Here is a 133,966-nt window from a genome sequence, read left to right on the forward strand (position 1 = left end):
ATGTAGGAGAAAACATTTATTAAAAAGTATATTTAATTAAGTAGAACGTGTTGTTTATATTTATTTAAAGTCGCGCATTTTGATGTGACGTCACATTTCTCAACCCCCCCCCCTCGTCACACATCGTCACAAATGTCTGACCCCGCCCCCCCCCCCTAGGTGCGTGACGTCATTTATGGACGGCCCCTATGCCTATCTACAACGATCTATGCCTGACTGCTGCTGCCATACCGTGCCCTTCCAACATGTGCTCGAACATGGGCATGACCGGGCGCTCCTCAAACAGCTCGGCGTGGCTGATGGTCTCGTACCCGGGCAGCACCACCACGGACTCCCCCACGGACTTCACTTGGAACACGTTCCCGGACTTTTTCGCGAGCTGCAAAACAACATTGGGGGGGGGGGGGGGGGACGGGGGGACGGATGCTGGACACGCGTGTATCGCCACCGGGGATGAGACCGTCACCGGCTACACGCGCGTGACAATCTGAATTACTCCTCCCCACACGGGATATCTACAAACTCTCTCACGTGTCGTCACGCTCCGTGACAAACCCACAGTTTGCTTGGCCCATCTTAAGTCCGATCCTGCACACGTGCCTCACCCAGGGCAACTTCCGCTTTCCGATGAACATCAACGTTTGTTGTCTTTACCCCACGCTCTGAAAGGAACTTCCAAGTTGTGTCCTACTCCATCCTCTTCCACGTTCGGTCCAATTGATTTCAATTCAAATAATTTTTCACCTGGGAGAAAAAATCCCTTATGATGGAACGTTTCGTTTGCAAGGGCGACGCCCATTACGAACACTGGCCTACTTGGCGTTTTGAGCCTTTGCTCAATAAATGTACAAAACCCCGAGATGCTACTCCTCTCGGGATTATCCAGGTGGAAAATTATTTGATGACTAACAATAAATAAACATTTCGATTTAAAGCTTTCGTGACTGCAGGGATTCATATTATTGGTTCTTTCAAACTTTATATTTGTGGGTTTCACACCTGATGACGATTGCTCGTGTTGCAATCGAAACGTCGTGAGAATTGTATTGTTTAATTTGTATTATTTCCCTTCTACGTGACTTTACCGAAAGAACCAAGAATATGAATACATCAACAGGTCTACTTGTCGGCGATGCTGCTGTGATGGCAGTGCTACACAAGCACAAACAACAACAACACGCGACACCATCCGTGCTATGAGCACTGCGTCTCTCACGCCAGCGAAAGAGCCGATCATTGAGTTGAAGTCCAAGCTCAAGGCTCTCCCGATCAGGGGCAAGCCGCGGGGCCCGGGCGGTGCCGGACCGGGGCGGCGGCCCCCACTTGGCCATCACCACGGCCCGCACTCAGGGCCAGCTTGTAGCCGGAGAGCATCAGCATCAGCAGCGCGCAGAGCCCTGCCAAGCGCGCCACGATGCGCGGGGAAGAGGCGGCCCAGCCAAGGTCGTGCCGCCGCCGCCGCGCCAAGCTCTGCCCCAACTCTGGGCTCGGTTCCAACTCCGGCTCGCTGGCCATGTGAACGGAGAGTTGGGGCCGCGTTCAGATGATGGCGAGAGTGCGTCGATCGCAGAACCTTGACAAAGAACAAAGGATGGAGAAATGGCGTAGAGCCTGCGGCTGATGTGCACCCAGCGCTGTGTTGTTGATGTTGCGCCCAGGAGCAGCAGCAGCAGCAGCCCCCCCTCTGCCCGGGGCGCATTCCTCCTCCCTGACCCAGAGCGATGACCCAGCCGATGGGAACCAGCGGTGGTCCGCAGCGTGGGAAGGGGCTCGACGGGGCAGCGGTGCGGCTGTTGTTGATTCCAGCCCTGCCCTGACACGAGTGCTGTTTGTGCGCTCGAGAGAGGGAGACCTCTCGCCTGCAATTGTAGTAACGAGCAACACCGCAGCACTTACTCGAGTCCACGCTGATGAGACGCGGAAAGTGGAAGCCACTTTGCTCGCTCACACTGAAGCTGCTGGAAGACATTGCTATGCACGTGCGAAGAGACGGGGTTTGGTAAGAGGGGGGATTCCGCGTGAGACACGGAATGTGGACGGTAGGATGGATGTGTGAAGGAAGTGTAAATATTGTCTGTTTATTTTTGTTGTATCGTGGGGGTCGGCTCGGGATTGGGGGCTATCCCTTTTGAAAGGTGAACTTGGACAAACTCCCAAACCCCCTCTCTGTAAAGGGGTCCATCACGGTGGTAAGGAAACCAAACGGACAGCCATCGACTCGGGGCGGAGTCCCAGTCACAGCTGGATTCTCTCCACATTTTCAACCTCACCTCCTGAATTGTGCTGCTCGAATGGAAATAAACCACAGTGCAAGTTGTACAAAGTCTCACTTTTTCGAAATCCGGGGCGCCAAGTTAAACATGCCAGGGCAATGGTCCAGGCAAATAGGCTTCGTGTAGCGTTCGCGAAGAATAATACAAAGGAATATGCAAGGGTATCTCGGGTTATAGGGCGACACGATCTACGTCCACGGCAATGGAAAGTGTACTTGGTGAAGTAATAACGAGATCAACCCAGTCTTAATGTCTAACTGTCAAACGTTCCGACTTCACTGCACAGTCACGGACCCAGGCCCAGGTAAGGGCCACACACATCGCATGCTCCCAGGTCTCGGTATAGCCCAGTGTGGCACATTAGGAATGGATCACTCTTTTAATGATGTCCTTGTGCAGCAAGGGAGTAAAGTGTGGTTCTGTGAAAGTCCTGACGTGCTGTGTAGTGCATCAATGCACGTGTGTACAGCAGCATGTGATGACTGAGTCGGGCCTGTAGGTGGCTGTAGGGGGAGCCGCAGAGCCGCGGGTCTTGGCCCAAGCCGGGCAAGGCGCAGGGGTCCACCACACGCTCACCGAGCCCGAGGGTCTCCGGAACGAGAAAGACAGAGTGGTGGCTGCACGGCCATGCTGCGCACAGAGTGCGTTCCCAGGCGCCTTCTCTTCCTGGAACTGCACGGAGATCTGTCCGGCACCTCCACTCGCCGGCACTGCAACTAACACTAAAGTATCGATTTAAAGCTTTCGTGACTGCAGGGATTCATCTTCTTGGTTCTTTCGGTAAAGTCACGTAGAAGGGAAATAATAAAATAATAATACTTTTATTTTATGTTTTATTTGTATTATTTTATTATTTCCCTTCTACGTGACTTTACCGAAAGAACCAAGAAGAACACTAAAGTACTGTATCGCCAAGTCAACGCGAGGCTACAACACTCGACAACCTGTTCATGCACAACGCGAACCTGTAACACTTCAATGGTAAACTGAGCTGCGGCACTGCGCTAAGCGAGAAGGGTGTCCCATTGTGCTCGGTTAGGCAGCGCGAGGTAGTTGGGGGAGGTGAAGCCGCTCTCGTGTGGTGGGGCCGAGTGGTGGAGCCGAGTGGTGGAGCCGAGGTGGATCTCGGTGGAGGCCAGCAGACAGTTCCAGGCAAGGGCGAGCCGGACCACGAGTCACGATCAGTGCCGGATTAAGCGAGTGCGGGGCCTGGAGCATATTTTATAAAGGGGCCCTAAATATTAAAAAAAACTAATATTCACACACAAATTTGTAACTTGCATAGTAAAGTAATTGCATGTTTTCACTTTCTATATAGCCAGATAATACGACAAATCGATAACCTTCAACACCCAGTCGTTCGTAAAAGTTGAAGGCAGTGTAGTATTATAGTAATAGAGCAATTGCAGAATCACTGAACCGAAATTGATAGCTTGAAAGCATTTAGCGCGGGGCCCTTGAAAGTGCGGGGCCCGTAGCATATGCAGCTACTTTTGCTACGAGGATAATCCGGCACTGGTCACGATATGATACTCGGCATAAACACAACAGAAGAATGAACTTGGGATTGACAAATAAAGCGATCAACATTTGTGCAATTTTGGCCCAAAACGACATCGGTTGGCATTGTAGGGGAATGTCCAGGAAGTTGGTGACGAGGGGTTCACAGTGCCCCTTCTCTTGTCGCACTGTTAGGCGTCCCGTGCACAGTTCTGGACCCATCAGGCTTTGAGATCACCACCAAGTAACCACAGCAAAGCAAAGGAGGAGGCACTGTCGGTTAAACTGTCCAGTTTTATTTTATATACAAAATATACAAAACAGCTTTATAAAGATCAAGTTATTCAACACGTATCAAACTGTAAATTAACGTTCATCCAGAGCTTGCATCAGAATTCAACACAGAAATGTTTCGTCTTCTACACAGGGTTTGTATTCGAGCATGACAATCCCATACCTGTCAACCCACACGGTTTACCCCGCATTCTTGTACAGGGAAATTGAGTTTCCAGGTCCATACGGCGTGCAGCCGTTTCTCCCTCGCGATGGGACTTTGTAGGATGAACGTTGAGATGTATGAGGGCACGGGGTGACCAACAAGGTCTGAATTGGTCTGTAATAGGGTCGGCGCTGCTTAGGGTATTGATGGAGAGACAACTCCATGGAGACCCCGCAGAGCGAACCGAGTGGAGTTCCGCGCGGTGTAGCCGCCACACGCACAACGCTGCCTCTCGCCGCCGTCTGATAAAACGTCGTTTAAAAAAAAAGACGGAATCGGATTACCTCAAATGTATGGAGCCTTACAAGTAACGTATACAACGCACGATCAGGACACATTTTCACACGCACACTTTACGTCTGCGTCTCTCATTCCACGCGTTTAAGATTTGCGAGTGAGATGGAAGGATCGAAGAAGTGCACGTGGCGAATGGTTATGCGCAGACAGCGGCTCCAGTCAGCGAGCTACTTTCGAAACCGCATTACACCACAGTATCTCATAGGGGCCGTCCATAAATGACGTCACGCACCTGGGGGGGGGGTGGGTCAGACATTTGTGACGATGTGTGACTAGGGGAAGGGGGTTTGAGAAATGTGACGTCACGTAAAAATGCACAACTTTAAATAAATATAAACAACACGTTCTACTTAATTAAATAGACTTTTTTTTATAAATGTTTTCTCCTACAACATCAGAGTGCAGCGGCACATTAAATACGCACTACAATGACAATAGTTTAAAGCGATTTAAAGTATGTAAAAAAAATTGGGGGGGGGGGGCAGAGCTTTGTGACGTCATATTTGAGGGGGGGTCTGACTTTTTGTGACGCCGTGTGACGAGGGGGAGGGGTCAAAAATCGTACAAAATCGCGTGACGTAATTTATGGACGGCCCCATACGCCAGTGCATATTAAGTAGGGACAATGATTACCTTATGCGACGCAGGGAGTTACTCCACTCGTACAAATAAGCAATGCGCGAATGTGAACTTAACAAGTTTCCTACTTATGAGATCTCTTTTACCAGTGGCAAAATATAGTCGTAGGGTTTTACCCTTTTAAACTGGAACAAAACTGACACCTTTATTCAAGGCATCATGTTTGCAATAACCACAACACAAGCAGTCACTGGTAAAAGCGATCTCATAGTGTAAATGCTTACCCCGAGCTCTCAAGACTCTGATATTGCACTGTGTTTGAGTTGTACGCCTTCTGGTGTCATCTGGTCCAACACCAATGGGGACTAGGCTCTAAAGAAAGCCGTCTCGGGTGTGGACCAATCAACTTCAAGGACAGTGCATATTATTATCATTATCAGAGTTGCTTCTTTTTGTTTGCTTTTTTGACTACTTGTGTTGTGGTTATTGCAAACATGATGCCTTGAATAAAGGTGTCAGTTTTGTACCAGTTTAAAAGGGTAAAAACCTACTACTATAAGTTTCCTACTTCCTAAAGTGAACTAAGTGTTGGCATCCCCACAACTTCAGAGCTTCTCAACTCGAACTGTCCAGTGGCGCTGAAAATTAGAAACGAAGTCAATTTGTCAAATCTGCATTCATCTATACCACTGGCAGTATACATCCTGTTGGTGGTGGTAGCGATCTCGACAACTGCGAGAACACAATCGAATTTTTCTCAATTATATTCCATTGTCGCGTCGCAAGATGAGTGTTTCCTTCGAAACTCTTGCAGACATCAGTGCACCACCCAGTGGAAGGTGATATCACTGCCAGTTAGGACATCAAATCGCCTCTTTGCCACGTGAAGGGCATTGTATGTTTACACGCGTTGCACGCAAGGGATGTTCTTCAAAACATGTTTTTTCATTTCTAGATTTGAAGTTTTCGTGACTGCAAGGATCCATACTCTTTGGTTTTTTCGGTAAAGTCACGTAGGTGAAAACAAAAATAAAAATTTAGTTGTTTTCATTTTTATTTTATTTTCACCCACGTGACATTACCGAAAAAACCAAAGAGTATGTTTTTTTTTATCTCAGCTATAATTTTACTAATTAAATGAAAGCAAAGTGGAGTGTGATGGTGGTTTAGCACAGCCTTTGGTAACCGGGCTGAGCCCACCAACTCACTGCGCTTGAGAAGCTGGTGTCATTCATTCGAGGAGAGCTGGCCTGATTCTGCACGATTGGCTACGTATGGTACAAAAGAACAGGAACAGTACAAAAGGACAGGATGCCGAGCTGCTTAATACAATCGGGGGTAAGATCCCACGAGAAAATCTTCAACAAACTCAAGCGTGACATTTTTCGATTTAAAGCTTTCGTGACTGCAGGGATTCATCTTCTTGGTTCTTTCGGTAAAGTCACGTAGAAGGGAATTAATAAAATAATGAAAAGAAAACATTATAAAATACATTATTTTATTATTTCCCTTCTACGTGACTTTACTGAAAGAACCAAGAAGATCAAGCGTGACAATTATCGCCAACAATCGTGCGAAATTATCACACCGACACGGACGACTCAACAAACACCTGCACGGACACCACATTGCCCTGCAGCACGGCCACTAACCACGGTGTGGGTGAGATACACGCTCGGTGTGCCACGCCGAGTCTTCGGCACGGATGGAAGAATCCATGATCAGTGAAATTCATGGCACCAGTAGTCATGGGAGTAGCGATGGAAGAGCGACAGGGAGGTGACTGACCGCCAGTTAGCGAGGTTACTCACCTCTTCACAGTAACGAGTGCGTGCGGTGTGTGCGTAGCGCTCAGAGAATCACTTCTAGTCATTCGCGTTGTCTTTTCCTAACAGTGACTGAAATGTCTCTCATTTGCCTTTTGTCCCATCGGGCTCTTCCAAGGTCGTTATGCCGCTTTGCGCGAACATAAAACCTAAACGAAGCTTGTGTAACATTTCTCTCGCGAAGTGGCACCATTCTCGTTCCATGTCACTGCTGGCAGTCGGCGCAGGCGACAGCCCTTTCCGTTCAGACATAACAACATTTTGTTCTTCATAACAGAATTTAGTTCAGCGGCGTAAGTCGGGCACATAGCCAGCACGAGCCACGTGTCAGTCGCCCCATCTGCCTCGGCGCAGTTTCAAGTGGCGGCTTTGCGCGAGGGGGCACACAGGACGACGGGGTCACAGGGTCGGGAACACGACACGCCGAATTTGTTCATTTCGCTTGGTCATGCACGACACTGACAGACCGAGCTCGTGGCGAGACCCTCTTGTCGACAAGCCCTAGCCCTCGTTGTCCACTTGCATAGCAAAAGGTTGCTTTAATACGCCTTCTGGGGGGTGTAAATCGAGTACAATATCAGTTGCCGGTAACATTATTTTCACCTCCTTTAAATTCGGGCTGCCATTGTTTCCACAGTTGACCAAACCCATACGTATTTCGCGGTCAGCCGAGGTCTATGAAAAACGGCGCAGTGTCCTGCAGTAAAGTTGAATAGACCGGTAGCAGATATCGGTACAAATCAAATCCTGCCACACAAACGCAGATGCCAATTCCCGGATTGTGCGGCTCAAACCCGGACATATTGGAGCCTGACTTTAACTGATAGCATCTGTACATGCGTGAAGACTCAACGCTCTGCAAAAGTGAACACAGTGCTCTGAGCAGAGCTCAGCTGGGAAGCAACTCGTGATTAGCGCCCTTTGAGTTCACATCTAGCTTCCCTCTTATAGGCAGTACAGCAACACGAATACAGTAAAGCCACACTAACATGGTCACCGCTGATCCAGAAATCTAAATAATCTGGACGAGTCAACACAAGAATTCGAAAAAACGAAGTTCAATATAAAAAGTGTCACGGGAAGCCGCCACTTACAGAACTTGCTGGCAGTAGACACTGAATTACAGGAGCACAGACACAACGAGAAACATCGACAACAACGACCCTTCCATCACAGCCTCAACCTCGCCCCACGTGACGGACATGCCTGTGAGGCCCTTCCCTCGGTTAGCCCCTCCCACTTGAATGTAGCCACGCCCACTTATCCGCGAGCTTCACACGCACAGCGCATGGGTTCGCTATTCGATGTTGACTCCGCCTGCTGCTCAGAGGCCCAAACCGACTCTATCAACCCCGCCCAATATTCAGGATGCCCCGCCGTTTGCCCAAACCAAGATTCACGCATGAAGCCAGAAAATTTTAAACCGGGAAAAAAAAAATCCCAATTTTTTTGGAAACACTTCAGGTTCAGGACACCGGAACAGCCGAAGCCAAGATTGTCCTGGCCAAAACGGGACGGTTGATAGCCTCACGTGACGGCCGGCTGTTCGCGCTGTGCCTGTGAGCTCCTGCTGCTGTTTTAGGCTGCCTCTAGAATTTGGGACAATCGAGTTGTTGCCGTACCTCACGAGACACTGACGAAGCACGAACTCCGTGCGCCGGTGCCGAGCGAGATCTTCCACGTGTCCTCCTCGTGCGCGCATCGCGTGCGCTGCCGCGGCACGCTGGCCCAGGGGTGGGGAGCCTACGGCCCTGGGCCGCACCTGGCCCGTGACTTCGCTTCGTCCGGCCCGCTGCCACATGAGGCCAACGTCACTGCGAGCATCTCGGCTGCGCTAATCGAACGCTGGAGGGAAAACGTTTGGACCTGACGACGCTGTTTCTAATTTTTGCCTTGCTCAGTCATATCTGTCACCACGGTGAAAGTGAGCCCAAGTTATTGTTGCCTCGCTATTGGATAACACTGCGGCATGTGCCCATGTGTGCCAGAACAACCTCAGGGATCTGGAAGGCTCGGTTTGTTTGGACCCCAGCAGGGCAACGGTTCTCCACCCGTGCGCCAGACTGCTCTGTGGACAGCCCTTGCACGCGCGTCAAACCCGGGGACTTTCACTTTTCAAGAATGGGAAACAAGTCCCATGCAAGTTGTGAATGGCAGGTGTCTACAGTCGCAATTACCACCTTCACTACTCTTGTTTACAAACAAATAGATGTGATGATTAAAATCTCATGAAAACATATCTTTAGACATTGTAGCAATTATTAACCAGAAACATCTGCATTATAGACGATCTCCAACTTCATATTGTCTTATGGTTGTTGTTGTTGTTTGACTTGCATCCCACTGGGATTTGTGCACACAGCGTTGGTGTACGGTGTTTTTTTCTGCAATATTTTGCTGTCTTTTCTTGGATTTTCTGTTTGCACTTAGTCACATATTCACTTTAAGATGTTTTTTGTTCATGTTTTTGTTTTTTGTTTGTTGCGGTTGCACCCGATTCAAGAGCCGAATGGCTCACAGGGCTATACCTAATAAATGAACTTGAACTTGATATGGTGTTAACCGCTCGCACATCTGGGCTGCACTCTGTGCCTGACAAAGATCCCCATATAGCCTCATTTAGATTGTTGGGGCAGGTGCTCTGAAGCAAGCACCTATTAAGGCCACGACCCGGCACTCTTCATCTGTTCAATGCTGATGCAAACACATGGCACCACGTGCTAATTAAAGCCAAGTCCACTTGGTGAAGGCCTAGGACGGTTCAGGCATTCGCCATTATTGTTAGCTATGGTCAGGAATCAAACCTAGGTCGCCGGGTTCGTAGTGCTGTGCACTAACCACTGTGTGCCACCACTCCACCTGCTGGATATCCACACGCACCAACTATGCGCACACACACATAGACGCACTTTTACAAAAAGCCTCCAAGCGAGGCTCGCCAACAAAACTGCGGAAATACTTTCATCTCCGCCGGTGTCGTGAGCTAGAGCCTCGTCTCTTGTATGACGTCGTCTTCGGCCAGCTCCTCCTGGAGGGAGATGTGCTTGATGGAGTGTCTGAGGGTCATGCTGCTCCTCACGGGGTGTCCCCGGAACGAGCCCGCGTCCGGCACGAACTCGCGGAACAGGGCGCTCTTCTTGAACACCACCTGTGCCGTCCCGTACTCCCTCACTTTTCCGTCCTCCAGGACCTGCGGGTGTCACACAGAGGCGCCTCGGGTTCAAGTCCACACCGGTGGTCGCACCCAAGGCTGGTTGGACAACTACTGGACATCTGTGAAAAAGAGGTTTATAGCTCATCGGATTCCTCCAGTATAAATATTCTAATTCTGGTTGCCACCTTTTGTGTTTTTGCTGTAGCCAGGGACGGGCATGGCAAAGGAAAACGAGTCGGGTGAGGGCACCAGGAAAAGTAGACATTGCCCCGGCCATGCCGTTGGCTGGGGTAGGGAAACTAAGCTCAGTGTCGTCCGCGTTTGTTTCCTTTATGTAACTGGCTTCGCAAATAAGAGAAACATCACAGAAAATTAGATCTATAATCTACTATTAATATTGCAAGATAATAATAACAACATACAGTGCAGTCCTTTGTCAATCCAACACTGGATGAAGGCCTCTCCATGCCATTTTGGTCATGGGAGTTGTTCTGACCATCCCTTGCCACGCTGGTTCAGTCTGGGTGAGTAGTCGGGGGATGCCCAGCACCGGTCCAGATATCGCTCACCACTGAAATTAGCCGTGGTCGGGTATTGTCGCTGGATTCATAGCGCAGTTATTTGCGGACGAGAGGAATTATTTAATCAGATAATAGGACGGGAGCTGAGTTTTCTCCTCCGTGGGTGGTGCACGCGGCCTCAGCACGGACAAGGGGTGTGCCACCAAATCAGGACAGTGGGCTCGAGAATGAAGATAACGTTACGCTGGCGAATTTCTCTTTGAAGATTCCAGATGAAGCGATGACAAACACATTTGCAGGGGAGCACGGCTAACAGGGAAACTGATGGAGGAGACTCGCCGGGCTTGGGCACTAGGACAACCGTTAATGGAGCTGGCGTCGGAAATGGCAGTACAGCAGTGGATAGAGAATATTAGCTAATCGTGATGATCATGAATACGCAGACGATTTGTCTCCTTCCCATATCTGTTCCTCCAAATAAAACATTAAATTGCATATTCTTCGGTTTTTTCGGTAAAGTCACGTAGGAAAACAATTTAAATTAATAAAAGTAAAATAAAAATAAAATTATATTATTTTATTTTAATTTAACTTTTATGAATTTAAATTTAAAAAAATTACCTACGTGACTTTACCGAAAAAACCCAAGAATATGAATCCTTGCAGTCACGAAAGATTCAAATCTAGACTTAAATTGCATTTTATACATCCCATCAGCCACACAGCCTTTCTGGGAGGGCGTAATTTCCGTAGCATTGGGTCAACGCAAGCAAACTCTGGACCGTGTTCGACATCCATTGTCTCATCAGCAGTGTCAGGCCTGCTTGGACCAATGGTGATGATGACGGCGATCACGATGATCAACTATATTTCGATTTAAAGCTTTCGTGACTGCAGGGATTCATCTTCTTGGTTCTTTCGGTAAAGTCACGGAGAAGGGAAATAATAAAATAATAAAAATAAAACATAATAAAATAATTCTCACGACGTTTCGGCCACAACGCAAGCAGACGGCTGCTTGCGTTGTGGCCGAAACGTCGTGACAATTATTTTATTATGTTTTATTGTTATTATTTTATTATTTCCCTTCTACGTGACTTTACCAAAAGAACCAAGAAGATGATGATCAACTACTCACAAGGATCTGATTGCAGTCGTAAATGGCGCGGATCCTGTGCTCCGAGACCAAGATGGTGCAGTCCTTAAATTCCTTGCGAATGATCCTCATCATGATCTGTGCCGTTCTGCAGACATAAGACGAAGCGAGCGAACACGCACACACACGGGGGTCAGCTCTTCATTACTCACCAGACGGGCAACGCGCAGAGTGTGACACCTTTAATTTTAAACATTCCGAGGGATATAGGTTATTTCTTGATCGTATCAGAGCCGTTCTTGTTATCTTGGCAGTAAAGGCTCTGGATTTAATTTTAAAACACCACGTGATAATGTAGTGGCTATAAAAATGGCTTGAGAGACTTTCTTGTAACATTGCAATACTGTATTTAGAGATCGTGAAATCTCGGCAGTAAAGGCCCTGATACGCACTCACTGTAACGTTTCACCGCAGAGGGGCATTGGGCTACACCATCAAATTTTCTCTCTCTCCGATTTATACAAGATCGCTTTGCTGTTGTATTTTCTTCTGATTTTCACATCGTTTTTTACAAACATAAAACCACCACCGTCACACCCACAAACATTCCCAGAGATGGCTTTAATTGTGAAGGACAAAGGAGTATCTCCGCTAGAGCGAGCGTCGGTGCGGAGTAACAATATGAACAACAATATTAAGAAGCACACAATTCGACTCTTTCCCACATCTCTGCGTGCGCGTAAAACACAACCGCATTTAGACGTCCCATCCACCACGCAGCCTTGTGGGAGTGCATCATTTCAGCAGCATTGGTTCTCTACACAAGCAAAGCCCTGGAGTGGTTTCGACCCACGCGGCGTCTCACGTACTGCACCGCGGGGGGGGGGGGGGGGGGCTCACGCACATCTGGTCGAGGTTTGCCGTGGGCTCGTCCAGCAGCAGGATCCGGGCCTTGTAGAGGAGGCAGCGCACCAGCGAGAGGAGCTGCTTCTGCCCTTCGCTCAGCACCCACCCGCCCTCCACCAGCATGACGTCGAGCCCTCCGGGCAGCGCCTCCACCACGTCGCGCAGCCCCGCCTGCGGCGCACCGTCGCAAGGGCAGCGCGTGCCGTCAGCGCTCCGCGGGCGAGGGTCGGCGGATCGCCTAGAGACCATTGCAGCTCCGCTACCCACCGGGCCGCACGGGCGCGGCGCGGTTGACTATGCGGTGTCGTGAAAGCGCCGGTCGCTCACGGCGGCACGGTGGCGGAGCCGTGCAGCTGGGGTTTCTAACCGGACCCGGTGGTTAATCCGAGCCGGTGCGATGCACTCTGGGCAAGGAGCATGAGGAATGACTGCCGGCCCAGTCACGGGGAGTTCTTTAAGGCGAAAGGCAGAGGAGGCATTGCGGTTGTGGTTGCATGACATCTCATTCCGGCGCTGTAATTGTGTAGCGGTTGCGTGTAACGTTGGGAAACTCCTGTGGAAAGCGACATCACAGCTGCACAATGCATTCTGGGTATTTATAACATGGTGGTATTGGCATGCCATGGTGTCGTGGGCAGCCAAGTTGCATCATTCAAGTTGATGGTCACGGCAGCGCTTAAAGCGACTGACATTTACGGGAGGTGAGCTGCATGGGTTTGTGACGTGCGGATCTCACACCGCGTTGAGAGAGCAGGTGTCCTGAAGTGGCTCTTGTGTCTGGCCCAGGAGACTAAACACTTCTGGTAGTAAGACGTTGCAACACCGACGGGACAAATGTGTACGGCTAGCTGGGGAAGAACTTGTGAATTGAAAGTAACTGTAGGTCGTCACTCTTGTACCGCCCGCGTGCAAAATGGACTCACCAGGTCAATGGCTTTCCATATTTCTTCATCGTTGCATCTTCCGTACGGATCCAGATTTTTCCTTAACGTTCCGGTAAAAATAAATATTTTCTGCAAAAGAGAAACGGGCAGCGTTTGAGTTTTGTAAAAAGCGTGAAGAGGGACGGTCACGATCCGCCCACACCGAGCAGCGCCAGGCTCCGCTTTACGGGACGAGCGACGTCGTTCGGCAACGCCACCTACCCTAGGCATGTCCAGACCTGGACGTGCAAACCCTCAACCTGGGAGGAATGTCACCGGCCGATGTTGGTGAACACGGTCGTGCTTTCTCAAAATTTTCTTGACTGCCCACGACTCCCAACTGCTGCCACGGCATCATGTCTATCGCACTCAACGTTTGCACTTAGTCACATATTCACTTTAAGATGTTTTTTGTTCATGTTTTTGTTTTTTGTTTGTTGCGGTTGCACCCGATTCAAGAGCCGAATGAACTTGAACTTGAACGTGCGACCCGGAGGCCAACGGTAAACGTTCCTCCTCACCTGCGTGATGACCTGGAACGCCGACCTCCACGTGTAGGGTGCCACGTTACGCGCCGACAGGCCGTCGATGCGCACCTCTCCCTCCACGTCCCTCTGCAGCAGCAGGCACGCGAGCAGCGTGCTCTTCCCCGCGCCCGTGCGGCCCAGGATTCCCATCTGTGCGAAGACGCAACGACGCCGGTCACGCCCCGCGCGCCCACGCCGGGTTCGCGAGCCCGCTTGCCGCACCGCCAGAGGTCGCAAACGAGTTTGGATTCCTTACCCGTACCCGTACCGGCCGGGTACGGGTACCCCGTTCCTTACCCGTACCCTACCCGAAATGAGTGACAAACGGTTACTCACCAGTGACTCACGGCCTACCCGTACCCGGCCGCACCAGGGTCGCAAACGGGTGCCCATACCCGTATCCGGCCGGGTACGGGTAGCCGGGTATCGGGTAGGGTACGGGTATCGGGTACCCGGTTGCGACCTCTGCGCACCGCCCTCTCCTGGCTGTCCTCGTTGCCCAGTGGGTTTGCGAGTTTCACAGATCTGTGAGCCGTCAACCCTTGCCTCCAAAGCGCCGGAGCGCCACCTCACCAGGGTCACCACCTGGCCAGTTGGACCTGGTACAGTCCTCTCTCTCATGTCGGCGACTGTGGCCTCCTTACATTCGGCTCTGTCCGTGGTATTTACTCACAAACTCTGTATCAGATACTCCTCCCAGTTGCATCCAGTCATTCAAATTGCTTACAGTGTAACTTAAATCACTGTCTTCCCCGGCTCCCTGCACCAGTAAAACACATATTCATGTTCAGTCTCCTATTTTCTCATTACACGTCCCAGAAATATAACTTTCCTTTCCACAATCATTCTTGTAAATGATCTGTTTGTGCTGTGCAGTCCAATCCCAGAATTGGCATTTGTCTTTGGGCGGCGGGAGTTGATTTTTGCCGAGAGTCCTGGTACCGACATTGTGTGGAACTCTGTCATCACACTTCACTGCACAGTTTTGATCATAGGCCTCGGCCGTCTTGAGAAGTGCGTCTGGGTTTGGTCTACGGTGCAAACGGTGGCGGCCGTACGCCTCGCACGGCCATCGTGAAGCAAGCGGCGTGCGTGGAGCACCTTCTGTCCCTGCTGGACGTTGAAGGAGATGTTCTGGAGCACGTACGGCGCTGTCGGCGAGTGCCGCATGGAGAGGTTCACCACCTCCAGGTGGCCGGCATTGGGCCAGTCAGGCGGCGGCGGCGTCACCACGAAGCCACTGCTCTCCTCCGGGATGTCCATGAAGCGCAAAATCCGCTCCGTGGAACGCATCTGAGTGCATCACGCGATTCACTCATTAGACGCACTGCACACGCTCATCAAAGATAAAGATCCCCCGGATAGCCTTAACAGACTCCTGGGGTAAGTGCTGTAAGCCAGCACTTATGAAAGCTGGCAGGGGGACACGAGGAGGCGGGTGGCCAGCATGTTTGTCTCCCGAATGATGACGTTTACACACAGCACCAGGTACTCAATTAAAGCGGGGCGAGCGGCGCTTTGGCCAGCACTCACCATGCCCTCCACCTCGATGCTGGTGTTGATGGCCCACTGGAAGGTGCTCATGATGTTCATGGCCAGCGTGAGTGCAATGGCAATGGAACCTTCGCTGTAACCTGTGACAACAAGCGGCAGCGTTATTATATTGACGAAGGCCGGCCAGTGTTGTGTTGTTGTGTACGCTGCTGTCTTACGAGCAGTGGGCAGGTGCATGAAACCACACGCAAACCTATAACTTTAGGCATTCAAATGCCTCCCTTTATGAACAACTGTCATTTTACTTCCAACAATGATAATAACTCTGTTATTCAGTCCCAAAGATATTTATATTTAACATTTCCACGTGTTAAGCCACTTCGTGGAGCTATCACTTGTGGCCTGGTAAAATATAAACTAGTTTAGTTTAACCATCCCTGGAGTAAAACGCTACACGTAATAACAACAACAAGAAGAGAGTTGTGTGTGTGTGTGTGTGAAACGTGGGTGTCTCGCGGGAGCAGGGCGAGGGGCGAGGACTGACCCTTCACCCCCACAGAAATGAACGTCACCGCCGTGATGAACAGTGTGAAAATGATGTCGATTCGCATCTGGAACCAGCGCAGGGCGGAGAGGTAGAGGAACCAGGTGGCCGTGTGGATGTCCAGGGCTTGGTGGAAGATGTTTTCAAAGTAGTCGTCTCGGCTGAAAGCCCTGATCGTCCACAGCCCTTTCAGAGTGGCGACAATGTGAGCAAAGATTGGGTTTTTGGCTGTGGAAAAAAGCACACGGAACAAAACACACGGCTTAGCAGAGGTGCACACACGGGCAGCGGCATTCCTTGTACTCGACATCGAGCGTCCGAGCGATCTCCCGCTCCAACGAGCAATGAGTCGGTGCTCATCTCCTTTCTTACTGCCAGAAGCCAGCGGTGGAAATTCCACATGACTAGGATGTGGGCGAATCGATCCAGAGTACAACCACTGTTGACTTCTCCGCAAAGTGATATTCACTTTGTCAACCCACATAGGGATGATGAGTCAACCCCCACAGCCGGGATTTCAACTCGCAACCTTCCGATTGCGAGCCCCTCGCTCTACCCTGAGCTGCCTGGCTGCTGCATCATCATCATCATCATAGACCCCATCCCTTCCTCTGTAGGCCCCATCGCTTCCACGTTTGGCTTTTAGGCCCCATCTCTGAGTAATTTACCCTCCTAATACTTACGCTGTACGTGGTGAGTAAGGTTTATTGTCACTGGGTAAAATGCAACATCACCTCGAACTCGTGCCCAATCTCGATACTGTTCAACCTCTCACGCTAAAGTACTGGCCACGCGCCAGCTAGCAGGGCCCTTAGCAATCCACGGCAGGCTGCACCCAGGGCCGCCCATTGGGGTGGGGGGGAGGGCCCCAGGGCAAATCCCACCGCGTGGGCCACCCGACGCCTTTAAACCAAACCGGGAGTGTTACATCTGACACCGTGACGTTGAAACATGGGGCCCCCCAAAGCGCGGGGCCCGGGGTGGTCGCCACGATTTGCCGTGTACCCCAGGGGCGGGTCTGGCCCGCACCTTTACTTGTTCCCACCTGTAACCGCGACACACGCGCGTTCGCCTCACCTTCCGACTCCATCTGCTTGAGCTGGCGGAACGTCCTCAGGAAGTAGTGGCGCAGGATCATGCAGCTGATGCCGAGAGGCAGCGTGACGAGCATCGTCCACGGGATCATGGCGCTCACGACGGTGACCGCGCCCAGCACGATCAGGAACAGCTGCGGAGTGGGAGCGTCAGTGACCACGCACCACACCAGCTAAGGACTCATTTGAGGCTGAGTCGACCTAAGGGAGGTGCAGGACTGGTTCAGATTAATCGTCACGGGTGTTGGCCGTGAGCGGGAATCGAACTTGGGTCGCCGGATTCGTAGCGCAGCGGGTCAACTACTCTGCAACACTGCTCCTCACTCACACGTAAAAGACAAAGATCCCCCGTGTAGCCTTAATAGACTTTTGGGGCAAGAGCTGTTAGCAAGCGCCTATGAAGACCGGCACGGCACACACAGAGACATACAGGCACAAGTGCTCTCTCTTAATTCTAGATTTGAAGCTTTCGTGACTGCAAGGATTCATATTCTTAGGTTTTTTCGGCAAAGTCACGTAGGTAAAAAAATGTAAAATTAATAAAAGTAAAATAAAAATAAAATAAAAATCAAGTGATACAGCTATCATGCTGTGACGGTTCCACCTGAAGACGGAAGCTTGTGTTGCCTCCGAAACGTCGTAATTTTTATTTTATTTTTATTTTACTTTTATTAATTTTAATTTTTTACCTACGTGACTTTACCGAAAAAACCTAAGAATATGCTCTCTCTTAGACACACACACAGACAGACACATAAGCACAAGTGCTCTCTCTTAGACACACACACACAGACAGACACATAAGCACAAGTGCTCTCTCTTAGACACACAGACACAGAGAGACACAAGCACAAGTGCTCTCTCTTAGACACACACACACAACAGAACTCACCTGGAAGTAATCGAATATTGCCAGTGGGAGCTGATCATCGGTGATGGCCACGTCTTTTGAAAAGCGGTTGATGATGTAGCCTAGAGAAACAGAAACAAGGTCGCGTTAAAGTGGGATTCATGATCGCGGTTCCTCAGTTAACATCAGTACTGGGAGGGCAAAGGTGGCGCCGGGCGTTGTGCTGGCCACTCACCTCCCCGTGCCGGCTTTTAATAGGTGCTCGCTAACAGCACTTGCCTAACAATCTGTTAAGGCTTTATGGGTGACCTTTGTAAGTGGGTGCGTGGATGAGTGGGCGCGTGAGTGCGTGCGTGAGTTAAAGGGTGGTTGGGTGCGTGCATGAGCGAGTGCGTGAGTGGGTGTGTGCGTGACTGGGTGAGTGCATGAGTGAGTGTGTGAGTTGGTGTGTGAGTGGGTGTGTGCGTGACTGGGTGAGCGAGTGAGTGCGTGAGTGCGTGAGTGCGTGAGTGGGTGTGTGAGTGGGTTTGTGCGTGACTGGGTGAGCGAGTGAGTGCGTGAGTGGGTGTGTGCGCGCCTGGGTGAGCGAGTGAGTGCATGAGTGGGTGTGTGCGTGACTGGATGAGCGAGTGAGTGCGTGAGTGAGTGCGTGGGTGACTGGGTGAGCGAGTGAGTGTGTGAGTGGGTGTGTGCGTGACTGGGTGAGCGAGTGAGTGCGTGAGTGGGTGTGTGCGCGCGTGGGTGAGCGAGTGAGTGCGTGAGTGGGTGCGTGGGTGACTGGGTGAGCGAGTGAGTGTGTGAGTGGGTGTGTGCGTGACTGGGTGAGCGAGTGAGTGCGTGAGTGGGTGCGTGACTGGGTGAGCGAGTGAGTGAGTGTGTGAGTGGGTGTGTGGGTGACTGGGTGAGCGAGTGGGTGCGTGGGTGACTGGGTGAGCGAGTGAGTGCGTGAGTGATTTGGTGAGCGAGTGAGTGCGTGAGTGGGTGCGTGGGTGACTAGGTGAGCGAGTGGGTGCGTGGGTGATTGGGTGAGCGAGTGAGTGCGTGAGTGGGCGCGTGGGTGACTAGGTGAGCGAGTGGGTGCGTGGGTGACTGCGTGCATGATCGAGGGGGCTGAGTGGCTGCATAAGCGATTCAGTGCGCGCATCAGTGGGCGCGTAGGTGGGCGCACGGGTGCCCGCGTGGGTGAGTGAGCGAGGGGGCGATGCGGCGAGGAGTGCGAGGGGGGTAGAGGGGAGCTCGTGCCTGGCTGCTTCTCCAGGAAGAAGGAGGCGGGCGCGTGCAGGATGGCGCGCAGCATTCCGCGGCTCAGAGTGTCCGACACGCGGATCGCCGAGTGGATGAGCAGCAGCCCCCGGATGGGGTCCAGCACGAAGAAGCTGTCGGCCAGCCCCACGTAGATGTAGAAGTAGTAGTAGTTGTCCGTGAAGCTTTGGACGCCACCCGTGCCGTTGTCGGGCCGCGTCGTGTTCACGCGGTCTTCTTGACTGGGGCGCATTCACACGCGTCACGAGCTGTCATGACGGCCGTCAGTGCTTGTCCACCACCGTCGTCAGCACGTGTGCACAAAGCGACATGGAAGGGAAGACCCGGCACAAAGACGAGCGGCTCGCGCGGGTCGCGTGCCACGACGACGTTCCACTGGAATTTGAAGATTCTAGATTTGAAGCTTTCGTGACTGCAGGGATTCATATTCTTGGCTCTTTCGGTAAAGTCACGTAGAAGGGAAATAATAAAATAATGAAAATAAAACATAATAAAATTAAATGATCACGACGTTTCGGCCACAACACAAGCAGCCGTCTTCAGGTGAAGAACAGGGCTGTCATTGGGACGCTGTCTTTCCGACAGCTCTGTTCTTCACCTGAGGACGGCTGCTTGTGTTGTGGCCGAAACGTCGTGAGAATTAAAATTTGTTATGTTTTATTTGCATTATTTTATTATTTCCCTTCTACGTGACTTTGCCGAAAGAACCAAGAATACGATAGCAAAAGCTCAAGATGCTGATAAGGGGCCGTCCATAAATGACGTCACGCGATTTTGGCCGATTTTTGACCCCCCCCCCCCCTCGTTACACGGCGTCACAAAAAGTCAGACCCCCCCCTCAAATATGACGTCACAAAGCTCTGCCCCCCATTTTGAAAAGAAAACATGCTTCAAGTCGCTTGAAACGATTGTCATTGTAGTGCGTATTTAATGTGGTGATGCACTCTGATGTTGTAGGAGTGCTGTTATAACAATTAGTGTTGTTATAACAATTCTATATTTATAAAAAGTTGCGAACTTTGATGTGACGTCACATTTCTCAAACACCCCCCGCCCTCGTCACACATCGTCACAAATGTCTGACCCCCCCCCCCCTAGGTGCGTGACGTCATTTATGGACGGGCGAGGTAAAAGGGGACACGGTACCTTGGCGGCTCTGTCCAGGCAGCATGAGGTGAGCGACCACAGGAAAAAGTCGTTACGTCACCGACACTCAAACTCGGCGCATGAACGTTCAGAGCTCGCACCGCGTGCTCATTGGTCGCCGCGGCGAGAGGCGACCGGCGTGCGGAGCGACAACTATTTCACCAGTTTGTGACGATCACGTTTCGGGTCGAGGCGCAACGTACCCACACGGTGTGCGATGGCGGGACGGTAACTGACGGTATAACACCGCGTTGCCGTATCGTTACGTGCACTGCATCGTACTGCTCAGCCGCCCAGCTCAAGAAAGTAGTTCGTCATCAATCGCTCAGAGAAACCGCGTTATAGCGGTGCGTGTTCTGCGTTATAACGGTGCGTCTTCTATGTTATAACGGTGCTTTACTAATGGAAGAACCACATTATAGCAAAAACGCGTTGTGTGAACACCACACATTGAGCAAGGACTTAGCGTATTACAAATAGCGATAGCACTGCCGGTTCCAATCGCAACGTGATGCAGTGTCTCGCGGTGTAAAGTATGAATCGTTATGAAGGTTATGCATCACACATCAAGTCCGTCTTCAGGCAAACCGCATGGCACGCAAGAGGCTAAGAAGTGTGGGAGGTGAGCACTGGCCCACGAGGCCCAGAAACTCAAGCATCCAGCAGCAAACAGCACCGTTGAAGTTGTAATAGATCAGAGCGCAAACATTTTTTTGATTTGTGCGAGGCTATCATTGGAAGAGCTTGCGGTGAAAGAGAAGATGATGATTTTTCGATTTAAAGCTTTCGTGACTGCAGGGATTCATATTCTTGGTTCTTTCGGTAAATTCACGTAGAAGGGAAGTAATAAAATAATAAAAATAAAACATAATAAAATAATTCTCACGATGTTTCGGCCACAACGCAAGCAGCCGTCCTCAGGTGAAGACCAGGTCTGTCGGGGAAACAGACCGAAACGTCGTGAGAATTATTTTATTATGTTTTATTTTTATTATTTTATTACTCCCCTTCTACGTGACTTTACCGAAAGAACCAAGAAGATGATGATGATGATGGGAGAGGGAATTCCTTAATGGAGCAGCGTGAAAGAAGAAGCATAAAGTGGCATCTCAAAGGCACCGAATCGCACTAATTGCGAACGCAGAATCACGCCACCGCAGAAGCAAAACGTTTCCACGGAACATTCGTCGCAGGACCAACCTCCGCAGGTTCCATAGTCCCACTCCGTACACCATGACCTGTGAAGAGAATATGTATCAATAGACGGGAACACATGTTTTTATTATTACCACAATGGACAGAGTGACATGGCCAAGCGGTAGTGCTGATACATTTTTATCCATATTACATTAATGTACATTAATGTAATATCCATATTACATTAAGAAACGTATTTTTTGTCGTGCGGACTGAGACGCTGCGCTAGAGAACCCGGTCGACCCGCGGGCAGCGGTGGCGAAGCCACGCCGTGGAATGGTAGCCGTGGTGTTGTAGCCGTGGTGTGACTGTACCGTGGCGTGGCCACGCTGTGGAATGGCAGCCGTGGTAACTGTTTTTTTACCCTTCTATCTGGCAACAAAACTGACACCTTTTTTTACGAGGAGTCATGTTTGCATAGACCACAATACCTGCAGTCATAGTGCAAACAAAAAACATAACTCTGATAATGACGCCAAAAGGCGCACGTGTGCCTTTTGGCGTCATCTGGTCCAACACCATGTGAGACTAGGCTCAAGGAAAGCTGTCTCGGGTGTGGACCAATCAACTTCAAGGACAGCGCATATCATTATCAGTGTTATGTTTTTTGTTTGCATTATGACTGCAGGTATTGTGGTCTATGCAAACATGACTCCTTGTAAAAAAGGTGTCAGTTTTGTTGCCAGATAGAAGGGTAAAAAAAACAATTATCATATTTTTACTGGCAAATGAGGTTCCCATAGTGTAGATGCTTGCCCCGAGCTCTCATACTCTGATGGTGCATTGTCTTTGAGTTGTGCGCCTTTTGGCGTCATCTGGTCCAACCCATGTGAGACTAGGCTCAAGGAAAGCTGTCTCGGGTGTGGACCAATCAACTTCAAGGACAGCGCATATCATTATCAGAGTTATGTTTTTTGTTTGCATTATGACTGCAGGTATTGTGGTCTATGCAAACATGACTCCTTGTAAAAAAGGTGTCAATTTTGTTGCCAGATAAAAGGGTAAAAAAACAATTATCATATTTTTTACTGGCAAATGAGGTTCCAATGGGGTAGCCGTGGTGTTGTAGCCATGGCGTGGCCGTACCGTGGCATGGCAGCCGTGGTGTGACTGTACCGTGGCGTGGCCGTACCTGGATCGCGAAGAGCACCAGGTTGAGGCACAGCACGATGCCAAAGAGGGTGCTGCTGCCGAAGTAGCGGCGGTACGTGGTCCAGCTCGCCAGCTCCCCCTCCTCGCCGTCCGCGTCCACAAAGCAGTCCTGGGGCGGCACCGCACACGCGCCGCTTGTGAATGAATAATTCACTGGATATCTGTCTTGATTTGGAGCTTTCGGGACTGCAGGAATCCATACTCTTTGGTTCTTTCGGTAAAGTCACGTGGGTGTAAAATTAAATAAATCACGACGTTTCGGGCGCAACACAAGCAATCATCATCAGGTGGGAAAGCAAAACAGTCTCCTGCTGAGACAGACTGTTTTAAAACAGCAGCAGACCATGCTTTCCCACCTGATGACGGACGCTTGTGTTGCGCCCGAAACGTCGTGATTTATTTTATTTTACACCCACGTGACTTTACGGAAAGAACCAAAAAAGTGGACATCTACTTTGCGCCGTGTGTTGCCGGCGGCTTGACGTCGTTGGGCCTCGGCACCCGTTGTACGATCCACAACGAGCGGCGACACTTCGCTCACCTTGATGTTGTCGTCTTCCGGAACGTCGTCGCTCTCTTCCGCCACGCTGGTGAGCGACTTGCGGGCGTGCAGCCTCTGGGGCACGACGCTGGGCAGCAGGAAGGGGTCGCCGTGTGGGGCGTGCTGCTGGATGCGCGCCGCGCGCCGCGTGTTCTCGTAGCCGGCCGACACCCCCAACATGAGGTGCAGCACCGACTTCCTGCGCTTGCTGGCGTGCAGGGGCCCCGCGCCGGCGGCGGGCAGCAGCTGCTTCCCATCCTCCGTGTCCGGGATGAGCGACAGCCGGCGACCCTCGGGCTCGTGCGGACCGGCCGTGGGGATCGCGACGACGACGGACGTCCCGGCGGCGGAGACGACGGAGAACCGCTGGGCCTGGAACGGGAACTGCGTCCCCTGGGGCGGCTCCGAGACGCTGGCGGCGTTGGGCGACGCCGCCGCGTCACCGGACTGCGCGGAGCCACGGCGCAGCACGCCCGTGATCATGGAGCCGCGGCGGTCGGAGCTGCAGCTGTCGAAGCGCTCCGCCTGCATGATGAGTGACAGGATCTCCAGCTTGCTCTTCTGCAGCTCGGGGAAGGTGCCGTAGAAGTAAACGACCCCGTCGTTCAGAATCAGAACCTTGTCCGCCCTCTGCAGGTGCTCGACTTTGGACGTCACCAGGATGCGCGTCTTCTTGGCCAGGAAGCCGTCGATGCAGCTGTCGGCAAGGAGCCCGCGCGCCGCGTTAGGCGAATGATCGACGGGCGCAAGTTACGCAGCAAACGGAGCGAGAAATATTTTTCCCGTAAGTTCACCTCTCGAAGACTTGCTTTTCTGTTGACACATCGAGGTAGCTGAATGGAGAGTCGAGCAAATAGAGATCTGCCTCTCTGTACACGGCCCTAGAGAGAGGACAACAGGGGCAGCACAGTCACTCATAACATCGCGTCGCCTTGGTCGTGACAAGCATCATCGTCGTCATCGTCACCCCTCACAGCGCGGGGCCACCATGTGGCGCATTGCCGTGCGGGGCCGATCGTGACTCTCCGCTCGCCACGTGACACCAACGCATGGTCGCGGGCAGCCTCTGGAAGACGTCGCCCTTCTGAGGTCCCTGTGAGTGCCTCTGGAACCCACGCCGGGCCATGGCACCTCGCAAGCAGCGCTCGTTGCAGATAAACCAAAACGATACATTAATTATCAGAGCTGGAATTGTTGCCAATGAAAGAAACAGATTTAGTACGATAAGTGGTTTTGGCGTGCTTGTTTGTGACTAGGCTGAGACGATCAACTCTCTGAACTTTAGAAGCCAGTTTAATCACCACAGGCCCGCTGCTTGGATTTAAATCCAGGATCTCAGGGGTGCTGTCCTAAGGCCCTGGGCTCAGGGTCGAGCCCTGTGCACCCAGCCTCACCCAGCCCCACCCAGCCTCACCCAGCCCCACCCAGCCCCACCCAGCCCCACCCAGCCTCACCCAGCCCCACCCAGCCTCACCCATCCTCACCCAGCCTCACCCATCCTCACCCAGCCTCACCCAGCCTTACCCACCCTCACCCAGCCTCACCCATCCTCACCCACCCTCACCCATCCACACCCAGCCTCACCAAGCCTCACCCAGCCTCACCCAACCCCACCCAGCCTCACCCATCCTCACCCAGCCTCACCCATCCTCACCCAGCCTCACCCATCCTCACCCAGCCTCACCCAGCCTTACCCACCCCCACCCAGCCTCACCCATCCTCACCCACCCTCACCCATCCTCACCCAGCCTCACCAAGCCTCACCCAGCTTTATCCAGCCCCACCCAGCCTCACCCATCCTCACCCAGCCTCACCCATCCTCACCCAGCCTCACCCATCCTCACCCAGCCTCACCCATTCTCACCCAGCCTCACCCCATCCCTCACCCAGCCTCACCCAGCCTCACCCACCCTCACCCAGCCTCACCCAGCCTCACCCAGCCTCACCCACCCTCACCCATCCTCACCCAGCCTCACCCAACCTCACCCAGCCTCACCCCATCCCTCACCCAGCCTCACCCAGCCTCACCCAGCCCCACCCAGCCTCACCCATCCTCACCCAGCCTCACCCATCCTCACCCAGCCTCACCCAGCCTCACCCACCCTCACCCAGCCTCACCCAGCCTCAACCCATCCTCACCCACCCTCACCCAGCCTCACCCAGCCTCACCCCATCCCTCACCCAGCCTCACCCACCCTCACCCAGCCTCACCCAGCCTCATCCCATCCCTCACCCAGCCTCACCCAGCCTCACCCAGCCTCACCCAGCCTCACCCACCCTCACCCAGCCTCACCGAGCCTCACCCCATCCCTCACCCAGCCTCACCCACCCTCACCCAGCCTCACCCAGCCTCACCCCATCCCTCACCCAGCCTCACCCATCCTCACCCAGCCTCACCCAGCCTCACCCACCCTCACCCAGCCTCACCCAGCCTCACCCCATCCCTCACCCAGCCTCACCCACCCTCACCCAGCCTCACCCAGCCTCACCCAGCCTCAACCCATCCTCACCCATCCTCACCCACCCTCACCCAGCCTCACCCAGCCTCACCTATCCTCACCCATCCTCACCCAGCCTCACCCATCCTCACCCATCCTCACCCAGCCTCAACCCAGCCTCAACCCATCCTCACCCATCCTCACCCAACCTCAACCCAGCCTCACCTATCCTCATCCATCCTCACCCAGCCTCTCCCTGCCGCATCAACGGAGGACCGAAGGTGACACGTGAGTGGATGTTTCACGACTGTACGGCGGTTTGAGAGGTGGGCGTGCGGACCTGGCAAGCGAGATGCGTGCTCTCTGCCCGCCGCTGAGGTTGAAGCCACTCTCCCCAATCAGCGTCTTCTCCTTCTGAGGCAGATTCATGATTTCCTAAAGCAACAAAAGAGACCGCTCAGGAACGAACGTCCATCCACACCCAGCACGTGGTTGCTCGGCACGATGACTCGGCAATAGGGGCCGTCCATAAATGACGTCACGCGATTTTGGACGATTTTTGACCCCACCCCCCCCCTTCGTCACACGGCGTCACAAAAAGTCAGACCCCCCTCAAATATGACGTCACAAAGCTCTGCCCCCCCCCCAAAAAAAATTAAACATGCTTTAAATCGCTTTAAACTATTGTCATTGTAGTGTGTATTTAATGTGGCGCTGCACTCTGATGTTGTAGGAGAAAATATGTTTTTAAGTCAATTTAATTAAGTAGAACGTGTTGTCTATATTTATTTAAAGTTGTGCATTTTAATGTGGCGTCACACTCAAACCCCCTAGTCACACATCGTCATAAATGTCTGACCTCCCCCCCTAGGTGGGTGACGTCATTTATGGACGGCCCCCTATGACCCAGCACGATGACCTGGCACGATGACTTGGCATGATCATCCGGCACCGACTCTCAAAATTATCAGTAACAATGATACTTTGGGTTTAACAAGCTAGGTAATTATAATAATAATAACCCTTTGTCAATCCACTGCTGCATGACCTGCTGTACCACCCGTGGCACAGCAGGTCATGCACAGCCCTGCGAACCCGGCGACCTAATTCCCATTCGTGGTCACGGATATCGTGAGTCATGTCTCTGGCTGCCCACCCTTCACCAACAAGCACCAGTGTGGTGAAGTATGGATCAAGCAACTGATCAACACGACATGTGGAAGCCATCATATATGGCCGCCACCGTTTCCACTGGAGTCCAAACCTGGACACGTTTCTCAGTCGGCCCAGGTCTAGACTCAAACCCGTGCGCTACCCTGCGACACCGGTACCAGATCTCGGCACAGATCAACTCCTGCCGCCCCAACACCGATGCCCATTCTTGGGCTCTCCGGATCCAACCGGGACCGCTGGCAACCCTTGGGCCTTCATCCGGCAGTGAATTGATGAAGGCCCATGCAAGCGGACGGCCAGCACGGGCAGCAAACGAGTGGAGCTCACCTCTTGCAGGCCACAGGAGCGCAGCACCTGCCAGAGGAGGGCCTTGTCCAAGTGCAGGCCGAGGGTGATGTTCTCCTGCACGGAGGCGTTGATTATCCACGGCTGCTGGGAGGAGAAGGAGAGGCGGCCGCTGTGGCGCACGCGGCCGTCCCACGGCAGCAGCTCCCCCAGCATGAGCAGCAGCAGCGAGCTCTGTGCGCACAGACAAAGGTCCCCCACGTAGCCTCAACTGACCGTTGGGGCAGGTGACGTTGGCGTTCGTTTCCTGCTGCTCTATTGCTCGTGCGCTACCCGCCGCAGCCACGCCACCGGGCTCGCTGAGCCGGGCCGGCCGTGCGTGGAACCCTTCCATATACCGGCGGGTCTCTGTCGCAGGGTCGATTTTATAATTAGTTTTTTTTTATTTATAATTCGCACCCTGGTTACAGTTGCAACGGCGGACGGAACGTTCTCGAAGGAGGGCTCGAGAGAGCAGGCAAGGGGCGGGAGAGGAGACCGCTGTTGGTGTTCATCAAGAAGGCTGTGGGAATGAGGCGACCTTCAGCTGCCCCCCTCGCGAGAGCCCGGACTCTTCGACGGAGGCCGCAGCTTCCAACGGATCCTTGTGGAAGTTGAGGAGCAGTATTTTGCTTAAATCTTGACTTCAAGCTTTTGTGACTGCAGGAATTCATATTCTTTGGGTCTTTCGGTAAAGTCGCGTAGATTGGTTCAAAGAAAATAACAAAAAACTACGACGTTTCGATCGCAGCGGTCGTCATCAGGAAAAGGGGTGGGGTGGGACAAAGTCTTCAATCTCGGGTTGTTATCATTCATCAGATGTGCACTGTGATGGAGGTTATGTGCCTGAGACGGGCGACTTACCTTGCCCGAGCCGAAGGAGCCCATGACGATGAGCATCTCTCCCTTGTTCAGCTTGAAGTTGATGTCCGACAGGACGTACGACTTGTAGAACGGCAGGTCGGTGGCGGCCACGTTGATGATTCCGTTCTTCACTTTGCTTCCTTGCTCGGGGACTATTCCATCGATCTGCGAATCGACGGCAATCATCGAGACTGCTGCATGCAGCAGGGAAACAAAGTGCTGCGTCGCACCACCCACCCACCCACTCATTCACCACAATGCCGATCACCTCACTTCTTCTTCTTCTTGGTTCTTTCGGTAAAGTCACGTATGAGGGAAATAATAAAATAATAAAAATAAAACATAATCAAATACAATTCTCACGACGTTTCGGCCACAACGCAAGCAGCCGTCTTCAGGTGAAGAACAGGTCTGTCGGAAAGATATTCAGACGCATGTCTTTCCGACAGACCTGTTCTTCGCCTGAGGACGGCTGCTTGCGTTGTGGCCGAAACGTCGTGAGAATTGTATTTTATAATGTTTTATTTTTATTATTTTATTATTTCCCTTCTACGTGACTTTACCGAAAGAACCAAGAAGATGAATCCCTGCAGTCACGAAAGCTTTAAATCGAAATTTTATTATGTTTTATTTTTATTATTTTATTATTTCCCTTCTGCGTGACTTTACCGAAAGAACCAAGCAGATGAATCCCTGCTGCAGTCACGAAAGCTTCAAATCGAAATTTCACCTCACTTCTCTTTCTGCTTCTTCCCTCGCACTGCTGCACTTCGAAATTCCTTCTCTTCCATCATCATCATCATCATCGTCTTTTTTTCCACCAAGCCCTGATATAACCTTGCTCACTTCAAGAAAAGTATTTTACACTCATCTAATACAACTTTTTAACAGTGCTGTTCGTTGCTGGCCGCTAGATTCGATGGGCCTTTCAACCCTGTGCCCAGTCCCTGCGTGAAAACAGCCTGAACCACCGGGAGGTGTCATGTGGGTGCCTCAGCCAGCAATCCCTGAACGTTCCCTCCGTGTCACCAAACGGACGTTCACGATAAAGAAGACATCACCATGGCGGCGTCGCTCACCTGATCCCACGACGCCGTGATGGACACGATCTCCACCTCGGTGGTGGAGAGGTTGTAGTCGAGCGGACGGTACTCTTTCAGCAACAGGAAATCCTGAAACAAGCGCACACAACATCGGGTTCCCGTTATTCTGCCGACTCCCAGCTTCGTCCGTGGCCCCTCTGCAATTGGTAAGAGATGCGATTTGCATGAACGACGAGGTTTTGTATCAAACCAATCACCAACATCATGATAAGCATTGTCCCTGGCTGGTTTGGCCACCCGATCGCACCGATGTTCACGCCGTGGCTGCGCGATGCAGGATGGACAATGACCTCATCGAAGACAGACGTTCCCTCTCGCAAGGGACGTCCATCTCACAGCCACGTCACACCTCGCGAAGCCATTTATCGACAAAGCCGGATCAAAAGTTGCAAACGGACGCTCCACTAGTCGCTGCATGCACTCGGAGCGGAGGAGGGACGTGGATCTTTCACTCGGAGCGGAGGAGGTACCTGGATCTTTCCAATGGAGGCGGTCGCATCGACCCACATCTGTAGCGACCACGGCAGCGACCTGGTGATGGCCATGCGCAGGACGTTGAAGAAGCTGACGGAGGTGAGCACCCGGCGCAGCGTGAGCTCGTTGTACACGGCGTACGGCAGGATGGAGGCGAACACGACGAACACGCCCGAGAAGAAGAACGCCGCGCTGTTGAAGTATCTGCTGTAGGAGGCTCTGCTCGTCAGCTTCAGCTCCTGCCTAGGGGGGAGTTGGGGGGGTGTGGGGGGGGTGTGGGAGGGCCGTCACCGCGAGGTCGAGATCGCCGCGTCCCCGTGGTGCCCACGCCGCTCCCTTCATAGCCCGGCTCTTCTGCCTGACAGGTGCCTCTGTCTGGCTCTCAGAGCCTCAGACGTTGAGCCTTAACCCTGACAGTCCTACAGGTGCCTTCGGCTGGCTCTCTTAGCTGCAGGCATCAACACGGAACCACAAGAACGGTAAAGTGCATTAGTCTGGCTCTCTGGGTTTGTTGCATTAACGCTGTAGCACCCTAGGAACTGTGACGATGTCCGCCACTACCCTGCAGTCCATCAGTGACTGTGAGCCTCTCATGGGGACATTAAATCGGCCACTCGAACGAACAGAACAGCCTGCCTCTGGTTGCGCCGATGGCCGGATGGCCGGAGGGCACGCGCGCCGCGTCCGGAGGCCACGCGAGACGCGGCCGGAGGTCACGCGAGACGCGGCTGGAGGGCACGCTAGACGCGTCTGTGTCGGTGTGGCGCCACCTACTTGCGCAGCTCGTCAATGAGCTTCCCCATGGCCTCTTCCCAGCCGTGCACTTTGATGGCCTCGATGTTCTCGAGCACCTCCGACGTGAGGGCGATGCGCTCGTTGATCTTCCCTCCGCGCTTGTCTCTGAAAGTGAGCGGACGCGCGCCGCCCCTCGCTCAATCCCCGTACAGATGGGGCGCAGATGGAAATGAACCCACTTGCTCCGCTGCCGCGACTCCCTGGCAGGCCAGGAGAGGATGCCCGCGGCGAACCACCAGCCCTCACCTGTAGGAGTTGATCTTGTGACCCAGCCACGCCTGGAGCAGCGTCACGATCAGCAGAATGGCGAATCCCACGAGGCAGAAGGGCCCCAGCTCTCGCCAGAGGAAGGCCAGCAAGCCCACGCACTGAATGGGCGCGATCCAGATGAAGTGGGCCTGGGTCAGGCTCTGCAGGCGACACGTGTGCGCGCGTTACTACGGCGTGCCGGGCGCCATTGCCGCGTGGTGGCCATGCAGAATAAAACAACAACAACAACAACAACGGCGACGTAAAAACAGCTCAGGCATTTGTCACTACACTGCTGGACGAAGGCCTCCCCACGCCATGTTGTTTGGCCATACTTCACCACACTGGTCACAGTGTGGGTGTGGGGCCGGTTCAGATATCACTGAAGTTAGCCGTGGTCTGGAATTGAACCTAGGTCACCGGGTTAATCACAAATTACTTAATTGGGATTACATAAAGCAATCATCGTCCCTTACTATGAAAACCGAGCAGGACCCTCCTGAGAAGGTCTTGAGACATGGTGAGTCTTTCCTGCTTTAAAACAAGTGAAGTGACATTTACAAAAACAGTAATGTAGTCGTGTTACAAGGGTATCGGTGATATCACCGTGACATTTAGCGATCGTGTAGCGGTCAGCGCACTGCGCTACGAACCTGGCGACCTGAGTTCGACTCCCGTTCACGGCTAACACCAGTGACGATTATCTGTGACCGGTTCTGGGCCTCCCCTAGGTCGACTCAGCCTCAAATGAGTTCCTTGTGCGGTGTGTAAACATCACCACTGGGGAGACAAAGGCGGCCGAGCGTGGTGCTGGCCACCCACCCCCTCGTGCGCCGTTCCGGCCTTCATAGGTGCTCGCTAACAGCACTTGCCCCAACAGTCTGTCAAGGCTACACGGGGGATCTTTGTCTTGCTATAATTAGCGTAGCCGGTGGGCCACCACCTGCGCCGTCATTCGCGGCACCTGTCCAGAGGCCACGCCCCTCCGTCACGCGGCGTCACAAAAAGTCAGACCCCCCCCTCAAATATGACGTCACAAAGCTATGCCCCCCACTACCCCCCCAAAAAATATGCTTCAAATCGCTTTAAACTATTGTCATTGTAGTGCGTATTTAATGTGGCGCTGCACTCTGATGTTGTAGGTAGAAAACATTTGTTAAAAAGTCTATTTAATTAAGTAGAACGTGTTGTCTATATTTATTTAAAGTTGCGCATTTTGATCTGACGTCACATTTCTCACCCCACCCCCCTCGTCACACATCGTCACAAATGTCTGACCTAGGTGCGTGACGTCATTTATGGACGGCACCTCTCTGGTAGAGGGGGGCGGCCGCTGTTAGCGCCCCCAACCGCCTGAGTTTCATTCCCGACCCGAGGGTCTGCGATGGTTCCAGCTGCATCGCATTCACACGAACGGGCGGTTGTGCACCACTGAGCCGTGCTTGGCTACGAGCGATATCCGATGCATTCTGCATAACTACGGATGTAAATGTCTGTATGTGCGTCATCGTGCGTTTTCTACGTACGTGTCGATCGATTTCATTGCTCCCATCTCTGGCGCGTCTCGCCCGTCAACCCTCCTCGCTACTTGTGGCTGCTCTGATTGACAGTCGGCATGACACTAGGTCTAGCACTCGCACATTGTCTAACGCCCACTCCTCCTGTCTGTCCATCACGTCGGCCCAGTGTCATGCCATTGGAGATGACACACTTGCATAGCAAACATGTAAGGACCCATTCAGAAGTTGGAGAATAGTAGTAGGTTTTTACCCTTTAAACTGGTACAAAACTGACACCTTTATACAAGGCATCATGTTTGCAATAACCGCAACACAAACAGTCAAAATTCAAACAAAAAGAAACAACTCTGATAATGGTAATGATATGCACCAATCAACTTCAAGGACAGTGCATATCATTACCATTATCAGAGTTGTTTCTTTTTGTTTGCATTTTGACTGCTTGTGTTGCGGTTATTGCAAACATGATGCCTTGTATAAAGGTGTCAGTTTTGTACCAGTTTAAAGGGTAAAAACCTACTACTATATTTTGCCACTGCTAAAGGAGATGTCTCATAGTGAGTTGGTGAATGTTCCTCCATCAGCATGAATATGGCAAACGGCTCACGGGAATCACAACCATTCATCTCGTGAGGATGTCACCACGACCCTGAGAGGCTACGAAGAGGTCAATACCTCATCAAACTTGTTCAGGTTGTTCGACAGCAAGCTGACCAGCTGTCCCACGGTGATCTTATCCAAGACGCTGCTTGAGAGCTTCATGATCTGCGAGGGTACGGTGATGTTAGAACAGCGCGGGTGTGAGTGTGTGTGCCTGTCCCGTGGCGGTGGGGAGCGCTAGTGTAGCGGTTAGCGCGCTGCGCTATGAACCTGGCGACCCAGGTTCGATTCCCGCTCACGGCCAACACCCAGTGACGATTATCTGAACCGGTCCTGTGCCTCCTCTAGGTCGACTCAGCCTCAAATGAGTACTTGGTGCGGTGTGTAAACATCGCCACTGGGGAGACAAAGGCGGTCGGGCGTGGTGCTGGCCACCCACCCCCTTCGTGTACCGTTCCGGCCTTCATAGATGCTCGCTAACAACACTTGCCCCTACAGTATGTAAAGGCTATACGGGGGATCTTTGTCTGTGTTGTCCCGTGGCGACCAACCGCTGGGCTGGGCAGCACAAACGACGTCGATCGCGCCTCGCGTGCGGAACCAAACCCGAGCGATTAGATCACGAACAGATTTGTGAAATGCTCTTTGGTTCTTTCGGTAAAGTCACGTAGGTATCAAATAAAATACATTAAATCACAAGCAATCATCATCAGGTGGGAAAAACACAGCAATATTTTTTTTTTCTTGCTGTGGGTTTCCCACCTGATGATGATTGCTTGTGTTGCAATCGAAACGTCGTGATTTAATTGATTTCATTTTAAACCCACGTGACTTTACCGAAAGAACCAAAGAGTATGGATCCCTGCGGTCACGAAAACTTCACATCTAGATTTGTGAAACTTCCAAATCCGCCGGGGCTGGGAGGTGACCAGCAGAGGTCGTCACGGCGAAAGTGTTCCGTGAACCCGTCCCTGTGGATCTTGTGATAGCTGTCCCCTCGTAAGCGTTGGGTCGTTACCTTGACTCCACAGTTCATCCCCAGGTGCTCATTAACAACAACAACAACCCTCACGAATACAGTAGAGTGAATTCGCGAAACATCCCGACGCTGAGCACATGTCTCAAGGGACCAAAAACGCCGAGCGGCCAGGAACAAACAGCTCTGTCAACATTGTCACAGAAAGGAGGGTGAACACGTTTATTGGATTGAGCAAGGCGGGAGGAGATCGGGAGGAGAGGCGACGGGAGGGAATTCTAAAGCCCCTCAACACGAACCAAACCCATCGCTGGCAGATTGCACGAATCTTTCACAGACATTCTCTGCCGGTGATGCACTTCACAATTGATCTGGTTCATAACCGCCGGGCAGACATCAATCCAGATATCAACCCAGGTCCCGAACGAACCCCTTTTATCTTTAGATTTGAAGCTTTCGTGACTGCAAGGATGCATACTCTTAGGTTTTTTCGGTAAAGTCACGTAGGTAAAAAATAAAAACAAAATTAATAAAAGTAATAATAGAAATAAAATAAAATAATAAATCACGACGTTTCGGAGGCAACACAAGTCTCCGTCATCAGGTGGGACCGTCACAGCTCGATTTGCTGTATCAAGTGAAGCATAAATTCCAAGATACAAGTTCTTAAATACAAGTTAAGGGGGAGGAGGGGGGCGGGGCTTATCTGAATGTGATAGCCAATGAATGAATCCATTCTTGTATCTTGGAATTTTTGTCTCACTTGATACAGCAAATCTAGCTGTGACGGTCCCACCTGATGACGGAGACTTGTGTTGCCTCCGAAACTTCGTGATTTATTATTTTATTTCTATTATTACCCGTTTATCTGCTCTCGACCGAGTGCTGCCTCACGGCACATCGGGACTGGCCACGTGACGGCTCGTCGCCGACATTGGCCGTCTGGACGCACGAGAGGCAGCGGCGGAGAGCTACCGACAACGACACGAATCAGCGCTGCTTCGCCCTTCGCAGAGATCAGGCGCTCGTTCTTAATTTTGGAGCTTTCGTGACTGCAGGAATTATTCTTTGGTTCTTTCGGTAAAGTCACGTATATAAAGATAAAATAATAAATTCAATAATAGCATACGACGAATCGATCGCAACACAAGCAATCGTCGTCAGGTATAAATGAAATAGCGACAAAAAGTCTAACCAGAAAACTATAGACAGACATATAAGCAGACAGATATCACCAAGATACATAGAGAGAGTAACACAGGTACAGAGAGGGAGATCGTCTCTGTGGGGTGGCCTTAAATAGACAGAGGGGGGCGGAGGCAGAGAGAGGGAGGGGTTAGAGAAAACATTTACATGTCTGTCTATAGTTTTCTGGTTAGATTTTTTGTTGCTATTTCATTTATACCTGATGATGATTGCTTGTGTTGCAATCGAAACGTCGTATGCTATTATTTAATTTGTTATTTTATCTTTATACGTGACTTTACCGAAAGAACCAAAGAAGCAGACGCTCGGTTCAAGTGTGCAGCGACAACACCGCAGAGAGGGTGCGATTGCCACCGTTTGCAGAGGTTTACAGCCATCCCACGCGGACTCCCATAAAATCCTCACGGCTGACCCCAAGGTTATCCGTCAACGATAAGGTCAGTAAAACCGGAGCAAAGATCAAACATCACTAAGCCCTTTGTTACATTTATCGCTTCCCTTTGATTTTATGTTTTATTTAATTTTTCAATTGTATCAGTATTATTATTATCGATAATCTTGTCGGCGCAGGAGAATATCAAGCTTTGCAATGGCGGGCGATGATGCTATTGTGTGCGATCCCAATTGCGTAATTTGCATGGCGTTTTTAGTACCCGGATGTTTGGCCAATACCGGTGACATTGCATTTGGTTTATTTGTTGTTGTTTAGCTTTGGGACTAAATTGGAGAATCCAGACGACATTCTCGCAGACCAGATGGAGGACATGCAAACTCCGCACGGCTTCAAAAACACGCGTTCGCTGTGCTGCATCTCCGGCCCACCTTGTAACCCCCCCCACACACACCTCCCTCCTCCCACCCACACAATCTACTCGTGATCCACCGACCCTCGGCTCCAGGGCCATCAAGTTCAAGTTCATGTCAAGTTCATTTATTAGGTATAGCCCCGTGAGCCATTCGGCTCTTGTATCGGGTGCAACCGCAACAAACAAAAAACATGAACAAAAACATCTTAAAGTGAATATGTGACTAAGTGCAAACAGAAAATCCAAGAAAAGACAGCAAAATATTGCAGAAAAAAAATCACCGTACACCAACGCTGTGTGCACAAATCCCAGTGGGATGCAAGTCAAACAACCAACAACAACCACAAAACAACTTAGATTAAGGCCATCAGTCTTACTCCGTACTACAACAAACAAACATGGCCAAACCAATACACTTTTCGAAATCACCAAAATAAAGCCACGAAAGCAATGAAACAGTGATCATAGGAACTGTGACGGAATTTTCACAATAAATGGCATAAACAACATGTTTTTTTATTTTATTTTTTTACCTACGTGATTTTACCGAAAAAAAACCTAAGAATATAAACAACATGTACCATCGGGGGGGGGGGGGCACACGCGTCTCGTCCCCCACACCAAGGGAGGGGGCCCACCGCCGCCGTCGTGCGCACCTTTTTGTAAATGAGGCAAAAGGTGGCAATCCGCACGTCCATGCCCAGGTGCTGGAGCCCGAACACAGCGGGGTGCAGCAGCAGCGTTCTCAGGACGAAGCACGCGCTCAGCCCCAGCGCCAGCAACAGCGGCTCCTGCACGTCGACGGTGCTCGGGTTGAAGGAGGCGATGATCTGGCCCAGGAAGAAGGGCTGCACCACTTTGGTGAACTCCTGAGAGACGCGGCGGAGGAGCGCGGCACGACGACAGTCTCTTGCGTGAAACTCGAGCAATGTCGTTTGCAGCGACGTCTTTTGATTAATGATCAAATCGCGCGTTTTTAATTTTAATGTTCGTTTTTGTGATTCAAGGTCCGGTCAACAAGTGCGCGGGGTAATGATGATGGTTATGATGTCGTTGCTGCCAAGTGGAATTTGCGGTTAACTTGATATAAATTCATTCGCATCGACGCCGTACGACTTTCAACGTCCTAGAGGGGGCACGGGACACCACGGACAGTGAACCAGTGCGGGTTGCGCTCGTTCAACAAAGTAGGAGCAGCAGCAGCAAGATCTCCACCGACTCTTCTTGGTTCTTTCGGTAAAGTCACGTAGAAGGGAAGTAATAAAATAATAAAAATAAAACATAATAAAATTATTCTCACGACGTTTCGGCCACAACGCAAGCAGCCGTCCTCAGGTGAAAACCAAGTCTGTCGAGGCGACAGCGTCTGAATGAAACAGCACCATGCTTGGAGCATATATTTAAGCTGGGTTGGAAGGGGGGGGGGGGGTTCACCTGAGGACGGCTGCTTGCGTTGTGGCCGAAACGTCGTGATAATTATTTTATTATGTTTTATTTTTATTATTTTATTATTTCCCTTCTACGTGACTTTACCGAAAGAACCAAGAAGATGAATCCCTGCAGTCACGAAAGCTTTAAATCGAAATCCACCGACTCTCTCTGCTGAAGCCCTCTCGTCGTGACCATCAACAGCAGCAGCAGGACCTCCCCATTGGCCTTGAGCTCCTGAACCACAGCGCTGCTGCTGCTGCTGCCACCACGCGTGAGAATAGAGTGGAATCGAAATCCAGGCGAAATTATAATGGCGATGATAACAACTGATGATGAACCAATCCACGTTGTGTTGTAGGCGCTTACGGGATGCAGGCACGCTTGAGTTGGTGCTCTAAATGGCATGCCCCGGTATCGTTGCCGTTCTGCTGTAATGTGCATCGATGCCTACTCTATTGAGGGCGATATTGGCACATAAAGTAATGATTGGTTAGTACTGGTAGGAACCTCCTGGTTAAACCAGCCCACAGGGGATTATTGTGTCCGTCGTGCAGGGAGAGGGTAGGGCTGGGTGGGGAGGGTGGGGAGGGGCTGGGTGGGGAGGGTGGGGCTGGGTGGGGGGTGGGAAGGGTGGGGCTGGATGGGGAGGGGCTGGTCACCCCGTGGTGCCCTTATAAAACTCAACGTTTAACCTACTCACGCCGGCTTGTGCCCGCCCTCACAGTCGGGCATATTTGCGGAATACACCACACACCACGCCGCCGTTGACCCTGGCCATTGACCGAGCAACCCCACGTTCCTACCAGCTCCCTCGGCAGGAGTTTGTTAACACGACGGCTTTCGCGAGCAGTATTATTCATAATAAAGGGTTTTGGGTTAGATCGTGTTATTTATAAATGTGTCGCAACCCTCCACCACCCGACACGGCCAATCAGAAAAAAATGTGTCACGTTGACAAAATACAAATCGTTAACTTTTTTCGCGTGTGTTGAAGAGTGAATCCACAACATTAACAATTTGAGTAGTACGACGTTACGCTGGAAATTTAAAGATGAATTACCGACGTTACCAACAGCAGGTGTATATCGGATCAATTGCTGATGTGGTAAGTGTAACATTAGCGTAAGACTAAAAGAACACCAAAGGAACATTACATTATCTCAAACACAGCTCTCAGCAGTGGCAGAGCATGCTTGCTAACAAGGACATTCAATTGATTTTGATAACGTTATTACTGGTTAAGATTAGATAGAGAATCCATTGAAATTGAGAAAATTTCAAATAATTTCAACCGCTGTGATAGCTATAGACTCAGCGCAGCCTGGAAGCGTATTATCAAGTAATACACAACACATGTTGCAATTCCTTACAGGTGAGTCACATGCGAAGTGGCTGATTACTGATCTATTAGTTAATTAAATAGACCCCCACCCCCACCTCTGATCTCGAATCCTGATGGGGTTCAACAATGATGACGTCATCCCGCACTATTTGAGACCGGAAGCAGGTGGATGACTTCACTATTTTGGCAATTCGCCCGAAGATGCTGGATGTAATTTCCAGCGAAACGTCGTACTACTCAAATTGTAAATGTTGTGGATTCGCTCTTCAACACACCGGTGGGCTAAAGTAGTGAACTATTTGTCTTTTGATAATTGAGTTTTCACCCTTCTATCTGGCAACAAAACTGACACCTTTTTTTACAAGGAGTCATGTTTGCATAGACCACAATACCTGCAGTCATAATGCAAACAAAAAACACAACTCTAATAATAAACTGTATGCACTGTCCTTGAAGTTGATTGGTCCACACCCGAGACAGCTTTCCTTAGAGCCTAGTCTCACATGGTGTTGGACCAGATGACGCAAATCAACTTCAAGGACAGTGCATACATTATCAGAGTTGTGTTTTTTGTTTGCATTATGACCTCAGGTATTGTGGTCTATGCAAACATGACTCCTTGTAAAAAAAAGTGTCAGTTTTGTTGCCAGATAGAAGGGTAAAACCCCAATTATCATATTTTTCACTGGCAAATGAGGTTCCAATGGTGTAGATTTGTCTTTTGTCAACGTGACGCATTTTTTCTGATTGGCCGTGTCAGGTGGTGGAGGGTTACGACACATTTATAAACAACGCGATCTCACCCAAAACCCTTTATTATGAATAAAGATTGGCTGACTGACACACAAGCACGGTGCCAACAGGGCCCTCCGCTCACCGCGAGGAGCATGATGACTCCCAGGCCCACGAAGCGCCACAGGAAGCACCGGCGAATGGCGGTGAGCAGGTGAGGGCGGTTTTCTGACTGCGAGATCTCTCTGTCCCACTCCCTGCGGGCGGACACAGTGAGAGAGAGGGGAGCTGTCAAGTCGGATCATTGGCCATCGCCGTCATCAGTCGTGGCCGACACAAAAGTAAACGGTACAGAGCACCTAATCATTGCAATAAGGGGCCGTCCATAAATGACGTCACGCACCTAGGTGGGGGGGGGGGGGTCAGACATTTGTGACGATCTTCTTGGTTCTTTCGGTAAAGTAACGTAGAATGGAAATAATAAAATAATAAAAATAAAACATAATAAAATATTTTATTATGGTTTATTTTATTATTATTATTTATTTTATTATTTCCATTCTACGTGACTTTACCGATAGAACTAAGAAGATAAATCCCTGCAGTCACGAAAGCTTTAAATCGAAATTTGTGACGATGTGTGACGAGGAGGGGGCGGTTGAGAAATATGACGTCACATCAAAATGCGCAATTCTAAATAAATATAGACAACACGTTCCACTTAATTAAATTGACTTTTTAATAAATGTTTCTCCTACAACATCACAGTGCAGCGCCACATTAAATATACACTACAATGACAATAGTTTAAAACGATTTGAAGCATGTTTTATTTTTTGGGGCGGGGGGGGGGGGCAGAGCTTTGTGACGTCATATTTGAGGGGGGGGTCTGACTTTTTGTGACGCCGTGTGACGAAGGGGGGGGGGTAAAAAATCTTCCAAAATCGCGTGACGTCATTTATGGACGGCCCCTAAAGCGAACAAGCAGCAACACGTCTCCATCCCATATCTGTCCCTCCACGTCAAATACTAAAGCGTGTTTCACGCATCCCATCAGCCACACAGCCTTGCCGGGAGTCAAACTATGTCAGCGGCATTGGTTCAGCGCAAGCAAACTCTGGCCCGGGTTCGACGTTTATCGTCGTTTCCTCATCCTCGACAAGGAACCGAGTGCGGGCCGACCTCTCGAGCCTCTCGGAGAGCGTGTCCGCCTGGTCCTGCAGGGGAGTCCGGTAGATGTCCGAGCGCTCGATCCGATGCTTGTAACCCTTTCTCAGCACGTGCCTGGGCCACCTGGCAGACGGACGGACGGACGACGGCGCGAGCAGCAAAACGAATGAACACGACGGAGAGTGACGGCCACCGCAGCAGCAACCGCCGCGATTCGCCACTAAGCTCGGTGCACATTGAGGCCACGTGAAGTGTCAAAGGGCAGAGGACAAACGCAATAAGTTCATTTCAGCGCAACGGGTTCCTCTCGAGTTGTTAGTGGAGCCAGCCGAGGGCTCGTGGCGGTCGCCGCGCCCCTCGCCTCTCGTCGGTGAAGCTGGGGCGGTTGTTTTTTGTGCTCGGTGCTCTCAGACCCGAACGTGCTAACGTCAGGGCGACGTTCATCGCGTGAGGGTGCGTCCTGGCGGTCCGCCGTGCACCCACCACGGCGGCCACATGGCCTGCCCACTCTTACGTTGAATTTACGGTGTAAAGGTTGATTGCGATGTCTTGGCAACAAGGCCGTAGCCATGGAGTCAACATTGGGGGGACCAAATCTTCCAGGGGGTCTAGGGGTCCCCCCCCCCCCCCAGAAAAAAAAATCTAAATTTGAAAACTAATTTCCTGCCTAAAATATAAAAAAATTCACTAGCACGTGGGATGGACTTTTTATTTATTTTTTACAATAATGTCTAATAGTGTATTGTATTAAATTGATCTGTTTATTTCTTTTTTACCTTTTATTGTTTCATTGTATGCAATGGCAGAGATTATGGATTAATAAAGTACAACCACAATCATATAAACAGAAATCTATGCATTGGTATATGGAGACAAGTCCAGATATTGTGGCCAAGGTTGAGCAAATTGTTGTTTTCATTTCCACAGCATAGAAATAATTTTTTTAAAATATTGTTTATAGCAATATATTGGGGGGGACATTTTGAGCGCATTTGATTATTGGGGGGGGGATGTGTCCCCGCCCAATATATATATTATAATTACGGCCTTGCTTGGAAATAATGCCAAGGTCGTTAATATCGACTTGCCACATACGCGACACTGGGGCTATAGAATTTCGGTCGCTGAACTCAAGGCTAACCCGAGCTGAGAGACAGCCTTCTTCATGCTACACAGCGACTGTAGAATCACCATCCCCATGGCCAACTCAAAACATCAGCTGTCGCATTGTTGTTGACGCTTTGCGTTTAGGGGCAAAAAAAAAATCACGTTTCTAAAACGTTCCTGCTGTAGTGCCCGCTGGTGAGCCAGGCTACGGCTCCTCCTCGACGCGCCACGGGAAGGGAGTTTCACAGCCCATCTGTGCGTGATCCACCAACCCTCGCTGCTGCCTTGACAGCGCTGGAGGATCACAGGCAGCCACGTGCAGAGTAGCCACCACCGCCACCCGGCTAAGTACACGTGGATTATACCTCCAACTCGAAACAACGCGTACCACTCCCGCTGAAAGGATCTGGCAGGGCCCCATCCTGGAGGAACCTCTTGACCCGGGCTCGAACCGAAAAGAACGAAACGGCGGAATGCGAGACTGAGGTTGCAACTCAAGAGAGCGTGGCGGTGCGGGGTGTTGAGACACGGAGATGACATTGCCTGGCCCCCAAGACCTACAAACAATCATCGACATCACCATCCAGGGATGAGAGTCAATCGCTGTGTCGTTTCACTGCTGCAGCCCGGCCACAAGGGCCGAGGGCCAGGCTGTCCGCTTCAACCCCTGCCGAGGACCAGGCTGTCCGGGTCAACCCCTGACCCAGGGGTCCCCAACCCCCGGGCCGTGGACCGCTACAGGTCCGTGGCCTGTTAGGAACCGGGCCGCACAGCAGCAGCAGCAGGAGGTGAGAGCGGTGAGTCCGCGCGTGGAACCCGCCCCCATTGTTTTATGATTGACCACTTCCATCCGCGCCTCTTTCCCGCACTGCGCACTTGTCTCAGTCACGGTGTTGGTAAGCCCACAAGCTCTAACCCCTAGTAGCCACAATGAGTCAAAAACAAACGTCGCTGGAGAGCTTCTTTGAAAAGGGGGAAAGACCCAATGATGACCCCCCCCACCCCGGTCTGTGACAAATTGTCTTCCACGAAACCGGTCCCTGGTGCCTTAAAGGTTGTGGACCGCTACCCTAACCCACTCCTCGCGACTGCTTCACGATGGACACGTGCCGAGTTGGGTGGCGAGCCGTGACCAGTGGGTGGCAGCAGAGCTCAAGGCTGCGCAGATTACAGGGGCGAGGACTCCTGAATGGGCCCTGAAAAGCCACGACGTTCTCTGTGTTCAAACGTTTGCGCATTGCCCGGCAAGAGAGATGGACTATGGACAGGGAGACGGTGAACGGAAATGGAACCACATCTGCAAGGGAGCACGGAAGAGGCGCACGCTTGGAATGGCACTGAGAGGCAGAGCGAGGAGCACGCGGAGTCGAGGACACACGCAGCCGCAGCAGGGAAATTACAACGCCAGAGAGTACGCAAGTGCCCCTTGGTCGTGTACGGGGCAGGGCTCGGTGGTTTCCCGCACGACCCTGCAGGATCGCCAATGGTGACGACACAAGGAACAATCTAAAATGAATAAGCTGCACCAACACGGAAAAGCAGAGGTGCTAAAGTCATATTCTTAGTGCTAAAGTCAATTGACTGACGTCATTCGCTTCGGAGGCAATTGACTAAAGCGCAGAGAGGAAGCGGAGTTCTTGCCCTGAGCGCGACGGGTGAGGCGGAGGGGCGAAGCTCCAGCCGCACCTTTGTGCTGGGGGCGATTTGGCGGCGAGTTCCGCACAGAGCCAGCCGGCGTGACGCGCACGACGGAGGGCAACGTCCCTCTGCCTCGCGCGATAGCGGAGCGAGCAGGCGACGTAGGGCTCGTTCAGTCCGAGTGTTGTGGTTACTTTGCTGGTTACTATGCCGCCCGCTCACCCAGGAAAACCTCGACCAGTCTCAACTCTGTGGTGGTGCCAAGTTTTCGCAGTCGGGGCCGATGTTGCTGCTTCTGCCTGTAATCCCAGTGGAGTAAGTTGCAGTGTTGTTTTTTCAGGATTGCGATGTTGTTTGGCCAATACCAGTTACCCTGTGTGTTGTTTGTTTAGCTATGGGAGGAAACAGCGAGTGCCCGCAGGAAACTCATGCAGAACAGGGTGAGAATATGCAGACTCGGCAGCCGAACTCAGGTTAATCCTGCGGCGAGGCACGAGCGTTCCCACTGCAGCGCCACCCTGCCTCCCATTCTCTGGTAACCTCATCTCCACGACCACGACCCCTGTTGTTAAACCGCAATGATATGCGGGGTCCAACCGGGGTGACGGCTTTCTCGTTCTCTGCGGATCGGCTCTGATCTCACTGCCACTTCATCCCCAAACCGGGAACGTCTCCCGCGCGTTGGCGCGGTGGTTGGCATGCCGCACTCCAAATCGAGACCTGACCACGCCGACAAATTCACCGATTCACGGACCCCCGTGAACCACCGAGTGCCCATTGAGAAGTTCGTGATCGTTCAAGGTCTCATCTTCTTGGTTCTTTCGGTAAAGTCACGTAGAATGGAAACAATAAAAAATAATAAAATAAAACATAATAAAATATTTTATTACGTAAGAAAATATTTTATTATGTTTTATTTGATTATTTGTTATTGTTTCCAAAAGTAATAAAATAAAACATAATAAAATATTTTTTTATGTTTTATTTTAATATTTATTATTGTTTCCAAAATAATAAAATAAAACATAATAAAATATTTTATTATGTTTTATTTTATTATTTTTTATTGTTTCCATTCTACGTGACTTTACCGAAAGAACCAAGAAGATGAATCCCTGCAGTCACGAAAGCTTTAAATCGTTCAAGGTCTCTTACGTGACTCTGGACATGTAGATTTGGAAGGCCGAGTGCACATTGTGTCCATGCGAGATCATTCTGTGTGTTCGTTGCTTTGCGGCAGGACAGCGACGGGAACACCCCTTGCGAACGTCGCGTTGTGAGTAAATCCAACGTCACTGGGATGTTCGGGCCATCGATACGGCGAGCAAGACGCAAACTAAACCAGAAGCAGGGAAATAAAATGTAACATCTGAGTTTCTATTGGGGGTTATTATTATGACAACTACTACATGTAAACGTTCATTAATTCGCCAATAACAGTCTCCAGACCTTAATCCCATAGAAAATCTGTGGAGGGAGCTGAAGGTTTGAGTTGCCAAACGTCAGCCTCGAAACCTTAATGACTTGGAGAAGATCTGCAAAGCGGAGTGGGACAAAATCCCTCATGAGATGTGTGCAAACCTGGTGGCCAACTACAAGAAACGTCTGACCTCTGTGATTGCCAACAAGGGGTTTGCCACCAAGTACTAAGTCATGTTTTGCAGAGGGGTCAAATACTTATTTCCCTCATTAAAATGCAAATAAATGTATAACATTTTTGACATGCGTTTTTCTAGATTTTGTTGTTGTTATTCTGTCTCTCACTGTTCAAATAAACCTACCATTAAAATTATAGACTGATCATTTCTTTGTCAGTGGGCAAACGTACAAATTCAGCAGGGGATCAACTACTTTTTTCCCTCACTGTATTATGATGACAACTACTACATGTAAACGTTCATTAATTCGCCAATAACACCTTCATATATATAGGTCCGCAGAGCACGGGTACACGTTGTTAGTGTCCTAGAGGCAGCGCGGCTCTCGCCCCTCCTGCACGGCTGCCATCAGTGGCGCGCGCGTGCTGATGGTGATGACGATGACGACGTCTTCCCACTTCGCGTCGCAGCGCCAAACAATAACCCGTGCCCCCTCTGTCGAACCAGCCGGCTCACAGATTTACGATCGCAGTGATGCCAAGTGACTGCGATGCAACTCAAAGCCGGGTGCATTCATTACCTATGGTGGGTTGAGATATTTGCAAGCACGTGTGTGTGCGCGCATACAGTATATATGAGAAAGTGACGGCCCATACGCACACACGTGTATATACAGCTGAAATGTAGGTGCGATTTGTTTAAGTTGGAACGGAAGATATGGCCGGGTTAAAATATTTTAAAATAATATTTTAAATCCTCTCCACTTTGATCTCTCGGGCGGTCACGTGCTCGTGACGGCTTCAGTGATTTACGTTGAGAACATAAAACCACTTCAATTGTTTTCCATGCGCTTTCGTTTCCTACAACTTGACTTTTACATTTAAAAAACCTAATAATGAGTATTATTATAATGTTGTGTGCAAAAAGGAGTGACCGTACGTGCGTCTCGTGAAGTTGGATATGCGAAGACATCGCTGCCAGCTGTCGACGTGAGTTGATGAGTTAATGATGACGTCACCCTACTGCTGCTCTATATAAGACCGGGAGCCAGAGCAGAGCCTCACCATTCTGGCGAATTGCCCGATGATGCTGGATGCAATTACCAGCGAAACGTCGTACTCAAAAATTGTAAATGTTGTTGTTTCACGCTTCAACACACCGGTGGGCTAAAGCAGTGAACTATTTGTCTTTTGTCAACGTGACACTTTTAACTGATTGGCCGTGTCGGGTGGTGGAGGGTTACGACACATTTATAAATAACGCGATCTAAACCCAAAAACGTTGATTATGAATAATATTAGTCGCGAAAGCCTACGTGTTAAACTAAAGTGAGACCGGAAACTTGCATTTCTCATTATCTGTATCCATTCATGTCATTACACGCCAGATATTGCCACGTTATCTTCTCAGCAGCAGACCACGCTTTCCCACCTGATGACGGACGCTTGTGTTGCGCCCGAAACGTCGTGATTTATTTTATTTTCTACCCACGTGACTTTACCGATAGAACCAAAGAGTATGGATTCCTGCAGTCACAAAAGCTTCAAATCAAAATAATATTGTATTGTTTATGTTAGCGGGGTCATTCGTGCAGGGCGTAGTTCGTAACGCCGCTGCAGGGTTTGTAGCGAGCACCTTTTTCCGCACCTGGAAACTACAGACGCGTAGGGATGTGACCAGAACCGGCGTCAACAATTACCCAAGCTCTGCGATCCTACATCGCAAGGCCGTAATTATAATATATATTGGGGGGGACATACACACACACCCCCACCCGCCCAATATTCAAATATGCTCAAAATGTCCCCCCCCCAATATTGCTATAAAATAGATTTATGTTTATATGATTGTGGTTATGGTTGTACTTTATTAATCCCTAATCTCTGCCATTACATACAATGAAACAAGAAAGGGTAAAAAAGAAAAAAACAGAGCAATACACTATTAGACATTATTGTAAAAAATAAATAAAGTCCATCCCATGTGTTAGTGAATTGTTTTAATATTTTAGGCAGGAAATTCGTTTTCAAATTTAGATTTCTATTTCTGGGGGGGGGACCCCCAGATCCCCTGGAAGATTTGGTCCCCCCCAATTTTGACTCCATGGCTACGGCCTTGCTACATCGAGACGTTTGTCCAACTCCATTGGTGAGTGTGTATGCATGTGGAGGGAATCTTGAGTATACTGTGTCACTGATGATTCCTTTTCGATTTAAAGCTTTCGTGACTGCAGGGATTCATCTTCTTGGTTCTTTCGGTAAAGTCACGTAGAATGGAAATAATAAAATAATAAAAATGAAACATAATAAAATAATTTTCACGACGTTTCGGCCACAACGCAAGCAGCCGTCCTCAGGTGAGAATTCTTTTATTAAGTTTTATTTGTATTATTTTATTATTTCTATTCTACGTGACTTTACCGAAAGAACCAAGAAGATGATGATTCCTTGTTTCACTTCGCAGTGCTCATGGAAGTTCCTCCTGGACGCGCCACATTCCGTGCCGATTTACAAAAGCTCACGGCCCTTGCCAGCGGAGAGCACCCCGCACTCCCCTGGGAATCGCCGAGAATTCACGCGGCGAGCCGGTCCAACCTCACGGCTCCCATCCCTGAATTACTGCGCCACAACTCACGGTGCCACTGGCATGCGAATGAATGAATGGCGACCGCTCGTGAAACCGCAGCCTCTAATTAAACACTGCCTTGCGATGCTGCCGCTACGGCAGCACACGGACACGTCGCTACCCACCACGGCCCGAGTCTGAACTCGCGGTTTGTTTGCTCAACCGCGATACGGCGAGGCGCACCCGAGACACAACACAGGCGCCTCGTTCCCTAACCTCGTCCCCCACCTCCTCGCAGTGAATGTGCTCGCGTAATCGCCGCTGATCCGGCGCGGCGCACCCGTGCAGTCGCGGGGTGCAGGATCTCTGCTCGAGACGTTGGCCTCGGGGGACTCGGCCCGCACTCGGCAAAGAGGCAGCGGCCTCGGCCGGGATGTTGGTGAAAGTGAAACGATGCTGCGTGGAGGAAGAGGACGAGGGTAGGAGAGAGGGGAGAGATAATCTTGCGCTGCAGCGCGGCGTGGTGCTCTCGGCGCGACCGCCGCTCTGCGAACGGAGGGCGCGGCGAGAGACGCGGAGTAGCAGAGGAGTGACCCCGGGGGAGCCGGCACACAGATCGCCTCTTCGCTCGACACTTGGCAAGTTGCCACTCCAGCCGCGAGTAGAGTGGAGGACAGGTTCGTTGAACAGAGTCGTGTTTCAGCCGACTGGCAGAACACCGCCGCTCTTCCACGGCAATCTCGCACGCAAGCAATGCGCTAGCCAGGCTCAAAGCTGCTTAGCTTGCAAGAACTGAAAACATTCAGGGTACATGATGGTAGGCATAATTACGTGAAGAAATAATTTATATCGATTTGGCAATCCAGTGTCCTGTCGGGGTGATGCTGTTGCTGCAGTGTGTTGATCACAGCTGATGTCGGGGTATGGGGAGCGGTGGTACAGTGGCTAGCGCGCTGCGCTGTGGACCAGAGTTCGATTCCCACTCACTACCAACACCAGTGACAATGATCTGAATGGGATCTGGGCCTCCCCTAGGTAGCCTCAGCCTCACATGAGTACCTGGTGCGATGTGTAAACATCGCCACCGGGGAGACAAAGGCGGCCAGACGTGGTGCTGGCCACCCACCCCCTCTTGTGCAGTGCCGGCCTTCATAGGTACTCGCTAACAGCACTTGCCCCAAAAGTCTGTTAAGGCTATATGGGGATCTTTGTCTTCATGATCTCAACTGAGTACAGTAGTTTGTAGGTAGTGTTTACAGCGTCAGCATGACACACGTTCAGATACATCTTGACTGATCACATCACTGTTTTGGCATCCAACACAAATAATCTGCCCATTGAGCTCAACCGAGCTCCAGAAAATAGTCGACAATTTTGACCTGTATTTTTCTGAAGCTGGTGACCTTTTTGATAATGTATTGGGAGTCAACCCTGCTCATGCAATTTCCTACACCCCTGTCCAAACATTAAACGAATTTAGTTCCCAGCCTATTCACGAAAGTAATGTTCTGAAACAACTGTCCTACCTCAAAGGGTCCTCCTCTACCGGAGCAGATAGTATTCCCGTCTTTGCTCTGCTAACTGTTGGTCACCAAATATACAAACCTATAGCCCATATTTTCAACCTGTCCATCAAAGAAGCATCAGTACCTCTAGAATGGAAACATTCCTATGTTCGTCCACTTCACAGAAGGGGCCCTAAAGATCATCCAAATAACTACCGACCTATCTCAATTTTGTCCCCGTTGATGAAAAATTTTGAAAAATTATTGAACTACCAAATTAGAAGTTTCCTGTCCGACAACAATCTATTACATCGAAAACAATCTGGGTTCCGAAAAAAATACAGCACCACATCTGCTGCATTAGACTCTGAATCACATTTACAGTAGCCTTGATAATAAGCAGTACTGCACCAGTCTTTTTCTTGACTTGTCCAAAGCCTTTGATACAGTAGACCACAACACCCTGCTTAGTAAACTAAGTTGCCTCCGTTTCTCCAAACACGCAGTAGAGTGGTTAAAAAATTACCTCTCTTCTCGCACCCAAACTGTATTCACAGATGGTTGGAGGTCAAACAGTGTTAAGATAACAAAGGGGTTCCACAGGGTTCCATCCTTGGCCCCCTCTTGTTCTCTCAATGACTTGGGCACTGACCTGGATCATTCCAGGGTAAAAACAATTGCAGATGACACGATACTTATTACTGCTGGCCACTCTCCGGATGACGTGATTGCTAAGCTCCAGGGTGATTTCAACAAACTACAACATCAGCTCGTTGCTCTTAAACTAGTCCTGAATACATCCAAAACCAAGGTGCTATGCTTCTCACCAGGACTAAAGCAGGAAGTTATTTTTCCCCAATTACATTCCTTAAATAATTATCAAATAGAGCAAGTCAAGATCTATAAGTATATTGGGGTCATCCTTGATTCAAAACTGAATTTTCAAGATCAAATTGATTATATTGGTAAAAAGACAAAAATACAAATTGGTTTTCTGTATCGACACAAGCATTGCTTCCCCCCTATGCTCCGTTTGGAATTGATAAAAAGCTACCATACTGCCTCTACTTGATTACTATGACATCGTGTATACATCAGCCCCCAGTACTGTACTGAAGAAGCTTGACTCAATTTATCACTCGGCCTTAAGATTTGCATTGAACTGCCCATATAGGACCCACCACTGTGATCTCTACATTGGGTCAAACTTAACATCTCTTAATGATCGACAGCTTGTGCATCAGATATTATTTATTCACGATGTACTTACAACAAAATCCACAGACTACCTGCTGGATCTCCTCACTGTTTCGAAGAACAAATGTGACCTAAGGTTTTCGCTCATTTACCAGTTTCACATTCCTTATTGCCATACAAATACTGGAGGAAGGGCCTTTGCTATTGATGCCCCCAGGGTCTGGAATACTATCGCCAATAAACTGCAACTTGAATCACTACCTGTGAGATCTTTACTCAAAACTGCTCTAGAGGAGTTGTACACCCCTGAGCTGCCGCTGCTATTCAGTGGCCTGAAATCAAATGTTTCGCTCCGGATGACCGCTGCAAAGTATGATCTGTGTTTTGATTATAGTGTGCTGATCTTTAAAGGTGCATTGAACATTTTTGATACTCCTACTGATACTCCTGCTGTTATGGAGTGACTCATGCAGCCAGCTATGGCTGCAAAGTTTGGTAGTACATGTGATGTATATCGTTTATTGTAAAATTTCAATCACAGTTCCTATGATCACTGTTACATTGTTTTTATAGCTTTATTTTGGTGATTTTGAAAACTTTTGGGTTTAGCCATGTTTGTTTGTTGTAGTACAAAGTTAGACTGATAACTTTAATCTAAATTGTTTTATGGTTGTTATTGTTTGACTTGCATCCCACTGGGATTTGTGCACACAGCATTGATATTCGGTGCTTTTTCTGTAAGACTTTGCTGTTTTTTCCTGGATTTTTTCTGTTGCGCGAAGTCACTTTAAGATGTTTCTTCACTATGAGACATCTCCCTTTACCAGTGGCAAAATATAGTAATAGGTTTTACCCTTTCAACTGGTACAAAAACTGACACCTTTATACAAGGGATCATGTTTGCAAAACCACAACACAAGCAGTCAAAATGCAAACAAAAAGAAACAACTCTGATAATAATATGCACTGTCCTTGAAGTTGATTGGTTCACATGGCTTTTCTTAGAGCCCTTGTATAAAGGTGTCCGTTTTTGTACCAGTTGGAAGGGTAAAAACCTATCACTATAAGATGTTTCTTGTTCATGTTTTTGTTTGTTGCGGTTGCACCCGATTCAAGAGCCGAATGGCTCACAGGGCTAAACCTAATAAATGAAACTGAAACTCTTTTGACAAGGTATGGACCTTTCTCGTTGTAAACATGTAACTACTTATTGTAACGACTGTTCCTCACACAGACGCCGGCGATGCGATACATCTCTACGCAACACGCGACACCACGAACGCGAACAGACTGCAAGCCGAGAGAGTTGCACGCGTTCTCGCAGCGCACGTGACCTCAACAGACTCGCGACTCGCGCCCACGCGCACAAGGGCAATGCAGGGTGCGGTTTCCTCCGATAGCATCTCGGACTTTAGGGCACAATCCCCTTTACAGCACCGAGATAAGGGGCCGTCCATAAATGACATCACGCAATTTTGGACGATTTTTGACCAGCCCCCCCACCCCTCGTCACACGGCGTCACAAAAAGTTAGACCCCCCCCCCTCAAATATGACGTCACGAAGCTTTGCCCCCCAAAACCATATTTCTATTTTGAAAATAACACATGATTCAAATCGCTTTTAACTATTGTCATTCTAGTGTGCATTTAATGTGGCGCTGCACTGTGATGTTGTAGGAGTGTTGTTATAACAATTAGTGTTGTTATAACAATTACATATTTATTTAAAGATGCGCATTTTGATGTGACGTCACATTTCTCAACCCCCCCCCCCCCTCGTCACACATCGTCACAAATGTCTGCCCCCCCCCCCCCTAGGTGCGTGACCTCATTTATGGACGGCCCCTAACGCTTATCCAAACCCCGGCGTGTCGCCCCATAACACTGCCTCGTTTACAGGTGAAGTGCGGATCGTTAAGAGGCCCCGCCACGCTGCGTGCGTGTGCAGTTGTACGTGTATCACTCCACTGCTGGATGAGATCTCCCCCTAGCGGGGGGGGGGGTCATGGGGGTCATTTGATCATACTTCACCAAACTGGTCAGTGCGCTTCGATTTAAAGCTTTCGTGACTGCAGGGATTCATCTTCTTGGTTCTTTCGGTAAAGTCACGTAGAAGGGAAGTAATAAAATAATAAAAATAAAACATAATAAAATAATTCTCACGACGTTTCGGCCACACCTGAGGACGGCTGCTTGCGTTGTGGCCGAAATGTCGTGAGAATTATTTTATTATGTTTTATTTTTTTTATTTTATTACTTCCCTTCTACGTGACTTTACCGAAAGAACCAAGAAGATGGTCAGTGCGCGTTGGTGAAGCGTGGGAAGCACAGGCTGGGGTTGCCACCTGTCCAGGTTTTTTCCCGGTACAATCCGGCAATCAACATCGATACTCGGGCGGCAGTACTTGGGTCGTAACGAGATCTGGAACCGGTATTGCCGTGCGGAACTTCCTTATTGCACCAGACTGCACAGTTTTCATAACGAACCAAGGCTCATAATTATGAGTCCCAGAACCACAATATTAGATACGCCGAGTTCTCCATCCCATTGATCAAACCACAAACTTCCTCTTGTCGTCCTCGACCCTTTAATCTGCGACATCGCGGATACAACGAGCACGCTACTACGTCCACGACTCTCGTGCAAAACGCTGCGCTCGGCGTCTGCTAGCACTGCTACGAGTCGCGTGTTGCAAAGTCTCCTAGAATAATCAGCAATGCGTTGGGCCTGACGCGACAGTGCGTTTCATGCGCAGCGTACCCACCCGAAGCGACACACAACCACACACAACCACACACAGCCACACACAACCGCACACAACCACACACAACCACGCACAACCACACACAACCACACACAACCGCACACAACCACACACAACCGCACACAACCGCACACAACCACACACAACCACGCACAACCACACACAACCACACACAACCGCACACAACCACACACAACCGCACACAACCACACACAACCACACACAACCACGCACAGCCACTCGTGATTTTATTCACGACATTAGTCAACCAGAAAATGGTGCCCCCTACACGGGCCGTGTCGCTGTGAGCGGCCGTGACGAGGCGGGGTGACGGGGTTTGAAGGAAGAATCGGGCTGAGTGACGCAATTGGTCATATGTGTTTGGATATATCAAGTTTTACTTAGTCCACGATTTTGCTGACTTGATAATATTCTAAGGGCGGGGGCGATCGTGGATAGACGCCCCTCGTGACTCCGTTGGTCGACCAAACGAAGAGAACGACTCCATGAAAGACTCGGCTGCCGGCAACGACACTGAGGCCACCGCCAACGCAAGAGGGCGATTCTAAACACGGCCTCCGTCCCTTTCCATGAACGTCCACCACTCGGACCCCATGCCCGGCGGCGTGCCTCGCATCCGACGGGGAATAATCGGTCACGAAGCGAACTACGAGCCGCGTCCCGTACGGGAGTGGCGACGTTCAAAACGACTCTCCCGTGGCTCATCCTCGAGAGGGCAGAGAGAGAGAGAGAGAACAGCTGAAGGCGGGAGGGGTGTCAGCTGTGGGCTGTGCGGTGCACGGGACCGCGCAGTTCCGCTCCGTGTGTGGTCTGGCGTCGCCGTGTCGGAGCTGAGGGCTTCTGCAATTCTCACCGTGTGGACGCATTCACCGACTTACGGACTCGGCGTCTCGGACGCTTTATGTGACGTTTCACAACGGAGGAACACAAAGAGGCGATCGAGGGGGGGGGGCATTCTTCTTCGAGATCTCCTCCCCCCCCCCGCCGCCGCCTACGTTACCCGAGGCTGGTTTCATCTCAAGAGTTTACGACGTAAACAGGCGATTGTTTACCTTGCCAGCGAACCACAATGCCGCTTTCGGCCTTGATTAATGCTCAAATAAATAAGTGGACAACTTTGGACCTCGCTCGTGCCAGCCAGCGCCGCCTTCGCTTCACAGGGCCACAGTGGCTCACGGCTCCCCGTGGCTCGTGGGTGCCCAGGCCCCACCGAATAAATCTCGCAAAGCCGTAACTCTGCCGCTCGGGGCGCGTGAACGGCGCTGTCTGCGGCGGGGAGAGGTCTCTCTCACGGCGCGACAACCACGACGTTCCCACCCCACGCGATTCGTGCGTTAAGGGCCCTTTGAGCGAGCGCGGTGGGCACCGCCGTGAAAGGGCAGGTGGCAGCAGCAGCATTACGAGCAGCGTCGGAGTGACGTTAAATGGACTGGAAGTACAGCCACAGAGAGCTGCTTTGAATTCGCATTCTGTGGTACTTTGAACGACAAACTCTGTGATTTTGGAACTTTTTTACGACTCGTGGTGGGCTGTTGCGTAACGTTCGCTTGTGCGCGCATCAGTATTGCTATGTCAGTGATAAAGTTGTTTGTGTTACATCTAGAAAATGTTAATGTGTGATACACCCACTTCCACGCAACACAGCAAAATTAGTATGTACAGTGAGGGAAAAAAGTATTTGATCCCCTGCTGATTTTGTACGTTTGCCCACTGACAAAGAAATGATCAGTCTATAATTTTAATGGTAGTTTTATTGAACAGTGGGAGACAGAATAACAACAACAAAAATCCAGAAAAGGGCATGTCAAAAACGTTATAAATTTATTTGCATTTTAATGAGGGAAATAAGCATTTGACCCCCTCTCAATCAGAAAGATTTCTGGCTCCCTGGTGTCTTTTATACAGGTAACGAGCTGAGATTAGGAGCACACTCTTAAAGGGAGTGCTCCTAAACTCAGCTTGTTACCTGTATAAAAGACACCTGTTCACAGAAGTAATCCATCAATCAATCAGATTCCAAACTCTCCACCATGGCCAAGACCAAAGAGCTCTCCAAGGATGTCAGGGACAAGATTGTAGACCTACACAAGGCTGGAATGGGCTACAAGACCATCGCCAAGCAGCTTGGTGAGAAGGTGACAACAGTTGGTGCGATTATTCGCAAATGGAAGAAACACAAAAGAACTGTCAATCTCCCTCGGCCTGGGGCGCCATTCAAGATCTCACCTCGAGGAGTTGCAATGATCATGAGAAAGGTGAGGAATCAGCCCAGAACTAGACGGGAGGATCTGGACAATGATCTCAAGGCAGCTGGGACCATAGTCACCAAGAAAATAGTTGGTAACACACTACGCCGTGAAGGACTGAAATCCTGCAGCGCCCGCAAGGTCCCCCTGCTCAAGAAAGCACATATACATGCCCGTCTGAAGTTTGCCAATGAACATCTGAATGATTCAGAGGACAACTGGGTGAATGTGTTGTGGTCAGATGAGACCAAAATGGAGCTCTTTGGCATCAACTCAACTCGCCGTCTTTGGAGGAGGAGGAATGCTGCCTATGACCCCAAGAACACCATCCCCACCGTCAAACATGGAGGTGGAAACATTATGCTTTGGGGGTGTTTTTCTGCTAAGGGGACAGGACAACTTCACCGCATCAAAGGGACGATGGACGGGGCCATGTACCGTCAAATCTTGAGTGAGAACCTCCTTCCCTCAGCCAGGGCATTGAAAATGGGTCGTGGATGGGTATTCCAGCATGGCAATGACCCAAAACACACGGCCAAGGCAACAAAGGAGTGGCTCAAGAAGAAGCACATTAAGGTCCTGGAGTGGCCTAGCCAGTCTCCAGACCTTAATTCCATAGAAAATCTGTGGAGGGAGCTGAAGGTTCGAGTTGCCAAACGTCAGCCTCGAAACCTTAATGACTTGGAGAAGATCTGCAAAGAGGAGTGGGACAAAATCCCTCCTGAGATGTGTGCAAACCTGGTGGCCAACTACAAGAAACGTCTGACCTCTGTGATTGCCAACAAGGGTTTTGCCACCAAGTACTAAGTCAAGTTTTGCAGAGGGGTCAAATACTTATTTCCCTCATTAAAATGCAAATAAATTTATAACATTTTTTACATGCGTTTTTCTGGATTTTGTTGTTGTTATTCTGTCTCTCACTGTTCAAATAAACCTACCATTAAAATCATTTCTTTGCCAGTGGGGAAACGTACAAAATCAGCAGGAGATCAAATACTTTTTTCCCTCACTGTATGTGTATATAATTTTTTTCACACCCTACGTAGCCAACCGTGCTAATCGGAGGTGTGGCGTGTAAGATATGTCACGTGCCACGCGTTGTTCACGTGATGAACCTTACTGATTGGCTGTGTCGGGTGGAGATGGGTCCCCGGCACATTTACGCGTGGAACCCCAAACAACTTTTACAATTAGTAATAACGATCGCGACAGCCTACCGCGCTTTAAAGTTACGAAATGTGTTGCAATTAACAGATTCCTTCTCGTAATCGGCACTGTACACGCATCATGGGGTGTGTACAACAATATGTTCAGACATTTAATTGCGGAGAGACGAGGCACGAGAAGTTTGTTACGCGTGGTGCGATCCGCCACAAGGCCACCGTGGTATTATCAACGGTCACGTGGCTGTTGATAATACCAGCCTTTGTACATTTTCCTTTGCACTTATATGGCACCTAAATGCCTGCTTTAGACCATGACCGCGGCACATAATCGGTGTTATCCGAATGACGTCGTGGGATATTTAACGTCCACTGTGAAGCAGACGGCGCGTAGTGTTTCATGGTTAAAACCACACCGCAGTATTAACCAGGGCGGCGTGCCGGTTTGAACCGCGCACCTCAGTAACGAGCTGCGAACGCGCGACCACTCGGCCACGTCACCACCCCTGTTGATTGCCGCGAAGGAGGGGGGGTGGGGGTGGGGGGCGAGTGGTGGTGCAGCGGTTGGCACGCTGCGGAATGAAAACGGTGCGCGAGTTTGAGTCCTAACCATGGCTAACATCAGTGGCAAGCTTCCAGCAGCCTCGCCAACCTGCGATGACCAGCGTGGTGAAGTGCGGTCCCACCTGATGACGGAGACTTGTGTTGCCTCCGAAACGTCGTGATTTTTTATTTGTTTAAATTGTTTTATTATTATTTCTATAATTTTTATGATTTATTTTAATGATTTATTTTTATGATTTATTTATTGCCTACGTGACTTTACCGAAAAAACCTAAGAGTAAGGCTCAAAGAGTCCCCATGGCTGACACGGTGTGTGTCGATAAGCCTTCACCCAGCAGCATGTTGGCAGAGGACTGCAAATTGAGTACAATACCGACTCGTCTCTCAATTGTATTGCATGTGCCGCTTAGCTGCGTTGCATGTTACGTGCCACTTGCGGTTGCAATTGTGACCAAAGCGATGTCACTTGCAACACGAAATACTCCCAGCAAGAGACAAGTTTTTTCTCAACAGGCTACCCAAGGTCAAGAGGTCATTGTGACCGTACCCCGACATCGCTTCCTGCCTCTGCGTACATCTCACTGCTGCTGCTGCTACTGCACAGTGGAAGTGAACCCCCCATTGATCTGACCGCACGGCCTCCCATCGTCTGACTTTAGGTCTCCTCCGCCTTGGCACTCAGTCGACATCTCAAGCGCCATGCCCTGCGGTCTGGCATCACCACCACGTGGGTTCAGGGCTTGGGTGCCACTCCCGGTGCCCGTGTCTGTGACCTGCCCCGCCTCTCCCCCCTCTACCCTGCACACGTGCACCCCTCTTGTCGATCCACTGCTGGATGAGGGCCTCCCCACTCCGTTGGCGTCTTTTGCACATACTTGCCGTTCGTCAGTACGGGCTGGTAAAGGTTGCGAGCATAGACGGATGATGGGAGTTCAGTACAATACAACCGTGGATTTTACTGTGCTGCCCTCTGCTGCCCACAGACCCTGAATTCGAGTCGAGTATTTTCTCATTTTACGTGGTAGATACGTTCCTGAAAGTGTCGCGTTCAGCGAAAACGCGTTAAACGAGGAGCTACTGCTCTTGAATTACATTTGCACGATGACATCAACCTGCAGTCATCCCATGGGGAGACAGAGAACTGACGTGAGGGTACGTCGCCGTGTGCTGTATCCTTCCGCTCAGCCACACAGCTCAAAAAAGTAGTTCGTCGGTGTTGACTACTCAGAAACCGCGTTATAACGGCACGTTTCGCGTTATGACGGACGCGTTTCACGTTATAATTGTGCGAAAAGTGTTTCCTGATTTTTTAAAAACGGGTTAGAGCGAAAACGGGTTGTGTGAACATTCGTTAAGCGAGGACTTATCGAACATCACTCTCACCTTGGAATGAATAACTCAACGGCTGCAGGAAGAACGCGGGACTACATTGGGGTTACATCTCCAGCGCTTACCTGAAAAACATCCGTGAGAATATCCCGGCCTTCTCAAAAGGCGAAGCCTGCATCTTCAAGTTGCGGCCTGACATCGGGGCGTTTAACCTGCACGCAAGCACACACACAAAGACAAAGATCCCCCATGTAGCCTGAACACACTTTTTGTCTAAGTTCTGTTAGCGAGCACCTATGAAGGCCGAAACGCTTCACGAGGAGGTAGGTGGCCAGCACCACGCCCGACCGCCTTTGTCTCCCTAGTAGCGATGTTTATAAACCGCACCAAGTACTAATTTGAGGCTGAGTTGACCTAGGGGAGGCCCAGGACCATATCCTCACCTGAAGACGGACGCTTGTGTTGCGACCGAAACGTCGTGTTTTATTTTGTTATTTTTTTTCTATCTACGTGACTTTACCGAAAGAACCAGAGAGTTTACATATACACGACATCACACCGCATTCGCTCGGGTCGTTGTGGAGACTCCGATTGATGCTCCTGCTGTTGTGGAGTGACTCATGCAGCCAGCTATGGTTGCAGGGTTTTGGTAGTACATGTTGTTTATGCCATTTATTGTGAAAATTCCGTCACAGTTCCTATGATTGCTTTTTCATTGCTTTCATAGCTTTATTTTGGTGATTTCGAAAAGTGTATTGGTTTAGCCATATTTGTTTGTTTTAGTACAGAGTTAGACTGATGGCCTTAATCTAAGTTGTCTTGTGGTTGTTGTTGGTTGTTTGACTTGCATCCCACTGGGATTTTTGCACACAGCGTTTGTGTACGGTTTTTTTTCTGCAATATTTTGCTGTCTTTTCTTGGATTTTCTGTTTGCACTTAGTCACATATTCACTTTAAGATATTTTCCTGTTCATGTTTTAGTTTTTTGTTTGTTGCGGTTGCACCCGATTCAAGAGCCGAATGACTCACAGGGTTATACCTAATAAATGAACTTGAACTTGACTACACAAAACGCAACAAAAAGCGGAGCAAGGAGCCGTGTTGACCGCTTCTCTGATTTGTTCGTGCAAGAGCAGCGGCCGCTGGCTTCGTTGGGAGCACGGAGACAGAGGCCACGGGGAATCAATTCCTGCCGCCCCAACACTGCCGCCGATCCCCAGTCGCTCCGGGTGACACCCGGACAGTGTGACAAGCCCTGCAGGTTAGAGCTCTGGGCTATTAAACCGGTGACCTGAGTTCAATCCCCTGCCACAGCTAACATCAGCGGTGACTGATAACGATCAGGAGTGATGGACGCGTGAATCAATCACGGGCTTCCGCACCTTCTTCACCAGCCCGCTCTGACCAGAGAGATGACGTATGAATTCTAGATTTGAAGCTTTCGTGACTGCAAGGATTCATACTCTAAGTTTTTTCGGTAAAGTCACGTAGGTAAAAAATGAAATTAAAATAATAAAAGTAATATGTGTCACTTGATACAGCAAATCTGGCTGTGACGGTCCCACCTGATGACGGAGACTTGTGTTGCCTCCGAAACGTCGTGATTTTTTATTTTTTTATCATTTTATTTCTATTATTACTTTTATTAATTTTAATTTCATTTTTTACCTACATGACTTTACCAAAAAAACTAAGAGTACGACGAAGTATGGTCAAACAACTCCCCGCGCCAGAAGGGGCGTGGGAAGGCCTTCATACAGCAGCGGATCGATAATTGGCGATAATTATTAATGAGCAGAGTTCGGGCCGGGGAAGCGGTCACACCCCGCGATCTGGAATCTCCGCTCGCCACGTGCGATCACGCGTGCACGTGGAGCCCATTATCAAGTCGCCCGCCACTCGCATCTCACGCCGCGCACACATTGAGCGCTTGCTCCTTGCAGATTGTACGTCTCGGGGTAGCAGAGCGCAGGAGGGAGGGGCTGCAGGTCAACTGCGCTCACACACGCGGGTCTATCGGAACGGCGCAGCATCCTAAAGTATAAAGTTCAATACAAGACCGGCACCAGACCTCGGTACGAGTCCATTCCTGCCGCCCCGGAGATTTGTTCCCACTCGCCGGCGACGTTCGGCCTGCCCAGTGCGAGCGCACGCGTCTTCGCGCTCAACACGACGCGTCTCTAACTTTGTAGCGAGGCTTTCTTAATCCAGACGTTCCTCTTGCTGTGCCTCTCGCTGTAATTCGATCGGAGCGATCGTAAATTAGGAAAGAAAATATTCATTAACATCGTGAATTGCAAAATCATAGCTATCTCCTGGCACGTGAGCTTAGCGCAGCGTATTTATATAGTTATGAAACTCTATACGATGTTAGATAATGATATCAAGTTAATGTTCAAGTTAATTTATTAGGTATAACTCTGTGAGCCATTCGGCTCTTGAATCGGGTGCAACCGCAACAAAAAAAAACTAAAACATGAACAGGAAAACATCTTAAAGTGACTATGTGACTATGTGCAAACTGTAGTGCCGTGTCTGCTTCTATTACACTCTTTTCTTGCAGAGTATCATCGGGTCGTGTATCACGTTGCCGTGTAGTATATTTGCGACGTTGGCCTGAGCTCCGGAGTGTTGTGCAATCGGGATACACCCAATCCATCCTCGCGCATCGGCCTGTGAGACACTGGGTGCTCAAGTCAAACCCGAGGCGAGATCACAAACGTTCAAATCACGTTGATTTGTTTTTTTATAAGAAGCATTTAAGATCTGAAAAATAATCGTCGGTTTTAACACTCTGCAGAGAGAGAGAGAGCACTGCTTACAGTAATCGTTTTTACGAATGTGCGACTATGAATATTTGCAACTCGCGCGTGCGACTTGTGCGTGACACCGATATAGCATCGTGAATTACGCGCTCCGGAATTATGGGGAAGTGTCTCGAACGCGGCCGGGCCAAATATGGCGCACGTGGACGCCTCGCACGAGGACACCTCGCACGTGGACACCTCGCACGAGGACACCTCGCACGTGGACACCTCGCACGAGGACACCTCGCACGTGGACACCTCGCACGAGGACACCTCGCACGTGGACACCTCGCACGAGGACACCTCGCACGAGTACACCTCACACGTGGACGCCTCGCACGTTGACACCTCACACGAGGACACCTCGCACGTGGACACCTCGCACGTGGACGCCTCGCACGAGGACACCTCGCACGAGGACACCTCGCACGTGGACACCTCGCACGAGGACACCTCGCACGTGGACACCTCGCACGAGGACACCTCGCACGTGGACACCTCGCACGTGGACACCTCACACGTGGACACTTCACATGTGGACGCCTCGCACGTGGACGCTTTGCACGTGGACACCTCGCACGTGGACACCTCGCACGTGGACACCTCGCACGTGGGCACCTCGCACGTGGACACCTCGCACGTGGACGCCTCGCACGTGGACACCTCGCACGAGGACACCTCGCACGAGGACACCTCGCACGTGGGCACCTCGCACGAGGACACCTCGCACGAGGACACCTCACACGTGGACGCCTCGCACGTTGACACCTCACACGAGGACACCTCGCACGTGGACACCTCGCACGTGGACGCCTCGCACGAGGACACCTCGCACGTGGACACCTCGCACGAGGACACCTCGCACGTGGACACCTCGCACGAGGACACCTCGCACGTGGACACCTCGCACGAGGACACCTCGCACGTGGACACCTCGCACGTGGACACCTCACACGTGGACACTTCACATGTGGGCACCTCGCACGTGGACACCTCGCACGTGGACACCTCGCACGTGGGCACCTCGCACGTGGACGCCTCGCACGTGGACACCTCGCACGAGGACACCTCGCACGTGGATACCTCGCACGTGGACACCTCGCACGTGGACGCCTCGCACGTGGACACCTCGCACGTGGACACCTCGAACGTGGGCACCTCGCACGAGGACACCTCACACGAGGACACCTCGCACGTGGACTCCTCGCACGTGGACACCTCGCACGAGGACACCTCGCACGAGGACACCTCGCACGTGGGCACCTCGCACGTGGACACCTCGCACGAGGACACCTCGCACGTGGACACCTCGCACGTGGACACCTCGCACGTGGACACCTCGCACGTGGACACCTCGAACGTGGGCACCTCGCACGAGGACACCTCACACGAGGACACCTCGCACGTGGACTCCTCGCACGTGGACACCTCGCACGAGGACACCTCGCACGAGGACACCTCGCACGTGGGCACCTCGCACGTGGGCACCTCGCACGTGGGCACCTCGCACGTGGACGCCTCGCACGTGGACACCTCGCACGAGGACACCTCGCACGTGGGCACCTCGCACGTGGACACCTCGCACGTGGGCACCTCGCACGTGGGCACCTCGCACGAGGACACCTCACACGAGGACACCTCGCACGTGGACACCTCGCACGAGGACACCTCGCACGTGGACACCTCGCACGTGGACACCTCATACGTGGACGCCTCGCACGTGGACACCTCGCACGTGGACACCTCGCACGAGGACACCTCGCACGTGGACACCTCGTGCGAGGACACCTCGCACGAGGACACCTCGCACGAGGACACCTCACACGTGGACGCCTCGCACGTGGACACCTCGCACGTGGACACCTCGCACGTGGACGCCTCGCACGTGGACACCTCGCACGTGGACACCTCGCACGTGGACACTTCACATGTGGACGCCTCGCACGTGGACGCTTTGCACGTGGACACCTCGCACGTGGGCACCTCGCACGTGGGCACCTCGCACGTGGACACCTCGCACGTGGACACCTCGCACGTGGACACCTCACACGTGGACACTTCACATGTGGACGCCTCGCACGTGGACGCTTTGCACGTGGACACCTCGCACGTGGGCACCTCGCACGTGGGCACCTCGCACGTGGACACCTCGCACGTGGACACCTCGCACGTGGGCACCTCGCACGTGGACGCCTCGCACGTGGACACCTCGCACGAGGACACCTCGCACGTGGATACCTCGCACGTGGACACCTCGCACGTGGACGCCTCGCACGTGGACACCTCGCACGTGGACACCTCGCACGTGGACACCTCGAACGTGGGCACCTCGCACGAGGACACCTCACACGAGGACACCTCGCACGTGGACTCCTCGCACGAGGACACCTCGCACGTGGGCACCTCGCACGTGGGCACCTCGCACGTGGGCACCTCGCACGTGGACGCCTCGCACGTGGACACCTCGCACGAGGACACCTCGCACGTGGGCACCTCGCACGTGGACACCTCGCACGTGGACACCTCGCACGTGGGCACCTCGCACGTGGGCACCTCGCACGTGGACACCTCGCACGTGGACACCTCGCACGTGGACGCCTCGCACGTGGACACCTCGTACGTGGACACCTCGCACGTGGGCACCTCGCACGTGGACACCTCGCACGTGGACACCTCGCACGTAGACACCTCGCACGTGGACGCCTCACACGTGGGCAACTCGCACGTGGGCACCTCGCACGTGGACGCCTCGCACGTGGACACCTCGCACGTGGACGCCTCGCACGTGGACACCTCACACGTGGACACCTCGCACGTGGACACCTCGCACGTGGGCACCTCGCACGTGGACACCTCGCACGTGGGCACCTCGCACGTGGACACCTCGCACGTGGACGCCTCGCACGTGGACGCCTCGCACGTGGACACCTCGCACGTGGACGCCTCGCACGTGGACACCTCGCACGTGGACACCTCGCACGTGGACGCCTCGCACGTGGACGCCTCGCACGTGGACACCTCGTACGTGGACACCTCGCACGTGGGCACCTCGCACGTGGGCAACTCGCACGTGGGCACCTCGCACGATTTATGGCAGTCGCGCGTTTATCCTGGAATCACTCATGGGCACAACCCCGGGAATAATTTCCACTCGCACATGAACCCCAACCTACGGTCCTGTCGCAGGCGAGCGAGTCGGAGATGGACACGGGTGGAGAAGTGGTCGACGCACTGCGTCGTGAACCCGGCCAGCCATGCATGTTCGATTCCCGGCCACCGCAGACATCAGTGACGAGTGGCATCTGACCTGTTCTAGGCACCCCACCTTCACGAATCCGCAATGACGAGGGTGATTAAGTTTGGCCAAACAACGCGCATTTCCCACATGGCGTGGGGAGGCCGTCATCGAACTCGGTCCGAATCGAAAATGGCCACTTCTTGTCCAATGGGTTTGACGTGAGCCAAAATAAAACCTAAATCTAGAGGTGGAATCATAAAGCGCCATATTTAATGGAAGCAGCCGTGTGCGACCGCTCCCTATTATCCACACAGGTTTATGACGAACTCGATTTGTCGCAAGGGCAGTGGATGAAAGCGGCGATGAATTGTCCACTCACGGACATTTCATCCCCCTCCCGGGAAGCTCACGGTGTCAGCATACCGAGCGCATCGCACGCGCTGTGTGTTGAACGCACATGGCACGCGCTGTGTGTTGAACGCACATGGCACGCGCTGTGTGTTGAACGCACATGGCACGCGCTGTGTGTTGAACGCACATGGCACGCGCTGTGTGTTGAACGCACATGGCACGCGCTGTGTGTTGAACGCACATGGCACGCGCTGTGTGTTGAACGCACATGGCACGCGCTGTGTGTTGAACGCACATGGCACGCGCTGTGTGTTGAACGCACATGGCACGCGCTGTGTGTTGAACGCACATGGCACGCGCTGTGTGTTGAACGCACATGGCACGCGCTGTGTGTTGAACGCACATGGCACGCGCTGTGTGTTGAACGCACATGGCACGCGCTGTGTGTTGAACGCACATGGCACGCGCTGTGTGTTGAACGCACATGGCACGCGCTGTGTGTTGAACACACAGTTCTTACTGTGATGCTCGTCCACTTATCTCCGAGAAATGCAGCCCTTTGTTCCCAAGAACGCGCGTTGTGCCATTGCGACAAAACTCATCATGTAAATATTTTTTGCGGATAAGTGGACTTCATCGATATGTTCATGAAATTATCCACAATTTTCTTTTTTTACATGGCAGAGTGGAATTGGTGTAACATCGCGGATAATAGGACCGGCGATATTTTCGTCTCCACGCCGCCGCCGATAAGAGCGATACCGCTGCAATAATCGGGCCATCTGTGCCGGAATACGATCGCGAGAACGAAGCGTGGTGTTTTCGTTGTAATTGGTGCAGAATTCAGATGAAAGCGCACGCGTTAAGTGCCAGCGGGGTGGGAGGCAGCCACAGACGCCGCGCCGTTGGGTGCGAGGAATGCTCTGTGCGCGTGTCGGTGTTACCCGCGCTAGAACACCGCGGGTAACACCGCCACGCGCACAGAGCATCCCCAACCCAGCCCTGCGAGAGCCCCGCGTCCCCCCGCGCCCGCAGAGGTCGCCCCGCGGTGCTGCGCGGCGCGGGGACTCGGATCCGCCGAGTCGCCAAACGCCGCCCGCTGGAGCCACTCGAGGAGCGAGCGTTGCCACCCGTCCCGGGCGAAGCGGGGTGCGCGCGCGTGCCCACCCGCCCACTCGCCCACCCGCCCACCCGCCCACTCGCCCACCCGCCCACCCGCCCACTCGCCCACCCGCCCACTCGCCCACCCGCTCCGAAGAACAGAACGTGCTAGGGGAGGAGAGGAGGTGGAGCTCAGGGCGCCCTCCGTTCAGAACATTCGCAACTTGTGGAATCCGGGGGGGGGGGGGGGGCATGGGGGTAATGGCCTTCCCCCAACTCTGCCGCCCGGATTCACAAGAGGCGAACTTTCTGGATGACGACAAAGAACACACGAGGCAGAACTCACGAGACGGACAGTACAGATGAGACGGGATAGGTGAGTCAGCACAAACACATCAGTACAAACGAGACAGTGCAGGCGAGGCCGTACAAGCAGAAACATAAAACCCAGACAGAGGTCGATGTGACGATACGGTGAAGGGAGAATTAATGGTGTTGGAGAAATTGAATTCGAAGTAAAACAAAACGGCGAGAGATGACTGATCTGGTAATCTGAATAATCCATAAGTTAAACACAATCTCAGGGGCACGTTTCACGACACGCACCGGCTCTGAGAACCCAAACTGCTGCGTCCAATCTAGATTTGAAGCTTTCGTGACTGCGGGAATCCATACTCTTTGGTTCTTTCGATAAAGTCACGTAGGCATAAAATGATATAAATCACGACGTTTAGATTGCAACACAAGCAATCATCAACAGGTGGGAAAACCACGACAAGAAAAAATTCAGCTGTTCGCGCGTATCGATCTCGTGGTGCCGCTGTCAATAACAATCAGCACCGTGCTCCTTTCTTCCATGCGCCCGTCATCATTAAAACAGCGAGACGCATTCACCCGAAAAAAAGTTGGCGATGCGTGCTTCCAATCGCCAAGAGCAACGTGTCATTGCAACTCAGAAGCCAGCTCGATGGAGGTGGCTGGCTCAGAGGAGGGGGCGAATGCCACCGTCAGAACGCCGAGCCAACGTCGCTCAGACTTGGGTTTCATCCGCCTGTGATTAAAGCGGCTTCCCAGTTGTAACGAGTTGATGGCTTCGGTCCAGTTACCAAGGGGAGCAGCGGTAGAGAAACGCGCTATCAACGCTCGCGTCTTATGCCACGAGAAGGAAACGTTTCAGTGGCGCGTGGGGCAAATTGTCCGTGCGGAGCAGATACGAGGAGGGACTTCTCCGGTTTGGATCGAGTGATGACCTTCATCTTCCAGGACAGTTCTCTGGCACAAGGTGGTGCACTGTTCACTGCGGCAATGTCGCTCTCTCATAACGCGACACCTATGGCGAAGTGGAAAACGATATCAGAAGAACAAACCCAAGCAAAGTTTAAATCAATAACACCTTGGGGAGGTGTTCTCCTCTCATTTTCAGCACGAAATTGCACATTCTCATGGCAGGAATTAGCACTCCACTGCCCCGGTTCGTTTTATTTTGAGACATGGCAATTTTTTTAATATATATTAAGTCTTGAGTTAGGTAACCAGGATCAGTGTCTCATCATGTGCGCACAGGTCGTGTGTGTGTGCCACACTGTGCGATGACAATGCCACCACTCAGGGATTCGTTCCCCCCAGCACCGCCGGCCACGACAGTGCTGCGGGCGGAGGGTTTTCTTCCTCGGCGGGCAGGGCCGACGAGCGATGAATGAGAGCTTTTCTCGGGCGCCAGGAGGGAGCTCGCTGGCACGACTCTCCGCGGCCAGACAGGTGGGAGAACGATCGCGCTCGGCGTGGGCAGCGAAACTGGCCCAGCCTCCCGTGCCAGGAGCCAAGATCGCCCATCACACTCAGACTTGCACGCAAGACATTGCATGTTTCTTTTTTCTCCCGCATGATCTAAGAACATCTGAAAGTCTCGATTTAAAGCTTTCGTGACTGCAGGGATTCATATTCTTGGTTCTTTCGGTAAAGTCACGTAGAATTTTTTTTTTATTATTTCCCTTCGACGTGACTTCATCGAAAGAACCAAGAATATAACATCTGAAAGGTTGAAATTAATTACGCAATGGACATGTGTAGAATGAATGCTACTCGGTACACTGAAGAGTGTATCGCATCATTCCAGCAAGCATCGCTTCAACGCGAGCAACACTCTAGATCGGCATCGGTATTCAGTGTCTCATCAGCAAGCTTAATTGAACCAATACTGCTGTTAACGGTCAGATGTTTCCAGCTCTTGAACGCGGAACAAAATCCAAATGACGAACTACAAAGGCGGACGGGACGAGGCTGGAGCGCTCTTGGGCAGGACGCGTTGCCAGACGAGACGATGGCCGAGGTCAAAAGTAATAACCGAGGGGTGGAACGCGTCCGGGAACACGTCGACTGGGGCGCGATGGTCATGTGCAGGTAACTGGGTGGATTGCCACATTGCGGGATTGTGAGGGGTCGCGGTGCCTTGGTGATGCTTTAATCCAGCAGTGGATTAAACATGGTTGACAACGATTCAGGAGATGGTATGTCTAGAAAGAAAATGTCCTTGCCACAGCAATGTGGAATTTACACCACTGGTTGGCAGTGGCGACGAGCACCAACCAATGATGGTTTGGGAATAAAGAAACCTGAACCTTCGTGTTTGTCGTCTCTACATGGAGCCTGCGTTGCTGACAGAGGCTCTGTGTATCTGGCGCATGGCTAACGAGGCATTTGTGTATCTGTGTAAGCGCCGCGCTGTGTTTAATCTGAGAATGTGGCAATGTGCGAGTTAATCACAAGGGCACGGCGCTGTTGCGCTGGTGATCGTAGCCCTCCGGAATGCGGCAGTGGGGCATCGCAGAAGCACTGCGCGGTGCGGACCCAGCATGCAAGCGGAGCTCAGCGCGTCCCATCGTCAGCAGAGAGGTCGGAGGTTAGGGCTGCCACATTTCCCATTGTAGCCCAAATCCGGGCATCTTCCTCAGTCAGCCCAGGTCTATATCGACACTGCTCGTTAAACCGCAAGACCAGGACCAGATCTCAGCGTGCACAGTTCCTGGCACCCGGACACGGATGCCAATTCCCGGATTGGAATCGGTCCAATCTGAACAGGTGGCCACCCTAATCGAGGTGAATTACCTTTCTCGGTTCGACAATCATTTACAATCCTGTGTCAACGCGCAAGGCGAACAAAGACCTTCCCACGCCTTTTGGCCACGGGGTTTGTTTGATCATACTTCACCACGCATGTCAGGGCAGTTCTGATGAAGGGACCGCTCATGACAGGTTCAGATATCACCCCATTACTGGTGGGTGTCAATGTTTGGTGGCCGTCGCTCGGAATCGACATTTCCACATTCTGCACGCGCGCGTCTCGCGCAGCCGTCGCCGTTCACACCCAATGGATATTGCTTCGTCATTCCTGTTGACAGGACGGGGCCTCTCTGTGACTGCTGTAGCCCGCGCTGTCGTTCGACTCGCGAGCTCCGGCACGGGGCGCGGGTCGCGGGGTGTGGGGCGCGCCCGCGGGCCCCACACCCCGAGCAACAGCGCCTCGAGCGCAGAATGCGCCGCGCGGAGAACGCGGCCGCGGGCGGGGAACTGCGGTTCACGAGGAGGGGGCCTCGGGGCGCCCTCCATGGGAACCGTGACTCCCGGGCACCCACACCCACCCTCCCCCGGGGCACGCGCGGCGTCGCCACAACTTCACAACGCTCTGTGGGTTTTATTTCGATTTAAAGCTTTCGTGACTGCAGGGATTCATCTTCTTGGTTCTTTCGGTAAAGTCACGTAGAAGGAAAATAATAAAATAATAAAAATAAAACATAATCAAATAATTCTCACGACGTTTCGGCCACAACGCAAACAGCCGTCTTCAAGTAGAGAATAGGTCTGTCAAAGAACCAAGAAAACGCTCTGTGGGTTTATGTGACGCCTGGACTCAACCGCGTCCCGAGATGCTGCGCAGATACGGAGGGCACTTTTTTTTGTATAGAGGCACCGATATCATGACAAAGTGTGGAGTATTTATTCTAGATTTGAAGCATCCTGATGCAGTCATTTTAGCTGTGACGGTCCCACCTGATGACGGAGACTTGTGTTGCCTCCGAAACGTCGTGATTTTTTATTTTATTTTATTTCCATGATTACTTTTATTAACTTTTAATTTTATTTTTTACCTACGTGACTTTACCGAAAAAACCCAAGAATATGTGGAGTATTTACTCAGCAAGAGTCTTTGTAACCTACTGCCAGGATAAGACGCGCTCAGCCTTAGCTGTAACGGGAGCTTTTGTGCCAAATACAGCGACGCAGAACATTGCCCTGTGTTTCATTGATGCTGGCAGTTTTATTTTCGCGCAGGATGGCAGCAAAATCAACAGCGAGATGTTCAAGAGCACGATGCCAGTGTCCAGGTCTCCTGCCCACGACGAGAGGGCTTCAGCAGAGAGAGAGGGTTCGTGCAGCTTTGCTGTTCCTCCGTTGAAGGAAGCAGACTCGAGTGGTTTACGATATGGTCCATAGTTTGGGTTGCACGGCCAAAGTCGCACTGCTGTGGCTCGTGCCTTTAAGTTTCCATTCATGGAGGAGATGTGCGCATCGGCCTAGTGATGCTCTGATGTGGTTTGCCCGTGACTTCGACGAATGTCAAAGCCAGGAGGGTGTGGTGATTTGTTGGTGTCGATTAAGGTGTCGATGATGGTATAGTACAGTATTAATCGTTTTTGAAGCTGTTACATGTTATTGCCAAAACATACAGCGTGACGGTTCACCCTGGCCCTCTGTGAATTTCAGAGGCCACTCGTCTCCACACGGACAGGTAGATTTGCACAGATGGAAGCAAATATCGAACACTCAGCATCTGCACGGTACGGTAAAACGCGAATAACCGAGGCTATGTAGTGCGAACAGAGAACATTGCGCGTTGACGTCGTGCTGAAGAAATGCCAACATTTGAATAATGGCCCACGAAGAGACTGCAAAAGAAACAATAACTCCCCAGAAGTAATCCCCTAAGTCTCTGTTGAAAGAAAATGAGTGTTTCCTGGACCGCCCCAAATTAAAACCATCAATCAAGACCACGCTTTCGCAGGTCCGCCGCAGTGCGATGGAACGGATCACGAAGGGCTGCCCGCTATTGTGCACGGACATCGATCAACGCAAGCGGCTCGGGCGTGACGCTGCCGACTTCTCGCGAAGGGATAGCGCCGCTCGCTCGCCCGAGTGTCCGTCGAGGGGTGAAAGGATTAGCGGACGCAGGGCTGGGAATTTAGACTTGCGACCTCCCGATTACGAATCTGGAGTTATGCCACTGCCACAGCTCGCATCCACTTCGTGAAGGGAACGTCGACAATTAACGGCGGATCCGTCACTTTTGAACACTCACTCCTGGACTTGGCCAAACATCACAATATTGGACAACAAATCTTGGGCAATTGTTGGCGCCGGTGTTGGGCACCTTCCCAAGGGCCTGTCTGTGGGTCCCCCCGCGTCTCCTTGCGAAACCTGTGGGCGTCACGAATTCCACGGCAGCGTTTTTGTGATGCAATTTCCACGAATGATGCTGCTGTATAGAAAGGTAATTAGAAAAATACTGGTGGGAACCCACTGGTTCCACCAGCCCACAGGGGATTATTGTGTCCGTCCGTCGTGCAAGGAGGGGCTGGCTGGGGAGGGAGGGGCTGGGGGGGGAGGGGTGGGGCCGGGTGGGGAGGGGCTGGTCACCCCGTGGTGCCCTTATAAAACTCAACGTTTAACCTACTCACGCCGGCTTGTACCCGCCCTCACAGTCGGCCACATTTGCGGAATACACCACGCCGCCGTTGACCCTGGCCATTGACCGAGCAACCCAACGTTCCTACCAGCTCCCTCTGCAGGAATGTGTTCAATATGGCAGGAGTTGTGCCCCTGAAGAGCGACTGGGCTTGTGGAGTCGCATAAATTGGCCGCTGAACCCCTCACGAGAGGGGGCTCCCTAGCGCTATACCAGTTTCATTTATTAGGTATAGCCATGTGAGCCATTCGGCTCTTGAATCGGGTGCAACCGCAACAAACAAAAACATGAACAAGAAAACATCAGTCATCCAATCGGGAAGGAGGAGAGGGTGCCTATGGAGCTTCTCTTCGTGCGCATGGTGGCTGCGATTCGTCCAGGGGTTAAATAGCTCGTGTCGTTGATCTCATCCTCCTCCGTTGAAGGAGTGCAGACGATAGTGGTTTACTTTGTGGCCCGTAGCTTGTGTTGCATGGCCACGATCTCACCAATGTGTATTCTATTTACAATAAACAATTTATCTACGTGCGACAAGATGCCAAGGGGTTCATGTAATCTTTCAAATCGAAGGTTGCACGTGCAATGAAATGTCTCTTAACTCGTCTAAAGACACTCGTACACCACTGTGATGATATCGCTCGATCCGTTACATTAATCAACATCGGCGCATGCCTAAATACCCCACCTATGAAACAATATTACTGGTAGGAACCTCCTGGTTACACCAGCCCACAGGGGATTATTGTGTCCGTCCGTCGTGCAAGGAGGGGCTGGGTGGGGAGGGTGGGGCTGGGTGGGGAGGGAAGGGTGTGGAGGGGCTGGGTGGGGAGGGTGGGGCTGGGTGGGGGTGGGAGGGTGGGGCTGGGTGGGGAGGGTGGGGGTGTGGCTGGGTGGGGAGGGGCTGGTCACCCCGTGGTGCCCTTATAAAACTCAACGTTTAACCTACTCACGCCGACTTGTGCCCGCCCTCACAGTCGGGCATATTTGCAGAATACACCACGCCGCCGTTGACCCTGGCCATTGACCAACGTTCCTACCAGCTCCCTCCGCAGGAATGTATTGCGAGACACGTGTTTGTGTTTTTATTGGTTGTCATTTACCTCGAGATGGTTGTCGAGATGGTTGTCTAGATGGTTGTCATTCCCTCAAGCAGCGCTCCACTCCCCCTACCCCACACCCCCCTCTCTCTCTCTACTCCCTGGCTCCTCCCCCCTCTCTTACCTATATGGCCTCTTGTCACGGCAGCCCTTTGCCTACTTCAGCAATTGTTTCTTGTTGTGGTTGTCCCACCTGGTGACGGACCCTTGTGTTGCGCCCGAAACGTCGTGATTTAATTTGTATTTTCTTACCTACGTGACTTTACCGAAAGAACCAAAGAACATGTCATTTACCTTTCAATTTAAAGCTTTCGTGACTGCAGGGATTCATCTTATTGGTTCTTTCGGTAAAGTCACGTAGAAGGGAAATAATTAAATAATCAAAATAAAACATAATAAAATACAATTCTCACGACGTTTCGGCCACAACGCAAGCAGCCGTCCTCAGGTGAAGAACAGGTCTGTTGGAAAGACATGTTCTTTGGTTATTTCGGTAGAGTCACGTAGGTAAGAAAATTAAAATTAAATCACGACGTTTCGGACGCTGTCTTTCCGACAGACCTGTTCTTCACCTGAGGACGGCTGCTTGCGTTGTGGCCGAAACGTCGTGAGAATTATTTTATTATGTTTTATTTTTATTATTTTATTATTTCCCTTCTACGTGACTTTACCGAAAGAACCAAAGAACATGTCATCTACCTGTTCAGGTCGCTTCATTGAGTCGGGATCTCTTAGCGTCGCTCCGAACACGGAATTCGCGAAGCTGCCAGCAAGGCAAGAGGCGGTGCATTGCCACCCGAGCCTCTCCATCTTAAGGGATGTCCGTGTGGTTCACTTGGGTGCTGACGGAGATCTTTATTGGGGAATCTTATTTTCGCGGCGCGGGTTTGTGCCAGTTTATTTTTAACAGCTGGACTCGCTTCCTGAATGATGTACGTTAAATATAGGTTTACATAGCAGAACAAACCGGGGATCCGTATGTACACATTAACTCGTCTTACGTTCTGTTTATATCCAGAAGATGTCCATAACTCTTCCAACAACCCCAACGGTTACAGACGGTGTCATTTCACCTCGACGCCTGATGCACGTGGGTCCAACCCTAGGCTACAACACAACAACACGTACCAGCTACAACACAACACGTACCAGCTACAGGACAACAACACGTACCAGCTACAACACAACAACACGTACCAGCTACAGGACAACAACACGTACCAGCTACAGGACAACAACACGTACCAGCTACAGGACAACAACACGTACCAGCTACAACACACCAACACGTACCAGCTACAACACAACAACACGTACCAGCTACAGGACAACAACACGTACCAGCTACAATACAACACGTACCAGCTACAACACACCAACACGTACCAGCTACAACACAACAACACGTACCAGCTACAACACAACAACACGTACCAGCTACAGGACAACAACACGTACCAGCTACAGGACAACAACACGTACCAGCTACAACACACCAACACGTACCAGCTACAACACAACAACACGTACCAGCTACAACACAACAACACGTACCAGCTACAGGACAACAACACGTACCAGCTACAATACAACACGTACCAGCTACAACACAACAACACGTACCAGCTACAACACAACAACACGTACCAGCTACAACACACCAACACGTACCAGCTACAACACAACAACACGTACCAGCTACAACACAACAACACGTACCAGCTACAACACAACAACACGTACCAGCTACAACACAACAACACGTACCAGCTACAACACAACAACACGTACCAGCTACAGGACAACAACACGTACCAGCTACAGGACAACAACACGTACCAGCTACAACACACCAACACGTACCAGCTACAGGACAACAACACGTACCAGCTACAGGACAACAACACGTACCAGCTACAACACACCAACACGTACCAGCTACAACACAACAACACGTACCAGCTACAACACACCAACACGTACCAGCTACAACACAACAACACGTACCAGCTACAACACAACAACACGTACCAGCTACAACACACCAACACGTACCAGCTACAGGACAACAACACGTACCAGCTACAACACACCAACACGTACCAGCTACAGGACAACAACACGTACCAGCTACAACACAACAACACGTACCAGCTACAACACACCAACACGTACCAGCTACAACACAACAACACGTACCAGCTACAACACACCAACACGTACCAGCTACAGGACAACAACACGTACCAGCTACAACACAACAACACGTACCAGCTACAACACAACAACACGTACCAGCTACAACACAACAACACGTACCAGCTACAACACACCAACACGTACCAGCTACAGGACAACAACACGTACCAGCTACAACACAACAACACGTACCAGCTACAACACACCAACACGTACCAGCTACAACACAACAACACGTACCAGCTACAACACACCAACACGTACCAGCTACAACACACCAACACGTACCAGCTACAGGACAACAACACGTACCAGCTACAACACAACAACACGTACCAGCTACAACACAACAACACGTACCAGCTACAACACAACAACACGTACCAGCTACAACACAACAACACGTACCAGCTACAATACAACAACACGTACCAGCTACAACACAACAACACGTACCAGCTACAATACAACAACACGTACCAGCTACAATACACCAACACGTACCAGCTACAACACACCAACACGTACCAGCTACAATACAACAACACGTACCAGCTACAACACAACAACACGTACCAGCTACAACACACCAACACGTACCAGCTACAGGACAACAACACGTACCAGCTACACTACAACACGTACCAGCTACAACACACCAACACGTACCAGCTACAACACACCAACACGTACCAGCTACAATACAACAACACGTACCAGCTACAACACAACAACACGTACCAGCTACAACACAACAACACGTACCAGCTACACTACAACACGTACCAGCTGCAACACAACAACACGTACCAGCTACAAGACCACATCACGCTACAGCCCTTACATGTGCGACACCACCGCACTGCTTACACGGCGTCTGCAGCCAAGATTATCAGAGCCTCCTTAAATTTGTTTGCCTTGCGTGTATTTTAGGCGCAGTGGTTTCGCACTCGGCGAGTTTAATTCCTGGCCAAGGCTGACATCGCTGGACGAGTGGAATTTAAACCGGTCCTGGGCCCCTCTCTTCATCAACTCGCAATGACCAGCGTGGTGAAGTATGGTCAAACAACTCTTACGACTGGCATTGTATGGCAAGGTATACACGCAGCAGTGGATTTACACAGGGATACAACAAATATGACTCTTTGGTTGTTTCGGTAAAGTCACTTAGGTGAAAATAAAATGAAATAAAAAATGAAAACAACTAATCTATTCATTTTATTCAGTTTTCATCATTTTTTTATTTCATTTCATTTTCACCTACGTGACTTTACCGAAACAACCAAAGAGTACGGATCTTTGCAGTCACAAAAACTTCAAATCAAAAACAAATATTGTTAATTTCGAATGTATTCCGGTTACATCCCCCCTCTCGTAATGTATTAGGTGCTTGGAACCTCGTGGTCATGATTCCTCTAGACGCGTTAACAACGCACCGAGCATCACTGCCCGGTACGCAGATTTCAATTTGTCGTCTTTGATGGTCCGGCCCGGCTGACAGGGGATCCGTCTGCACCGCACCCCACGGAGACTCCGATGTGAGAGTGGGGTGAGGACTCCGGCTACTGCCGTCTCCGCACGCCGCGGAGACAAACGCAGACCACGCAGACCACGCGGACACGCTCAGCCCGAGCCTGCCGCGCCCGTCTCACGCAGCGTGCCGCTACGCGCGACACGCAAGCTGCGTGGCACCGTCGTTAAATGGGGGGGGGGGGGGGGGGGGGGCTGGTGCCGGTCCCTTGAGCTGGGCTGACGGCCCCTGTGAGGGGCAGAGTGCCCGAGATTACAGAGAGAGGCGTGGTGTCGGATATATTCCAAACTCGGCACGCTGTGCGCAGGCTACGTGAAGTGGTACATTTACATGGCGATGGCAGAGTGTTTGGGGGGTACATTTGTAAGTATGGATTCAAAAATTAGCCGTATGAATTTGATTTACATAATGACGTGGCAATCCCCTCCCTATCATTTATTCAAGTTTTCGTTCATCAGCGTGAAGTCACGTGACGACGAATCCATTCTGAGATCTCGCGGTGGGGTGGGGGGGGTCGAGAGGCTTTGACGGGACGACAACTTTGTCAGAAAACCACTCAGGGGACGAACCTCCCCACACACCGTGAACGAGCAGATCCCGAATATTGAGCCGAGTGGGTTTTTTTAAAATCCTTTATATTAAGTTCACTTGCTTCCTTGCGCGCTTACGACCGTGCAAATCTTTCGGTCGTTTTTAACCCACTTCCCGTGATCCAATCGAGCTGACATTTTGCACACAGACTCGTTGTGCGTGACAATTTATTTTCGTGAAAATTTTTTTTTCCAAAATTTTACACTTTTTAGGAAAAAATAAATTATATTTAATTACCAATTGCTTAATGGTGGCAGGCAATCATCTGACCCATAGGTGGCAGCCATCTCAAGCCAGAGGACGAGAGGACTCTAGCCGCCACGCATATAAAGGATTTAAAGTGAAAAACTTTGTTTTTACGGGTTAATTTTTTCATGGTGCAGTCATCGGTGACTGGGCTGAGGCCATCGACTCGCTCGTGCAGACTCCCTCGTAGTGAGTCCGCTGACTAGTATCGACTCAGTGTCCACTCCCTCGCAGTGAATTTAGATTCATAGCCTCACTTTGAGCGGTGCCAGATCCGTGCCCTGACCTCTGAGGCACGGGGCCTCCTGAGTAGCTTCTGTCCGGTTAAGCCCACGTGGCCTCGTCAACATCGATTATTATCAATTCTAGATTTGAAGCTTTCGTGACTGCAAGGATTCATACTCTTAGGCTTTTGTCGGTAAAGTCACGTAGGTAAAAATAAATAATGCAATTTACAGAAGTAATAAAATAATAAATCACGACGTTTCGGAGGCAACACAAACTTCCGTCTTCAGGTGGAACCGTCACAGCACGATTGCTTAACCAGTATATATACAAGGTCGGGTCTGTTGGGACTTCTCTGTTTACTTGATACAGCAATTGTGCTGTGACGGTTCCACCTGAAGACGGAAGCTTGTGTTGCCTCCGAAACGTCGTGATTTATTATTTCATCACTTCTATTAATTTTATTTTTATTTCTTACCTACGTGACTTTACGGAAAAAGCCTAAGAGGACGATTGTTATCAGTTTATCAAGTGTTACTCAGACCTGGCGATGACCGAAAAACTTGATGTTATGTTTCGATGTAAAGCTTTCGTGACTGCAGGGATTCATCTTCTTGGTTCTTTCGGTAAAGTCACGTAGAAGGGAAGTAATAAAATAATAAAAATAAAACATAACAAAATGAAATAATTCTCACCTGAAGAGGGCTGCTTGCGTTGTAGCCGAAACGTCGTGAGAATTATTTCATTTTATTATGTTTTATTGTTATTATTGTATTACTTCCCTTCTACGTGACTTGATGTTATGCTTAACTACATCGTGATAAGAGTTTAATGTCTTGCTGTACACTGCCATATGTAGCTTTGACGACACATCGCCAGCTGTTCCATAACACCATTGATACACTCCTGCAAGGGGGGACTAGGAGTTACATCTGGAATACTCTCTGTGAGCACCGCACGCGTCTGCGTGTGAGCTCCGAGCCTCATCAAAAGCGCCAATCGGGCTCAATCGACAGATTCAGCGTGGCCATCTCAATCGACGATGGTGCCCATCGCTGTTCACCTCTCAGGGCATAATATGACTTTGAAACCCCCCAGCCCACCTCCTACGCATTTTCCATAAATATGCTAAATTCCTCTTGATATGCAAATTATTTTGTCAAGGCGCTCTTCTTCCACCTCCAACCCAGCTTAGACATTTGCTAAATTCCTCTTGATATGCAAATTATTTTGTCAAGGCGCTCTTCTTCCACCTCCAACCCAGCTTATACATTTGCTAAATTCCTCTTGATATGAAATTATTTTGTCAAGGCGCTCTTCCCCCCCCCCCTCCAACCCAGCTTAAAAAGACGCTCCAAGCCTGGGGTTGTCATTCAGACTCTGTCTTCTCGACAGACTTGTTCTTCACCTGAAGACGGCTGCTTGCGTTGTGGCTGAAACGTCGTGAGAATTATTTTTTATTATGTTTTATTTTTATTATTTTATTACTTCCCTTCTACGTGACTTTACCGAAAGAACCAAGAAGAACAACAACAACAACAATACGCCCTGACATGCGAACGTTTATCATATAGGGCTCGATTCACACACCTCCACTTGATAGACCGGTCAGGAATCAAACACTGCCCATTAATCTCCGTGGGATTCTTATAAAGTTCACAAATAAAGGGATAATTCTGCTCACAGCAGAAACAGCGTCTTCCGTGTGCCGGGTCTTGCCTCGTCTGCCGCTTCTTCCCCGGCGCTGCTCAACTTCGGAATTCCCTCCCGCGGCCTCTTTCCCAAAGCCCCATTCAAGAGTCGTGTTCACTCTCATCTACCGCCGCCTGGCGTGTTGGATCTTTGGGCCGTGCGCTCGGAAATTGGGTTAAATAACCTTTTGGCGTCATCTGGTCCAACTCATGTGAAACTAGGCTCTAAGGAAAGCTGTCTCGGGTGTGGACCAATCAACTTCAAGGACAATGCACATTATCAGAGTTATGTCTTTTGTTTGTGTTATGACTGCAGGTATTGTGGTCTATGAAAACATGACTCCTTGTAAAAAAGGTGTCAGTTTTGTTGCCAGATAGAAGGGTAAAAAAACAATTATCAATCGCGGAGGAGTACCTGTTTCCAGCCGTCGACGGAGAGGCTTCGGAATTGAACTCATGCGGCTGATCCGGGTCGCCGGGCTGAGGTCATGGTGCCGTCAGTGGTCCGGAGGGGGTGCCGTCTGTAAAATGAATAGAAATGCAATCGATGACATCGCCGTGACCCAGGCCATTCGAGGTCACAAAGCTACTGAGTGAATTTTGCTCCACTGGCTGCTGCAGTAGCAGCAACAGCAGGCCTAAGATCGCGCGCGTTATTTATTTTGGCGCACGCTGTGGTGTGGGTACGTATACGTCTGGCCAGTGGGCGCTGTGGTCAAAACGCTTGGCTCAGAATCATGTGGTCACACAATTAATTAAACGCTGGAGAGGGACACTGCAGCTGACCTTCTACACCGGGTCAAATCGACGCGTATCACTTTGCAGGAAGCCAACAGTGGTTGTCCTCCGGAAAGACTGGCTCCCACCATGGGAACGTGGAATTTCCGCTACTGGCACAGGGCCACCAGTGGTGGTGTGCGTCTAAACCGCGAGACGCACTGACTCATCACATTCTCATCCGCGGCAGCGCAAATACTCGAACGCCACAGCCACATCCTCGCAGCGCTCTGCTGCTGCACTGTCAAGCACCGACCAATCACCACTTTGCCCTCCGTTGTTTTAAAAAGTATTCGTCTCCTTCCTCCGTCTCTGACTTCATTCCTCCTCCCTTGGCCCGACACGTGCTGCGCTCTCCTCCGCCTCCCACCAGCACCTCACCGCCCCCGCACGCAGCGGGCGGGCGGCCGCTCCCTCTCGAGATCGAAGTTCTCTCCCCCTGACAGCACCGCCAGCTGGGCCCTCCCCCACTTCACATCCCACCTCTCTCCGTCACCCGCAGTCGATTCTTCACGCGCCGTACAATCGTCGCACCCCGTCGCAAGCCAACGCACAGTCGCGGCGTTGTGTAAAGCTGAAACCGCGTTCTCTTTACCGCTCGTATTTATCATCTCTTCCTATCCTCGTTTCTTCTAATCGGCCGCATTGTTTTGCTTCCTTCATTCTTGCCGAGGTATTGTCTGTTGCGTCTTCGATCGTGAAATTCGTTTCCACAACGGCGACGATGATCACTGCTCAACCCAGCCACGTATCTGTCCCGCGGTTGGAGCTGCCACGGAGCCGAGGAGCAAACGGCCTCACCGCGGCACGCGCTCTAAGGGCTTGTTACGAGATGACCGCGGGCACGCGCTCTAAGGGAAAGCGCTCTGAGGGCACCCGCTTTCCTCGGACGCCCTCCGGGCACATCCGACACTGCTGTGGAATGTGCTGACAGAGGCAGCAGTGGGGTGGAAATGAACGCTTTAGTTAAATGGAAAGTGGCTAGAAAAAATTCAACACGGACATGTAAATTAAAAAAACCGACATTGGCAGGGCGACGAGAGGTCACGTGCCCTTCAACAGGGCTACTCTGTCACCACCACCACCACACGTCACCAGTCCCACTCGACAGAGAGGGCCTATTGACAAGTCAACTACGGCACGCAGTCACAGTGGGGAGCGATGGCCCAGTGTGGTCAGCGCGCCACGCTGCGACCCCGCCGTCCAGAGTTCACTTCCAAGCCACGGTTAACATCGGTGGCGAGCGATATCTGAACCCGTCCCTAACGCGCCCCCCACCTCTGCCTTTCACCAACCCACACTGACCAGTGTGATGAAGAAGATCCCCCCCCCCGCCGCCCTGCCCAACACGGTTTGGGGGTGGTGTTCATCCAGCAGCCGATTGATCCAGGACTGTGAATTCACAAATCAGCTCAGCGGCGTCCCGACAGGAGCAAGGCCAGCGCGAGGCGACACGGAGCGGGTGCTCAGCGAAAGCTGCGAGCTTAAAATACCCCAGCAGCAGCATGGCGTCTGGGGCTATGAATACCTTAGAAACACGCGTAGCCAATTTAATCGATAATAGGTCAGGCATTGAAAACAGATTTCCAACAACTACGTTCACGAAGTCCCAGTAAACAGGTCAATCGCTTGATAATTGTTTTTTTACCCTTCTATCTGGCAACAAAACGGACACCTTTTTTTACAAGGAGTCATGTTTGCATAGACCACAATACCTGCAGCCATAATGCAAACCAAAAACATAACTCTGATAATATATGCACTGTCCTTGAAGTTGATTGGTCCACACCCGAGACAGCTTTCCTTAGAGCCTAGTCTCACATGAGTTGGACCAGATGACGCCAAACGGCGCACAACTCAAAGACAATGCCAATTTTTGTTTGCATTATGGCTGCAGGTATTGTGGTCTATGCAAACATGACTCCTTGTAAAAAAAGGTGTCAGTTTTGTTGCCAGATAGAAGGGTAAAAAACCTATTATCATATTTTTTACTGGCAAATGAGGTTCCAATGATGTCAATCACTTGTTACGAGCTGACCGCGAAGACTCACGACGTAAACGCAGAAGTGGCACAAATCCGTGTTCGATGGCAAGGAGAATTCTCCACTCTTTTTTCTCGCAACGATAGTGCAGACCGGATTCATAGTTTCTCATCAGCGTTTGTTCGTCTGTGGAAGGGGCTACGGTAAATATTATCTCTCAAGCCAAAGTGGGGATGTACTAAGCAGTGGTTACACCTGCATTGTGAGATGGGTCTGAGACCTGGGCCCTTTAGAGACGCCAAATAAGGAAGCGACACCGGTTCCGACAGCAGCGCTTGTGTTCTGTCCTCCATACTCACTGCACTGAGAGATTTACAAAGGATGGGGTACTGGACAAGTAGGGCAATGCTGGACATTTGGAATACTGCCGAGGCAGCATCAGCTGCGATGGGGCCAGACGATCGCATTCCAAAGCAGCAGCAGTAGCTCGGGGACTGGCGAACTCGACCGAGGCAGCCTCAACAGACGCACTCAAGCGCCTTGACCCTCCCATCCCTTATTGGCAGCGCAGCAGATAGTCAGCTGGGGGAGATGCGCGGCGCACGGGGCGTGGACGGCGGGACGAGGGGGGTCATCATCTTCAGCGCCTTCGTACGCGTCCCACAGAGACGTGGATGCTCTGCTGCTCGGGAAGGATCAGTGTCGGCTGGATTTCGTCTGTGTTTAGCGATGATTGCTCCCGCATCAAAAAAGAACCGGAAATATTTTCCCCCCCACAGAATATGGCAGCTCGTAATAGTGTCTCGGTGAGGTCATTTAACCGACGCTCTATCCGTCCAGCACAAGCAGCAGGGCTTGTACGTCTTGATTTATCTTCGCCAGCGACTACTGTGTCGCACTGGCAGCGTCAGCTCGCAGTGAAACAGCATCCAGTCCACACAGGGTGGCCACCTGGCCCGGTTTGACCCGGCGAACATTCCGGGATTTGGCATCTGAGTCTGAGTGGCAGGAATTGATTTGTAGCGAGATCTGGTAGCGGTATCGCGTTGCTCTTTATCGCAGGATATCGCACAGTTTTGATACGAGCCCGGGGCTCACTGAGTTATCTGTCCGGGTTTTGGTCAACGGTGGAGGAGTTCGTTGGCCCTAAGCCCGCACCCCATCACCTCCTGGCTGCGGGGAACACCTCCGCTCGGAACGATCCCACACATCGTACGGGCTTCTCTCCTTTGGCTGCCCGACAGAGCCTCCTATCCACGCTCTTCCAATCGGCGCTGGTTACACCGTTCTTTTCGTGCACTCATTGAAGGTTGGACTGGGTCCATCAGCTCACTCTATACATGTGCCCCGCGATATTCAACCTTGTTTTAAATAGCCCAAACCTCTAAATTAATTCAGGAAAAAAAACGTTCAACATATTTGGTCTCTTAAATATGAAACTCATCCACCAACTTTCGTAGTCTCAAGGGGGAAGGCGCTACTCGGTGTAACTACGCTGCCCTCTTGTCATTCCTGTGGTTTATTCGACCATACTTCACTACAATGGTCAGTGTAGGTTGACAAGGAAGGCGGGAGAGCATATACCTGGACGCGTATAAGAACAGTACAACAGTGGATGTTGCTGCCCTGCCTTCTGCTGCACACTGTGTAGCAGGGCAGCCGTGGAAACGCGAGCAGGGCCTGCGGGTCCCGGCTCGCGAACCGAGCAGACACCCTTTCAAGGGGTCGCGGAAACGCAGCATCAGGTCACAAACCGGGGCTAAAGTTTCACGTTTATTTGGTTTCATTTTGATTGTGAAGATGAGAACTGACGAGACCAGGATAAAGTATCATTTGTAACAGTGATCCGGAGCAGTGTCTTTTCAGTCAGAGGCGACGATTGAGTCATTTGCGGTGTAATTTGGGAATTTGGCAAAATTTGGAGTTTAAATCCGTGCAGAATCAGCGTTGGTTGGGAATTCTGGCACAGGAAATGAGTCAAACGATGCCCGCAGTATACACTCGCATTTAAGGTATAATTGTATGGCTGGGTGCATTTTGCTCCACGGACAAAGCGATTTCCATAAGAATACAGATCCCGCTACGCTCGGAATGCCCGCGAGAAAGGGCGAGCGAGTCTCCCGCTGATACTGCTGAATCGATGTCAACAATGCGGTCGCATTGCAAGCTGCCGGCAGTCACGACCATGCGTGCCCTATGGCACAATCCACGCCGGCGAACACCGTCAAAATTCCACGAGTTTCCATTTTGCCATTCGATGATTTATCCCCCCACCCCCCGTATCCCTAGAAAACAGCGGTGGTACGGCAAGCCGGGGCTGACTCACCCCGCGTGGAACACCGTGACCCCTGATGTGCCTCTCACACCCTGGGACGAACAGCGGCCGTGAAAAGGAACGTTCCGCTTGAGTGAAGCTGCGATTCCCAACCTCTCTCTCGCTCTACGGCACTCACGCTCGGGCTCGCTCGATCTTCTCGGCACGCCGAACCAAAAACTCGCTGTGGCACCTTCGTCAAGCGGTGGACTGATCATGGCTAATCAAGTGTGCGCTCCTGCGTCTCTTTCTCAAGCGGGAACTTCTTTCGCACCGTACGAAATAGAGTAGGATCTTTTTTTTCTCGAGGGTCCTGTCGTGTTTAACGGTAGCGGGAGGAGATGCCCAATTTATTTGTGTTTTCCACGGCGTTTGTGCCATGCTTGGTGCACTTTGAGGCCAGGTGAAGTGTCGAAGGCTCGCTCGCAGGAGGTCACGGAACAGACCCAGGTGTTATGGGTTGACTCACTGAGATCACTGCCAGATGCACCATATGTGTCCCCCACTGTGCCCACTTTCTCTGTTATAAACGCCCGGCGCTCCGCTCGTCGTTGTGAGCGTCGCTCCTCTGCCCTCCGTTATTGCTGGAGGGCGACTGCGTCCAACACAACAATAACAATAATAATGATCCACTCATTCAGCCTCCCCGCGGTCACCACAGCCCGAGAGAAGCCCCCAGAGGCCGAGGTCGCAGTTCAACTCCGCTGCCTCGGCCTGTCTGTGGCTGCATGGCCGTCTGCCCGCGTGCGAGGACGTCGTTGCGAGCTTATCGAGCAAAGCGAGCCCGGCTCACGTGAACGTGACGCGCCACACAACGTACAGAGTCGAGTTCGTACCGAAACATTGCACTCACGCAAAACAAATGTATGTTGTTGATTGTTTGGGTTTAATGCGTGCGTGTCAATTCAACAAACGCGAGCTGAAGCAGCTACGGTCGACTGCGTGCATCGTTGGTTTCCAAAGTACTGGAATTATTAAATCTAATGTATGATCTAATCCCGTAAAACGACTATATTTAATATTCTTATCCAAACCTTGTTTACAATACCACCCCGATCTTGAAACGTTCTGCCGAACAGTGATATTACGCGGCGAATAATGCACTGAGTTTAGAAAGTCCCAACCGTAAACGCTGTCTTATACGCAACGTTAATTAAGGTAGGTCGCGCCTGATCACAACATTTCGGTTGTGTCCTCTCGTGCGCGAGGAACGTCTGAACAACGTTGGATCGAGGCGATTGACGCGCCAATTGCAGGTGCGGTGCCGTGTGCGCGACTGACGTTGGGCGGCCGGGCTCCCCGCTCACTCCGCGCGAAGCGGCCACTGACCTTCGCCTCGCAGTTGCGCACGGGACCAGGGCTTCTCGGTCGTTTCACGCGCGCGCTTCGCGAGCCGCCGCCGCCGTCACCGCGTGCTCCCCTTCGTTCATCTAAGACGACCGCTTACATAAGAGGCGCTTGAGACCAAATCCGTTAGCTCCCCGCTCTTCTGAAACGTGGTCCCACTGGCTCTCCAGGCTGCCTTCTTGACCTCGAGTGCAGAGTTCAATGTGCGGCGGCGCGGCGCTACAGCTCAGCTCCTCGGGCGCTCGGAGCCTGCGGCAGGAGAGGCTTATAAGGAGCCGGTGCCCAGACCCTCCCCCGTCGCACGCACACCCAGCCCCGCGTCGGCGAACTTTGCCCGCTCGCAATTGGCAGCGCCTCGAGAAAGCTGACCCCCTCCCCCCCCACCAGCACCTCTCCGCAACTCGAGCCCCGCGCGCGACGCTCAGCACCGTCTCGAGCCGCAACGTTTAAAATCCCGTTCCGTAACAGAGGACGGACCGCGTCTCCCGCTGGATTCGTAAGGGACAGCGGCGGCATCGCCCCCGGCTCTCCTGCTCGACGGCCGGCAACACGCACGACTGGGAGCCGCTGCGGGCGTGCAGTGGAACTTGGTCGTCATCGCAGCCGCGCTATCTCGCTGTTAGCGCCAGCAATATATATGACCATAGCAAGAGTTGGGGTTTATAGCGCACGGCAAACTGCTGATGTACTTATTAACATCTCGCCCTGTTCTAGGAAGGCAGGCGAACACCGTTCTGCAACCTACGTGCGAGTTTTAGGTCATAGAAGGACATTGGGTTTGGTGTTATGTCAAAGTCAAAGGGGTCCCCTGTTCAAATGAACATTGAAGCATTGGTGCTCACCTCCCGATTACAGTCCTCCAGAGCCAGTGATGGAAACTCCACATTCATATGGCGGGGATGAGTCTATCTTCATAACAAAAGCTGTTGGCTTTGCCGTAATGCGGTGCTTATTTTAGTGACACTGGAAGGATGATGGGCCAAGTCAACCCTCCAATCAGGATCTCGCGTTGAGTCGCCTGTGCGTGGTGACTCTGTGAGGAGTGGTGGCGCAGTGGTTAGCGCACTGCACTACGAATCTGTTTACTCGCATTCAATTCACACTCACGACCAATATTTTCACCGGTTCGGGGTCTCACCTAGGTTCACTGAGCCTTGAATGAGTACCTGGTGCGTTGTGTAAACACCAGTATTCGGGGGACAAAGGCGACCGGGCGTGGTGCTGGCCTCCCTCCCCCTCGTGTTCCGTGCTCGCTAATTGCACTTGCCTCTCCAGTGTGGTCAACGCTATATGGGGAATCTTTGCCTAGTTATATGTCTATTAAACGACCGTGGTGGGTGAGTGGCCCCGGCACATTAAACACCAAATTAAAACACTGCGTTGCCAAAGCGAATCACTCACAATTTGGCTCCATTGTTCCCCAACACACCCAAAGGAAACGCTGTCCAGGATACCGGCTCATCCCCGGTGGGCGCGTGCAGCGTCGTCTCGGCTCGCAGGGCTGGGACCCGCGTAGCCAGGGCGAGGCGGCGCTAAAGGTCAAAAGGACTCCATACGATGGGGATGATTGCGCGAGTGAGGACGGCCGCATTGGACGCGCGCAGTGTGGCGATGCCGGTCGGAAGATCGCCCTGCACTCGGAGCTGGGGAGACGCCTCTCTCCGGAAAGGTGGCGACCAGGCCGCGGAGACTTGGACTTTATACTCATGGGTTTTTTTCGGTAAAGTCACGTAGGTGAAAAATTTAATTAAAATTAATTATTTTGTTTCTATTATTACTTTTATTAATTTTAATTTCATTTTTTACCTACGTGACTTTACCGAAAAAAACCTAAGAGTATGAATCATTGCAGTCACGAAAGCTTCAAATCTAGACTTGGACTTTAGTCTGCTAATCTTTAAAGGTGCATTGGGAATTTTTGATACTCCAACCGATGCTCCTACTGTTGTGGAGTGACTCGTGCAGCCAGCTATGGCTACAAGGGTTTTGGTGGGACATGTTGCTTATGTCGTTTATTGTGAAATTTCGGTCACAGTTCCTATGATCACTGTTACATTGCTATTATGGCTTTATTTTGGTGATTTGGAAAGCGTTTTTTGGTTTCGCCATGTTTGGTTGTTGTAGTACGGAGTTAGAATGATGGCATTAATCTAAGTTGTCTTGTGGTTGTTTGTTGTTTGACTTGCATCCCACTGGGATTTTTGCACACAGCGTTGGTTTACGGTGCTTTTTTCTGGAAGATGTTTTTGCCGTCTTTTCCTGGATTTTTATGTTTGCGCATAGTCACTTGAAGATGTTTTCTTGTTCATGTTTAAATTTTTTCAATCTTAATTTTGGAGCTTTCGTGACTGCAGGAATTATTCTTTGGTTCTTTTGGTTAAGTCACGTCTAAAGATAAAATAATAAATTAAAATAATAGCGACGTTTCGATTGCAACACAAGCAATCATTATGCCTGATGATGATTGCTTGTGTTGCAATCGAAACGTCGCTATTATTTTAATTTATTATTTTATCTTTAGACGTGATTTAAATTTTTTGTTGCGGTTGCACCCGATTCAAGAGCCGAATGGCTCACAGGACTATACCAAATAAATGAAACTGAGAACTAAAAACTGCGAGCCACGCGGCGATGTTATTGTGACATGGCGACCCCAGCCCATCACTTCGTCATCGTCACCATCAGCACCTCTACAAGGCGTTGCGTCCATCTTCGCGTTGTTAAAACATTTACTCGCAAAATGTCCAAAGGGGTAACTTGGAAAGGGCGTACTGTTCAAATAAACATCAAGTTACCTGTAAGGATACATCGGCACGTTTCCAAGTTGGTTTATTATATGCACAACAAGAGCTGTGCACCTTCAACGCCGTATTTGCTCAGGTTGTTAAACTCGTACGCAGTGAATTGTTACGCGTCGCGTAAACATTCTCACTCTCTCTTTTTCACATCGTCCGCCATGTGTGTCCATTGTCGTGATGCGTTCTGACGGTGACGCTGGAGCTGCCGTCAGCCTGAATGTGAATTCCCATGCGAAGTTCGCTCCCCGCTCCCCCCGCCCCGCCATCTCCCCCCCGCACTCGGGCAGACTTTGCCCGTGAACTCTCAAGACGCAGCAGCGCCTCGCCAAGACCGCCCCCTCCCCACGCTGTCGCCGGCGTCCTGTGCGGCGTGAACTCATCGCGCGGCCTAACGAGACGCGCGGTGCGGGGAGCCACGGAGGTGGAGGCGCATGGGTTCGATTATAACCTTGCGCACAATGGCAGCGGCAGCAATCCGTTCGGGAGCTCGGTGCCAATGTCGATGTTTGCTGGCCGCGATGAGAGGGCTTCGGGCGAGAGAGTTCGTGTCGTGTCGCTGTTCTGTGGGGGCCGACGCCCGCGTCCCCGCTCCCTGTGAGCGGGCGGGGCGCGACGCTCACTCCCCTCCACTCCCCCCTCCTCCTCCTCGTCGGCCGCCTCTCACCGGGCCCCCGTCGATCGGGTGATCGCCCCCCCCCGCCCCGCGCCAGTGCTCCGCTAACCGGCTGGCTCACCACCGCCCGGGGTTATGTCGCACACGCCCACGTGCACCACCACGAATACGAAGGCGGCTGCGTGCACGCGCGCGCCCCTGCAGGCGCTCGTCTCGCACAAAGGCGAGCGCTTAAGGGCTGCGCGAATTTGCGCGCGTGCCTCGCCTTTAATGCTATTGTTCTCGCGGGGATACGCGCGAGCGGGGTTTTAACTCCCCCCCTCCACCGCCCTAAGATTCGCGCGACACGCGGGCGTCGGCGGACCGTTTATGGTTTAATACGCGCGCGCCTCACGCACACACTCAGATTACCAACACCACACCGACGCTGCAGCCCTGCGCTCGCTCTCGCGCGCACCGTCCCGCCCGCGCAGTCGCACCACACGCACATCGCAGACACCACGCCGACGTTCTACCCACACACACAGAAATCACACTGCACCGATACTCTGAACTAAAGTTTATTGACGGCGCAAATACACACGACCTGGAGGGGGAATATGTCGCAAGAAGGGCTTAGCCCGGGTCTGCCTACGAACCCGGTCACTCAAGCGTCCTACCACGTACCTCGATGCTGGACTCACGGCGTCGCACGGACGCTGTGAGAGTCGGAGGGAGAAGGACGAGAGAGGACTTTACCCCTCAATGCCTCGTATCAGCACTCGCTGGCATCACGCGGTGGCTCCAAGCGGCTTGAGGAGGCAGGATGGCAGGGAGTGGGTCCTGACGGCCCGGAGGTTGAAGACAACTGACTGAAGTCGTCCCGGGCTGCTCTTTTTAAATCCTTTATATTAAGTTAACTTGCTTGCTTGCTTGCGCGCTTACGACCGTGCAAATATTTCGGTCGTTTTTTAACCCACTTCCCGTGATCCAATCGAGCTGACATTTTGCACACAGACTCGTTGTGCGTGACAATTTATTTTCGTGAAAATTTTTTTCCAAAATTTTACACTTTTTAGGAAAAAATAAATTATATTTAATTACCAATTGCTTAATGGTGGCAGGCAATCATCTGACCCATAGGTGGCAGCCATCTCAAGCCAGAGGACGAGAGGACTCTAGCCGCCACGCATATAAAGGATTTATAGTGAAAAACTTTGTTTTTACGGGTTAATTTTTTATTCTCTTAACTTCAAAGTCCCGGGGTGCCATTGTACCACGCGGCCAATCGTGCACTTACCTGCAGTTACCGCCTCCCCCCGCCCCCCATATGCCGCGCTCCATCCCCCCCCCCCGCTCCCCGAGTACTGCATGGCGGCTGCTGCGGCGTGGCGGGCGGCGGTGACCCCCCGTTGCCCCTTTGTCTGGAAGGGCTCCCGCACTTTGCCTACTTAATATGCCACCCTCCGTCCCCTATCGAGTGCTGCGCGGCCGCTGCGGCGACCACCCATTGTCCCTTCGTCTCTTGTGCCCTTCTTGCTAAATGTTCCATCCTCCGTTCTCCCCTCCGAGTTGTACCTCATTGCGGTTGGCCCAGGGAACCTTTTCCTTCTGCGCCCATACAATGTTAAGCCAATTTAGAGGCACCACAATGTAACCCGTCCTGTGAGGGTCGGCCAATCTCCTGGCACCGGGAAACCGTGGGACTCTCCCTCTAGGGGCCCTTTGGATTAAAACCCGATGTGCCAGGCGATCCCCCCGTCAGGACACTACGTGGGTGCGCTGCGTGCGGGTGGCGTGTTTAGTGCGGGGGACGGGAGGGAATTGCGGCGCTTGCGGAGTTGCTCCGTGGTCGTGGCACCACAGTTCCTCCTCCATTGAAGGAGCGCAGAATTCTGTTCAGTGGTTTACTGTATGGTCTATAGTTTAGGTTGCATGCCACAGTGGCTTGTCTTTAATGTTCCATTCAGAAAAAAGATGTGGTGCAGCATTTGTTGATGTTCAGAAACGGTCCGTTGTCACACCGGTGTCTTCGAGGAGGAGAAATGTCAAAGCCCCCGGAGGTGCAATGATGTTTGGGTCTCGAATGAGGTGTGTATCACGGTGACGTCTGCAGCCGGGGCCTCGTCAAGGTCCCAGCGTCTCATCACCGTCTCCAGAGAGACCCGTCACTTCACGGAGCTGGAAGCATTTAGATTACGTTTAGTTTTTAGAACAAAATCCTGCCATATGGGCGTCCCTTTATGTTAAAGCAATGCTCTTTGGATGACAGTATTTAGACTTGCCATGATGCCATTACTACTCAACTGACAGTGTGTGCCGATGCAAAACAAAAACAAAATTATCCCGAGGCTAAATTATAGCATCTGCGAGCGAATTCTTCTCAGAGGTCGCATTGCAAAGAAGCCAGCGGCCTCTTGCAATTGTGCAGTGCTTAGAATATATTTATAGAACAAACAACACCTTAACATTAATATAAATCGTGATAATCCGCGGATGCTGCCGACGTGGTGTGCCGCGGATTATGTGAAGAATTAATCCCACCCCCACCCCCCAAAATAGATCCAAATCAGCGATTTCTTTCACGGATTTTAGGATGGACGGTGTCCGCGGATTACAGGAAGATTCGCGAACCTCGGGTAATTAAAACGTTACTGGAATTCGCAAACTTTTTGAGTTCTGCCTGTTTATAAAAATAGATATATAAATATTGTTGTATCACGGTGCGTCCCGCACAGTCGGGTGCCCCCCCTCACCTCGCCCCTCCCCCCTCACCCCACTCGTCCCCCCCCCCCCTTGCCCCCCTCGCCCTGGCCACGGCACCGATCACGGTTTTGAAATTTACGAGGTCCAAATTACAAACAAGATTCACCTTTGACCTGATCACACAATGCTTTTTGTAAACATAAATACATCACAAACTATACATGCACGACACACTATACATGACCTGGTACAAGCGTCGTAGTGACGTCACCGCCACTTAGTGGCGAATGGCGGTTGTTGTTGTTGTTGTCGCATCACATGCGGTGTAGTGCGGGCCCACGATTGGTTCAGATGTTTCTCGCCACTGATGTTAGCCGTGAATCGAACTCGGGGCACGCCGGGTTCACAGCGCAGTGAGCTCACCACTGCGCCACCGCGAAACCCCACGCCACGCTCGTTGGTGGGACATGAAGCATGACGCCGATAGGAGTCCCGTCAACCACAGCAAGTCTCTGGTTGGTGTGGAGCTGTCACGCGCTCAACACGACCCCACAGTGGATGAGTTGTAGATTATATTCTTGGGTTTTTTCGTTAAAGTCACGTAGGTAAAAAATTAAAATTAATAAAAGTAAAATAAAATAAAAAATCACGACGTTTCGGAGGCTACACAAGCCTCCGTCTTCAGGTGGAACCGTCACAGCACGCTCGCTGTATCAAGTAAATGAGAAATTCCAAGAGATCCGACCCCGTTTATATACTGGTTGAGGGGGAGGAGCCAGGGCAGGCCCTTGGATAGGAGTTGTAGATTGAGAATGTGTGCATTTGTGTGCTACCACGTGCTTGCTACGTGTGTCAGTCGAAACCATGGACACACGTGCAAACGAGACGTTCTATCTCGCGGGATTCTCCAAGGTGAAATACTTAAATCTTGACTTAAAGCTTTCGTGACTGTACGAGTATGAAATACTTGAGTCGATCAAACAGTAAAATACCGGCGACGTTCTTTGGATGCGTCCGTCCATCGTCCCCTCCCTCCAGCAGGCGAGAGGCATGAGGCGGGGCAGCTCGGAGAGAGAGGGGAGGCACGTGGGGTCGGGGAGACAGAGGGGCTCTGGGGGTTGGAGGCAGTCAACACGTTGCCAAACAGCCACTGCAGTAGTAATTCTCACAATAATGCAACTCAACTTACTAGCAAAGCCTCGCTGAGGCTCAATATTATTTGTTCAAGGGGGTGCTGCTACATTGGGATGTTTAACCAGTACCAAGTGCCGCGTTTTGTGCTTAGATTGTTGTCTTTCCGCGCACCTCCGATTAGCACGGTTGGCTATGTACGGCACGAAAGAAGTTCAACGTACACATGTACATGCAACATACATACACGTGGGAGAAAACCAGAGCTAATGCAAATGATGTGATCAATTAGCCAGTCTCCAGACCTTAATCCCATAGAAAATCTGTGGAGGGAGCTGAAGGTTCGAGTTGCCAAACGTCAGCCTCGAAACCTTAATGACTTGGAGAAGATCTGCAAAGAGGAGTGGGACAAAATCCCTCCTGAGATGTGTGCAAACCTGGTGGCCAACTACAAGAAACGTCTGACCTCTGTGATTGCCAACAAGGGGTTTGCCACCAAGTACTAAGTCATGTTTTGCAGAGGGGTTAAATACTTATTTCCCTCATTAATATGCAAATCAATTTATAACATTTTTGACATGCGTTTTTCTGGATTTGGTTGTTGTTATTCTGTCTCTCACTGTTCAAATAAACCTACCATTAAAATTATAGACTGATCATTTATTTGTCAGTGGGCAAACGTACAAAATAAGCAGGGGATACTGATGATACTATGTAGTTTATACTTTAGTTGTTTACGTGGTGGTTTTAGTTACTGCAGCTACATACTATTAACACTCCTTCCCTTTATTAATGCTATCCCCTCCCTTTGATGCTGCTAATCCTGCATAATGCACGGGCATAAGTAGTACTAATCACATACCTGCATTTCCCATATCCCCTCCCTTTGATGCTGCTAATCCTGCATAATGCACGGGCATAAGTAGTACTAATCACATACCTGCATTTCCCATAAATATGCTAAATTCCTCTTGATACGCAAATTCATTTGTCAAGGCGCTCTTCCCCCTCCAACCCAGCTTAAATATACACTGCCAAGCCTGGTGGTGTTCATTCAGACGCTGTCTTTCTGACAGACCTGTTCTTCACCTGAGGACGGCTGCTTGTGTTGTGGCCGAAACGTCGTGAGAATTATTTTATTATGTTTTATTTTTATTATTTCCATTCTACGTGACTTTACCGAAAGAACCAAGAAGATGAATCCCTGCAGTCACGAAAGCTTTAAATCGAAACTGTTATATTTGGTCAAACATTTAATAAACTCACCCCTAATGGGATGGCTGGAACTGCTTCTCTCTGGCGAGGCGTGCGATGTTAGCTGGTATTGATGATGTTGCTACTCGCAGCTGCTTTTCCAGGTTTGCTCCTAGATTTATTGAATTTCGAGTCCCGCCTGCGGTTTCCTTGGCATGGCCACAACACATGATTTCGCGGGCCTTGTACGGCCCGCGGGCCGGACGTTCCCCACCCCTGATATTATACACACAGAAAGCGATGGACCAGGAGGATATCAGGCGGCCAGCCAGGGACGGCGACCAGCAGAGAGGCGGTGTAACAAGAGCCAGTTGGGGAGACTTGAGTAAACTTTACACCCACTATAACAAGTTGAGGGTGTCTACGGGTAGAAGGAGAGCCTAATCATCTCTGAACGCGGCTCCCACTGCCCGTGGTATCGACGCAGAGACGTCCTGGTTTCAACGTTGGATCCATGCACGAGGGCGAGGGACCCGAGGACATCCCCCCCCCCACAAAGGTCCTGGGGTCTCGCACCCGAGCTACCTGCGACGTTATTTAGACCGTCCATTTACAAATGTTAATCCTAATAAAATCGTTTGTTTGGTTATATTTTTTACAAGAACCCTCCACCACCCGACAGCCAATCAATCCAAGTTGACACTGATGGGCGAATGTGCCAATTGATTTGTGTGTTCAGAAAATCTGAAGGAATGTTCAAAAGTGAGCAGAACGTAACAATTTCCTCTGTTTTACTGGAATTGCATTCTGCAGAATCGGGTGTCTACAAAGGCTTTGCCGTCCTCGCGTGAACGAACCGTCTGCAGCAGCCAAGGTCACTGCCGTGCATCCCTGCGCAGAAACATCGTGCGACGGACACAGCAACCGCCTGGTCGCTGTTGGGAGCAGTGACGGCGTGGCGTGCCCCTATAGCATTAATTGACTCTTTGGGGCAAGTGCTGTTAGCATGTGGTAACGAAGGCCGGCACGGCACGAGGGGGTGCGTGGCCAGAACCACGCCCAGCCGCCTTTATCTCCTTAGTGGCAATGTTTTACGCATAGCACCAGGTGCTCATTTGAAGCCGAGTTGACCCTAGGTGTGAGGCCCAGGGAGTAGTTGAGATAATTGTCACTGATGGTGGCCGTGAGCGGGAATCTAACTCGGGTGAACGGCTTCGTCGTGCAGTGCGCTAACCGTTGCACCGCCGCTCCCCATTGCATGCATGTACACATACACACGTGACGACAACAATCAGAATTAAACTCTACGTCTCATCGGCCGTGTTGTGCGAGTCGCAGATAGCGAACCGTTCGCGGCGTGCAAAGTTCGAGGGGAGAGGCGTCGCTGGCACGCAGGCGCGTGGCCACGTGCGTCAGTAGCTCCGTTTTTACGCGGCACTTCTGCCGCGTTATGGCCGATTCACGGCCGGGTGCTTGGCCAATGGGTCAACCAAAAACGCGTAAACCGCACGCGAGGTGCTCGCACAGCATCGGTGCCCGTGCGTCAATTCTCTCAAAGGGTCGATCCAGGGGTAAGTGTCCACTTTGCCATGAGCAGCATCTGCTCTTGGAGCCACCATGCCTCTGTATTTGACGATAACGGACCACAGCGGGGAACGTTGGAATCATCTTCTTGATTCTTTCGGTAAAGTCACGTAGAAGGAAGATAATAAAATAATAAAAATAAAACATAATAAAATAATATGATTTAATAAAAAGAAAACATAATAAAATAATAGTATGTAATAATATTATTTTATTATGTTTATGTTAATAAAAATAAAACATAATAAAATAATATTATTTAATAATATTATTTTATTATGTTTTATTTTTATTGTTTTATTATCTCCCTTCTACGTGACTTTACCGAAAGAACCAAGAAGATGAATCCCTGCAGTCACGAAAGCTTTCAATCGAAATTTAACGTTGGAATCATTATGGAAAAACGCCCTCCCCCCCTCCCCGCCTCCCCTCTATGCTGCAACTCGTTGGCATTCGGGGACCAAGTTTACTCTGCAAGAAAGAGTTATTGGCAGAGGTGGGACAAAGTCATTGTTATGCAAGTCCAAGTCGAGTCGCAAGTCATCAAATTCATGACTCGAGAATGGTGAGACACGGGACAGAGCAGAGCCTCACCATTCTGACAAATTTTTCGATGATGCTGGATGCAATTACCAGCGAAACGTCGTACTACTCAAAAATTGTAAATGTAGTGGTTTCACGCTTCAACACACCGGTGGGCTAAAGCAGTGAACTATTTGTCTTTTGTCAACGTGACACTTTTTTTACTGATTGGCCGTGTCGGGTGGTGGAGGGTTACGACACATTTATAAATAACGCGGCGATCTAAACCCAAACACGTTGATTATGAAGACTCTCTACCTGTTCCATCCTGTAATGGGATCTAGCGTTGCCCCCTCGTACGCGTGGGGTTTCTCCAGGTGCTCTAGTTTCTTCCCACGTCAACACCCATTGTCCGATAGCTCCTAAGATAGAGGCTCGCAGAACTTGGGCAATTGTTGATAGCGTCGGCATCTCAACGCGTGGCTGCTACCTTCCCGTTTGTCTGTGGTTCCTCCTCGCGCCTCCCGGGTCGTCCTCTCTCCTTCAAGAGCGAGCGGAAACTGTGCGCGTTTATACGTTGAATTTATGATTATATTATACGTTCAAATTTATGACTAGTCGCCTGAAGTTTATTTCAACTGCCACTTCTTGCCCTGTCACTGGATCGCCATCGCTGTTGGTTTCCTGCGTGACATTCTGCACTGGGTGGCACGGTGGTGGAATGTTAACTACCTCGCCTGGTATAACGGAAGGTCGTGGGTTCAATCCCGAACTTGCAGTTGATTCGCCGTGTTATTTAATAGTCAAGCGGAGCCCTGCAAGCCAGCATCTGCTGGCTCAGATAAGATCCAATTCTGGCCCATGATCGCCCCCCCCCCCCCCCCAGGGTCCAGGCTTTTTGTTCCCACGCTCCGCCGGCCACGAGGCCCTGCCTCCCTCCTGGCTAACCTCCACGGCCACGTGGCGGCTGTCGGGAAGCAATCTTAAAGCAAGAACAATTGTCAATGCGCGTATGTTCTGCAACGCTTCCCAACTCGCGTTTCATATTTCTTCGTAACCCTTGCGTAGGAGGCTAGGTTAATGATTTGTGCATGACTGTCCTTGCGGCGATGTTGTTTTGCATATGTAGCATACACGCAGAAACCATCGCGTCTCGATAAATCAACCATGGGTGAAATAGATGAAGAAAATCATACTTTCGACAAGGTCGGGCTCGCGTGCTGTGGATGGTAGTTGGAGTGTATGAGTAAACGATGATTCACCATAAGCAAGGGTCCATTCGTATCCTGTACAGACCTCCGTAGGCGTAAACATGCTACTAGAATTGAACCCTATCCGTGCTGTGGATGCCATGTCACGAGTCTCCATTCGGATATTTTGCAGGGGCATTGCAGCCCCTGGAAGCGGACATTGCAAAGCGACCTACGAGAGCTTCAAGTGACCTTTGGTCCACACCGTAGGAGGTGTGGGGGAAGGCGGCAGTTTGTGTCCACCCATACTGCTACAGAGGGTAAAGTTCAAGCGATCGTAAAAAAATGTATCTATTAAACAGAATTCCAGAGTTGCTTCTCACGAATCACTTTGACGCCACGCTTGTGAGCGACGGGTTTAGGCTCGGAATGACGCATGTCGGTGTCCCGTGCATTGTGTCCGTCGTGACTTGCTTGACCAAAGGGAGGGCACCGCGCTCGGGTCGGTCCCATTGACCCAAAGCGGCTCGAGCCGTTCCTCGCAGAGGTTGCGTGGTTCGAACCCCAGCGGCCGCCCTGATTAATACCGCGGGGGCTTTAATCGCGCCGTCCGCTTCACGGTGGACGTTACAGATCCCGCGAGGCGATTCGCAAGAGTTGGTCACGGTGCACAGGGCTCCATTGTACAAATTTGCCAAATTTAACAACTTCAATTACTCCGTAGGATTATCCATTGCAACCGTTGTCCTCGACTGCGTAAACTTGGCACGACCTTCCTGAAAATCAGAAGCGAGACTTTGAAGCCCTTCTGGGGAAACAAACGCAATAAAGAAGTTTAAGGACAGATTTCGAAACGCAGCGTGGTGCAATTCCTAAACACTTGTGCGATGAATTTCGATTTAAAGCTTTCGTGACTGCAGGGATTCATCTTCTTGGTTCTTTCGGTAAAGCCACGTAGAAGGGAAATAATAAAATAATAAAAATGAAACATAAGAATGTTTTATTTTTATTATTTTAACAAGTTTAAGGACATATTTCGAAACGCAGCGTGGAAGGGAAATAATAAAACAATAAAAATAAAACATTGTAATGTTTTATTTGTATTGTTTTAATAAAACATAATAATGTTTTATTTTTATTATTTTAACAAGTTTAAAGACAGATTTCAAAACGCAGCGTGGTGCAATTCCTAAACACGTGTGCGATGATGCAAGGATTATTAAATCCGGTCAATGAATGTCGCGCTCAAATAACCAAATAACTCTCCCTCAGTCAACGCGGGTTACGGAAGGCGAGCGAATGTTCATCTTGTGTTCTAATTCCCGTTCGTCCCATTGTCTTCAGGGCCTCTATTGAAAGGCGAATCCAGGACGTGCCCTGGGGGGACGCGAAGGTGCCTGCTGACGATGCAAGTTTCCAATCGGTGCGGACGACACGGATCGGGAGATAGCAGCAACGACGGAGGTCGACGCAGAGGATGGGGGAGGGGGGGTGAGGCACGAGGGACCCTCATCACAGGCCGAGTCGGGGCGTACATGTCTACCCAGGGAAGGGGTCATGGCAATATCATTAGAATGCGATAATGTGGTGACGATAACATGGGTGCATTTATTGAGATGCACGTTTGTGTCCCCAGGGTGAGAACTCGAGACATCGGGAGGAGTCTCCTCTGCAACAGTTACCTGGGTCACCACGTTGACAAAAAAGAAAACTTATTTCAAAAGCAAAGTACGGCAATGAAGCAAATAGAAATCGCAGCAAAAAACAACTGCGTTGTAGAAGACGCCGGACACAGGTCGCAGACGTTTCCACGCAAGGGAGTCATTTGTGAGTGGTACAAAGAGGAGAGACATTCACATCGAGTAAGGCGCGCGCGCGTGGCTTCACACGCGCGCGCCCGTTCGCGAAGCCTACGCGTGTCACTGACGTGCAGCGTTACGTTGCGGACGGCGCAGGGAAAATTGAGTCTTGTTGTACTAATCCTCCATGCTCCCTGTCTCCCCCAATCCGCACTGACCGGCGTGGACAAGTATGGTCAAATAACTCCCCGCGACCCGCACCGGCGTGGACTGCGCGCCCTTTGAACGAGGGGCGACCTGGGAAGTCGCGCTCTCTGCACGAGGACCTCCCCACGGCGTGCGTGTTGCGGGGGTTATTTGACCATACTTCACCACGCAGGTCAGTGCGGGAGCACTGTCTCCTGCTGACGACGCCCATGTCCCCCCGCGTTCGACAGAAACTCTCTCGTACTCTTAGTTCTTTCGGTAAAGTCACGTAGGTAAAAAATGAAATTAAAATTAATTAAAAATAAAAACAATAATTTTAATTTCATTTTTTACTTACGTGACTTTACCGAAAGAACTAAGAGTATGAATCCTTGCAGTCACGAAAGCTTCAAATCTAGAAGAAACTCTCTCGCTCACACAGCACCCGCTCGTGGGTCGTGTCGCAAACACCGCAAGCCGTGCACCACGCATGGCGTGGGCGCGTCTTCTCCCCCCTCCCCTCCCCCCTCTGCGTATCCCTCTCATCGCCCTGCGCCTCCTACGGCGCGGTTGTAAACAGTTACCACGACCATTGTCCTTGCCTTGGCAATGAAACCATTGACGTGTTCCGCGGTATTTCACTCGAGCAGATACCGGTCCCTTCCGTCACTCACACGCGCGTTAGTGCCCTCAATAAAGACGATGGTCACGGCCGAACGTTGTAGGAGCGCGGAGGAGATGACTTTGCTTTGCGGTGAAGTCAGGTTTACAGGTGCACTGAGCTTTTATCTTGGTGCAGTCGTAAAACATCGCTTTTGATTTTGTCGGGTGCAATGATCCCCGGATGTGCGAGCCCCATTGTGCTGTCATCACGCCACGAAACGGAGAATGTGGGTTCGGAACATTCGCGGTACGACCCTTCGTGTGCCAGGAGAGCGGTCCCGAGTAACGGATGGTCAGAGGCACCTCTGAGTGATTTAGGAGTAACCTCCTTGGGCCCTATCCCACCCGCCACGCACAGTAATGTTCGGCGCATGGCGGTCTGGCCAATCGTTTTAATGTCAGTGCTGGAATATAACCATGCTTCTCGATGCGATGGTATTTGTGCAAGTGCTTGCCGAGTCCAACTGTGCCTAGAGCAGTTTCCAGTTGGTGCGAGCCGACTCCTGTGCCGACATGCGGATCAACGCGGATATTATTAGCCGCCTTGATCCGCATGTCGGCACGTGACTTTACCCAAAGACCCAAAGAGTATGAATCCTGCAGTCACGAAAGCTCTAAGTGAAGATGCAACGCGGCCACTCACAGAAATTGAAACGCGAGCAACACCGCGTGCAGAAGTGGGAAGGGCTGCACGCTTTGGCATTGCACTGAGACGCAGCAGCAGCAGGAGGAGGAGGAGGGGCATGGAAGTCAAAGTCGTCGTCCTGTAGACTGCTCTGCAAAGCAAGTGGGCTCTGACAGGACACCCGCAGGTCGAGGGGAAACTCGCCCGAGTGGACGTCCACCGCGAAGATGGAGCGATGAGAGGGATCGCCTCGTGTGCGGGAGCAAGATGGAGTGCCGCATCATGGAACCGTGGAATGGTCACGGATTGGGGGGGAGGGAAGTGGCCTTCATCCAGCCGTGGATGAACCATGGTTGACGATGAGCCGTGTGGCCTGCAAGGTGCCGGCAGCGTGACCAGGGCGCTGGCGGCACTCCGCACCTCTCCACCTCGCGCTGCTGGAGCGCTCTCTCATCGTGCGCTCAAGTTTAAACATCGATTCATGTCATCGACTCACCCATACATCTCCGTTACCAATCTTACAAACCTGTCCGCTCGAGGGTGCCCACAGCGAGTCCAATAGCCGCTTGAGGCCGTATCATCCGTTAAACCATTACACCCCGCGTGCATTGGCCTAGACTGCCCGAACTATGGAATGTTTATCTCTTGTTTGACCAAACATCACCACATCAATGTGGCCTCATGCGGCGGTCCACTCTCTTGACATATCGTTTAAAAGCCGTGTTTTATACACCGTGACTCGGCCGCTCCGACAACACAATGGGCAATTGTACGGAACTGGTCCTGAAAAAAGAAAACCATTAGCAAACACGGCGCTCGCCTTTCCAGAGATGTGCAACATCTCAATATCCCCTCTCGACATTTGTGTAATGACATCACAAGCTGGCGCAGTGGTAACACCTGTACATCGCAGCAGGAAGACCATGGGTTCGTTTCCCGACTTGTGGCGCCTTTCGTGTGTGGAGTTTGTTCTCCCCGTGGTCTGCATGGGATTTCCTCCGGGATCTCCGCTTTTTCCCCCACAGCTCAAGCATTCACCATGCGACTGCTATTGGCCAAAACTGTTGAAAGAATCAAATGCGAACGACTCAATCGCACACATTGCAACATCGCCCCCAACTGCGAAAACTTGGCAGAACCCTTCTAAGTCTTGAGACTGAGACTGTCCTGGGTAAACTAGCGTAAATAATTAATCATAGTTCCAGCCTGGCACGGGTCTGGCCTGCTTACGGCATCGTTCGCATGGTTACCGGTCAGCGATCGAGCCCGAAGATCTGTCCGTTCCTCCACACTGAACGGTACGGGGCTCGCCGCTTTAATGCTGCACGGATTTTCCACGCGCACTTTCGCCTGCTGAGTTGCGTCCAGCGAGACTTTCACGAGGGGGGGCAATGCACAACACTCTTTTCACGGATGTACGCCAGTGGTGGAAATTACACATTTCCATGGCGGGAGTCGGTCCTTCCAGTGGACAACCGGTACAGTACATTAAACAACTATTGCAACATTAATATAGTAATAACTAGCACATTGTAACATAGTTATTTTTACACAACGAATAGAAGCGACTCATTGTGTGGATTACGCTCGTTAACCCAGGAGAGCGTGACCGAGTCTCTAGACTTTATTTTAGGAGGGTCATGCCAGGGTTTCGCGTGGTTCCGTTTGACAATTTGCAAAGAATGTTTCGGTATGTGAAATATGTGCCAATTACCAGTCACGTGCTGTTTTTAAAAGAGGACTTCTTGTAAATGAAACGGCAGGCAACGTAAACAATTCAGTGGATCTGATTGCACAACAGCCTACGGTTGCATTGATAGATGGTGACCTTGGATTGGTGTGCATGCTATGCGCTGTGCGCGCGCCGTGACATCGCCCAGCGCGTCCTGCTTTGTGTAAGGGCGCGTCCCTGCTACCTGTTGCCTGCTGCTGCTGCGGCTGCGGATGCTGCTGCGGCTACTGCTGCTGCTGCGGCTGCTGCTGCTGTTGCTCACGCGGATCACGCACCGGACCCCTCCCTCGCTTGCTCGCTCGCTCCACAAGCGAAGCGCTACGTGAATGCGACTAGCGGTCGCTTTGCGGCAGCTTCCGTTGTTCACGACTCCTGGCAACCCAAGAGGCTCCCTCTCCTATTACAGCCGCAGTATTTGTCCTCGGGCAAGGCCAGGAGAGAGGCTGTCGGCATTCGCATTATTTATACGAGAATATTTGTCTGCAACAAACGCGAGAAGTCACTATGTCCATGCTCAGCAAGAAGACGGCTTTTTGCGGAGCAGTGGCGATGTTTACACACCGCGCCGGGTACTCATTTGAGGCTGAGTCGACCCCTGAGAGGCCCATGACCGGTTTAGATAATAGTCACTGGTGTTGGCAGTGAACGGGATTCGAACTGTCGTTGCCAGGTTTGTAGCGCAGCGCGCAAACCGCTACACTACCTGCCCACGCTCCATAAACCAACAACATGTGCACAGGTTGGTGGTTCCTATTGTTAGGGATCTCAGTCTGCCTATTGTCATAGCGGGAGTGATGTGCAATGTACAGCCAAACACAGCACACCGACAACACCAGTGCACCAATCCTGACACGGAGCTTGGCCCTCCAGATCTGTGTAATTCTTGGGCGAGATAATAAAGCACTTAAAAAAAAACGAATTAGAGTTTTCAAATGAAAGCTTTGCGCCACGCTGTGTGAGTGTTCGATACGCGCGTGGGCGTTAGAACGCGAGTGCCGGAAGCGTGGTCAGTGTTTGCACGTTCCCATGTGCACACAATGAAAGGGGGCGATCGCTACCATCGCCTCCCACTCGGGTTACGCCACGGGGCCTTCTCGAGGCCAAGCCTCGGGCTGCGGGGGACAACGAGCGCGCAGTCCGCTCCCCTCCGCTTTTCCAGCGCTCCATTGGCGGAGGTGGCGCGTGGAGTCACGGAAAACGTTGGCGCAGACTTCGGCGTTCACATCGAGGGGACCCCGGGGCAGGCGGGGGGGGCGAAGAGGCCCAAGGCTGAAGGTCCAGGAAATTGGGGTTTTAGGCCACGGCACGGGCACGCCAAGGCGATATTCGTGGCGGCTTTCAGGCCAATTGAAATGCGTCTCCCGTTTGAGACTTCGTCAACCGCTCGGCAAATCTGGTGACGCAAAGGGCTTGCCAGTCAGTGCTGAGTTCCAAGAGTGAGTGCGCGTGTAATTACCTCGGGAGTGCAGTGCTGGTGAAATCCCAGCGTTGCCCCACGGATAATATAATCGTTAATGCGTATCCTGTGAAGACGCAGGCTCCTGCCATAGGAAAGTGGAATTTCCACCACTGGCTCAGGGATACTGATGGAGATGCACAGTCTGCTTGAACGGGTGCCCCCACAGCGCTGATTCCAGCAGGGAGAACTTTAACTGCAATCAGTAAAGTTACAGGGAAGCTCCTATCCGTATTTCTCGTGGCCCTACATCCTCGTACACGTGGCCGCCAAGGGGCCGTCCATAAATGACGTCACGCGATTTTGGACGATTTTTGACCCCCCCCCCTCCGTCACACGGCGTCACAAAAAGTCAGACCCCCCCTCAAATATGACGTCACAAAGCTCTGCCCCCCCCCCCCAAAATTAAATTGCTTTAAACTATTGTCGTTGTAGTGCGTATTTGATGTGGCGCTGCACTCTGATGTTGTAGGAGAAAACATGCAATAAAAACGTCTATTTAATTAAGTAGAACGTGTTGTCTATATTTATTTAAAGTTGCGCATTTTTATATGACGTCACATTTCTCAACCCCCCCCCCCTCTTCTTTTTTCTTTCGGTAAAGTCACGTAGAAGGGAAATAATAAAATAAAATAAATTTAATCTAATAAAATAAACAATTACACTATGAGATCTCTTTTACCAGTGGCAAAATATAATGGTAGGTTTTTACCCTACCATTATATTTTGTACCAGTTAAAAGGGTAAAAACCTACCAAAATAAACAATTCTCACGACGTTCCGGCCACAAGCCGTCTTCAGGTGAAGAAACCGAGCTTTCGGAAAGACAGCGTCCCCCCTCGTCACACATCGTCACAAATGTCTGACCCCCCCCCCCCCCAGGTGCGTGACGTCATTTATGGACGGCCCCCAATCTGTAAAAACGATGCTATCCGCAGGTACTATTATCCGCCCATTTCAACGGAAGAGGAGTCTCTAGGTATGTACTTGGTTCATATTCCGATCTACGAGATCACAGTCAAAGGGACTCTTGTAGAAGGTTCTAATTAACCCCATTATCCGCTTCTATACGTGGCTCGGTGCCGCCTAAACTTCTCCACGGAATATTTGGCAGGGCTCCCCAAAACCGCTCCCAGACGGAGCGTTGGAAGCGGCTCTTGTGCGGAGCCAGGGAGACTGCGAGCGGTGGCGATGGCTTGGAAAGTGTCTTCATCCAGCGGTGGATAGATGGGGACTACCAATCGACCGCTGGATTAAATCCTTCCAACGTCATCTCAGCCGTGGGGGGTTGTCCGACGGTGCTGCGGGGCAGACGGCCAAGACCGGGTTCGTGCTCGTCATCCACGCCGTGCGCTGCGCCACTACTCCCCCACATTTGGTTATGCTCGACGAAACGCAGCGATGCGATCTGCAGAGCCCGTGCGAGATCGAACCGCCTTGGCAGAGCCTGCGCGCGTGCGCAGGGGAATCGGACGACTCTTCTCACGGTGCGCGTCCACGCACGTGTCGCGGTGTCAACGTCCCGCATCCGTGGGTCCTGTCACTAGAAGCTTGAGAGCCACAGGGACGCAGTCCGGCCCGAGCGAGCTCGTTGCCATCCCGTGAAGACGTCTCAAACAATTAACTTGCGGTGCTGGCTCAGAACTCTGACCTCACCCGGCTAACATTAAGATTTCCAATCTTTAAATCGTACGTGAAACTTCAGTCGAGCGCAAATGATGTATCAACACAAGCGGCATAGGAGAGTCGCAATTGCGCCGCTTGCTTTGTCTGGCAATGCACTGCCTACCGCTACGTTTCTTTGGCAGTTGCAGCAGTGGTTCTGCTGCCCACAAAATGTGGTGAACAACAGCTGCCGTAGTAGTAGGTTTTTACCCTTTCAACTGGTACAAAACTGACACCTTTATACAAGGCATCATGTTTGCAATAACCACAACACAAGCAGTCAAAATGCAAACAAAAAGAAACAACTCTGATAATGATAATGATATGCACTGTCCTTGAAGTTGATTGGTCTACACCCGAGACAGCTTTTCTTAGAGCCTAGTCTCCATTGGTAGGCTCTAAGGAAAGCTGTCAATGGAGACTAGGCTCTAAGGAAAGCTGTCTCGGGTGTGGACCAATCAACTTCAAGGACAGTGCATATCATTATCAGAGTTGTTTCTTTTTGTTTGCATTTTGACTGCTTGTGTTGTGGTTATTGCAAACATGATGCCTTGTATAAAGGTGTCAGTTTTGTGCCAGTTTAAAGGGTAAAACCCTACTACTATATTTTGCCACTGGTAAGGAGGTCTCATAGTGTAAACAGCAGCCGCTGTGGTCGTGAGGGCCCATCGTCTGTCCACACGTTTCTCGCCGACAGCGCAGCAAGGGCCACAAGCTTCGCCGGAGGGGAAACGCGCCCGTGGCCACCGGGCCGCCTCCACGCCTCGCAGGGCGCCTACTCGACGCGACCCCGCAGCAGTCCAAGGGGTGAAAAGGGACTTTCCAAAAAGCTCCGTTCACCATCACCGACTTCTCGCCCCAGCAGCTGCCTGTCTCGCCAGCCAGCCCCCCCCCCCCCCCCACACGCTCCATCACTGCCACCTCTTCCTTCCCTCCACCCTCATTCTGTAGCCATCGCTACTTGCCTCCTCTCAACGTCGTCCCCCCCGCCACCTCCTCGTTCTCCCAGAACCTACGACATCCCCAGCTCCTTTTGGATGGGGGTCTCAGTCGAGTTGTGGCGTGGGGGGCCACCGGAGCAGTGACTCGCATGGCTCAGGAGGGTGACCTCGGGTGGTGCCACAGGGACATTTAGTAGCGCAGTGCCCAGCCCCAGCCCGTGACCTGGAATTGAACTCGCACGCTTTTGAATGCGAGTACCGGTGCTCTGACCGCTTGGTTGTCACTCGAAAATCTTGAAGACGATAGAATGTTGCGCGCCACCCCCGTGAAACGTGCGTGCGACGCGCAGGAATCTTAGCAGGAACGACACACACGCACCATCGTCGATAAACAACAGCAGAGACATCAGTGTTGGGGTCGCGTGCGAACGCTCGCCAATGCTTTGGTGAGCCAGATAGATGTGCAATAGATGCACGGCAGCAGCGTTTGGTTCTTTCGGTAAAGTCACGTAGAATGGAAATAATAAAATAATAAAAATAAAACATAATAAAATAATTCTCACGACAGAGAGCAGGTCTGTCGAGAAGACAGAGTCTTCTCGACAGACCTGCTCTCCACCTGAGGACGGCTGCTTGCGTTGTGGCCGAAACGTCGTGAGAATTATTTTATAATGTTTTATTTTTATTATTTAATTATTTCAATTCTACATGACATTACCGAAAGAACCAAGAAGATGAATCTCTGCAGTCACGAAAGCTTTAAATCGAAATTTAACGGCAGCAGCGTTCGGTTTGTAGCGGCGGTGGCGCGGGGCTTCGCCCAGCGTTCTGTTCCACGGCATCGAGAATCTGGCCCCCGCGTCTCGGAGGCGAATGCTGTTAGTCTGGGCACACGGCTCCAAAATATTATTTCTGAACCCCACCACCAAAGTGTTCCTTTTGTGTACTTAGACTTGGAGGCAACGTGTTCTTTGTTTAAACGATTCCAGCCTTTGCGGTGGAAATCGTCGTGTCGGTTATATCAAAGGAATTGGCAGCTATGCGCGGCTTTGATGCGAAGCTTGCTGCGAGGTTTCTCCAGTCGGGACCCGCGGCGGGTTCTGTCGCCACAGCGCCGCCGGGGCGCCTCGGGGGTTGCCACCTGTCCCGGTTTGACCCCGGGGCAGCCCGGGGAAATCGGCGTCTGCGTTCGGGCAGCATGAATTGATCTGGAGCGACATCTGGTCTCGGTGTCGTGTTGATCTTCGTCGCATGATACCGCACCGTTTTGATATTCGACCCTGGGCTTGACTGAAGAATTTGTGCGGGTTTGGTCTGCAGTGGAAAAGGTGACAGCCTTCATTTCCTACCGCTGGTGTATTGGTATGGGAGGCAGTACCGTTGTGTGTGTTCGAGCCCACAACGCACACGTGCCACGCACGCATTGTAGGTTGATGCGGCTTCCGCTCTGAGCGCAGGATCATTAGGAGCTTCGATCACGTTGCAAGCTGAGTGGACCGCCCAAGCTACGTCTGTACGCTACGAGGCCCTCCATTGGAAACCGATAATCCAGCACTCACGTATTCACTCGAGTCACTCGCTGGTCGTCGATCAGTAGACTCCAGATCACTCTTCTATCGTTATTACTGCCATGGTTACTGTTCCCGTGAACTTTTGGTATGGATTTCTCTACCCATGTCGAGGACTCGGTCTACCTGACTGGTTTTAATGTCATCCATATTTTGTTCCACCACTGCAGGTCACAACTCTCTAACTCACTCACCACCACTCACCCACTCACCCACTCAACTACTCACCCACTCACCACACTACAGGTCACAACTCTCTAACTCACCCATTCACCTACTCACCTACTCACCTACTCACACACTCACCACACAGCAGGTCACAACTCTCTAACTCACTCACCACCACTCACCTACCCACACACTCGCCACACTGCAGATCACAACTCACTAACTCACCCACCCACTCAGCCACTCACCTACTCACACACTTACCACACTGCAGGTCACAACTCTCTAACTCACTCACCACCACTCACCTACCTCACCTACTCACCACACTACAGGTAACAACTCTCTAACTCACTCACCACCACTCACCTACTCACACACTCACCACACAGCAGGTCACAACTCACTAACTCACCCACCCACCCCCACTCACCTACTCACACACTCACCCACTCACCACACTGCAGATCACAACTCACTAACTCACCCACCCCACTCACCTACTCACCCACTCACCTACTCACCACACTGAAGGTCACAACTCACTAACTCACCCAACCACTCACCCACTCACCACACTGCAGGTCACAACTCACTAACTCACCCACCCCCACTCACCCACCCACCTACTCACACACTCACCTACTCACACACTCACCACACAGCAGGTCTCAACTCTCTAACTCACCCACCCCCCACCCCACTCACCTACTCACACACTCACCACACTCACCACACTCACCACACTGCAGGTCACAACTCACTAACTCACCCAACCACTCACCCACTCACCTACTCACACACTCACACACTCACCACACTACAGGTTACAACTCACTAACTCACCCACCCACTCACCTACTCACACACTCACCACACTGCGCGTCACAACTCTCTAACTCACCCACCCCACTCACCTACTCACACACTCACCACACTGCAGGTCACAACTCACTAACTCACCCACCCACTCACCTACTCACACACTCACCACACTGCGGGTCACAACTCACTAACTCACCCACCCACTCACCTACTCACACACTCACCACACTGCAGGTCACAACTCACTAACTCACCCACCCACCCCCTACTCACCTACTCACACACTCACCACACTCACCACACAGCAGATCACAACTCACTAACTCACCCACCCACCCCCCACTCACCTACTCACCTACTCACACACTCACCACACTGCAGGTCACAACTCACTAACTCACCCACCCCCCACTCACCCACTCACCTACTCACACATTCACCACACTGCAGGTCACAACTCTCTAACTCACCCACCCACTCACCTACTCACACATTCACCACACAGCAGATCACAACTCTCTAACTCACCCACCCACTCACCTACTCACACACTCACCTACTCACCTACTCACACACTCACCACACAGCAGATCACAACTCACTAACTCACCACCCCCCACTCACCTACTCACCTACTCACACACTCACCACACTGCAGGTCACAACATTTATCGCTGCTTCTTCCCTCGCACCGCTCCACTTGTGAATTCCCTACGTTGTCTCTTCCTTCCAAGCTCTCACACCAACCTCGCTCAACTCAAGAGCCATGTTCATAACTCTTCCAACTTTGATCGTGATGTCTGTTGCTCGCCGCTTCGCGTTTGGGACATTGGGGGCTCCTGTGCTCGGCAAATGATTTTTAAATATATAATATTTATACTAATAGGAACCTCCTGGTTACACCAGCCCACAGGGGATTATTGTGTCCGTCCGTCGTGCAGGGAGGGGCTGGGTGGGGAGAGAGGGGCTGGGTGGGGAGGTTGGGGAGGGGCTGGGTGGGGAGGGTGGGGCTGGGTGGGAGGGGTGGGGCTGGGTGGAGTGGGGAGGGTGGATAGGGGCTGGGTGGGGAGGGGCTGGGTGGGGAGGGTGGGTAGGGGCTGGGTGGGGAAGGTGGGGCTGGGTGGGGGGTGGGAGGGGTGGGGCTGGGTGGGGAGGGGCTGGTCACCCCGTGGTGCCCTTATAAATCTAAACGTTTAACCTACTCACGCCGGCTTGTGCCCGCCCTCACAGTCGGGCATATTTGCGTAATACACCACGCCGCTGTTGACCCTGGCCATTGACTGAGCAACCCAACGTTTCTACCAGCTCCCTCCGCAGGAATGTGTTTCACGAATCTGTTATCCACCGTCGACCACGACACCCAACATTTAGTCGTGTACACCACGTGATGCGTGTGTGGAAGGGAGTATTGTTGATGATAATGGTAACAATGGGATTCAACGCTGAGACGATTCACTGATTTGCGTACATTTTTTAATAATCTAAAATCCCATCCAGTGTAACCGGTATTGGCCAAAAACCATCAATGTTGAACGATTACCTGCAAATAGCTTCATTGGCATTACACACAGCAGCAGCATCGTTCCCCTACTGCAAACAAAACAAAACACTTTACCAGGACTCTCCTGAAAATTTATTGAAACTCGTGAGGATGTCCTGGGTAAAGGAGCGTCGAAATAATAATAACACTATTCGAATGGTGTAGACACTCAAAAGTATAAACATCCCAGGTGCGCCTGTGGGATTAGCGGCACTGTCGATTGGAGGGTATTTGCAAGGAAACTGAGTCGACTCACCGAAGGTCCCACGGTGACGCAGACGACGTGGGCACGGTCACGTGGGCACGGCCACGTGGTGTACCGAGCGGGGTTTTCGAGAGCGGTCGCCTGGAGGGACACGCGTTCACACCACACCCTGCGTGGCGGTCAAACTCTTGACATTTGTGTTGGTCGGCTCAGAGCCGTGTTTGACATTTCTGCTAAATCCCTCTCCTCCGTATTCTCGAGTAACGGAGGCCCTCGTCAAGCCGCGGTACTCGAGGCAACCGCCACGTTCACGACTTGAAGCGCAAACTCCACGCGATCACGACAGCAAGAGACCCCACTCGACTTGGCAGCGCATCACGACGCACGCCAGTGACCTCGCAGATCTCTGCCGCCTCTGCGTGCACAATGGATGAGCGCACACACGCAAGCAATATCCATCCTCGTTAACAGCATGATTATTTCATCATGGGACCTTCTTTGCCAGTATTAAAATATACTAATAGGGGTTTTCCCATTTTTTCTGGCAACAAAACTGACACCTTTTGCAAGGAATCATGTTTACATTGACCACAATAATTGCAGTCAAATGCAAACAAAAAACAATACTCTGATAATTTATGCATTGTCCTTGAAACTGATTGGTCCACACCAGAGACAGCTTTCTTTAGAGCCTAGTCTCATATGGTGTTCGACCAGATGACGCCTTTCAGAAAATATTGCATAAAAAAACACCGTACACCAACGCTGTGTGCAAAAATCCCAGTGGGATGCAAGTCAAACAACAACAACAACCACAAGACAACTTAGATTAAGGCCATCAGCCTTACTCCGTACTACAACAAACAAACATGGCCAAACCAGTAAACTTTTCGAAATCACCAAAATAAAGCAATGAAACAGTGATCATAGGAATACTAGCGGGAAGTACCCGGCGTTGCCAGGGGGGAAATTTTAATTTAAAAACTTCCTAAAACTTAAAAACACAACATATACAAATGAAAATAAAGGAGAGGGACGGGGATGAGTGGAGGGGCGAGGGGAAAGAATTAAATTAACGACACTTCACCTGATGTCACGTGCTTTTGAGCGATCTCCCCGTCGCTGTCCGCCATGCGACACGAAGCGGAGACGACATAGCTGGACGGTGATAGACGTTCAAACGCCTGCTGCACCAACCGCATGGAGGCACGGCACGCGTGCTGTCCCCGTCAATCCGATTGCTCGAGGCCATCACGAAGTACAGTAAATTTAGAACTGCAAATTCCGTGTGAGTCGATGGTTCTCTCTATGTGAATATATACGAGTTATTTTGTGTCTGTCCCTGTGAGCCTTTCGGTCTGTATAAGTCTATAAATCACTGAGTCGATGGCTCTTTGTGTGAGCATATGAAATGGCTCTGTATGATACACTGACTGCATTGATCAACCCGTAGTACTAATCACATACCTGCATTTCCCATAAATATGCCCATAAAGATGCAAAATTCCTCTTAATATGCAAATTATTTGTCAAGGCGCCCTTCCCCCCCTCGTTCCAACCCAGCTTAAATATACGCTCCAAGCATGGTGCTGTTTCATTCAGACGCTGTCTCCCCGACAAACCTGATCTTCACCTGATGACGGTTGCTTGCGTTGTGGCCGAAACGTCGTGAAAAATATTGTATTATGTTTTATTTTATTATTTTTATTGTTTCCAATCTACGTAACTTCACTGAAAAAACCAAGAAGATGAACTATCGTCCTGTACAAGGTTTGAGAAAAGGTGAGTTCAACCTCCTCTTGAACCGGGATGCCATTCTCGACGTTCAACACGAGGCGTCGGATGTGCGTTCTTTGGGCCGCTGCCGATCGGAGGCCACCTCGTGGGCTGCCCTTTGAATCGCTACTCGGACTCCGTTCAACGGACGGCGTCTCGTTCATATTAATATATCAGCTTTCGGTGCATTAACACTGGTCAACAAAAAATAAACATTTTTTTCTGGCCTGGACTTTTGCAGCTGTTTTAGACTAATTTCAGGGTGCTGATTCCAAACCCGATCTCAGATTTTCTCTATCACATTTACTTTTTATGCTATAGGCATACCCCATTTTCATTGATTTTACCCGAAATTAACTCTGTCACTTATGAGTGCAAGCTGTTGCGAGTCAGTGACTGCTTTAATGTTAAAATACGGTGCTGTATTTTTAGGATAGTGTGTTTATAATATAATTTTATGCAGATATCCACATTTATTTAATATTTTTCTTCTGCAGTTTTTATTGAAAATGCAAAACTGATGCCAGATTTGGAATCAGCACCCCAAAATTACATTAAACCCGTTGGAATACCTTATGCCAGAAAAAGTGTGTTGACCAGTGTTAATGTCAGATTTCGGTGCATTGTCCTTGCGAATATACAGCAATCATTAATCCGGTTTTAATCAGCCCGGGCGGGGTGGCGTGTTGCCGCAGTGGGATGGACGATCGATGTGACACGGATGATCGATGTGACACGGATGTCGCTGCCAGGGGTGGGTCACGGGGAGAGCCGTGGGGGTCTCGCAGAGATTCGCGCGGCGCGTAGGAGGGGTTCCCAGCGGGAGTCCACGCAGCGCCCCTGATCAGAGCCGCCCAACAATTGCGACGATGCCAACATCGGACGGTCCGTGCCAAGCTCCCGCGGGTGTTCCGCTCCACGCGCCTGACTGCGGCTCACCGTGGCTCCATGAAGGCGCAGAAGCAGCAGCAATGGGATGATGGAGACAGGGCAGGAGGGACGCTGTTCAAGGAGAGAGACATTGAGGCAAGCAGGGTGAGACCAGAAGACGCAGCGGTGGAGAGCGACGTTAAGAGGTAACGACAAAGATCCAAGTAAACGAGCAGCTTTGGGGCCGTCCATAAATGACGTCACGCGATTTTGGACAATATTTGACCCCCCCCCTCGTCACACGGCGTGACAAAAAAGTCAGACCCTCCCCTCAAATATGACGTCACAAAGCTCTGCCCCCCGCCTCCAAAAAAAATAAACATGCTTCAAATCGCGTTAAACTATTGTCATTGTAGTGCGTATTTAATGTGGCGCTGCACTCTGATGTTGTAGGAGAAAACATTTATTAAAACGTCTATTTAATTAAGTAGAACGTGTTGTCTTTATCTATTTAAAGTTGCGCATTTTGATGTGACGTCACATTTCTCAAAACCCTCCCCCCTCGTCACACATCGTCACAAATGTCTGACCCCCCCCCCCCCCCCACTAGGTGCGTGACGTCATTTATGGACGGCCCCTATGAAGGCCGGCACGGCCAACACCACGCTCGGTTGCATTTGTCTTTCGAGTGTGGATGTTTTTTTTAAATATATATAAGGCTGAGTAGACCTAGGGGAGGCTCAGAACCGGTTAAAACATTTGCCACGTATTGGCCCTTGAGCTGGAATCGAACTCGAGTCGCCGTTTTAAATCGGCCGTTTCCAAGATTCGATGGAGACTTCATTCCATACTCTTTTGTTCTTTAGGGTAAAGTCACGTAGGTATAAAATAAAATAGATTAAATCACGACGTTTCGGTTTTCCCACCTGATGATGATTGCTTGTGTTGCGATCGAAACGTCGTGATTCAATTTATTTTATTTTATACCCCACGTGACTTTACCGAAAGAACCAAAAAGTATGGATCCTTGCTGTCACGAAAACTTCAAATGTAGCGATTTAAAGCTTTCGTGAATGCAGGGATTCATCTTCTTGGTTCTTTCGGTAGAGTCTTTCCGACAGACCTGTTTTCACCTGAGGACGGCTGCTTGCGTTGTGGCCGAAACGTCGTTAGAATTATTTTATTATGTTTTATTTTTATTATTTTATTATTTCCCTTCTACGTGACTTTACCGAAAGAATCAAGAAAATCAAATGTAGCATTGACTTCATTCCAATTCACCATTTCCGTGGCCGCGTGCTCCCGGCAGAGGGCGAGCGACCCACGTGACCGGGTGCCCATTGATCCACTCGTGGCCGTCCTCCACAGCACCGAGGGTGGGGCCTTCCAAGAAACACACGACGTTTCGGGCAATTGGCCTTATTCATAGACCATAAGGGGCCGTCTATAACTTACGTCACGCACCTGGGGGGGGGGGGGGTCAGACATTTGTGACGATGTGTGGCGAGGGGGGGGTGGGTTGAGAAATGTGACGTCACATCAAAATGCGCAACTTTAAATAAATATATAATTGTTATAACACTCTTTTTTATAACAACACTCCTACAACATCAGAGTGCAGCGCCACATTAAATACGCACTACAATGACTGCAACACAAGCAATCATCATCAGCTGTGACAACCACACCTGATGATGATTGCTTGTGTTGCCATCGAAACGTCGTGATTGTATTTTTTTTTTCACCTACGTGACTTTACCGAAAGAACCATCCTTGCAGTCACGAAAACTTCAAATCTAGAGTGCATCTTGTTTACACCAAAGAGCCTGATGAGAAGTGCAACAAACACGTGTCATGGGCTCTGTCGGCTCGGAGCTCGCTAGAGCCACAACAGCAGATTCGGACTTCTTGGTTCTTTCGGTAAAGTCACGTAGAAGGGAAGTAATAAAATAATAAAAATAAAACATAATAAAACAATTCTCACGACGTTTCGGCCACAACGCAAGCAGCCGTCCTCAGGTGAAAACCAGGTCTGACGAGGCGACAGCGTCTGTGGCCGAAACGTCGTGATAATTGTTTAATTATGTTTTTTTTATTATTTTATTACTTCCCTTCTACGTGACTTTACCGAAAGAACCAAGAAGATGAATCCCTGCAGTCACGAAAGCTTTAAATCGAAATTTATCAGATTCGGAGTAAAAAAAAAGCGTGTTTTTAAAATGAGATTTTAAAAAACTACACAAACGCAGCACGGAGCAAGCTGCAGGCTCGGTGCAGCTGATCTCATGCCAACGGGTAGGCCTCGGCAAGGTAAGGTAAAAGTGTAAAAACAACGAGCCTACCTTTACCCTACCTTTCACCTTTCCACAATACAATCACTCTACCCTACCTTTCACCCCTTAGCAGGTAAGGTAAAAGGTAAAAAGCAACGAGCCTACCTTTACCCTACCCTTTACCCTTACCCCTTGGCATGTCGACAACTTTACCCTTTTACCCGGTAAAAAGGGTAAATTACCTTACCTTGCCGAGGCCTACCAACGCGGGTGGCACTTGTGTTCGTCATTACCCGCTGCTATCGTCATTTATTGTCGTGTCTGCGTACAGGTCGAAGCGGTTTTTTCCCCATTTCTCATTAACGACCCTAACCCCTTCATTAACTATGCCCGTGAGCGTATCACAGATCACGACACGTGGAAGGGTGGAGAACTTGTTTTCTGCCAAGAGCCATTTGGATATTTATAACATCATTCGCGGGCCATGCAACATTATCAACTTAAAAATTAACCCGTGAAATTTGGTCAAACGTTTCATTAACTCGCCCCTAACGTGATGGCTGGAATAGACCAAATGATGTCGCGGGCCTCGTACGGCCCGCGGGCTGGACGTTCCCCACCCCGGCGTCTAAACTCTTGGATGCAATGGTATGTTAAAGTAAATCGTTCCTATGGCTTGGAAAGACGGGATCTCGTGAACGAAGCAGCATCACGCACGAGTAGGACCTCGAAGGGGAGAATGGATCGAACACAGGTCACGGAGACAGTAAAAAGACAAAGATCCCCCGTATAGCCTTAGCAGATTATTAAGGCAAGTGGTATTAGCGAGCACCTATGAAGGCGGAACGGCACACGAGGGGGTGGGTGGCCAGCACCACGCCCGGCCGCCTTTGTCTCCCCAGTGGCGATGTTTACACACCAGGCACTCATTTGAGGCTGAGTCGACCTAGGGGAGGCACAGGGCAGGTTCAAATAATTGTCGTTAGCGGGGTTCGTAGCGCAGCGCGCTGACCGCTCCACCACCGCTCCCCACTGACTGCAGTTACGAGAACTGCACAAGAACCCGGAAACCTTTCTGGATGCGCGCCTGCACTCGAGCAGCCGAAAATAAACACATCGGCACTCGCTGGGACTGAATGTTGGGCGACTCTGGACGTGGCAATAAAACGCCTCCAGTGAGCGAGCAGAGCTCCTCTCTCCCACGACCGCCACGAAGCTCTCCACACCGCGCGCTCGAACGCTCGAATCGCCGAACTGCGACTGCTGTGGAGTGCAATCACCGACGAACGCGCCGTCGACGCAACACCCTGGCGGTGTCGCTGCGATCCAGACAGCGTCGACTGTTGCCTCCTTAAACCGGTCAAATTGTTTAACATTCAGCTGTAAAGTATTCGTGGAATGATTCGCCTCAACCCAGTGCCGCGATGGCAAAAGTCAGGGTCACGCGTCAACTGGAATCCATTCTTTCAGCCTCCTTTAATCATGTCCATGCGTCTCATACTCTTAGTTTTTTCGGTAAAGCCACGTAGTTAACTTTACCGAAAAAACTGAGAGTACGAATCCTTGCAGTCACGAAAGCTTCAAATCTAGAATCCATGCGTCTCGTTCGTCCCTTTGGCTTGCGACGCAACGCGACGATGTCACAATGTGACATTGACACATCGCTTGCACAGACTCGGCCCTCTGTCCTCGCTGGAACATTCGGCTCCACTGGTTAAGTCACTTCTCGAGAAATCCTCGCCCTTCTGCAGTGGTTTACTGCTTCGTATGGCTGATGTCGTTGGAGAGCAACAGCTGTGATTTTAACATTGAGGCGGTTGATGCGCCAGATGATTGAATCTGGAGTAGTGGAGTGGTGCATTGTTGTGATTTAGTGAATCGCGACATTGAATCAACGTTACCTGTCCCCTGATTCTGTTCCGGGTGGCCACTACAGTCGCCGCACACTGTCGGAATTTTTAAATCCTTTATATTAAGTTCACTTGCTTGCTTGCTTGCTTACGACCGTGCAAATCTTTCGGTCGTTTTTTAACCCACTTCCCGTGATCCAATCGAGCTGACATTTTCCACACAGACTCGTTGTGCGTGACAATTAATTTTCGTGAAAATTTTTTCCAAAATGTTACACTGTTTAGGGGGAAAATAATTAAATATGTAATTACCAAATGCTTAATGCTGGCAGACAATCATCTGACCCATAGGTGGCAGCCATCTCAAGCCAGAGGACGAGAGGACTCTAACCGCCACGCATATAAAAGATTTAGAGTGAAAAACTTTGTTTTTAAATCCTTTATATTAAGTTCGCTTGCTTGCTTGCGTGCTTGCTTGCTTGCGTGCTTGCTTGCTTGCTTACGACCGTGCAAATCTTTCGGTCGTTTTTTAACCCACTTCCCGTGATCCAATCGGGCTGACATTTTCCACACAGATTCGTTGTGCGTGACAATTCATTTTCGTGTAAATTTTTTTCAAAAAATTTTTTTTCAAAAAATTTTACACTGATTAGGGAAATTGTTTTAAATATTTAATTACCAATTGCTTAATGCTGGCAGACAATCATCTGACCCATAGGTGGCAGCCATCTCAAGCCAGAGGACGAGATGACTCTAGCCGCCACGCATATAAAGGATTTAGAGTGAAAAACTTTGTTTTTACAGGTTAATTTTTTAACGTCCAATCTGTACATCATCAACACCATCGCCGAGTAGAACCGCATCTGCCGAGTCCATGGTTTGTATGCAGCTGCGGGTCACAGGGTCTGCCCCAGAAACCTAGTGGGAGATTGAAGCCCAGGGGGGTCTTCTGCGTCGTCGGGTTTCTCGTGAACTTCATTTGGCTTCACTATTGACAAGCAGGTTAGCGACTCTCTCACTGCGGCGATCACGAGAACCGGTTCGGTGACAATTTGAAGCCGGCAAATGAAGATTCACGCGAATAACTTTAAGCTCACGAGCCATCGCCGCCGCCCCATCTCCCGCGTGTAAAGAATGTGTAAATATTTACATTCCCATCCTTCCTAGTCAACCTCATGAAAAATGACACAAAGACAAATTCAAGTTCATTTATTACGTATAGCCCTGTGAGCCATTCGGCTCTTGAATCGGGTGCATCCGCAACAAACAAAAAACAAAAACATGAACAAAAAAACATCTTAAAGTGAATATGTGACTGAGTACAAACAGAAAATCCAAGAAAAGACAGCAAAATATTGCAGAAAAAAACACCGTACACCAACGCTGTGTGCAAAAATCCCAGTGGGATGCAAGTCAAACAACCAAGGCCATCAGTCTAACTCTGTATGACAAAGATTCCCCTTACAGTCCTACCAGACTGGGGCAAGTGCTGTCAGCGAGCACCAATGAAAGCCACCAATGAAGGCCGTAACGCCACACGAGGGGTGGGTGGTCAACACCACGTCTGGTCGCTTTGTCCCCCGAGTGCTAACGATGTTTATTATTTATCCGGTTCAGGGTCAGTATGGCCGTGGAAACCCACGGCTGCTGCGAGGGCTACCCAATCAGCCTCGCTTTGCCAGTGATTTATGTTGCGAAAAGCGATGGTTGTTTATTTTAACTATTATGATTATTATAACTCTTAGGGTTATTGTGAACTCAATGGTCGCAGAAATGGCTCAATTGTCATTCCACTTGCACCAGGGACTGTCCGTGGGGGGATTATTCGACAACACTTCATCACTTTGGTCAGCGTGGGCAGACCGTGGGATCGGAGTACAGTTGCCCTGCGGCCCGTCAACACCTTCTCGCAGCTGTTGACGATGATGATGACCTTTTAGATCTGATGAAAGCGGACACTCCCGGCGATTGCGTCAACTTTGTCCCAGTTGAATCTTGTTTTGAAGCTTTCGTGACTGGAGGAATTCATCCTATTTGGTTATTTTGGTAAAGTCACGTAGATAGAAAAAAATAACGAATAAATCACGACGTGTCGATTGCAACACAAGCCGTCGTCTTCAAGTGAGAAAAAAACAATTATATACAGCAGGCGGACTGCTGAGGAGGAAATGTAGCGAGAGAGCTACTACAATCGATGGCTTGTGTTGCTATCGAAATGTCGTGATTTATTAGTTATTTTTTCTATCTACGTGACTTTACCGAAAGAACCAAAGAGTTTGTCCAGTTTAAATGCAAAGTCTCTTTGCGGTATTGCCAAGCGGTGTCGCAAACGCGTTCAAATTGACTCCATGACACCCAGGCACGAATGAGCAAAGGTGCCCAGTGACACCCCGTGCCTCTGGCTTCATCAACTGAGTCATGGCATTCGTCATTAACAGGGATGCGGGGGGTTTGTTTCTTTCATGGACAAGTCAATTCAAAACGTGTGGTTTGCGATGTGCCACGGGGCTAAAATCAGCCACCCTATTCCCTGCGCGCCGTGGCGCGACAGGGCCAGTGCGCGGAGTGTAGAGGGGTCGTGAACTCACGAGGCCAATGGGAAGCACATCGTCCTGCATCGCTCCACTAACCCCAACCCTCTTCACATGGTCCCGTGGCAGCCCTGCTTTAGCCGGCTATCCTCACTATGGCGCGGTTCTGCTGTCGCTCGCGAACAGTGAAGGCCTCGGTTTGTTACTGGCGTTTGCTTTAAAACGGGCATTCAAGGTATGTACAGTGAGGGAAAAAAAGTATTTGATCCCCTGCTGATTTTGTACGTTTTCCCACTGACAAAGAAATGATCAGTCTATAATTTTAATGGTAGGTTTATTTGAACAGTGAGAGACAGAATAACAACAACAAAATCCAGAAAAACGCATGTCAAAAATGTTATAAATTGATTTGCATATTAATGAGGGAAATAAGTATTTGACTCCTCTGCAAAACATGACTTAGTACTTGGTGGCAAAACCCTTGTTGGCAATCACAGAGGTCAGACGTTTCTTGTAGTTGGCCACCAGGTTTGCACACATCTCAGGAGGGATTTTGTCCCACTCCTCTTTGCAGATCTTCTCCAAGTCATTAAGATTTCGAGGCTGACGTTTGGCAACTCGAACCTTCAGCTCCCTCCACAGATTTTCTATGGGATTAAGGTCTGGAGACTGGCTAGGCCACTCCAGGACCTTAAAGTGCTTCTTCTTGAGCCACTCCTTTGTTGCCTTGGCCATGTGTTTTGGGTCATTGTCATGCTGGAATACCCATCCACGACCCATTATCAATGCCCTGGCTGAGGGAAGGAGGTTCTCACCCAAGATTTGACGGTACATGGCCCCGTCCATCGTCCCTTTGATGCGGTGAAGTTGTCCTGTCCCCTTAGCAGAAACACACCCCCAAAGCATAATATTTCCACCTCCATGTTTGACGGTGGGGATGGTGTTCTTGGGGTCATAGGCAGCATTCCTCCTTCTACAAACCCGTCGAGTTGAGTTGATGCCAAAGAGCTCCATTTTGGTCACATCTGACCACAACACTTTCACCCAGTTGTCCTCTAAATCATTCAGATGTTCATTGGCAAACTTCAGACGGGCATGTATATGTGCTTTCTTGAGCAGGGGGACCTTGCGGGCACTGCAGAATTTCAGTCCTTCACGGCGTAGTGTGTTACCAAGTGTTTTCTTGCTGACTATGGTCCCAGCTGCCTTGAGATTATTGACAAGATCCTCCCGTATAGTTCTGGGCTGATTCCTCACCGTTCTCATGATCATTGCAACTCCACGAGGTGAGATCTTGCATGGAGCCCCAGGCTGAGGGAGATTAACAGTTATTTCGTGTTTCTTCCATTTGCGAATAATCGCACCAACTGTTGTCACCTTCTCACCAAGCTGCTTGGCGATGGTCTTGTAGCCCATTCCAGCCTTGTTTAGGTCTACAATCTTGTCCTTGACATCCTTGGAGAGCTCTTTGGTCTTGGCCATGGTGGAGAGTTTGGAATATGATTGATTGATTGCTTCTGTGAACATGTGTCTTTTATACAGGTAACAAGCTGAGATTAGGAGCACTCCCTTTAAGAGTGTACTCCTAATCTCAGCTCATTACCTGTATAAAAGACACCTGGGAGCCACAAATCTTTCTGATTGAGAGGGGGTCAAATACTTATTTCCGGCATTAGAATGCAAATCTATTTATATAATTTTTGACATGCATTTTTCTGGATTTTGTTGTTGTTATTCTGTCTCTCACTGTTCAATAAAACTACCATTAAAATTATAGACTGATCACTTCTTTGTCAGTGGGCAAACGTACAAAACCAGCAGGGTATCAAATACTTTTTCCCTCACTGTATATTTTAATGCGCCTTCAATCAAACATTATTGCCGTGCGACGAACAACATGAATCCCGGTCGCGCTCGTGATCACATCTGGATTCGAATTAGCGACCCCGTGACGTCATTATAAACGAGTAGATCATCGTGTGCCGGCGTCACGGGCCAAATTTGCCGAATTCGAAAATGTACAGCGCAGAATGACTCGGTTGGGATGACACTCGCGGCAAACATTGTCTGTCACTGCGAGACTAATTAGTTTTTTAAATATAATAACCGATTGCAGGCCAAGTGGTGAGCCACATTGTGCCCAAAAAGACAGCTGCCACTGGGCAAATAAAAATATGTAAACCACTCCAACGCGCCCCATGGCAAACGGCGCCACGTAAAAGAAAGCGGCGATCATGATGAGAGAGAGGGGCCCATCGAGGTATCATCAGAGTGCGGTTCTAATGGACTACTGTCACTACTACTACAACGACAACGACCTCCATTCGCCACCTAAGTGGTGATGATGTTACCATGGTGCTTGTGCCAGGCTAGGCACATCTTGAGGCCACGTAAAGTGTCGAAGGCTCGATGCTGGCAGGAGGTCACGGGACAGACCCAGGTGTTATGGGTTGACTGAGATGATGGACCGATGCACCGGCTGTGCTGCCCACTGGACTACATATGCGGTGCTTCAATAAAGACATACACACTACGTGAGTTGAGGCGAGTCTTTATTTAACACTTCCCTTAAGGGACGGGTTCTATAATTGGTGTAACGTAACTACCCCTATGTAACACTGTGTAACACTATTGTAATGCGAGCGTAAATGGGGTTGCTGCTGGGCTCTGGCCCAATTACACGGCCCGGGATATTGGGGGGCGGAGCCCGGTACGGAGAGCGTGTGGGAGGGGCCGCCGTTCACCTCAGCTCCAATGGGAAGCGAGGTGAATGGAGGTGGTGCCAGCAGGGCAGTATGGGAAGGCCGGATCGGATGATCCGGAAGGGGAGGAGTCAGGGTCACGTGGGAGAGAGGATTTAGAGGAGAGCCCGGAAGAGATCGGGGCCAGTTGATGGAGTGAAGAAGTGGGACCACGTTGGGTGGCCCCCGCGCCATTAGCCACGTGGCTGATGGGGCTTCGGCAGACCGTCGGTCAGCGGTGTGCGGAGCGGGGAGGAGCGGAGCAACTGACGGGAGAGCGCGCACGGGGCGCGCGCGAGAAGGAGCTAACGGAGGAGCGTGTGGGGCACGCGACTGGAGCGTGCACGTCACGCGACAGGAGCGTGCGGGGCACGCGAGAGGAGCGTGCACATCACGCGACAGGAGCGTGCGGGGCACGCAAGAGGAGCGTGCGCGGCACGCGACAGGAGCGTGCGGGGCACGCGAGAGGAGCGTGCACATCACGCGACAGGAGCGTGCGGGGCACGCGAGAGGAGCGTGCATGGCATGCGACAGGAGACACTGGTCCCTTGTCAGGACCAGCGGGGTGTGAGGACGAGTGGAGGAGCTGAGGAGGAAGCGCGTGCGGGGCGCGTGTGAGACAACGCTGGTCCGCGGAGAAGACCAGCGGGGTGCGGAGAAAGAACTTGAATAAAAGACCAACCGAGATCAGCAATGCCTGACGGAGTCTTTTATTACACTATGTAACCCCCTTACACACGAGGCTATTGAAGATCCCAACCCGACGACGTGACCCGACCCACCGAGTGTTACCCACAATGACGACCCCTCTACTGTAGCACGCTGCCCTTTAATCCCCCTAGCGGGGCCTTCCCCCCGCCCTCTGGCTACGCCCTCTTTCTGGTCCAACGCCACAGCAGGCTCGCTCCCTTAATTACCCGAATGACGGGATGTACCGGCATTACACATATATATTACGACTACCATGGCAACATCATATTTAAATGCTGTAGGACCTTTCAGGACCAAGACTTCGCTTGGAACTTTGGAAGAAAACAGGATGATTATATCGTGTACATATACAGGTTTGTTACTATACAGGTGAGTGAAGGGGTGGGGGGTGGGGGGGCGGCGCTAATCCAATGGCAGATCCTGAGGATAGGCACCTACCTGCAAGCACGATGGTTCTTCATGTGTGGTAAGTATTCTTAAAAATCTAACAGCAGTGCGTACTGACTGTGGTGGTACCTGCTATGATTACAGCAGTGCATACTGTGGTGGTACCTGCTATGGTTACAGCAGTGCATACTGACTGTGGTGGTACCTGCTATGATTACAGCAGTACATACTGTGGTGGTACATGCTATGATTACAGCAGTGCATACTGTGGTGGTACCTGCTATGATTACAGCAGTGCATACTGTGGTGGTACCTGCTTTCACTGCAGCAGCGCATACTGCGGTGGTTACCTGCTATGATTATAGCAGTGCATACTGATTGTGGTGGTACCGGCTATGATTATAGCAGTGCATACTGACTGTGGTGGTACCTGCTATGATGACAGCAGTGCATACCGTCTGTGGTGGTACCTGCTATCACTGACTCTATAGCAGTATTTATCGACTGTATAGCACAAAGTACTCACCTGACAGAGTGGCGTGGTGAGGCCTAGTCCCGTGCAGAGCCTCCGGCCTCGCCTAGATTGTCCAGCCGGCCGAGGTGGCACCTTGGCAGGCTGGGGCTGGGCTGCGACCCCTGATCCCCACCCCAGCCACGATCTCCCCGGTCACCCTTCAGTAATATCTACGGCCTATAGTGGTAGCATCTAGTGACTCTATAGTTGTAATAACTGCACGCATCGGGGTAGGGAGAACATCACACAGTGAAGAATTAACGTCAGTGTTTAGTGTATTTTAATAACATTTTTAAAACGAATGAAAATGTCCCCCTCAATCCCACCGAAGGCGTGAGACTTGGCATTGGCCGCGCAGAAAAATCGCACAAAATCGCTAATTAAACTAATTTAAAGTTGACGGATGTGAAATAGGAATAGCGCTTGCTCACTGCGGGGCTTACGGCATGTTACCTGGCTATTTTTTTCTGTAAACCCCACCATTGGATAGACAAATTGTTCGCAAACGCGCGAACACACACAAACGCACAAACACACCCACAAACAGACACATTTTTACTTTTATATATAGTAGATTTAAAAAATAATAATTCGTATTCTCACGTTAAAAAGGTTGCTCAAGAGTGGAACATTTTGGGGCTGAAACGTAACTTAGTTTTAACATGGAAGGGAGTCAATGGAAAAACGATTGTTTCATGAGTTTTCGCTTAATATAAATTTTTCGCGGAACGTATCTCGCTCGTTAAGCAAGACATGCCTGTATATTTCAGTCAGCCCATGACTATTGTCAAAACGTGCAGTTTGCTGCGATAACGTTAAATACAGCACAAGACCGGTCGCAGTACCTAAAAGGAAAGGCACCTAATCAGGGAGGGGCGGGGCCTGATGGGCAATGGGCGGGGCCTGATTTGTAGGGGTGGGGCCTGCCGAGGTTGAACTCCCCTGTTGATTTCAGGCGTAGAATCAAACAGGTGGCCACGACGGCCAGAGTAGCTCTCGTGCTGCAGACGCGGCCACGGACTGACTAGCGCGCAGAATGCCGTTGTGCGGTGTGTTTGTGTAGAAGCCCCGCACCTCTTAGAAACCACTTTAGGCACTGGCAGTTCAGCCTCGTCTTCCCCTCCTCTGTCGTTGCAGTACTTATCAGCGAGATTAATGTTTATTTGTTATCCTACACGGTCCAAGATAAATATTTAACTCGTGAAACGACTGACTTTGGAGCCTTGATAACATCTTCACGCTTCACGGCACCACCGTGCAATCATTCATCGTAAACGCCAAAAACACTAGTGTAGTCACAGCACTCGCACGACCCACAATAGAGCTGCATCTCAGGACGCTTGTCAAAGCCGTGGAACGTGCCTTAGGAGTGAAAGGTGAAAGGAGGCAAGCGCATGTAATGATGCGTGTGACAGCTTACGACTCATTTCAGTCAGTCAACCCATGGCCCCTTGGTTTGTTCGACACTTCACGTGGCCTCAAAGTGCACCTAGCCTGACACAAGTGCCGTGGTGATGTCACAGCTATTTAGTGGTAAATGGTGGTTGTTGTTGACTCGGATCCAGGAATCCCTCCTCTTCTTGTCTCTCACCATGAGCCTCCCTACGCTTGTTTTGGGCACTTTTCAAATATTGAGCAGGTAAATAAACAAGTAAATAAGCATGTGAAACAGGTACAGTGAGGGAAAAAAGCATTTGATCCCCTGCTGATTTTGTACGTTTGCCCACTAACAAAGAAATTATCAGTCTATCATTTTAATGGTAGGTTTATTTGAACAGTGAGAGACAGAATAACAACAACAAAATCCAGAAAAACGCATGTCAAAATTTTTATAAATTGATTTCCATTTTAATGAGGGAAATAAGTATTTGACCCCCTCCCAATCAGAAAGATTTCTGGCTCCCAGGTGTCTTTTATACAGGTAACGAGCTGAGATTAGGAGCACACTCTTAAAGGGAGTGCTCCTAATCTCAGCTTGTTACCTGTATAAAAGACACCTGTTCACAGAAGCAATCAATCAATCAGATTTCAAACTCTCCACCATGGCCGAGACCAAAGAGCTCTCCAAGGATGTCAGGAACAAGATTATAGACCTACACAAGGCTGGAATGGGCTACAAGACCATCGCCAAGCAGCTTGGTGAGAAGGTGACAACAGTTGGTGCGATTATTTGCAAATGGAAGAAACACAAAAGAACTGTCAATCTCCGTCGACCTGGGGCTCTATTCAAGATCTCACCTCGTGGGGTTGCAATGATCATGAGAACGGTGAAGAATCAGCCCAGAACTACACGGGAGGATCTTGTCAATGATCTCAAGGCAGCTGGGACCATTGTCACCAAGAAAACAGTTGGTAACACACTACGCCGTGAAGGACTGAAATCTTGCAGCACCCGCAAAGTCCCCCTGCTCAAGAAAGCACATATACATGCCCGTCTGAAGTTTGCCAATGAACATCTGAATGATTTAGAGGACAACTGGGTGAAAGTGTTGTGGTCAGATGAGACCAAAATGGAGCTCTTTGGCATCAACTCAACTCGCCGTGCTTAGAGGAGGAGGAATGCTGCCTATGACCCCAAGAACACCATCCCCACCGCCAAACATGAAGGTGGAAACATTACGCTTTGGGGGTGTTTTTCTACTAAGGGGACAGGACAACTTCACCGCATCAAAGGGACAATGGACGGGGCTATGTACCGTCAAATCTTGGGTGAGAACCTCCTTCCCTCAGCCAGGGCATTGAAAATGGGTCGTGGATGGGTATTCCAGCATGACAATGACCCAAAACACACGGCCAAGGCAACAAAGGAGTGGCTCAAGAAGAAGCACATTAAGGTCCTAGAGTAGCCTAGCCAGTCTCCAGACCTTAATCTCATGGAAAATCTGTGGGGGAGCTGAAGGTTCGAGTTGCCAAACGTCAGCCTCGAAACCTTAATGACTTGGAGAAGATCTGCAAAGAGGAGTGGGACAAAATCCCTCCTGAGATGTGTGCAAACCTGGTGGCAAAATACAAGAAACGTCTGACCTCTGTGATTGCCAACAAGGGTTTTGCCACCAAGTACTATGTCATGTTTTGCAGAGGGGTCAAATACTTATTTCCCTCATTAAAATGCAAATCAATTTATAACATTTTTGACATGCGTTTTTCTGGATTTTTTTGTTGTTATTCTGTCTCTCACACACACATATGTACTTACACACACACATATTGACTAACACAGACAAACATGAGCCCACGCACACACATCGACTTACACACACACATCGACTCACACACGCACATAGAGCCACACACACATCCACTTACACGCAGACATATCGACGTACACACACAGTGACTCACACCCACACACTCACTAACACACACACATGGACTTACACACACATGGACACACACATCGACGTACACACACACAAACACATCTACTTACACACACACACACATGGACGCACACACACATCGACTTACACACATACATCGACCGACACACACATACATCGACTTACACACATCGATTTACACCTACACACTATTTTTTTTATTTTCACTTATCGTATTTTCCCGCATATAGCCTGCATACTCATATAACCCGCAGACGCATATACCCTGCAAAAATTGCGTTTTGTGTTAAACAAATTCCAGATAGCCCGCACCTCCACATACCTCGTATGCATTCATATCTTTAACGTCGTTACCGCAGCTTAATTCCATCATATTCATACAAAGTTTACATTTGTAAATACATTCCACTATCAATTGTTAACATTAAAATCATAACGTGCACAAAGAAAACAAACTGACCGGAAACGAGTGAACTTAAAACAGTAAAAAAGTAACAAAAGTAAATATCCAATAACTAAGAAACACATAACTGGAAGATAAGTAAGTAAGTGTACTGTTAGGCTTACCAGCATTCGACCTCATCATATTATAGCTACTGGACCGGTAGTTACCCCTGTACAGTTTTAGCACTGGTAGATTGCGCACTGCGCAGACAATAGCGGCAACAAAGGCATTGGAAGTATGAAACAAAGCTCGTGGTCGCGACTGTATAGTGCTCAGCCAATAGCAGCGGCCTAATGGACTCAGCAATTAGCTGTATGATACTGGTAGTAACCACCTGGTTCCACCAGCCCACAGGGGATAATTGTGTCTGTCCGTCGTGCATCCAAAAATGGGAGGGGTGGGGCTGGGTGGAGAGGGGAGGGTGGGGAGGGGTTGGGTGGGGAGGGGCTGGGTTGGGAGGGGAGGGTGGGGAGGGGCTGGGTGGGGAGATTGGGGCTGGGTGGGGGTGGGAGGGGTGGGACTGGGTGGGGAGGGACTGATCACCCCGTGGTGCCCTTATAAAACTCAACGTTTAACCTACTCACGCCGGCTTGTGCCCGCCCTCACAGTCGGCCATATTTGCAGAATACACCACGCCGCCGTTGACCCTGGCCATTGACCGAGCAACCCAACGTTCCTACCAGCTCCCTCCGCAGGAATGCGTTTCCGCGTCTCGTAGATGCTTGTTAAGGCCCTTTCCATTGTGCAATCCATAGCCTCAGCTGAAACATTTGCACCCCCCTACAGTCACTGAAAGTATTACGGTAAACAAAGTGCGCCCACTTCAAACATTGTCGTTTCATTGTATAAACAATTCGAAAAATGTAAAACATGATAACATGTGCAATTTTAGTGTGAGTGGTTTATTCAGCAGTGCTTTAGTCAAAGGTAAGTGTTGCATAGGGGATAGTCCAACCATGAAAAAGTAAACGCGTTACGACATGTCACACGTGTAAAATATTTTTGGGATAGCCCACACCTCCATATACCCCGCAAGGTCTTGTTTTGTTTGTAAAAGGTGGTATACCCCGCGAGTTATATGCGGGAAAATACGGTACACACCGGCAAATTGATGAAGTTCAACGAATACAAAATGAACCTAACCTGCCTGTAACTATGAGCAGATGCGCACCAATCAAGCGTAATTGACATAACGTCACTGTTTCAACCCCCGTACTGAGGGGGCAAGTGTCAATATTATAGAATGAAGACGTAATTGAGTATATTTATTGGTATGCCCCTGTGCAGTAAGTGATATTGCGTGGACCTTATGCCTCAAGAGCACAGAAAAAGGCTATTCTTCATAAACATTGGTTCATCCCTGTCCTTAAATCTAACCTAAAAAAGACAATTTGTAATGAGTAACAAATGTAATAAATGGTAATAATTGTCATGGTAATAAATGTTTGAAGGGAGCTGTAAATATGCGTGTCAGCTTGCGAAGTGTCCACGCGAAAGAGAATTCCCCTCTCACCCCCAGCGAACGCGTGTGACTTGGTAGCCCCAGCGAACGCGTGTGACTTGGTAGGGTCGAGCACGTGTTATGTAAGAAATGAATAACCGAAAACAGCACGAAATCGCTCATTAAACTACTTTAAAGGCTTATGGCATGCTACCTGGGTACTTTTTTTAAACGTTGAACCCACGGTTCGCGAGCCAAATCCTTCACAAGTTTCGGCCACACACACACAGACACACACACAGACGGAGAGACAGACAGACAAACAATGCCTTTCATAGGTAAAAAAAGACGATATGTCGATTTTCGACAATACTGTATATTTCAAATAATGATTTAGTATATCTTTAATTGTCGGCAACACATGGAATTATCAAATTTAGGTGTATTCAACATGTTCAATTATTTAAAAATGTATGGAATTAAATCTGTTGCTGTTTCATTTATACATGTTCAATTTTCAACAACATAATACACTTATTTAATATATCTTCATTATCAACAATATATTAAATACTGTATTTAAATAACTTTTTCAACAAATCCACTGCAGTCTACGCTCCTTCGACGGAGGAGGAGGAGGATCAACGCCACACAAACGCTGATAACAAAAATAAACTTTACCCTTCTTGGCAACAATACAGTAGGTTTTAACATGTTCAAAGACTTCAAACACAAAATATCTACCTATCACAAGTCATCAAGTCAGCATTAACCACACATACTTGTGGTAAAACATGCAAACAAATATGGTTTGATACTTAATATATGCACTGTTTCTAGATTTGAAGCTTTTGTGACTGCAAGGATTCATATTCTTAGGTTTTTTCGGTAAAGTCACGTAGGTAAAACATTAAAATTATATATATATACGGAGTGGTAGCTCTTGTAATCTCTAATTTACTTGATACAGCTGTCGTGGCTGTGACGGTTCCACCTGAAGACGGAAGCTTGTGTTGCCTCCGAAACGTCGTGATTTTTATTTTATATTACTTTTATTAATTTTAATGTTTTACCTACGTGACTTCACCGAAAAAACCTAAGAATATATACACTGTTACCAGAAAGGGTGGAGCCATTTCTTCTATATTTTTATCATCTTAATACTGGCCAAACGGATCCCGTGGACACACACGAACTCTCTCTGCTGAAGCCCTCTCGTCATGGCTAGCAGACTTCGGCATTACCATCGAGCTCCTGGACGCATTTCTGCTCCTGCCATAGTCGATACATGAGCTAGTTGAATGATTTCGGAGGCAATAGAGCATCAATTTACAGTTGTCTCTGTGTGTCTTCAAGTTACCGGGTAGAATTGGCTGCATCGTGTTTGGCTCTCATGGCCTGCGGTGGTCATGGAATTAATATCTACCTTGTGCGGGGACTCTCTTTTGTTGACAGTTTGTGTCCGTTCACTCCCACACTCCTAAGAGGCCACACGATAAACAAATCATTTGGCGATGCAACCGCTACATTGACACTGGTGCCCTATTGGGGGCTCCTGGGATACGGGTGGGTGAGTGGAAGTTGTGAGCGGTAGTGTAGCAGCAGGCGCGCTCGGCTAGGACGAGTTCAATTGCGACACGAGTTCAATTGCCGCTCGCAGCCAACACTAGTGACTATTTCTGAACAGGTCACGGGCCTCCCCTAGGTCGCCTCAACCTCAAATTAGTACTCGGTACGATGTGCAAACGTCGCTACTCGGGAGACAGGCGCCCAGGCGTGTTGCTGGCCACCCAATTCCCTCGTGTGATGTGCAGGCCATCATAAGTGGTCGCTTAACAACACTTGCCCCAACAGTCTGTAAAGGCTATACGGGGGATCTTTGTCGTTAAGTGGGTGGGTGAGCGGGCTGGTGAACGAGCTGGTGAGCGGGCTGATGAGTGGGTGTCGTAGTTCAGCGGTTATTCCGCTAGACTACAAAACCAGCAACCCTGGTTCAATTCCCGCTCAGGGCCAACACGTGCGTGGTGTGTGAAACGTCGCCACTGGGGAGACGAAGGCGGTCTGGCGTGGAGCAGGTAATCCACTCCCTCGTGTACTGTGACGGCCTTCATAGGTGCTCGCTAACAATCTGTTAAGTCTATGCGGAAGATCTTTGGATGAGTGGATCGGTTAGCGAGTGTGTGGGAGGGCCGGCGAGTGAGTGGCCTCGTTAGTTAGGTGAGTGAGGAGGGTGGTGCAGCTTCAATCCTTGGACAACGGCTTTCATTCGCTACATCATTCAGAACGGAAATTCCCTTCAGCCGCGCTTCATTGGCCACACGGAGCCACCACCAGCAGCATCACGAGGAAAGTGTACGTACTGTGCTGTGTAATTCAACCCCCATCGCGGAGCCATACCCCCGCGGCCCGAGTGTTCAGTTTTTACTCACCATTCATAATTAATCACACTGCTTCCGCAGTTAACACGCACCTGCATTTCTCTCCTTGCGCCCCACCACTGCAGGAAACTCCCCCTGTACATGAAGCAGTCTCCCTCCTTAACCACCTTTCGTTCCTCTCTTAAATATTCACCTCTTCTCCACTGCCCATTCCCTTCTTCTCACCTTTTGCCCCTCCACTCCATCCCTCCGCTCCCCTGTAGCCCTTTTGTGACCCCCATGTGCCATCTGCCTTTGTTACGGTCACTCATTCAACGGCCCTTGCACGCTCCTGCCATCTAAATCACTTAGTAAAATAAATGTAGAAAAAACCCATGTAAAGCGTGTTAAACTAAGGAGATTTAATAAGTATAAAGATATTATTTGGCAATTAAAGTTAATTGAGAGCGCAGATATATACGGGATCGGTAGTGCTCAAGTGATACACGGCCTGGGAGGAGATGGAGCGATTAAATCAACTGCCACTCGGTGGATTGTTGCATCTCAGGAACGTGAGAGATGCTGGCAGCTTTTGGGAGGAGTCTTTTAGCTAGCAGCGGATCAATCATGGCCGATTATTATAGTGATGAGATAAACATTGCTCCTGAAACTAGCTGGGTCACTGGCCACACGCAATGTCCTTTGTAACGGGGTGTAAATAAAATAACCGTCTAACAACCAAACATTAAGTTTAATTGTAACGACGGAAGAAGTTTGAAAGACAGCTAACAAATGGCGACACCCCAGAGATGGGGGAGTAAGGAATAAAGAAAACGGGCCACTGTTAATTTTAAATTGCTCCCTTTTAAATGTGTCCTCTATGAATGCGCTTCTTGGTATTTAAATCCTAGATACAAAAAGCCTTACAAAACGTATTGTTGGCATTGTGTTATTACGTAAAAAGCAGACTACTTTTAGTTATCCAAATACAGGAGGTTTGAAAGACGAGTGGACCCGGACAGCTGTCTGTTATTTCCCGTTGTAGAGCAAACAACGGTCTCCCTACCGATAAACACCACCACACTAAACAATATTTAGCAGAATGTCGATTTAAAGCTTTCGTGACTGCAGGGATTCATCTTCTTGGTTCTTTCGGTAAGGTCACGTAGAAGGGAAATAATAAAATAAAATAAAGTATAATTTACATTTTTTTTATTTTTTTTTATTGTAAAATAATAAAAAAAAAAATACATACATTTTATTTTATTATGTTTTATTTTTATTATTGTATTATTTCCCTTCTACGTGACTTTACCGAAAGAACCAAGAAGAATATTCAGCAGGTGTGAGATGAAGCCGTGAACATCGCTGCTTGGAGGAGGCGTCGTGCGCGTACCACTGCACGGGGACCACACGGAAAGCGATTGCTGCATATGTTGCTGCGCTTGTGGACCGCTGAAATCGGCGATGATAAGCGGCACGTGGACGTCTGATCAGTTTGTAGTGGGCTGCGTGGGAACGTGGGAGAGGCGCAAATCTCCGAATTCCGTCGAGTTGGGACACGTCAAAGGATGGGCAGACGACGGTCGTGCTGGGGGAAGAATGGCGTCAGCAAAGTGGGTCAGCCAAGAGAGGAGATACAGCGATTAACTCAGCTCGTGTGTGTACATGTGTGCATACACATGTACATACATGTGTGTGTGTGTGTTTCTATATAATGTTGTAGGGAGCGCTAGTGGAGTGGTTGGCGCGCTGCACGACGAACCCGGTAACCCGAGTGCCGCTCACGGCCAACACAAGTGACGGTTACTTGAACCGGTCCTGGGTCTCCTCTAGGTCGACTCAGCCTCAAATTAGTATCTGGTTCGGTGTGTAAACATCGCTGCTAAGAAGACAAAGGCGGCCTGGCATGGTGCTGGCCACCCACTTTTTGTGTGCCGTGCCGGCTTTCATAGGTGCTCGCTAACAGTAATTGCTCAAAATGTATATTAAGGCTATACGGGGGATCTTTAACTTTGCATGGATTGCAGGTGAAACGTTACATCGCAGGATGATATGCGAGGACAAGAGAGGGGGCTTTCATCCAGCAATGAACTGATCATGGATAATGGTCAAAATG

General features: G+C 50.5%; 1 protein-coding gene across 1 annotated transcript; it reads right to left on the reverse strand.

Annotated features, from left to right (window-relative positions):
* Positions 1-4,049: 4,049 nt before the first annotated feature.
* CFTR (CF transmembrane conductance regulator) lies at positions 4,050-85,834 on the reverse strand. The gene is made up of 29 exons (XM_078875013.1): positions 85,503-85,834; positions 79,516-79,621; positions 58,409-58,495; positions 40,598-40,708; positions 39,561-39,672; positions 36,567-36,779; positions 32,998-33,087; positions 30,800-30,963; positions 30,533-30,658; positions 29,755-30,001; positions 29,261-29,353; positions 28,182-28,346; positions 27,321-27,512; positions 26,161-26,255; positions 24,177-24,263; positions 23,383-24,079; positions 22,822-22,950; positions 21,693-21,730; positions 19,326-19,567; positions 18,126-18,205; positions 17,217-17,367; positions 16,140-16,367; positions 15,635-15,735; positions 15,203-15,394; positions 14,096-14,251; positions 13,575-13,664; positions 12,650-12,822; positions 11,788-11,893; positions 4,050-10,164 (listed from the first exon to the last, which is right to left on the reverse strand). The coding sequence occupies exons 3-29, from the start codon at positions 58,480-58,482 to the stop codon at positions 9,958-9,960; spliced, it is 4,359 nt and encodes a 1,452-aa protein (XP_078731139.1). The 5' UTR covers positions 58,483-58,495; positions 79,516-79,621; positions 85,503-85,834; the 3' UTR covers positions 4,050-9,957.
* Between the last annotated feature and the right edge of the window lie 48,132 nt (positions 85,835-133,966).

Source organism: Lampetra fluviatilis, chromosome 40 (assembly GCF_964198595.1).
Source record: "Lampetra fluviatilis chromosome 40, kcLamFluv1.1, whole genome shotgun sequence".
Lineage (NCBI taxonomy): Eukaryota > Metazoa > Chordata > Hyperoartia > Petromyzontiformes > Petromyzontidae > Lampetra > Lampetra fluviatilis.

Coding starts and splice junctions, on each gene's coding strand:
- CFTR (XM_078875013.1), bottom strand. CDS start 58,482: ATGTCAGGCCGCAACTTGAAGATGCAGGCTTCGCCTTTTGAGAAGGCC. Junction 30,002..30,532: donor CTCATTGACGAGCTGCGCAA/GTAGGTGGCGCC, acceptor ACTCCCCCCTAG/GCAGGAGCTGAAGCTGACGA. Junction 13,665..14,095: donor CGTTCCAGGTCATCACGCAG/GTGAGGAGGAAC, acceptor TCTCTTTTGCAG/AAAATATTTATTTTTACCGG.